Below are 144,179 nucleotides of genomic sequence, written 5' to 3'. Positions count from 1 at the left end.
ATGTGGCTAGAACTTTGAATTTGGGTTTGTGGTACACTAAAGAAACCAATTCGAATTTGGTAGGGTTAAGTGATGCTGATTGGGCTGGGGATTTAGATTAGAGAACACTTCGGGAGGATTTTTCTACTTGGGAAATAACTTAGTGTCATAGTATAGTAAGAAACAAAACTGTGTCTCACTGTCTACTGCAGAGTCTGAGTATGTTGCTATTGGCAGTTGTTGTTCACAACTCCTTTGGATGAATCAAATGCTAAATGATTATGGTGTTAAGAGTGATACTCCAATTGTGTACTGTGATAATTCTAGTGTCATTGATATATCCAAAAATCCAGTACAACACTCTCGAACCAAATACATTGACATTAGACATCACTTCATTCGAGATTTGGTCGAGAAAAGCATGATCTTAATTGAGTTTGTGGGAACTAATAACCAATTAGCTGATATATTCACAAAAGCTTTGGATTTCGAGAGATTCTCCAGTCTAAGGAAGTCTCTCAGTATGTGTGCATTATAAACAAAACATAGATGTTGTCAGGAGTGTTGCCAACACTCTGTGACAACACCTTTTAATGCATGTGCATTTTTAGGATCTTAGGCATACTGCATTCATGCATTCATTCTATTTTGTGATGTTTTGGATACTTTGTAACCATTGACTAGTTTTCACTCAGGATTCTTTGCAAAATATGTTACAGTTTAATTGGATTAATCGAAGAAGAGTTTTGAATAAGTCACGAAGTAGTGGAGGGACGTTCGTGTATTCCATGATCTCGTCCCAAATGAAAAGTGACTTTGCAAAATCAGAATAACAAAAAAACAAGAATGATTAAGCTTGAATTGAATCAATCATCAAATTTGATTGATAATCAGAAGCAAATGGAAAAAGCTACCTAAAGGGGTCCATTTGAAGATCGTTCCTTTAGTGTGCAGGATACCACTTCTGTAAAAATAATAAAAGTTGATATCAAATTTTCAGAATCCTGAAGTGTTGCTGGGAGATGTTGCCAACATCGTGGATAACACCTTACTTGTCAACATATTTTTGTGCATATAATTGCATTTTATTTTTATGTCACACTCTGTTTTTAGAAATAATTAGGACGTGCATATTTTCATTTGTGAATATCTTTGGCCGAAAGGTTATGAGTTCTGATCAAACAAAAGTTTTGATTTTTTGCCCTATCCACTGAACTTTTGAATTTGAATGGGATTGAATTTTGTTTCAGTGGTGTTATAGTCTGATGAGGAGTTAAATTTGAAAATATTTGGTGAAATATTTGGGCTTATATTATCGGTGGAAATCAAAGAGATTTATTGCCTAATTAAATCGGATTTTTTACCGTTTCCCGAATAGTTACCGTTGGGGATTTTGTTACCGTTGGGGCATACTAAGAATCCGAGTTAGAATAGGAAAAGCTCTGGTGTGTTATATATTTGTATTCTTATCTTTTTATGGAAATATATTATTTCCTTGCTTCGTCTCGCACCATTGTATTCTCCGTACTCCCTGTTTTTTTTTCAATTGCCCTAATTTTTTTTTTTGTTCACTTTCTCATACAAAAATGGCAGGAAAGAGTTATGATTCACACGACATCCGTTCTGAGATGGGATATACAGAAGATGCTGCGGAAGGTGTTACAGCACCTACATCACCACACCCCGTGATTGAGCAAGCTATTGTTCCTGTTGTTGAAGAAGCAGTGCCTTTGGACTCCATCGCTCCAGGAGAGCCAGAAAATGAGATTGATGTGGAGAATCTGTCAGATATGAGAGTGCTGAATAAGGTGTTTCCTTTGAAACCCTTAACCCGTAGATCAAAGAGAAAAGCTGGCTACAACCCAGACTACACTACTTCGAAAAGATTTTGAGGGAAGGGTCAACCATCCAGACCTTCTCTTGTGGACACCGAATTCTCTTCTCGTGATGCAAGCTCCGATGAGGATTTCAAGATGGTGCATCGAAAAAGAGGTAAAGCCAGTGCCATGGAACCATCTATTCCAACTATCCCTGTTCCATTTGAATCAGAAGAAAAACCATCAAAGAAATATTCGTCTTCTGAGGATGAATCCACAGAGTCAGAGACTCAATCTGTTGCTGCTGCTAATGAGAAAGATGAACCTGAATCTGTTCCTACTATTGAGGAGACATCTACTGCCGCTCTTCTTGTCTTCTCTGATGACGAGGAGATTTTCATAGCCCAGTTCTTGGCTAAGATGAAGAAATCCACAAGAAAGAAGCCTGCTGGTGCATCTCCTATTCATGAATCCGAGGATGAACCTGATGAGGAGATGCTCAAAGAATTTGCTGATAACCGCCCACAAACCTCTGATAATTCTAGCTCTGATTCGAGTGAAGATTCAGATGCTGAGAAGGAATTGGAAGAAGAGTCAGTATCTGATGACTCTGATGAAAAAGAAGAAGGTGCTGAGGAAGGTGTTGCCGACACCCTGGACAACACTTTGGGTGAAGAATACCGGGTGAACTCATCCTATTCATCTGCTTTTTATTCCAAGGATATTGCAGATTGCTGGGATAAGTATTCTGATCGTGAGTTCCTTGAGGAATGTAATATTGATATGGAGAGCTATGGAGCTCAAAATTTGGTCAGATTCTTTGAGGTAAGAAATCTGTTGGCCATTGTCTCCACTGCTGGTCCATATTGCAGGGATATTGTTCGAGAATTCTACTGTAACTTGACTGAAGCTGTGAAGGATCCAAGATATGTCAAGTATGGGAAGGTGTATGTGAGAGGACAGATCTTTGCCTTCAGTCCTGCTATGATCAATCGATTCCTCCATACACTTACCAGTGATGATGCTGCATTGCCTACCTTGGATGCGATGACATCTGTCATCACAGAAGGGCATGTTACTATTTTTCCAGCTCACCCTAAGAAGTTGCAGGCTGCCAAGCTCACCTCCTTCTACTCTGTTCTACATAAGACAGCTGTGAAGACCTGGACTCCATCTGGGAATTCTACTATTGTTACCAAGCATCAGGCTCCAGTTTTATATGCCATTGGAACAGGAGAAAATTTCAACTATGGCCGGCTTGTGTTTGACACAGTCATGGCCTTTACAGATTGTGCTCAACCAACCCTGAAGTTGCCATATCCTTCTCTGATTTATGCCATGATGCTGTCTCAAGAGATTGAGAAGGATGATGATGAGCTACTTATTGAGCCTGGGGAATTACTAAAGATCGCACCTGCATTACTCAATGAAAATAGGAAGATTGATCTTCCTTGGTCTGAATCAGGTGATGTGGCAGGTGTTGCCAACACCCCCTCTGCCACTGCCATTTTTGTACCCCATTCTGCAGCTCAAGAAATGGATTCTACCTTTATTCAAGCTCAACTGCTGTATGCTGAGCAGAAGATTACTCAAGCGAAGGCTGATCTCGCCTATTACGAAGGGATGAAGGCTCACTATGAGTCCCTATTCAGTGGAGCTGGCCCTTCTGAACAAAAAGGAGGAGAAAGAAGTGATGAAGCAGAAGAAGAAGCTGATGGCTCATTTGAGAGCAATCAATTATAGTTTGTTTATAGTTTATTTATTTTGGTTTTGCTAGTTTAGTTTCAGTCTTAAGTATTGTGTTTTTTCTCTGATCCTAATCAAAACTGTTTTTTTTGTGATGTCCGCTCTGATATGAATTCTTGTTTCTATTTCTCCTTGCACTTATCTTTTCTGATTTGAAGTCTCGTAGCTAGATGTTGCCAACATCTCGTGACAACACCTCTGCTTATACTTAGGGGGAGAATCTATTCAGGGGGAGTTTTGATTAAGGGGGAGTTTATTCGATCTGTTTGTGAATTAAATGTGTTTTGTCCAGAAAGGCAAAAAAGGGGAGATTGAAAGGAATATTTTATTCCTTAAAATCATCCTATTTTGAAAAGATTTTATTTAAACATTTTTTGCCTTTTTTGGACATGAAGTTATTTATTTTCTTGAATAACTTGATTTGAGATTTTGATAAGCTCATTATAATATCTTATCTAATATATTGTTTTCATATTGTGTAGATTTGATGTGAACAAATCTAGAGAATTCTACGCCTACAAGGAAACATGTTGAAGAAGGATTCTTTGCCTATATATGAGATAGGCATGACCGACCGATATATAGAGAGACCGTGAGAGTTTTACAGAGAGCTTCACATACGTTGAAGAAAGAATTGAAGATATTCTAGAGCTAGCATCGGTCGTTATTGTCTTGAAGCTGTGGAGAATACTTGAAGAGCTTTGATCGGAGAAGTGTGCTGCTCATGTGTTTTTGGCTTCAAGATTTTTTCTCCTTATCTCGTTTTATTTATTCTATTTCATATAGAATATTTTAGGAGAACTTTTACTCTTTATTTTCTCAATTATTTTGAGAAATTGATTTTTACAATAATAACTAGTGTTAGAGTTTTGTAAACTCTTTGAAAGTTTTCTAGTGAAGTTTTGCCCTGAGGCGCTGCAAGAGTATTTTATACTCTTGCTTAATTAATTTGAGTCTATTTATTTGGTTGCTTATTTATTTTATTCACGTTTAAATTATATTTCGCTGCAAATTACTTAAGGTATTATTGTAGGTGTTGTCAACACCTTGTGACAACACCTCAAATTGTTTATGTGCAACTCAAATTCCCTTACAGAAATGTTTAAAGACCAAAAAATATTTTCACCATTATGCTACAATGGTAAAATCAATGCCAAAATAAATCTTATAATGTTGTTTTATCCTAATCCTACTTGGTAAAATTTCATCGACGCTATGAGATTATTATAATTTTTTTTTGAAGATTACACTGTAAGATTATTTAAATGCCAGTTATTTAATCTATAGCTTATTGGTATAATTTTATTGTAGGATTACAAGGCTTGACTTTTTGAAAATGACAACTAAAAAGAACAAATTGAAAAATGAGGTTAAGCATTTTTTTTATAAGGTCCCCGAAGTACTTATATATATGTATATATTAGTTAATTTAAGTAATATTATTATACATTTCTTGGGTTTTCAGGAGGATTAATTTATAAAAACAGATTCTATAGAACGAGAGCCAATATTTTACACCCCTCTATCCGACATTGAAACTATACGAATCCAAAACTTGAGTTTACTGATTCAAAACTTCTGTAATTTTTTTTTTGTCAAATTCTACGTCGATCAATACATCATACATCGGTCATTATTTTAAATATTTTGACACCGACATGTTTGTTGTTAAATCTATAATTACTTTTTTGTTTTAAAAAAAAATCATTGTAAACCCAAAAAGTGTTTTTTCATTCGATATAAGATGAGAAGACTTAATTTTCAATATGTGTGCATTTGGTAGACTCTTGGATCAACACATTAACCTGCAAAACAATGATATTAGTGTTTTTTTTTTCAAAGGGTTGATCCTCAAGGAGACTCCATCTCTATTAGTGTTTTTTTTTGTTTTTTGTGACGTGAGAAACCGCAGCCGCTACATTTCGAAATACTCTGAGTAAACCATCGGACTAACGCAATAGCCTGCAAACTACACTAGTCAGGTAAACAACACTAGGCAAACCCTGTGTGACAGGCTAGTCCAAGAGGTGTTGGCAGGGGGAATCAAATTTCTGACCTATGACCAAGAGTTCACATACTCTATCAACTTGGACACCCCTTAGGGGCTCCTATTAGTGTTTTTTTATTTCAATATAAAGTGGGGAGACTTGAATCTTCCATATCTTCTATAAATAAGAGCGATTGTCTCTGTACTAAAAAAAGAGCGATTGTCTCATTGCTTTTAAAAAAATTTCGATAGTTAATTTAAATAATCGATGGCTTATAGATTATATAATATTATGATCTTATATTTGAGACGATATACTGATCGAGATTCAATTATAACAAAACATATTTTTCATATTAAAAATAAATTTTAGTTTTATGAATTAATATTTTGTGAGGCGGTTTCACAAATATATAATCATGAAACGAGTCAACTCGACTGATATTTATAAAGATAAGTAACACTTTTAACATAAAAAACATAGTTTCATAAATTATACGGATCACAAATTTGACCAATAAAACCCTTTCATTAAAATTTTTGTTATCATTTTAAATATAAATCTAGGTCAAAAGAACAATGATTGAATCCAACTAAAATTACTTTGACAACTATTTGCTGTATTACATACTTGTGCCTAATCTTTTTTCCCCCGTTTACTACTAAAATTCATTAAGTTAATTATTTTATTAGATTATTATAAATTAATATATTATTATTATTTAAATAAATTAATATATTATTATTTAAATAAATGGACGTAAAAATCATTGAAGTGGGGTCATTTTTTTCCTAAAAAAAAGAGGTGGGATCAAATTTTTTTTTTTTTTAAAGAAGTGGGGTCTTAATAATCCATTATTTTGTGAATATTACATCATACACTAATGTTGTAGGGTCAATTCTCAAAGTTATGAGGATTAAATTATAAGATGTGGGCCTTTAAAATATTTATAAAAAAATTACCCAAAAAATAAAATTATAAGCTGTGGGGTCAATTTCTCTAATTAAAATTTGAAAATAAATAATAGAAGTGGGCCCTATTTTCTTGTTCCAGGCATATAATATAAGCAAACAGCAATTGGCACAAAATTTGACAATAATTATACCTTGACGAAAGCAAGCCTCCACCTACTCTCTCATTTTTTTCTTGTTTTTATTTTAATTAATATTTAAATTTATTGTGAAATGACGTCGCAAGGAAGGAACGTGGGAGTCGTTATTTAAAATTAAAAATTATGAATTTTTTTTTAATAATAATATGATATTTGGCTTTATTTTTATTGTTTTCCGAAGAAATAATTTTCAGAAATATTATTTTGAAGGATACACCGGAGAATGTGATACATTTTTTCTATCTTACTTTTCTTCTAGAGATTCTATGTTTCAAGAAACAAAATTTTTTTCATTTTTTTCAAGATGTTTGTACGAAATCTTCTTAAGAATATATATATATAATTACTAATGAGGTCAAAATTTTTTATTAATGAGATGTTCAAACAAAAATCTTGAACAAAAATATAACAAAGAGTATTTTTTCGAGTGTAATATAAAATATTCCTTCTTCCGGGATGAAGTATTGGAGTGTTCAAACTTCAGATAAAATCGAAAAAATCGTAAATATAAACTTAAAGAACCAAACTCTAAATCGAACCGAAAATATGAATTTAAGATTCAAATATATATGTTAAAATCAAAATTTATTTGGTTTGATTTTCGATTATATCAAAACCTAACTGACCGAAAAATCAAAATTTCATTAACATAATAATTTTATTTATATATTTATTTATATTATATTTTTATGAGATGATATCTAGTGAATGAAGAACCATTTTTAATAAAAAAAAAAATTTTTTTGGTCCGGTATATTTGTCACTTAGCGATTTCGGTTATCTTTATTTTCAGATTTTAGTTTTAGTCCGGTATCTTTGTTTTTTTTTTAAGTTTAGTCTTTTTTCGATGTGATGTTGATGTGGAGCTTACGTATATAGTTCCACGTAAGCATTTTCGAATAAAAATGACTAAAATTACCAAAAATCGGAACATACAAGACTAAAACTAAAATATGAAAACATAAAGGACCGAAATCGCAAAGTGACTGTTGGAGAACGACGATCAGATCAATCAGAATTGATACCCGGTGCAGCGGAAGTTTAAAATTTTTATATGGAACGATTCCATAATGGGTATCAAAAATTTTACGATTAAATTGTGTGTAAAAATTAAATAACAATTATAAATTTTTACCTCCAATCTCGAATCGAGATTATGGACACCAACAGATTACTCTGCTCTTGTTGTATATCCCTGGAACTGATGGACGAACTGTTCTTCAATCAGGTCCACGAACAGAGATTTAATCCCTCTGATAGATTGCACTAGAAAATTTATCAGAAGTTTCTACGAAGAGAATTAACGAATTTGATCCGTTAAACCAGACTGCAATTCAAAATTCACAGGCTGGATTTTCCCGAGCAGAGGGGAGGGGGGCGGCTACTTTTAGAGAGAAAAACTAGGGTTTTTGAAAATTGTGAGCCTCTGTTGTGTAATTTCTGTACTGCAATAACTTATTTATAATATGGGCTGCTAACAGCTTAGGGCCCATTAGTCATAAGTTCAAGCCTGACAAGCAAAGCCCGCATGTTCAGAAATTAATATAAAATTCATCGTGACTCTGATTGATAAACCGATTTTACCAATGTTCACAGAAACCATTTCTGCACCTTTTAAAGTGAAGATAAATTTTTCTGAATCCGAATTCAGTGATTTCCAAAAATGCCCATCCCTATGTCATTTTAGGAAATTTTACTCCTCTACTCTTAAATAAGAAGTCTCACTTCTTTGTTCATTAAATTTAACTCTTTAAATTTAACTATCTCAACGGGGATTAAAAATCCATTACTCTGTGTGACCCTCAATGGTTCAGGGATACAGCTAGCCGTGGGCTCACAACTCCTTGTGACTCGGAACAACAATTTCCGACTTGCCCATCGAATCATGGTAAGAGCGCCTAGCAACATCGCCCCATGATTCCCTAGGTATCACTGATAGTGCCTGCAAGAACCAATAGATTTTGGTTAGCGTACAGTACGGTCCCTTCATCCATATATCCCGATCGAATCAACAACCATTGGTAAATCGAGAGTCGTTCGAGATTCGATAACTATGCAATACATCTTGAAGATCAAATAGTGACATCGCACGTGCTACTAAGAAACCATTTCTTAAAACACATCATGTACTCTGGCCAGAGATTCGTCACACTAATATCTCCTCAGATTGCATAGGATATCCACACTCGCAAGTATGTGGTGAATCCTTGACAACAAAGCATCGACTCCTATATGTGTTGTAACTGTACCCAATCCCGACACCTGATGACCCCAATAGAGTCAGTAAACGAGTCAAAGCACAGTACTAGCATATAGAGTCTCAATGATGTTTCAAGTAGTAAGGACTAATGGTGTACAACCAAAACCGCGGACTTTATCCACTCGATAAGTGATAACCACTTGGAAAGTCCGGATAGGGTAGTTCGATCATTCATCGTATGAATATCCATTTGCATGCTTCGAACATCTCTATGTTCCTTACCAATGAAACGTGGTACTCTGCATCGCAAATGCTAGTCTCAAACTCGAGCGATCCTTATCCTTATTAACGGACGGCTCAATCGACTAGGAACTGTTTAGAATATACAGTGACTATAAGATGTGTTTCATGATAGACATCCCCATGTACTACCACATCTTACATACACTATAGTATATTCAAGGTCTTTATCAAAACAACAATAGTATATCACAATATCACAATATGAAGAAAGATAAAGTCATTACCATTAATAAAAGTGTAAATTATATTAAACAAAAGATTGTTTATACAAAGAGTCATCAAAGCCTTTAGCCACAAGTTGGCTCACCGGGCACCCACTCTTTCAGTGACAAATATACAGTACCAAAATTACAGTTTTTTCTTTTTAATAATTTTTTTAATTGATTGTTTTTTATTTAAGTAATTTATATTTTGAATTTAAAAGTTTTAGAAAGTACTCATGTAAAAAGATAACATATTATATTTTAAAATATATTTATAATATTAATTAAACTAATTGTTTCAAAACCGAAATAACCGATCCGTTATAGTAGAAATCTAACCGAAGAAAAACGGTTCGGATATCAGATTATAGATTTTTAAAACCAAAAACTGAAACCAAAAACTGAAAATCAAACTGAACCAACAGTTGAAAACCCCTAAATTGAAGTGTATGAGTGTTTTTTGGAATAATTACTCAATACATCCCTATAGTTTTCTTACTTTTCCAAAAATATATTAATACTTTATTCATTCCCAATTACGTCCCTTTTTAACAAAATATTTCTCTAATGTCCTCTAAACTAAAAAAATCCTATACTACCCTTTTATTAAAAAAAATACTTAATATTTCCCAATGGCTCAACAAAATGGTATCAGAGCCGATAATGTTATCAAGATTGATTTTTATCGACAAATGCCGATAATGTTCCGCAGCCAGCGTGGTGATAAAGGACAACTTTTTGCACCCAAAGATGAAAGATTCAAGAAGGTTTGGAGAAATCATGTTGAAGATAACAACATAACAAGAACTCCAAACAGAGGATATGGAGCTTCTCAAGGTAACTCTAACCCATAGAGATATAAAGTTAAAAAATAAGGTTTCCCTTGAAGATGTCAAGAAGAGGCTCTTAGAAAGTTATAATGAGCATCATTTGATATGGTGGGATATAAATCAACTCAAAGCCAGCCTTACTCTAAAAGAAGGAAAAAAGTATGAATTCGTTAGATATACGCCTATTCCGATGAACATAACAGATCAAAGGGATATGAGGATAATTATCAAGGAACATTTGGACCTTGGTTTAATCAAAGAAGGAGTTTCGCCATATAGCAGCCCAGGTTTTTTTGGTCAGAAATCATGGTGAAATAAAAAGAGAAAAACTCAGGTTAGTTATTAATTACCAAGGAATTAATAAAATCCAAGAGTTTGATGGGTACTTCATACCCAGTAGAGAACATCTAATTAGCTGTGTATGAAATGCTAGAGTGTTCTCAAAATTTGATTGTAAGTCTTGATTTTACCAGATTCGGATGGAAGAAGGCAATCAGAAATTCACATCCTTCTCTACATCACAAGGACATTATATCTGGAAATTTATGCCTATGGGATTGGTTAATGCACCCCAAATATTTCAAAGAAAGATGGATAATATTTTTAAAGATTATTTCAACTTCATGTTTGTTTATACTGATGATATTCTTATAGCATAAAAAAATATAGATGAACATTTTAAACATTTAGATATTTTATCTAAAATTTGTAAACAAGAAGGACTGGTTTTATCTGAAAAGAAAGCAGTCATAGCAACAAGGAAAATTGAATTCCTTGGTATTGAGATTGATGAATCTGGAATAATTCTACAACCCCATATTGTGGAAAAGGTAAAGAATTTTCCAGATAAACTCAAAGATGTAAAAAAACTCCAAAGTTTTCTAGAAGTAGTTAATTTTGCAGGGATGTTCATAAACAGAAAGGTGTTCAGTCTTTTGTTAATAAAAGATGCAAGGTTTATATGGACCGATGAACATACTAAAGGGATAAACCAATTAAAAGAGCTATGTAAGAATCTCCCAAAAATGGCTATACCCGTAGATGAAGATGACCTGGTGTTATTTATGGATGCCAGCGATGAATGGTGGGCAGCAGCCCTTACTAAGATCACTCCAGATGGGGAAATACCATGCATATACAGTAGCGGTATGTTTTCAGAATCTGAGGCTATCAGATGACATATCAACAAGAAGGAATTTTATGCAGTTAAAAGGGGTTTCGAAAAATGGCCATTATTTTTACTTGCTAAAAAATTCACTTTGAAGGTTGATAACACCCAGGTAAAAGCTTTCCTAAGAAATAAGATTGAATCTAAACCTGAGAAAGCTAGGTTATTAAGATGACAAGCATTATGTCAAAATTATATTTTTGATATTGTTATTATTAAATCTCATGAAAATATTCTTGCAGATTTCTTAACAAGAGATGTAAGGCGGTGACGTGGATTTCATCATGAAAATGCAGAGGCATCTCAAAGAACACCTTGGGTTGCTTCAAACCGAGTTCAACCAGCTTGTCATAAGTGCCGATATGGAGGGAAGGTTACAACAAGCTGATCGGATCAAAGTATCCAATCGAATCATAGGATGTCTGCAATCTCAAACTCAATTATGAACTACAATTCAAGGGCCAATTATACGTGCCATAGAAAAACCACTGATTTCTCATAAACAAGAAATGTTAAAACCATTGGTTTTACAAGAACAAGAAATACAGCCACCGGTTGTAAAACAATATATTGAGGATTCTAATACTCAAGAAATAAGCGCTAATCTATCATCAGCTTTGATAATCTAGATAAAGCAACAATTGATGAGGATAACTCATCAAGTCAACCCTCCGCCTCTGGGGTAAAAGAGGAAGAGATCAATCTTAGGCCCAACACAGACAAGGGCAAATCTAAGATTGATACTAATCCAGCTGTCATTTCGCTATTTTAGATTTATCAACAAAGATGGGAGAAATTAAGTACAAGAAGTGAAATCAACCCGACCACTTGCAGGGTTGATGTTGCAGGAATATATCCAAGGGTTTGGCTAAAAAAGAATGTCAATCCTAAGAATTTAAAACTATGGTATGAATTTGGGGCTTTAGCTTCAGTTTATACAACTTCACCAGGCTTTCAAGAGATATCACAACTACCAAAATGGATTCAGAAAGCAGTCCAAGAAACATGGGCAAATAATGATCATTTGTCCACAGAAGATGTGCTCGAGTTATATTTCTTTAGTGCAGCTCTAGAACCAACAGGAAAAGGATCACACGAGCCCTTTCATTTCATCAAGCTAAGGAGACCTGACATGAATAATCAAAGATTTATCAAGGATCCTATATCTGAAGAAATACCATTGGTGTCCTGATAAGAATCTTGGATGTCATGAAAAGCAAACACGATTATAGAAAATCGCACCCTCAGTTAAATAACAAAAAGACTCAATAATGTTGTCCCAATCTTTTGAAACAAGTAAGTTTTCGGATATCCACCTCTAATTTACAAAGAAACTAGCAACAGATAATCACAATTTTTGGATATCCACCTCTAGTTTACAACGAAACTAGCAACAGATAATCACGAGATAAACAATCGATCTCAATGAAACTTTCAGAAAACTTGTTTCTGACAACCCACGAAAATAATCAATCGACAAATGCTACAAAGTATGAACTTTGATAAGTTTGATTTTGAATAAAACACAAAGCTTCAATAAAAATTCTAGAGAGAATTTTATGTATTGAATAATAAAAAATCTGAAATCTTAATTGTATTCAAAATAATGAATGTTATAGTATTTATATTACAACCCAAAAATAATAAGAGATATCGCAAAATATATCTAAAGATATAATAATATCTACTAAAAGTTTTCTAGTAGGAATAAAAGACTCAAAAATAGAAAAAGAATCACAAAATATTGAAATTCTCGAACACACACACAAACACCTTTGGTGTGTGTAAAATTTGATTGCACGGGCGCGTAGGCATGCAACGCGGGTGCGCTGGCATGCAACGCGGGTGCGCATCACTCACACATGTTCCAACTAGATTCTTCAGGATGCAGCGCGGGCGTGCAGGAGGTACACATATTCCTTGTCAAACCAGCATTCGTACGCGCGGGAAATATAGTTGGAACATGCGTGACTGACGCGCGCCCGCGCTGCGTGCCTTCGCGCAATCAACTTTTACACATACCAAAGGTGTTTGTATGTGTGTTCGAGAATTTCAAATATTTTGTGATTCTTTTCCTATTTTTGAGTCTTTTATTCCTACTAGGAAACTTTTAGGAGATATTATTATATCTTTAGATATATTTTGCGATATCTCTTATTATTTTTGGGTTGTAATATAAATACTATAACATTCATTATTTTGAATACAATTAAGATTTCAGATTTTTGATTATTCTATACATAAAATTCTCTCTAGAATTTTTATTGAAGCTTTGTGCTTTATTCAAAATCAAACTTATCAAAGTTCATACTTTGTGGCGTTTGTCGATTGATTATCCTCGTGGGTTTTCAGAAACAAGTTTTTTGAAGGTTCCGTTGAGATCGATTGTTTATCTTGTGACTATCTGTTGCTAGTTTCGTTGTAAACTAGAGGTGGATATTCACAAATTGTGATTATCTGTTGTTAGTTTCGTTGTAAATTAGAGGTGAATATCCGAAAACCTAATTGTTTCAAAAGATCAGGACAATATTATTGAGTTTTTTTGTTATTGAACTGAGGGTGCGATTTTCTATAATCGTGTTTGCTTTTCATGACATCCAAGATTCTTATCATTTGGTATCAAAGCCAAGGTTTTAAATCATGTAAGTATCATATCTTTTCGTTCTTCGTGTTCTTCACTCTTCATCTTTCGTTCTTCTTCTGAGTCTATTCTATTTCAAATTTCTAAGTCGTTTTTGTGTCAATCTTGTCGCCCAAGTTTTCGTGTCTTGTGCTACAAGTTATCTCGAAAAATAAAAAAAGTAAAAAGTCGGTCAACAAAAAAAAATAATAGAATGACGGAAAGCTTCAAAAAAAATATAGAAGAAGCAAGATAGCTTGTGGTCAATTAATTTGCTTTTGTTCATCCTTGGGTGCAAGTCAAAAATTCAAGTCCATAAATTTCTTCTTCTTGTTTTTGTCAATCTTCGAGAGTCAATCTTCAAGTGTCTACAAATTTTGAACTTGAGAGTTTGAATCACTTCTACATAAAGCAGAAAGCCTGCATAAATTGAGTGAAAAAAAGAGTGGTTGAGTGAATTCTTTGGAGTGATTTGTGAGAAGTTGTGTGAGGTAATTTTATTACTAACCGTTTCTTGCAGGTACAATGAGTTCAAATAAAGAAGGAGAGAATAGTTCTAGCCAAGGGTTTTCCAAGACCCAAATAGATGATTTGTCTAAGATGGTGAGGGAATCAATGAGAGCCGAATTGGAGACAGTGCATGAGAGAATAAGTAAACTTGAAGTTGGTGGTACTGAGGATGATGAGAGTTTTGGTGAGAATTGGGGTAGAAATAGGCGAGATCAAGAGGGTGAAAGGAATAGAAGGGAAGCGAGGCGTGGAAGATACAATGATGGGGGAAGAGAAGATGAGAATATTAGTGGGATTAAGATGAAAATTCCTTCGTTTCATGGGAAGTCTGATCCGGAGGCTTATTTGGAGTGGGAGATGAGGGTGGAGTCTGTATTTGATTGCCACAATTACAATGATTTGAAAAAATAAAATTGGCGGTAGTTGAGTTTGTGGATTACGCTCTTATTTGATGGGATCAACTTGTTATCTCTAGGAGGAGGAATCGAGAGAGGCCTATTGAGACGTGTGATGAGATGAAACAAATCATGAGAAAAAGATTTGTGCCTAATTATTATTATCGTGATATGTTCAGAAGATTGCATAATTTGAAGCAAGGTTCGAGGAGTGTCGAGGACTACTTCAAGGACTTGGAAGTTACTATGATTCAAGCTAACATTGAGGAGAATCGTGAGGCAACTGTGGCTCGATTCTTATGCGGTTTGAATAGGGAGATTAAAGACCAAGTGGAACTTCGACATTGTGTGGATCTTGAGAAGATGGTGCAATTGGCCATGAATGTGGAACAACAACTCAAGAGGATAGCCATAGGACAAAATCTTTCTATTGGAGGTTCGTCTACTCCTTGGCATCCAAAAGTTGCCAAACGAGAGGATGTCAAGCCGGTGTCCAAGCTAAAAATTGACACCAAGCAAGAAACACCAAAGCAAGGAGTGCAAGGTAAATCTGAAACTCCTATTAATAGTTCTAGAGATATCAAATGCTTTAGATGTCAAGGTGTTGGTCATATTTCTAGTCAGTGTCCTAATAAAAAAATTATGATTGTGAATGCTTGTGTTGAGTTTGAGTCGGAGAGTGAGGATAAGAATTATGATGGTATGCCTGCGTTGGAGGATCCCGATGATGAGGGATATGATGCGGTGGTTGGAGAGTTGTTGGTGACTAGAAGAGTTTTGAATGTACAACAAAAATATTTTTTAATGTTGTCCCGATATTTTGAACAAGTAAGTTTTCGGATATCCACCTCTAATTTACTTGAAATTAGCAACAGATAATCACGAGAAGAAAACAATTAATCACAACGGAACCTTCAGAAAACTTGTTTCTGACAATCCACGTAGATAATCAATTGACAAACAATTAATCACAACGAAACCTTCAGAAAACTTGTTTCTGACAATCCACGAAGATAATCAATTGACAAACGCCACAAAGTGGTTAAACTTGGATAAGTTTGATTTGATAAACAAAGCATAGCTTTGGCATAATTCTAGAAAGAATTATAATTGATAAAAATTAATTTCCTTAATTTTCATTCTATTGTATATTCAATAATGAATGTATATGTTGTATTTATAATACAACTACAAAATAATAAAATATAACGCAAAATAATATAAAATATATCAAAAGATATCATCTAAAAGTTTCCTAATATACTTAAAATACTAAAAAATAATACAAATAATTAAAAATCCAAAAACACACACTACACGCCGAGTGTGTAAATCCCGAATGGCGCTGGGGCGCTGCTGAGCTCTAATTTCGTGCAGAATTCTTAAAAAATTCATATCTCTAGTTCTAGCCGTCGGATAGGACTGAAATTTGAACTGTAGCTTTATAGCATCCTAAAATACATTCTGAACAGTGGATATCGGATTTTGATCTCTTTAGAGTTGCCAATAAATTTCAGTCCTGCACCTCGAGTTCCATGCATTCCAACTTGGCTCCCTTGCTCCCCAACTTGATTGTCATGAATCCCAATTCCTTCTAATCTTGATGGCAAATTATGAAATAATTCTTGAAATAATATGAATCTTCGATAGCCTTCTAGATTCATATCATGTCCACTTTCGGAGAAAATGAAATCTCAACGAGAAAGGCATAGGGTTTTGGGTTTGTCTCATCGAGATGGACAAGGTCAAGTTTCCGTTCAAATTTTATCAGAATTCTGTGAATGGATCTTTCCTATTAAACACAATGGCAGGAAAAACTATGGCTTTTGCTGAAGAACTCTTCGAAAAGAAGATGAACTTTTTGTGGAACAACAATCTGCCAAGGAGTAAAGAAACTCGCCGAAAATTTTGTAACATGACTCATATCGGAAGATGGTCGAAGAATATCTGCCCAGAATGTCCAAACCAGAAGGAGCCAGAATTCGGAAAAACCTTCAGACCCCGAACGGATCGAAAAGATTATTTCGAGACAAGCAAAGGTGGACAAGGACCACCAAAAACATGTTTTCCCAGGGGCCCACTGCAAAAGCAAAAGATGCCACAAAAACAATAAAGAAGGCATGTGAGGAGAATAAATCCAAAAGAAAAAGTCAAGCATGTGACTCCCCCACTAGTAAAAGATGCCATCGGGCATGTGACTCTTCCACTAGCAAAATATGCCATCAATAATGGCATAAAAATACAAGACAACTGTAAGATTCCCTAAAATTTCTCGGTGAAACGAGTAGAACTACAACTATAAATACAGGCTTTCGAGGAAGCTGAAGATATCGATCATTCCCTTCAATTTTCTTACAAATAAAATCATTGTAATATTTCTCTTTCTACGTTTGTATTAAGTTTCTATAATTTCATTTATTTTAAGAACAAGACTACGATGAGTAGCTAAACTAGTTATCTCCTCCACTTCAAAGGAGGTTGATTTATGTAATAATATGTTGTCTGAATAAATTTCCAAATCTCTTCCTATCATGTTATTTTCATTTAAAAATTAAGCTTTTACTATACGCCTTAAGGTAGGAAACGAAATAAGGTTGTGCTAGCTGCTGCTGAAGGAGTCTGTGTCAGGAACTATCAGTTGCGATCGCGTGGTTCGGTTTTGAGGAGCAACTTGTAAAACCCGATGGACATAACCCGACAACAGTGTGGTCAAAGAGGTAATTTGCTTTAATTTAATTACGGAAGCATGATGAGATTAAGCTTTTAAATATTAAAATGGAAAATAAAGGGCATAATAGATATTATTTAGTTTCAAGGACATATTCGAGACACCTTTTAATTAATAAGGGATATTTTTAGGACTTGAAAAACAAAAGGGATATAATTGGAACAATGATGAAACTAGAAGGATATATTCAATAATTATCCAAGTGTTTTTTTTAAATTCTATATTTATATATATGTTGGGGGTTGTTTACATATATAAAAAATTTAGCTCCATTAATGATGTGACATGATACATATATATTTATTTTTGGAATAACTCATGGATAAATTTTAAAACATGTATGTTGAAAGGAAAATATGTCTCGGATAATAGTCATAATTTCTAGTAAATTATTTTCTTTTTTTGAATTAAATTATAAATATAAGTTTTGCCTTTCTTTGACTCTTTTTCTACCCTTAATTATATAGATTGCTATCTTCTATTAAGTGACATGATATCGCTTATTTAAAGGAGTTTTATACTAACAATAGATTGGTTTCCATGCTAATCGGATTATCTCAAAAAGAAATAAATCAATCTATATCAAGTTGAAGAATGAAGCGTGCAGATGTGTGGAGATTAGAGAGAGTGAACGTACGTGAAACAGTTTGAACGATACAACAAGCGTACAAAGAGAAGAGAGAACAATAATACTAAATAAAGTTCGAAATGTAAGGGAATGGAGGTTGCACATAAACAAATTTAAGTGTTGTCACAAGGTGCTGACAACACCTCCAAAAACACTTTGAGTAATATGCAGCGAAAAATAATTAAAGCGTGAATAAAATAAACTAACAACCACTAAATAGACTCATATATTTAAGCAAGAGTATAAAATACTCTTGCAGCGCCTCAGGGCAAAACTTTCACTAGAAAATGATAAAAGAGTTTTACAAACCCTAAAACTAGTGATTATTGTAACAATCAATTTTCTCAAGCATATGAGAAAATAAACCATAAAAATTCTCCTAAAAATTCTATATGCAATAGAATAAAGAAAATTAGAGCACGGAGAAAAATCCTTGATGCCAAAACTTGATGAAACCAATACTCTTCGATCTTGATATTCAAGTGTTTTTCAAATCATCAAGGTATAACACAACCAAATCAAGCTTCAGAAAAATCTTCAGTATGTACGTGTATGAAGCTCTCAGAAATCTCATACGGTCATATCTCTGTCCGTCTCTGTTTTCTAAGTGCACGTCCATCTTCTTCTTAAATAACCAAGAATCCTTCTTCACATTGTTTCCTTGTATGAGTAGGATTCCTTAGATTTGATCATATCAAATCTACAAAGATTGAGAAATAAATCAATTAAATATGATAATGATAAACTCAATAATATCTCAATCTAATTAAATAAGGAATTATTTCAAAGTTACTTCATGTCCAAGAAAGACAAAATACTTTAAATAAAATCCCTTTAGGCTTAAGGAATTTTAGAAATAAAATATTCCTTTCAATCTCTCCCTTTTTGCCTTTCTGGACAAAACACTCATTAATTCAAAACAAAACAACTCAAATCCCCCTTTATCAAAACTCCCCCTGAATATAAAAACAAATTCCCCCTAAGTATAAGAAGAGGTGTTGTCATAGGATGTTGACAACATCTAGCTTCAACACTCCAGACCAATAAACATATGCAAAAGGAGAAACAAATAACACATCAGAGCATAAACAAGAGAAAAACAGTTTTGATTAGGAGCAGAGAGCAAAACTTATCAGACTAAGACTCAAAACGGATAACCAAACTAAACTAATGTAACGCCCCAAATTTATCTTATTTGAGTTTATTTGAGATAATCGGAGATTATAGAATTTAAGGATCGATTTAATTTTGATCAGGGACTATTTTGCAATTTTTGGATTTTTCAGGGACTAAAACGCAAAATTGGAATTTGTTATATTATTTGGACTTGAAATTATATTGACTTAGTCTCCTTAGCTTCTTCTTCATCCTCTCCAACATTTCTCTCCATTGAAGCCGCCCCAATATTTCTCCAAGCTTTCAGATTTCGATTTCTGCTCGATTCGTCCGTTAGAAATTAAATCTGAAGGCAGATTAACGATCACGGTTGCGAGAGCTTTCTTCTATCGTAAGTATTTCTTTGATCAGATATATTTTATTTTCGAAGGTAGTTGGAATTCGTTTCTTTTTGGGTATGATGTTCTTGAACTAGTTCTTATCGTTTATTCTCAGTCAGATCAGAAATAGAACGTCGTTCGGAATTGTTATGATTTTTGAGGCATAATTTGAAAATTGGAGTTTTGAGATTTGATGGGTTTGAGTCTTTATTGATGACTTGGTATTGATTTGAGTTGGTTTCGATATTATACTGTTGTCTGTGTTTCCGGTTTGATTAGAATATAGTTGTTATGCTGCCGGTTTGAGATTATAGATTTTGGGGAATTTGTTTTGAGTTTTGGATTGGTTTTGGATTGATTTATGTTGATGTTCTTAATTATCTCCTTTCAGACTTGTTGGAGAATCGTTGGACTCGAAGTTCTTAGAGTTCGAATCATCGAAGAGTCGATCGAGGTTTGGTATCGAGTTTACATTTTTCGTTGAATTGATATTCGTTTGGATTGTGATGGAAATTCTTGCCTTTGTAGCAATCTAGTTTGGAGCAACATTTGAATCGAGAAAGGTATAAGGCGACATTGGATGGAATAGGACGATTAACTCAAATCCGGATTGATTCGAGTGTCATAGAGAAATCACATACTTGCATGTCTATGTGAATTACTTGAATTATATGATTGAATGTTTTAGTTTTACATATGCATTCATATTGAGCCGAACGTTTCGTTTAATTTGAATTAGACGATCTGGGGATTATATTCGAGTGGCACCGGTAGGCAATACAGTGGCCGATCAACTCTCTGTTGAATGCTACAGAGTCTGGAGGATTGAAGTATACATCGTCCACCTCGAAAGGGGAAGTCGGTGTGATTGTTGTGATATTTCATCCTCGGGATCCCAACCAAAGAATCGAGGAACCGATTTACCTTTAGATTATCCGGATTGATAATCTAGACTTTTGAAGTCATGTATTCATCTAATCTCATTTTTAATATCTGGAAGTTGTATTTCATTTTGAGATGCTTTTTTGATATAGCATGTTTGTCTACTGGGATTTATTCTCACCAGTTATCCGGCTGTTGTCTTGTCTTTGTATGTGTGATTGGCAACAGGTGGGGGTAGGACCGAGTCAGAGATCGCATGGCTAGGTGGTTGTGACGATAGAAGTGAGGATCGGTTTTAGGAGTTGAATTGTAATTCGAATTCGTTACGTATTGTATTGTATTGAATAAACTAGACCGAAGCATGTTCTACTAGTTTTAATATTGTATAACTCTAGAACTACCTTGTATTGGATTATGCATGTTTATTGGAGTGAGTTATGCTTGTTGAGTTGATTTTGAATTGGAGTTTGAGCTATAGAGGAAAGCCCAGATTTTTGGTTCAGAGCTTTGCTCGCTCGAGCGCAGGTTGTGCTCGCTCGAGCGAGGGGCAAAAATCCTGTTTTTTTTAGAGAGGGCGTTGCTCGCTTGAGCGCAGTGTGAGCTCGCTCGAGCGAGAGCTTTCCTGGTGCCGGGCAGAGTTTTGCTCGCTCGAGCGGGCGATTCTTGCCGCTCGAGCGAGACACTATTCACAGGAATTAAATTTATTTTTATTATGGTTTTATGCTTGGCTCTTGTATGCTTTTATTTTTATTTATTCTAGTTTAGATGATTGGAACCTAGGTCCTCACATTAAGTGGTATCAAAGCGATAAGTTTCTTGGACTGAATTAGAGTGAGCGGGGTAGATCGAGTCCGCTTGAACTGATTTCTCGCATGTGTTTGTGTTACTTAATTGATTTATTAAATACCATGCGAGCATGCTTTATTAATTGAGAATTATTGAGTTACATGATTATGTGATTAAATTTCTAAAGCATGATTTACTTGAGATATCAATTGCTTGGATTCCTAGATCGAATTCGAATCTTCTCGAGATGGTTGAATTATTCGAGAAAGAGGTATTGGGCACCAAATGGAATTGGATTATCTGTGTCCTAACTCTTGAATATCAGATTATGGGTCCTCGAAGAATGTTGAATAGGAACCCACCTCCAGTTATTCCTCCGAATGAGAATCCGCCTGCAGTCACTCCTCCGAACGAGCAGGTCATTACAGTGACATATCAGATGGATGCCACAGCTACGCCAATGGAGACCTTATTGAAGAGGTTCCAATCTTTCCAACCCCCGATTCTGAAGGGTACAGAGAATCCAGTTGACTGTGAGAGCTGGTTGGACGATATCGTTCAGCTTTTTGATTCTCTCGGCTATTCTAATGACCGCAGAACCAGATTCGTTATTCATCAGCTGCGGGGTGTTGCTAAGAACTGATGGATCTCGACAAAGAGAGCCATTGAAAATAGAGGTACAACTATTGACTGAAATCTTTTCAAATCTGAGTTTTATAAGCGATTTTTCCCATTTTTGTTCCAAAAGGATAAGGGTGACTAGTTTGCTAATATAAAACAAGGAAAATTGAATATCGAGGAGTATGTTACCAAGTTTGACAACTTAACGAGGTTCGCACCGCACATTGCTGATAACGAAGAAGCAAAAGCCGACCAGTTCATCAACGACTTGAATCCTGATATCTTTGCTCTTGTGAATACTGGGAGGCCCAATAATTTTGCGGATGCAATGGATCAGGCCAAGGGTGCTGAGGTAGGACTGATGAGATAGAGAGGGAATCAGTTTGCACCTCAGCAACAGCAGAGACAGTTTCAGGCCCAGCCGTCTCAATATCAGAATCAACCACCGAGATCTGAGGGTGGTAGTAGTGGAGGCAATAGTAAGGACTACTTTCGTCCCAAGGGAAAGAAGTTTAAGAAATATGGGAGCAGTACTTCGAGTTCAGGTGGCTCGAAGCAGTATAGTTCGGGACAGAGTTCAGGATTCTCTAGAGCGACTTGTAACAAGTGTGGAGGTCACAACTCTAGTGATCAGCGTAGAGGTGTGTCTGGGAGTTGTTATATCTGTCAACAATCTGGACACTACGCGAGATTCTGTCCTCAGCGTGTTCCGGAGAGATCACAGGGTGGAAGTTCGTCGAGACAGTCAGCTCAGCCCGATAGGAAAGCATCTGCTGTACATTCCTTTCAGCCACCACAACAGATTCGACAGGGAGGTGGACAAAATGCGAATCAGCCTCCTAGACAGGAGGCTAGAGTTTTTGCTTTGAATGAGGATCAGGCAGCACCTGATGACATCATAGCAGGTAACTATTCGATATTTGGTTATCTTGCTCATGTTTTTATTGATACGGGTGGGTCTCACTCTTTTATTTCTGAGAAATTTGTTTTGATGCATGCCTTGCCTTGCGAGCCTTTGCCTGCTATAGTTTCTGTTACTTCACCTTTGGGTGGAGGAATTGTTTCAGTGAGGTTAGTCAGGAACTGTGAACTACAATTTGATGAGAATGTTATTCAATTTGATTGTATTGTACTTGGGTTATCCGATTTTGATTGCATTGTTGGTATAGATGCTGTGACCAAGTACAGGGGTTCAGTCGATTGTTTTTAGAAGGTAGTTAGATTCAGACCAGAGATGGCCGAGGATTGGAAATTCTTTGATAAGGGTTCTTGATCCAAAATTCCTTTAATATTTGTTTTGTCTATGACTCGACTGTTACAGAGAGGATCAGAGGGATTTCTGATTGATGCAATGGATTTTTTGAAGTCTAGCCCTGGGTTGACTGACATATCGGTGGTTAGAGAGTTTCCGAACGTATTTTCGGATGAGATTCCTGGATTACCGCCTATTCGTGAGGTAGAATTCAGTATAGAACTGTTGTCAGGTACTCAGCCGATTTCCAAGGCTCCATATCGAATGGATCCGATCGAATTGAAGGAATTGAAGGAGAAGTTGGAGGACTTGATTGCCAAAGGATACATCCGACCTAGTGTATCACCTTGGGATGCTCCGGTACTTTTCGTTCGAAATAAAGATGGTTCTATGAGACTCTGCATCGACTACCGCCAACTGAATCAAGCGACAATGAAGAACATGTATTCTTTACCTTGAATAGATGACCTCTTTGATCAACTGCAGGGTTCTTGTGTTTTTTTGAAGATTGATTTGAGGTCCAGATATCATCAGCTGAGGGTTCGTGATGAAGACGTTCCTAAGACTGCGTTTAGAACGAGGTATGACCACTTTGAGTTCATTGTCATTCCGCTCGGTTTGACAAACGCTCCGATAGTATTTATGGGTTTGATGAACCGTATCTTTCAGTGTTATTTGGATGAGTTTGTTATTATTTTCATTGATGATATCCTTATTTATTCGAAGAGCCGTACTGACCACGCAGAGCCCTTGAGGATCATCTTATATGTTTTGAGGATTGAACAATTGTATGCCAAGTTATCAAAGTGCGAGTTCTGGTTGGACCGAGTCGTCTTTCTCGGTCATATTATCTCTGGAGATGGGTTTCTGTTGATCCCAGCAAGATCGAAGCGGTTATGAACTTGAGTAGACCGGCGTCTATGCGTGAGATTCGAAGTTTCATGGGTTTAGCGGGTTATTATCGTAGATTCATCCAGGGTTTCTCTTCTATTGCGAAGCCGATTACCCAGCTGACTCAGAAGAATGCACCTTTTGTTTGGACTGAAGAGTGCGAGGCCAGTTTTATTGAGCTGAAGAAGAGGTTGACCAGTGCTCTGATTCTTTCTATTCCATCAGGTATTGGAGGTTTTACCATTTATTGCGATGCTTATCTTCTAGGTCTTGGATGTGTTCTTATGCATAGGAATCATGTGATAGCGTATGCATCGAGGCAGCTGAAGCGGCACGAGACTCGATATCCGATTCATGATCTTGAGATCACTGCGATCGTGTTTGCGTTGAAGATTTGGCGTCACTATCTTTATGGTGAGTCCTTCGAGATCTTTTCTGGCCATAAGAGCCTGAAATATTTGTTTTCACAGTCCAAACTGAATATGAGACAGAGGATATGGCTAGATTTGTTGAAGGAATTCGACTGCAAAATCAAGTATTATCTCGGGAAGTCGAATGCTGCTGCTGATGCTTTGAGCCGAAAGCTTTGTTCTTTATCTTTTTCTACTATTGGTGTTTCTCAGTTGATCGAGGACTGTTGCACTTCTGGTTTGGATTTTGAATCAGATAGGAGGTCTATCAGAGTCTGTGCTATCCAAGACGAGCCAGAATTATTTGGGTTGATCAAAGAAGCACAAAAATCCGTTGCGAGTATCCAGAATTCGATAGAGAAAGTTAGATTAGTGAAAGAGTGGGTGCCCAGTGAGCCAACTTGTGGCTATGGGCTTTGATGACTCTTTGTACAAACGATCTTTTGTTTAATATAATTTACACTTTTATTAATGGCAATGACTTTATCTTTCTTCATATTGTTATATTGTGATATACTATTGTTGTTTTGATAAAGACCTTGAATATACTATAGTGTATGTAAGATGTGGTAGAACATGGGGATGTCTATCATGAAATACATCTTATAGTCACTGTATATTCTAAACTGTTCCTAGTCGATTGAGCCGTCCGAGAATAAGGATAAGGATCGCTCGAGTTTGAGACTAGCATTTGCGATGCGGAGTACCACGTTTCATTGGTAGGGAACATGGAGATGTTCGAAGCATGCAAATGGATATTCATAGGATGAATAATCGAACTACCCTATCCGGACTTTCCAAGTGGTTATCACTTATCGAGTGGATAAAGTCCGCGGTTTTGGTTGTACACCATTAGTCCTTACTACTTGAAACATCATGGAGACTCTATATGCTAGTACTGTGCTTTGACTCGTTTACCGACTCTATGGGGGTCATCAGGTGTCGGGATTGGGTACAGTTACAACACATATAGGAGTCGATGCATTGTTGTCAAGGATTCACCACATACTTGCGAGTGTGGATATCCTATGCGATCTGAGGAGATATTAGTGTGACGAATCTCTGGCCAGAGTACTTGATGTGATTTAAGAAATGGTTTCTTAGTAGCACATGCGATGTCACTAATTTGATCTTCAAGATGTATTGCATAGTTATCGAATCTTGAGCGACTCTCGATATACCAATGGTTGTTGATTCGATCGGGATATATGGATGAAGGGACCGTACTGTACGCTAACCAAAATCTACTGGTTCTTGTAGGCACTATCAGTGATACCTAGGGAATCATGGGGCGATGTTGCTAGGCGCTTTACCATGATTCGTTGGGCAAGTCGGAAATCGTTGTTCCGAGTCACAAGGAGTTGTGAGCCCACGGCTAGCTGTATCCCTGAACCATTGAGGGTCACACAGTGTAATGGAGTTTTTAATCCCCGTTGAGATAGTTAAATTTAAAGAGTTAAATTTAATGAATAAAGAAGTTGGACTTCTTAAATAAGAGTAAGGGAGTAGGATTTCCTAAAATGACATAGGGATGTACATTTTTGGAAATCACTGAATTCGGATTCAGGAAAATTTATCTTGACTTTAAAATGTGCAGAAATGGTTTCTGTGCACATTGGTAAAATCGGTTTATCAATCGGAGTCACGATGAATTTTATATTAATTTCTGAACATGCGGGCTTTGCTTGTCGGGCCTCAACTTATGACTAATGGGCCCTAAGGTGTTAGTGGCCTGCATTATAAATAAGTTATTACAGTACAGAAATTACACACAACTGGTCATAATTGAGACAGGATTTTTCGAAAAAAAAAACCCTAGCCTCCCCTCTCAATTCGGCCGCCCCCCTCCCTTCTCTGCGTGAGAAATTCCGGTCTGTGATTTTGAATTGCAGTCTAGAATAGCGAATCAAATTCATTTATTCTCTTCGTAGAAAACTTCTGATAGATTTTCTAGTGCAATCTATCAGAGGGATTAAACCTCTATTCGTGGACCTGATTGAAGGAAAGCTTGTTCATCAGTTCCAGGGAGATACAAGAAGCGCAGAGAAATCTATGTGGTGTCCAATAATCTCGCTTCGAGATTGAAGGTAAAATTTAATAATAGTTATTTAATTTTACACACACAAATAATTTAATCGTTAAACGGTTGATACCCACACTATGGAATTGTTCCATAATAAAATTTTTAAACTTCCGTTGCACCGGGTATCAATCGTGATTGATCTGAGAGCCGCGTTTTTCAACAGTGGTATCAGAGCCAGGTTGCTCAGATCAAACGATTAAATTAATCGATTGTACAAAATTTTTGAGTTTTGGTTTTTAAAAAAACAAAATAAATATTTTAAATAAATAAAAAAAAATTTTCGGGCAAAACCCGGGCAGCGATTGGATCGCTGCCCGGTGGGGCAGCGACGGTCGCTGCCCCGGGCGGCGCACGGCGCCGCCCAAAGGGGCGCACAGCGCCGCGCACGGCGGCGCTCGTCGCCGCCCAGGGGCGGCGCACGGCGCCGCCCAGGGGCGGCGCACGGCGCCGCCCAGGGGCGGCGCTCAGCGCCGCCCAGGGCAGCGCACGGCGCCGCCCAGGGGCAGCGCCAGGCGCCGCCAGGGCAGCGATTGTCGCTGCCTTAAAGGGGCAGCCGGGCTGCCCCGGCCCGCGCCCACGGGTGCGGGCCGGCCCGGGAGTGTCCCGGGCGGCCCGCGGGAAAAATTATTTTTTTATTTAAATTAATTTTAATGTGTTAAAATTTTATTTTGGTCCGGTCAAAAATTGTTTTTGATTGGTTCACGAGGCATCGGATCGAATTGTTCGAGTCCGAAAATTTTAAAATTGATTTTTGGATAAATTTGAATTTTTGGAAAATTTTAATATTTTATCCTTAAATTGAATTTTGAAATCAATTATTTTTGGTACAATTGATGATAAGATTTGATCTTATGTATATATTAAGTAAAATATGATTTTATCTATAAAATTAGATTCTGTAGATAAAATATGATTTTATTTAATAAAAGGTAAAATATGATTTTATATGTAAAATATGATTTTATATATAAAATATGATTTTATCCTGTTTAAATTTAAATTGCCATATGCATGATATCCAATAAATTAATTTTGAATTAAATGTTATTGGATAAGGATGATCGATTGCCATGACCAATTTTGTAGGTGTATGTTAGGAATTTACATTTGTTTTATTGTTGTTGGTTTTATTAATGGGCCTGATTTATGGCCCAATATGAATGTCATATGTAATAAAAGTGGGCTTGGTTTATGGCCCGTTCCCACCCCTAAAATGTATCCCCTACTTGTCATTGCTATTTATTGTAAATACATTAGATTTAGTGGGAGATCAAGATTTGAAGATGGTGGGCCCAGCAGACAATAAAGACGAAGAAATGTAAATTGGAAGCTAATGTAATAGGATTGCATTGCATACTGCATATTACCTAGGATTGGACTAAGACTCGTGATTGGCAACCACGAGTCAATTAGAAATGGAATCGATCATCCTATATATAATATATGATATTATGATTGTATGCATGTTTTAGACATAATTGTATGAATCCGGCAAGCATACAATAAATTGAAAAATGATGAGACAAATTTTCATAATTAAAATCCCTCATTTTAAATGTGATTTAAAATTGATATCAAGATAAATAAAGGAAATTTAAATTTGTTTAAATGTTCCTACCTTCCATCAACGGTCAATGTATGTGATGCTACCCGCGGATACGGTCCGGCTCATATTATTGGGGGGGCCCGTCCGTCGGAAAGCTGTACATTGGATCGACACATGTTGTAAGTTGGGTGGAACTCCCATGGGATCGGCTCATATTATTGGGGGATCCACATGGCGACCGTCCATCACAACTTAATATTGATGGGTCATCTTGACATGTCACTTTAAACGGCGTCATATTATTGGGCCCTTATTGGACATGAGGTAAAAACATGGGGGTTGTTTTGGAAGCAATTGGGCTCTACCTTTTGAGAATTATGGTTGGCTGATATTATTCGGGACCATAAGTTTGTCAATTGGACTCCATGTTCTCACTAAGGAAAAAGTTTCCCGCTTTCACTAGAGGGTAGTGAAATTGTTAAAATAGTGGGAGTGAGATTCATAAAATTAAATTTCGCCTATTTTATGTCTTAGTAAATTGCTTAAACAATCATTGATATATGTCTGTTTTTCTTTTCAGTATTTCATACGATGAATTCGCGTAATCCTTTATTCTCGATCCTCGAACAAAACAAGTTAACTGGCGCAAACTATACGGAATGGTTCCGGAAGTTGAAGATTGTCTTGACTTCGGAGAAGATGCTCTACGTGTTAGAGAAATCACCTCCGAAGGAAGCACCAGCTGACGTAAGTCCGGAGGAATTGGCCAAACTTGATGCATGGTGGGACCATGACATCAAGACCAAATGCTATATGCAAGCCTCGATGTCTGATGAACTCCAGAGGCGATTTGAGGACACCGTGAATGCTGCTGACATTCACGCTCAACTCAAGGAACTTTTTGGGGCTCAATCGAGGCCTGAAAGGTTCGCTACTGTTAAGGAGCTAATGACGTGTCGCATGCGTGAAGGGACTTCGGTCCGTGATCATGGGGTACGAGTGATTTGGCTCATACAAAAGTTAGCGACCCTTGATTTGGTGTTGGAGCATGAACTCAACGTGGATTTACTGCTTCTGTCTCTTACTTCTTCGTTTGACGGATTTGTGGTAAATTTTAATATGAACAAGATAGAGGCCACCCTTGAAGAGATGGTCAATATGCTTGTGACATATGAATCCACACTTAAGAAGGATAAGCCAGCTTTCTTGGTGGGCTCCTCATCTTCTGCTAAGAAGGGGCCAAGTATGAAGGGCAAGAAACGTTCTGCCCCACCCAAGAAAGTCGAGCCCGAGAAGAAGCACAAGACAAAGGCTTCAAACAATGGAAAATCCAAGGATGTTTGCCATTACTGCAAGAAGCCCGGTCATTGGAAGCGCAACTGCAAGGAATATCTAGAGCAGTTGGGAACTGCAAAGGGTATGTTCTATATTGAAATAAACATTTCACTTAATACTACTTCTTGGGTATTGGATACCGGATGTGGATCTCACATTTGCAATGATTTGCAGGTGATGACAAGAAGTCGCAGGCTTAGAATGGGTGAGACCCAGCTGAGGCTCGGGAATGGTTCCAGAGTTGAAGCTACAGCCATTGGAGATGTTTGTTTAATTTTGCAGAACGGTTTTAAGTTATTTTTAAGAGATGTTTTATTTGTTCCGGATTTAATTAAAAACATTATTTCTGTTTCTATGCTAGATAGAGATGGTTATTCTTGCAATTTTGTGAATGGGATTTGCAATATTTACAAGAATGAATGTTTGATTGGAAATGGACAACTTGAAAACGATCTATACAACTTAAAACTAAAAGACGTTCCAATAAATTATATTGATAAACCGGCGACAATAAACAAAAGGAAAATCGATAGTCAAAACCCGGCAAACCTTTGGCACGCTAGACTAGGTCATATTTCCTCAAGGAGGATGAACAAGCTAGTGGGAGAGGGCATGTTTGATATGTCTGATATTAACTCTCTACCTACTTGTGAATCCTGCCTAAAAGGGAAAATGACTAAATCTCCTTTTAAGGGGAAACCTGAGCGTAGTCAAAATCTGTTGGATTTGATCCATACAGATGTTTGTGGACCATTTAGAGTTGGGACTCAATATGGCCACACCTACTTCATTACCTTTACTGACGATTATTCAAGGTATGGGTATTTATATTTAATGAAATATAAGTCTGAAGCATTTGAAAAGTTCAAAGAATTCAAGGCTGAAGTAGAAAACCAGCTAGGTAAAAGTATTAAAGCACTTCGATCGGATCGAGGTGGAGAATACTTAAGTACCGAGTTTTTGAACTATCTAAAAGAGAATGAGATTCTCTCTCAGTGGACTCCTCCTATGACACCACAGCTGAATGGTGTATCGGAGCGTCGTAATCGAACTTTGTTGGACATGGTTCGATCCATGATGAGCTTCACTGAGCTTCCACCTTCGTTTTGGGGCTATGCGCTTGAAACGGCGGTATTGTTGTTGAACAACATCCACACTAAAGCAGTGGACAAAACACCATACGAGTTATGGAATGGCAAAGCTCCTAAGTATTCGTACTTGAGGATTTGGGGATGTCCTGCTTACGTGAAGCGGACAGTGGGAGATAAGTTGGATAGTCGATCCAGCTTATGTTATTTTGTAGGGTATCCGAAGAATTCAATCGGATATTATTTCTATTATCCTGCTGAAACAAAGGTGTTTGTTTCTAGGAATGCCGCCTTCTTGGAGAAGGAGTTCTTATTGGATAAGAAAGGCGAGATGATGGAACTCGAAGAAGTTCGAGAAGAACCCGAAATACAAAATAATGATCCTACGCCTCAGGAACCATTACTGGACACGCCTGAACCTAGAAGATCCGAGAGGACTTCTAGACCTCCTGTTCGATATGGTCTTCTTCTTGAAGGGGATCAAGATGAACCCGACATTGGATGTGATCCAAGAAACTTCAAGGAAGCAATTTCTGATGCGGATTCAAATTTATGGCTTGAAGCTATGCAGTCTGAATTGGATTCAATGCATACAAACCAAGTTTGGTCTTTAGTAGATCCTCCTGATGGAATTGTTCCAATAGAGTGTAAATGGATCTACAAGAGAAAGCTTGGGCCTGATGGTAAGGTATTGACCTACAAGGCGCGATTGGTGGCGAAAGGTTACACTCAAAGACAAGGAGTTGACTATGATGAAACCTTTTCACCAGTTGCAATGTTCAAGTCCATAAGAATCCTTATTGCCATAGCTGCATGGTATGACTATGAGATATGGCAAATGGATGTGAAGACTGCTTTTCTTAATGGAGACATTAAGGAAGAAATCTATATGAGGCAGCCTGAGGGGTTCACATCCATGGGAAGCGAGCATAAGGTATGCAAGCTTCAGAGATCAATTTATGGTCTAAAACAAGCATCAAGAAGTTGGAACCAGAAATTTGATGAAACAATAAAAGATTTTGGTTTCATCAAGAACCCGGATGAACCGTGCGTGTACAAGAAAGTAGTTAAGGATGCTGTGACATTCTTAGTACTTTATGTTGATGACATCCTACTCATTGGGAATGATGTAGGGATGTTGCAGTCAACAAAGATATGGTTATCAGGTAGATTCTCGATGAAGGATTTGGGTGAGGCATCCTACATTCTTGGGATACAGATCTATAGAGATAGATCTAAGAGAATGATAGGACTCACTCAATCAACCTACATCGACACCATATTGAAACGGTTTTCAATGGATGGGTCCAAGAGAGGACATCTACCCATGTGTCATGGAGTTTCTCTATCCAAGTCTATGTGTCCCAAGACTGATGAAGAGATAGAGAATATGACACATGTACCATATGCGTCAGCTATAGTATCATGTATGGGATGATATCTACCAGACCGGATGTAGCATTTGCTCTGAGTGTCACGAGCAGATATCAAGCTAATCCCGGTCAAATGCATTGGAAAGCCGTGAAGGACATTCTTAAGTACTTACGAAGGACTAAGAATATGTTCATGGTATATGGAGGACGAGAACTGAAATTGGAAGGCTATACCGACTCTAGCTTCCAAAGTGACGTGGATGACTCGAAGTCAACCTCTGGATTTGTGTTCATGCTCAATGGCGGTGCTGTCTCTTGGAAGAGTTCCAAGTAGGACACCACAGCGGATTCCACCACTGAGGCTGAATACATTGCAGCATCAGCTGCTGCTAAAGAGGCCGTTTGGATGAGGAAGTTCGTCCAAGAGTTGGGCGTCATTCCTGAATTTGTTGGTCCAGTCCCGGTGTACTGTGACAACACGGGTGCCGTTGCTCAAGCAAAGGAACCAAGGTCTCATCAAAGATCCAAACACGTACTGAGGAAATACCACATCATCCGGGAGATTGTGGAAAGAGGAGACATCACTGTCGAACGAGTGGCCTCTGCAGACAATATCGCTGATCCGCTTACTAAGCCCTTGTCAGGACCATTGTTTGACAAACATCGCGAAGCAATGGGTCTACGTAGTATGACTAGTTGGCTATAGGGCAAGTGGGAGATTGAAAGAGTGGGTGCCCAGTGAGCCAACTTGTGGCTATGGGCTTTGATGACTCTTTGTACAAACGATCTTTTGTTTAATATAATTTACACTTTTATTAATGGCAATGACTTTATCTTTCTTCATATTGTTATATTGTGATATACTATTGTTGTTTTGATAAAGACCTTGAATATACTATAGTGTATGTAAGATGTGGTAGAACATGGGGATGTCTATCATGAAATACATCTTATAGTCACTGTATATTCTAAACTGTTCCTAGTCGATTGAGCCGTCCGAGAATAAGGATAAGGATCGCTCGAGTTTGAGACTAGCATTTGCGATGCGGAGTACCACGTTTCATTGGTAGGGAACATGGAGATGTTCGAAGCATGCAAATGGATATTCATAGGATGAATAATCGAACTACCCTATCCGGACTTTCCAAGTGGTTATCACTTATCGAGTGGATAAAGTCCGCGGTTTTGGTTGTACACCATTAGTCCTTACTACTTGAAACATCATGGAGACTCTATATGCTAGTACTGTGCTTTGACTCGTTTACCGACTCTATGGGGGTCATCAGGTGTCGGGATTGGGTACAGTTACAACACATATAGGAGTCGATGCATTGTTGTCAAGGATTCACCACATACTTGCGAGTGTGGATATCCTATGCGATCTGAGGAGATATTAGTGTGACGAATCTCTGGCCAGAGTACTTGATGTGATTTAAGAAATGGTTTCTTAGTAGCACATGCGATGTCACTAATTTGATCTTCAAGATGTATTGCATAGTTATCGAATCTTGAGCGACTCTCGATATACCAATGGTTGTTGATTCGATCGGGATATATGGATGAAGGGACCGTACTGTACGCTAACCAAAATCTACTGGTTCTTGTAGGCACTATCAGTGATACCTAGGGAATCATGGGGCGATGTTGCTAGGCGCTTTACCATGATTCGTTGGGCAAGTCGGAAATCGTTGTTCCGAGTCACAAGGAGTTGTGAGCCCACGGCTAGCTGTATCCCTGAACCATTGAGGGTCACACAGTGTAATGGAGTTTTTAATCCCCGTTGAGATAGTTAAATTTAAAGAGTTAAATTTAATGAATAAAGAAGTTGGACTTCTTAAATAAGAGTAAGGGAGTAGGATTTCCTAAAATGACATAGGGATGTACATTTTTGGAAATCACTGAATTCGGATTCAGGAAAATTTATCTTGACTTTAAAATGTGCAGAAATGGTTTCTGTGCACATTGGTAAAATCGGTTTATCAATCGGAGTCACGATGAATTTTATATTAATTTCTGAACATGCGGGCTTTGCTTGTCGGGCCTCAACTTATGACTAATGGGCCCTAAGGTGTTAGTGGCCTGCATTATAAATAAGTTATTACAGTACAGAAATTACACACAACTGGTCATAATTGAGACAGGATTTTTCGAAAAAAAAAAACCCTAGCCTCCCCTCTCAATTCGGCCGCCCCCCTCCTTCTCTGCGTGAGAAATTCCGGTCTGTGATTTTGAATTGCAGTCTAGAATAGCGAATCAAATTCATTTATTCTCTTCGTAGAAAACTTCTGATAGATTTTCTAGTGCAATCTATCAGAGGGATTAAACCTCTATTCGTGGACCTGATTGAAGGAAAGCTTGTTCATCAGTTCCAGGGAGATACAAGAAGCGCAGAGAAATCTGTGTGGTGTCCAATAATCTCGCTTCGAGATTGAAGGTAAAATTTAATAATAGTTATTTAATTTTACACACACAAATAATTTAATCGTTAAACGGTTGATACCCACACTATGGAATTGTTCCATAATAAAATTTTTAAACTTCCGCTGCACCGGGTATCAATCGTGATTGATCTGAGAGCCGCGTTTTTCAACAATCAGGACATCAGTCTGAGTTTCAGGTCAGGGATGATGTTTTGTTTGTGAATAACCATATTGTTGTGCCTGATATTTCTGAGTTGAGACAGCGTATTCTTCGAGAGGCACATTGCAGTTGGTTCAGTGTTCATCCAGGTGGCTGAAAGATGTATAACGATCTGAGGAGTCAGTTTTGGTGGAAGAAGATGAAGAGCGATGTTACGAAGTTTGTATCCCGATGTTTGAACTTTCAATAGGTGAAAGTAGAGAGAAAGCGACCGGGTGATATGTTGCATAGTTTATCTGTTCCTGAATGGAAGTGGGATCACATTTCAATGGATTTCGTCACGAAGCTACCGCGATCAGTCCGTGGATGTGATGCTATCTGGGTAGTGATTGACCGACTGACGAAATCTGCCTGTTTTATTCCGTACAGGATGACTTAACGTCATGATCAGATGACCGAGTTGTATGTCAGGGAGATTGTTAAATTGCACGGTGTGCCGAGGTCGATTGTTTCTGACCGAGATCCTCGGTTTACTTCTCATTTCTGGCACAGTTTGCAAGAGGCTCTTGGTACTCGGTTGCACTTGAGTACAACATATCATCCTAAGACCGACGGTCAGTCTGTCACTTTTGTGTGCCTACAAGCCATCTCTTCTCCAATTTAATAGCAATTATCGGATGACTTAGTACCTGCCATGACATACAAATTAGAGCTATCAAAAACTTTGCATAATTTCTTATCAAATTGTACATGAAAATTATCATAACAAATTTGGCTTATGCTTATTATATTTGCGGTTAATCCTTCAAAATGAAGCACGTTGCAAAGCTTAGGCAAACCAGCAACATTCAGTGTTCCTTTTCCAACAATGTTTCCCTTTGAACCTCCTCCATAGGTTACTTTACCACTTTTCTGTTCAACATAATCAGTGAGAAACTTCTTGGAACCTTTCGTACAGTAGATCTGTTTCTGGAGATGTTGTGGGAGAGTGTTGGCAACACCTTCAATGCAGATCTCTGTTTGTAATCTTCCTGCAACTTAAAACAATATGGTTTGATATGACCAGGTCTATTACAGTAGTGACAAATATACTTACGTTTCCTCCTAGACTTTAAAGGAACAGTAGACAGTGGCTTTGGTTTTGGTGGATCAGTTGGTGTGGCCTTTTTGGTTGAGCTTTCTGTACAGCTGCTTTCCTTGACAAACACAAGGCCTTTTGAACATTCACCAACCTCAAATTTGCTGTTTTCAAAACCTAAACCAGCCGTACCATCTCTTTCCATCATGAGTAGAGAATCAAGTGTGGTAGTGCTTGAATTAAACTTGGCCAAAGTAGCTTCAGCTTTTTAGAGTTCTTCCTTCAATTGGCACAATTCTAGATCCTTTTAACTCAGCAAAACTTCAAGTCTTGACACAGCAGCCTTCAGATCAGTATTTTCTTTTGAAAGAATAGTGTTCAACTTATTTCATTCAATCCAGTCAGCATAAAACTCTTCATACATCATCCGAGCTTCTTCCATAGACAATGTTCCATCACCTGCATCAGAAATACACACTTTATCAGCAGTAGAGGAATTAAAAAAAACTGACCTTTGGGAGATGTTGCGACCAGGTATGGCAACACCTGCTGCAACACATAAAGGATTGACTTGAAAACGCTTTTTGCTTTCCAGTAGGGCGGACAAGACAGTATGCCTTTCTTCATCTTCCTGTTCTTCATCTTCTTCAGACTCTTCATCACTCAAGGATGTATTCATTCCTTTCCTAAGCGTGTTAGCACACTCATTGGCATAATGTCCAAAACCTTGACAAGCATGACATTGTACCATGTCTAACTTCTTTGAAACTTGTAAGAGTGGGTGCCCAGTGAGCCAACTGTGTGGCTATGGGCTTTGTTGACTCTTTGTATAAACAATCTTTTGTTTAATATTATTTACACTTTTATGGCAATGACTTTATATTACTTCATATTGTTATATTGTGATATACTATTGTTGTTTTGATAAAGACCTTGAATATACTATAGTGTATGTAAGATGTGGTAGAACATGGAGATGTCTATCATGAAATACATCTTATAGTCACTGTATATTCTAAAACCGTTCCTAGTCGATTGAGCCGTCCGATAATAAGGATAAGGATCGCTCGAGTTTGAGACTAGCATTTGCGATGCGGAGTACCACGTTTCATTGGTAGGGAACATGGAGATGTTCGAAGCATGCAAATGGATATTCATAGGATGAATAGTCGAACTACCCTATCCGGACTTTCCAAGTGGTTATCACTTATCGAGTGGATAAAGTCCGCGGTTTTGGTTGTACACCATTAGTCCTTACGACTTGAAACATCATGGAGACTCTATATGCTAGTACTGTGCTTTGACTCGTTTACCGACTCTGAGGGGGTCATCAGGTGTCGAGATTGGGTACAGTTACGACACATGTAGGAGTCAATGCATTGTTGTCAAGGATTCACCACATACTTGCGAGTGTGGATATCCTATGCGATCTGAGGAGATATTAGTGTGACAAATCTCTGGCCAGAGTACTTGATGTGATTTAAGAAATGGTTTCTTAGTAGCACATGCGATGTCACTAATTTGATCTTCAAGATGCATTGCATAGTTATCGAATCTTGAGCGACTCTCGATATACCAATGGTTGTTGATTCGATCGGGATATATGGATGAAGGGACCGTACTGTACGCTAACCAAAATCTACTGGTTCTTGTAGGCACTATCAGTGATACCTAGGGAATCATGGGGCGATGTTGCTAGACGCTTTACCATGATTCGTTGGGCAAGTCGGAAAGTGTTGTTCCGAGTCACAAGGAGTTGTGAGCCCACGGCTAGCTGTATCCCTGAACCATTGAGGGTCACACAGTGTAATGGAGTTTTAATCCCCGTTGAGATAGTTAAATTTAAAGAGTTAAATTTAATGAACTAAGGAGTTGGACTTCTTAAATAAGAGTAAGGGAGTAGGATTTCCTAAAATGACATAGGGATGGACATTTTTGGAAACCACTGAATTCGGATTCAGGAAAATTTATTTTGACTTTAAAACGTGCAGAAATGGTTTCTGTGCACATTGGTGAAATCGTTTCATCAATCGGAGTCACGATGAATTTTATATTAATTTCTGAACGAGTGGGCTTTGCTTGTCGGGCCCCAGCTTATGATTAATGGGCCCTAAGGTGTTAGTGGCCTGCATTATAAATAAGTTATTTCAGTACAGAAATTACACACAACAGGTCATAATTTTTTGAGACAGGATTTTCGAAACCCTTCTCTCTCAAAAACGTTTTCGGCCGACCCCTCCCCTCTGCCCGAGAAAATTCCGGTCTGTGATTTTGAATCGCAGTAAGGAATAACGAATCAAATTCGTGTATTCTCTTCGCAGAAAACTTCTGATAGATTTTCTAGTGCAATCTATCAGAGGGATTAAACCTCTGTTCGTGGACCTGATTGAAGGCGTTCATCGGTTCCAGGGAGAGACAACAAGAGCAGAATTGTTCTGTTGGTGTCCATTAATCTCGTTGCGAGATTTTAGGTAAAATTTATTTAATTGCTATTTAAATTTTACACACACGTAATTCAATCGATGAACGGTTGATACCCATACCATGGAAACGTTCCATGAAAAATTTTTAAACTTCCGCTGCACCGGGTATCAATCGTAATTGGTCTGGGAACTCGCCAGTTTTCCAACAGTGGTATCAGAGCCAGGTTGCTCAGATCAATCGATTGAATTAATCAATTGTACAAAATTTTTGAGTCTCGGTTTATGAAACAAAATAAATATTTTTAAATAAAAAAATTTTTTTCGGGGCAAAACCCGGGCAGCGATTGGATCGCTGCCCGGTGGGGCAGCAATTGTTGCTGCCCCGGGCGGCGCACGGCGCCGCCCAAAGGGGGCGCACGGCGCCGCCCAAGGCGGCGACCGTCGCCGCCCAGGGCGGCGCACGGCGCCGCCCAGGGCAGCGCTGTGCGCTGCCCAGGGGCGGCGCTCGGCGCCGCCCAGGGGCGGCGCCAGGCGCTGCCCTAAGGGGGCAGCCGGGCTGCCCCCGGCCCGCGCCCCGGGTGCGGGCCAACCCGGGAGTGTCCCGGGTGGCCCGCGGGAAAAATTATATTTTTATTAATTTTAATATGTTAAAATTTTATTTTTGGTCCGGTCAAAAATTGTTTTTGATTGGTTCACGAGATTTCGGATCGAATTGTTCGAGTCCGTAAATTTTAAAATTGATTTTGGATAAATTTGAGTTTTTGGAAAATTTTAATATTTTATCCGTAAATTGAATTTTGAAATCAATTATTTTGGTACAATTGATGATAAGATATGATCTTATGATATATTAAGTAAAATATGATTTTATTTGTAAAATTGGATTTTATAGATAAAATATGATTTTATTTGATATGGAGATAAAATATGATTTTATATGTGAAATGTGATTTTATATATAAAATATGATTTTATCTTGTTTAAATTTGAATTGCCACAGCATGTTATCCAATAAATTAATTTTGAATTAAATGTTATTGGATAAGGATGATCGATTGCCATGACCAATTTTGTAGGTGTATGTTAGGAATTTACATTTTGTCTTTATTGTTGTTGGTTTTATTAATGGGCCTGGTTTATGGCCCGATATGAATGTCATATGTAATAAAAGTGGGCTTGGTTTATAGCCCGTTCCCCACCCCTAAAAATGTATCCCCTACTTGTCATTGTTATTTATTGTAAATACATTAGATTTAGTGGGAGATCAAGATTTGAAGATGGTGGGCCCAGCAGACAATGAAGACTGAAGAAATGTAAATTGGAAGCATATGTAATAGGATTGCATTTGCATACTGCATATTACCTAGGATTGGACTAAGACCCGTGATTGGCAACCACGGGTCAATTAGAAATGGAATCGATCATCCTATATAATATGTGATATGATTGTATGCATGTTTAGACATAAATTGCGTGAATCCGGCAATGCATGCAATAAATTAAATATGATGAGACAAATATTTTTATAAATAAAATCCCTCATTTTAAATATGATTTAAAATTTATATCAAGATAAATAAAGGAAATTTAAATATTGTTTAAATGTTCCTACCTTCCATCAACGGTCAATGTATGTGATGCTACCCGCGGATACGGTCCGGCTCATATTATTGGGGGGCCCGTCCGTCGGAAAGCTGTACATTGGATCGACAAATGTTGTAAGTTGGGTGGAACTCCCATGGGATCGGCTCATATTATTGGGGGATCCACATGGCGACCGTCCATCACAACTTAATATTGATGGGTCATCTTGACATGTCACTTTAAACGGCGTCATATTATTGGGCCCTTATTGGACATGAGGTAAACACATGGGGGTTGCTTTGGAAGCAATTGGGCTCTACCTTTTGAGAATTATGGTTGGCTGATATTATTCGGGACCATAAGTTTGTCAATTGGACTCCATGTTCTCACTAAGGAAAAAGTTTCCTGTTTTCACTAGAGGGTGGTGAAATCGTTAAAATAGTGGGAGTGAGATTCATAAAATTAAATTCGCCTATTTTATGTCTTAGTAAATTGTTAAACAATCATTGATATATGTCTGTTTTTCCTTTTCAGTATTTCATACAATGAATTCGCGAAATCCTTTATTCTCGATCCTCGAACAAAACAAACTGACTGGCGCCAACTATACGGAATGGTTCCGGAAGTTGAAGATTGTCTTAACTTCGGAGAAAATGCTCTACGTGTTAGAGAAAGCACCTCCGAAGGAAGCACCAGCTGACATAAGTCCGGAGGAATTGGCCAAACTTGATGCATGGTGTGACCATGACATCAAGACCAAATGCTATATGCAAGCCTCGATGTCTGATGAACTCCAGAGGCGATTTGAGGACACGGTGAATGCTGCTGACATTCACGCGCAACTCAAGGAACTTTTTGGGGCTCAGTCGAGGGCTGAAAGGTTCTCTACTGTTAAGGAGTTGATGACGTGCCGCATGCGTGAAGGGACTTCGGTCCGTGATCATGGGGTACGAGTGATTTGGCTCATACAGAAGTTAGCGACCCTTGATTTGGTGTTGGAGCATGAACTCAATGTGGACTTGCTGCTTCTATCTCTTCCTTCTTCATTTGATGGATTCGTGATAAATTTTAATATGAACAAGATAGAGGCCACCCTTGAAGAGATGGTCAATATGCTCGTTACATATGAATCCACACTTAAGAAGGATAAGCCAGCTTTCTTGGTGGGCTCCTCATCTTCTGCTAAGAAGGGGCCAAGTATGAAGGGCAAGAAACGTTCTGCCCCACCCAAGAAAGTGGAACCCGAGAAGAAGCAAAAGACAAAGGCTTCAAACGATGGAAAATCCAAGGATGTTTGCCATTACTGCAAGAAGCCGGGTCATTGGAAGCGCAACTGCAAGGAGTATCTTGAGCAGTTGGGAACTGCAAAGGGTATGTTCTATATCGAAATAAACATGTCACTTAATACAACTTCTTGGGTATTGGATACCGGATGTGGATCTCACATTTGCAATGATTTGCAGGTGATGACAAGAAGTCGCAGGCTTAGAATGGGTGAGACCCAGCTGAGGCTCGGGAATGGTTCCAGAGTTGAAGCTACGGCCATTGGAGATGTTTGTTTGATTTTGCAGAATGGTTTTAAATTATTGTTGAGAGATGTTTTATTTGTGCCAGATTTAATTAAAAACATTATTTCTATTTCTATGCTTGATAGAGATGGTTATTCTTGTAATTTTGTGAATGGGATTTGCAATATTTACAAGAATGAATGTTTAATTGGAAATGGACAACTTGAAAACGATCTATACAATTTAAAACTAAAAGACGTTCCAGTGAATTGTATTGACAAACCGGCGACAACAAACAAAAGGAAAATCGATAGTCAAAACCCGGCAAACCTTTGGCACGCTAGACTAGGTCATATTTCCTCAAGGAGGATGAACAAGCTAGTGGGAGAGGGCATGTTTGATATGTCTGATATTAACTCTCTACCTACTTGTGAATCCTGCCTAAAAGGGAAAATGACTAAATCTCCTTTTAAGGGGAAGCCTGAGCGTAGTCAAAATCTGTTGGATTTGATCCATACAGATGTTTGTGGTCCATTTAGAGTAGGGACTCAACATGGCCACACCTACTTCATTACCTTTACTGATGATTATTCAAGGTATGGGTATTTATATTTAATGAAATATAAGTCTGAAGCATTTGAAAAGTTCAAAGAATTCAAGGCTGAAGTAGAAAACAAGCTAGGTAAAAGTATTAAAGCACTTCGATCGGATCGAGGTGGAGAATACTTGAGTACCGAGTTTTTGGACTATCTAAAAGAGAATGGGATTCTCTCTCAGTGGACTCCTCCTATGACACCACAGAATAATGGTGTATCGGAGCGTCGTAATCGAACTTTGTTGGACATGGTTCGATCCATGATGAGCTTCACTGAGCTTCCACCTTCGTTTTGGGGCTATGCGCTTGAAACGGCGGTATTGTTGTTGAATAACGTCCACACTAAAGCAGTGGACAAAACACCATACGAGTTATGGAATGGCAAAGCTCCTAAGTATTCATACTTGAGGATTTGGGGATGTCCTGCTTACGTGAAGCGGACAGTGGGAGATAAGTTGGATAGTCGATCCAGCTTGTGTTATTTTGTGGGGTATCCGAAGAATTCAATCGGATATTATTTCTATTATCCTGCTGAAACAAAGGTGTTTGTTTCACGGAATGCCACCTTCTTGGAGAAGGAGTTCTTATTGGATAAGAAAGGCGAGATGATGGAACTCGAAGAAGTTCGAGAAGAACCCGAAATACAAAATAACGATCCACACACCTCAGGAACCATTGCTGGACACGCCTGCACCTAGAAGATCCGAGAGGACTTCTAGACCTCCAGTTCGATATGGTCTTCTTCTTGAAGAGGGTCAAGATGAACCCGACATTGGATGTGATCCAAGAAGCTTCAAGGAAGCAATTTCTGATGCGGATTCGAATTTATGGCTTGAAGCTATGCAGTCTGAATTGGATTCGATGCATACTAACCAAGTCTGGTCTTTAGTAGATCCTCCCGATGGAATTGTTCCAATAGGGTGTAAATGGATCTACAAAAGAAAGCTTGGGCCTGATGGTAAGATATTGACCTACAAGGCGCGATTGGTGGCTAAAGGTTATACTCAAAGGCAAGGAGTTGACTATGACGAAACCTTTTCACCAGTTGCAATGTTCAAGTCCATAAGAATCCTAATTGCCATAGCTGCATGGTATGACTATGAGATATGGCAAATGGATGTGAAGACTGCTTTTCTTAATGGAGACATTAAGGAAGAAATCTATATGAAGCAGCCTGAGGGGTTCACATCCATGGGAAGCGAGCATAAGGTATGCAAGCTTCAGAGATCAATTTATGGTCTAAAACAAGCATCAAGAAGTTGGAACCAGAAATTTGATGAAACAATAAAAGACTTTGGTTTCATCAAGAACCCGGAGGAACCTTGCGTGTACAAGAAAGTAGTTAAGGATGCGGTAACATTCTTAGTACTTTATGTTGATGACATCCTACTCATTGGGAATGATGTAGGGATGTTGCAGTCAACAAAGATATGGTTATCAGGTAGATTTTCGATGAAGGATTTGGGTGAGGCATCCTACATTCTTGGGATACAGATCTATAGGGATAGATCTAAGAGAATGATAGGACTCACTCAATCAACCTACATCGATACCATATTGAAACGGTTTTCAATGGATGGGTCCAAGAGAGGACATCTACCCATGTGTCATGGAGTTTCTCTATCCAAGTCTATGTGTCCCAAGACTGATGCAGAGATAGAGAATATGACACATGTACCATATGCGTCAGCTATAGGTAGTATCATGTATGGGATGATATCTACCAGACCGGATGTAGCATTTGCTCTGAGTGTCACGAGCAGATATCAGTCTAATCCTGGTCAGATGCATTGGAAAGCCGTGAAGGACATTCTTAAGTACTTGCGAAGGACTAAGAATATGTTCATGTTTTATGGAGGACGAGAACTCAAACTGGAAGGCTATACCGACTCTAGCTTCCAAAGTGATGTGGATGACTCGAAGTCAACCTCTGGATTTGTGTTCATGCTCAATGGCGGTGCTGTCTCTTGGAAGAGTTCCAAGCAGGACACCACAGCGGATTCCACCACTGAGGCTGAATACATTGCAGCATCAGCTGCTGCTAAAGAGGCCGTTTGGATGAGGAATTTCGTCCAAGAGTTGGGCGTCATTCCTGAATTTGTTGGTCCAGTCCCGGTGTACTGCGACAACACGGGTGCCGTTGCTCAAGCAAAGGAACCAAGGTCTCATCAAAGATCCAAACACGTACTGAGGAAATACCACATAATCCGGGAGATTGTGGAAAGAGGAGACATCAGTGTCGAACGAGTGGCCTCTGCAGACAATATCGCTGATCCACTTACTAAGCCTTTGCCAGGACCATTGTTTGACAAACATCGCGAAGCAATGGGTCTACGTAGTATGACTAGTTGGCTATAGGGCAAGTGGGAGATTGTAAGAGTGGGTGCCCAGTGAGCCAACTGTGTGGCTATGGGCTTTGTTGACTCTTTGTATAAACAATCTTTTGTTTAATATTATTTACACTTTTATGGCAATGACTTTATATACTTCATATTGTTATATTGTGATATACTATTGTTGTTTTGATAAAGACCTTGAATATACTATAGTGTATGTAAGATGTGGTAGAACATGGAGATGTCTATCATGAAATACATCTTATAGTCACTGTATATTCTAAAACCGTTCCTAGTCGATTGAGCCGTCCGATAATAAGGATAAGGATCGCTCGAGTTTGAGACTAGCATTTGCGATGCGGAGTACCACGTTTCATTGGTAGGGAACATGGAGATGTTCGAAGCATGCAAATGGATATTCATAGGATGAATAGTCGAACTACCCTATCCGGACTTTCCAAGTGGTTATCACTTATCGAGTGGATAAAGTCCGCGGTTTTGGTTGTACACCATTAGTCCTTACGACTTGAAACATCATGGAGACTCTATATGCTAGTACTGTGCTTTGACTCGTTTACCGACTCTGAGGGGGTCATCAGGTGTCGAGATTGGGTACAGTTACGACACATGTAGGAGTCAATGCATTGTTGTCAAGGATTCACCACATACTTGCGAGTGTGGATATCCTATGCGATCTGAGGAGATATTAGTGTGACAAATCTCTGGCCAGAGTACTTGATGTGATTTAAGAAATGGTTTCTTAGTAGCACATGCGATGTCACTAATTTGATCTTCAAGATGCATTGCATAGTTATCGAATCTTGAGCGACTCTCGATATACCAATGGTTGTTGATTCGATCGGGATATATGGATGAAGGGACCGTACTGTACGCTAACCAAAATCTACTGGTTCTTGTAGGCACTATCAGTGATACCTAGGGAATCATGGGGCGATGTTGCTAGACGCTTTACCATGATTCGTTGGGCAAGTCGGAAAGTGTTGTTCCGAGTCACAAGGAGTTGTGAGCCCACGGCTAGCTGTATCCCTGAACCATTGAGGGTCACACAGTGTAATGGAGTTTTAATCCCCGTTGAGATAGTTAAATTTAAAGAGTTAAATTTAATGAACTAAGGAGTTGGACTTCTTAAATAAGAGTAAGGGAGTAGGATTTCCTAAAATGACATAGGGATGGACATTTTTGGAAACCACTGAATTCGGATTCAGGAAAATTTATTTTGACTTTAAAACGTGCAGAAATGGTTTCTGTGCACATTGGTGAAATCGTTTCATCAATCGGAGTCACGATGAATTTTATATTAATTTCTGAACGAGTGGGCTTTGCTTGTCGGGCCCAGCTTATGATTAATGGGCCCTAAGGTGTTAGTGGCCTGCATTATAAATAAGTTATTTCAGTACAGAAATTACACACAACAGGTCATAATTTTTTGAGACAGGATTTTCGAAACCCTTCTCTCAAAAACGTTTTCGGCCGACCCCTCCCCTCTGCCCGAGAAAATTCCGGTCTGTGATTTTGAATCGCAGTAAGGAATAACGAATCAAATTCGTGTATTCTCTTCGCAGAAAACTTCTGATAGATTTTCTAGTGCAATCTATCAGAGGGATTAAACCTCTGTTCGTGGACCTGATTGAAGGCGTTCATCGGTTCCAGGGAGAGACAACAAGAGCAGAATTGTTCTGTTGGTGTCCATTAATCTCGTTGCGAGATTTGAGGTAAAATTTATTTAATTGCTATTTAAATTTTACACACACGTAATTCAATCGATGAACGGTTGATACCCATACCATGGAAACGTTCCATGAAAAATTTTTAAACTTCCGCTGCACCGGGTATCAATCGTAATTGGTCTGGGAACTCGCCAGTTTTCCAACAAAACTGACTTTTTCTTCCCTTCCAACATCAGTCGAGGATTACGAGTATCAGTAGGCTTCCTTAATTTAATTTTCTGGTCTAAGTTCTTGTCTAGTAATCCTAAATGGATTATTAGAAAACATTGGAGCCTTAGTGTGACGTCTGGAATTTTTTAATTTAATTTCATGCCTAAATCAGTCTTTATTATTTATGATTTTAACTATTTTAATTTTCTGTGATTAATTGCCTAAATATTTCATTTTTCCTGCGCATTAGAATTTATTATTTTTACTTTTGCGAAAATTTGCTTTTTAATTCCCGGACTAGTAAAATCAAATTTAATATTTTAAAATAATATTTTCAAGCCCGTATTTTATTTATTTATTTTTATTTAATGCGATTTAATTTATAGTCCTAATTGCTATTATGGTTTAGAATTTTTTAAAAGTGTTCATGAAATTCATACACTCACATTTTTTCTAGAGATACACCTACACTTACCACACTTGAACTCAATGAGTAAACCCTAGCCTCCAACACTTTACACTTAATTTTCACCCTAAATTCATTCACACACTCACACACACAAGAATTGCACGATTTTTCCCCTGTTCTTCCCATGAAGGCATCGGCTTCACTCTTCTTGTTTTCTTAGCGCCTCCATCTTCATTTTATTCTCCGGTGATTCACTCCAAAGCAAGATGGTCGATATTTCACTATCCTTGAGCTCGATTTCAGCTCATCTCCAGCGCGAAGCAACTCCATTTTCCTTCCATTCGATTTCGGCCATAGCTCATTGAGCTTTTGTGTTCTTCGAATTTTTCTAGTATAGGCAAGAATTTGGCTTCTTTGCTTCGCCTTGTAGATTATTATATGACGTGTGCTGCATTTTTTTTAAGTTTTTAAATTCATTAAACAATTTTGCCCTGTTTGAAAGCTTCCATTTCATGCCCTGCTCGATTTTTTTTCTTAGCTCAAAGTTTTGTTGCATTCTTGCTTGATAAATTTTGTTGTTAGTTTAGGTTTTTGTATGTATATGAACTTGGAATGGGAATGCATTGAAGCTATGTTACCTTCTAAAATTCCATATTTTTCTAGGCTTTGTGTTTTTCAAAAATTCAGAAATGTGCTTGGCATTGGTTCGATCATTTTGTAGATTTATTTACATGGTTTGGTTCGAAATTTCCAGGTTTATTCATGTTTTGATGTTCGAATTTTCAGAGGTCTCATATCTTGTTGGTGCGAGCATGTTCCAGAATTTTCATAGCACGTGTTCGATCATTTTTTTTTAAATTTCTTCATGGCATGTTTGGCTCGATTATTGAGTGTGATTGATTGTGTTGATTTGGATGGTGAATTAGGGACTACCATTGTTGAAATGTAGTCACATGGTAGTGTTTAGAATGGCTTGAAGTTGGCTTGTTATATGGGGTGAGGATCATTCGATCTTGAGGAGGAATTGGGATCGGTTTTGGGGTGTTGTAGGGGGCTGCCATTCTAGAGTATTGTTGAGATGGTTTGGAGTGAGGTCTAAGGGGTTTGGATGAGCCTACATGTTGATCTTGATCTTAGGATAGTGGCTTGGAACTTGGGGGACAAATAGATAAGTTTTTAGATTGGGTAAAAGAGATAGGCATGAGCAGAATTTTTTACTATGTTGGGGCTGCCCGGAAACGAGTGTTTAAAACGGGGTTGAAATCAGAATTTTGATAAGGGCGCGGGTCTAGAATTAGCTTATGAGGTTGGGAATATGTCGGTTCAAGAGGAAATCAATTCGGATAAGTTTTGGTCTAGTTCTAGATTTTTGATTGATTAGGTGCAGAATTTTGAAGCCATAAGGCTTGCTGCCCGGAATTTGATTTTTTTTATAAAATGTTTGCTTAGGAAATAAAATCCGAGGAGGATTTTCTGGCTTAGTTCTAAGTGTCATGGAGTCATGGTTTCAAGCGGGAATCCCTTTTGATTAAGAATCGAGCAAGTTACAAATTTTACGGGCAAACCACTCGAATTGTCTTAAGCGCTAAATTATGGTTTAGTTTCCCATCCTTTGGTTTGTCCCCTAAATCACCATCCAGTCATCCATGTGTGAGCCATTTGTATGATTATCGGTCAAATATTTACATGTACGTCATATTTACGTATGCATGCTAAGTCTCATATTCAATGAATGAAAGGAAAATTACTTTTTACGAACGAAGTGAGATGATTGTGACTATAGAAATTTATTTTTATGTGTGGGGCTGGGAGACGTTTTGGCCTCCCTTGCCAAATCATTATGGGTTTCCTTACCTTAGCATGTGTTTGTGTGGGGCAAAGAAATATCTTGGCCTCTATTACCACACTTAACTTTGAAGTTCTGATGGAATCCGGTGCATTAGTGTTGGTATGATCGCACCCAATAGTGAATGAATTCTTTATTGTTTTGTCTCCCGAATTGCGGATCGGAGGAACATGCATTGCACTTTCAAACGAACATAACTTTCTGCCGGTTGAGAGTTACAGGAGCTTCATCCTGCTCACGTGAAGCTCGTTCATATACCTACAGAGACGGAGACGCTCAAATTCCCACCCGGAGATGGACTTTCGGGGCGTTTTTCCCTTAGGGCACTTTGGGACCCACCAAAGTGGCCCGCATCACCCAGATCGCAAGTTCACGTCGTGTGATTCAGTCTATTGCATCTTTTTTATCCATGGATTGGACTGAAAGAGTCGGAAATATGACAGCGAGGAATCTAAAGAACAAGAAGTACGAGTAAGAAAAAAAAAGATATTAATGAAAAAGGGGTGCAACACGAGGACTTCCCAGGTGTCATCCATCCTAGTACTGCTCTCGCCCAAGCACGCTTAACTTCGGAGTTCTGATGGGAGCCGGTGCATTAGTGCTGGTATGATCGCACCCAACAGTTAATAAATTCTTTATTGTTTTGTCTCTCGAATTGCGGATCGGAGGAACAGGCGCTGCTCTTTCAAATGGACATAACTTTCGGCCGGCTAAGAGTTACAAGAGCTTCAGCCTGCTCACGCGAAGCTTGTATTGATACCTACAGTTACGGGAGCTTCAGCTTGCTTACGCGAAGCTTGTATCGATACCTACAGCTCGCTTCTCGGTATAAGAGACGGAGACTCTCAAATTCCAACCCGGAGATAGACTTTCGGGGCGTTTTCCCGTATGGAAAGTTGGGACCCACCGAAGCGGCCCATGTTACCCAGATCGCACGTTCACGTCGTGTCATTCCGTCTATTGCATCTTTTCTATCCGCGGATTGGACTGAAAGCATCGGGAATAGGACAATGATGAATCGAAAGAACAAGAAGTATGAGTAAGAAAAAAAAGAAATTAATGAAAAATGATTGCAACTGAGGACTTCCCAGGGGGTCACCCATCCTATTACTGATCTCACCCAAGCACGCTTCACTTCGAAGTTCTGATGGGATCGGGTGCATTAGTGCTGGTATGATCGCACCCAATAGTGAATGAATTATTTATTGTTTTATCTCTCGAATTGCGGATCGGAGGAACAGGCGGTTGCACTTTCAAACAGACATAACTTTCGACCGGCTGAGAGTTACGGGAGCTTCATCCTGCTCACGCGACGCTCGTCTCGTTACCTATAGAGACGGAGACGCTCAAATTCCAGCCCGGAGATGGACTTTCGGGGCGTTTTTCCCTTAGGTCACGTTGGGACCCACCGAAACGGCCCGCATCACCCAGATCGCACATTCATGTCGTGTGATTCAGTCTATTGCATCTTTTCTATCCGAAGATTTGGACTAAAATAGTCGGGAATACGACAGCAAGGAATCGAAAGAACAAGAAGTACGAGTAAGAAAAAAAAAAGAAATTAATGAAAAACGGGAGCAACACGAGGACTTTTCAGAGGGTCTTCCATCCTAGTACTGCTGTCGTCCAAGCACGCTTAACTTTTTAGTTTTGATGGGATCCGGTGCATTAGTGCGGGTATGTTCGCACCCAACAGTTAATAAATTCTTTATTGTTTTGTTTCTCGAATTGCGGATCGGAGGAACAAGCGCTGCACTTTCAAATGGACATAACTTTTGGCCGGCTGAGAGTTACGGGAGCTTCAGCCTGCTCACGCAAAGCTCGTCTCGATACCTACAGCGTGCATCTCGGTAAAAAAGATGGGGACTCTCAAATTCCAACCCAGAGATAGACTTTCGGGGCTTTTTTCCCGTAGGGTACATTGGGACCCACCGAAGCGGCCCGCGTCACCCATGTCGCACCTTCACGTTGTGTGATTCAGTCTATTGCATCTTTTCTATCCGATGATTGAACTGAAAGAGTCGAGAATAGGACAGCGAGGAATCGAAAAAACAAGAAGTACGAGTAAGAAAAAAAAATTAATGAAAAAGGGGTGCAACACGAGGACTTCATAGGGGGTCACCCATCCTAGTACTGCTCTCGCCCAAGCGCGCTTAACTTTGGAGTTCTGATGGGATCCGGTGCATTAGTGCTGGTATGATCGCACCCAACAGTGAATGAATTCTTTATTATTTTGTCTCTCGAATTGCGGATCAGAGGAACAGGCGCTGCACTTTCAAACGGACATAACTTTCGGCTAGCTGAGAGTTACGGGAGGTTCAGCCTGCCCACGCGAAGCTCGTCTCGATACTTACAGCGCGCTTCTCGTTCTAAGATACGGAGACTCTCAAATTCCAACCCAAAGATTGACTTTTGGGGAGTTTTCCCGTAGGGCAAGTTGGGACCCACCGAAGCGGCCCGTGTCACTGAGATCGCACGTTCACGTCGTGTCATTCAGTTTATTGCATCTTTTCTATCCACGGATTGGACTGAAAGAGTCGGAAATAGGACAGCAAGGAATCGAAGAATAAGAAGTACGAGTAAGAAGAAAAAATTAATGAAGAAGGGTTGCAACAGAGGACTTCCCAGGGGGTCAACTATCTTAATACTGCTCTCGCCCAAGCATGCTTAACTTCGAAGTTCTGATGGGATCCGATGCATTAGTGCTGGTATGATCGCACCCAATAGTGAATGAATTCTTTATTTTTTTCTCTCGAATTGCGGGTCGGAGGAACAAGCATTGCACTTTCAAACGGACATAAATTTCGTCCGGCTGAGAGTTACGGGATCTTCAGCCTGCTCACGCGAAGCTCGTCTCGATACTTACAGAGACAGAGACGCTCAAATTTCAACACGAAGATGAACTTTTGGGGCATTCTTCCCGTAGGGTAAGTTGGGACCCACCGAAGAGGCTCGCGTCACCTAGATCGCATGTTCACGTCGTGTGATTCAGTATATTTCATCTTTTCTATCCGTGGATTGGACTAAAAGAGTCGGAAATAGGACAGCGAGGAATCAAAAGAACAAGAAGTACGAGTAAGAAAAAAAAAATTAGTGAAAAATGGGTGCAACACAAGGACTTCCCAAGGGGTCATCCATCCTAGTACTGCTCTCGCCCTAGCACGCTTAACTTTGGAGTTCTGATCGGATCCGGTGCATTTGTGCTGGTATGATCGCACCCAACAGTTAATGAATTCTTTATTGTTTTTTCTCTCAAATTACGGATCGGAGGAACATGCGCTGCACTTTCAAATGGACATAACTTTCGGCCGGCTAAGAGTTACGGGAGCTTCAGCCTGCTCACGCGAAGCTTGTATCGATACCTACATCTCGCATCTCGGTATAAGAGACGGAGACTCTCAAATTCCAACCCGGAGATAGACTTTCGGGGCGTTTTCCCGTATGGAAAGTTGGGACCCACCGAAGCGGCCCGTGTCACTCAAATCGCACGTTCACATCGTGTCATTCTGTCTATTGCATCTTTTCTATCCGCGAATTGGACTGAAAGCAATGGGAATAGGACAACGAGGAATCGAAAGAACAAGAAGTATGAGTAAGAAAAAAAAAATTAATGAAAAAGGGTTGCAACAGAGGACTTGTAGTAACCCAGAGACCATTTTAAGATAATAATATATTAAACATGATTAAGGGTTGGTAATTAATCAATTTCGGAGTATTATTGGACTTCGGAAGTGAATATGGGCTTTTGAGTTTGGGCCGGATCGGAAGCTCCGAACCCAGATCGGAAGTTCCGATCCTAGCCACTTCGGAAGCTCATCGGAAGCACAGAGATCGGAAGCTCCGATCCTGGAACGAAAGTTCCGATCTCCGGCTGCCAGCTTTGTCCGATGACTCAGCCGCGAGTTTTGACAAGTGTTGATCGGGGGTGAGATCGGAAGCTCCGATCGTTGGATCGGAAGTTCCGATCCTGGCGTGTCCTGCATGCACGCAATGAGCTGGATCGGAAGCTCCGATCCCGAAATCGGAAGTTCCGATCCTGGCCGGGAATTTTGCCTATAAATAGGGCTTCTCAGATTCATTTCTGAATTACGAATTCCCGAGTTTCTTTCTTCAGTTATATAGTGTGAGATATACACTTGAGGGCCCTATCGGTTATAATAGAGGTTCTGGAATAACCAAGGTGTGGTTATAGTCATCCGGGACTAGCGACTCCAAAGGGCTAACTACGGACGAAGGTATGGTCCGGGAATCTATTTAAGTTTTGAGAGTACTTATTAGCTTAGTTAAGGCTTATAGAATTTATGTAGTGATACGGTGAACTTTTGAATATAAGCTTGGAACCTAGGATCTTACTATACTTGAACTAGCCTAGAGGTACGCACACATTGACTGAGATTGCCAGCGAGTATACATGTTTATATGTTGCATTTATTTGGCATTATTATATGGCATGAGATATGATTTACCGCTTTCTATATTCATATGTCATGTTCATATACACGTTGAGCCTATACCTTGTTATACCTGACTATAGAGCCGCTCAGCTCTATACTTGATAGTCTGTCACTGAGAGTACCGCGACGGCGGGGGCATTTATGTCTGTCTACTCTGGTGTACTAGACGAGTGTGGTTGCACCCAGAGGTTGATCCGTGCGGTGGCAGCACTCATGTGGCGCCGGTTCTGAGCATGACTTTTCAGATGACCCTGTACCAGTCATCATGTTGCATGCATTATATACATATGTTTACTCATGTCTATGTACTGGGCGTTAGCGCTCACGTTCTAGTTGTTATCTTGGACACCCTATTTCATGGGGCAGGTCGCAGGATGGACGGAGCTGGTAGTTCAAGGCAGGACTAGGGAGCAGGAGCCTTGAGGATTTTATTATGCAGGATTGATATAGCTGTATAATGTTTAAGTTTTCGATTTGGTTGTATCACTACAGTATTAAGCCTGGATTATTTACTAAGCTGATATGTAAATTATGGATTATGTTTCCGCACGTTTTACTCTGTTCCATATATTGTTGTATTAAGTTTAATGCATGCTATTAGTTGCCAGTTAGTAGGTGATTCCATGCAGGGTCACTACATTTTTGGTATCAGAGCATGCTTAGATTTTGGGATTAGTACTTGAGATTTAGTTTAGTCTTGAGTAATTCTTGCGCATTTGGGATTTTAATGTGCAATTCTTTTCAGGATATGGCTGACGAGAGTCACGGTAGTATTGGTCAGGGAGGTGGTCATCATCATCGTCATCACCTCCATCATGATGATCAACATCGTCATCATGAGGGTAGACGTCGCTACTCTATTAATAAGTTCATGCAAGTAGGACCGAAACCCTTGGTGGGAGGCGAGAATCCTGAACAAGCTAGAAGTTGGATGTCTAAACTCGAGAGTACTTTTCGTGCTTTCGATTGTACTGAGGATCAGAAATTGGAAGTTCTAGAATTCGTTCTAGAGGATCGAGCACGTTTTTGGTTGGATGCCAAGGCTGCTCAGGCACGTACTGAGAGAGGACAGGTGACTTGGGGGATTTCTGTCGGGAGTTCTAGAAATTATATTTTCCTCCGGCTGTTCGCCAAGCACGATCTATGGAGTTGCTTACTCTGAGGCAAGGATCAATGACTATTGATCAATATCAGCAACGATTTCTTGATCTGCTACCTTTCAGTCCTCATATCAATGAGAGTGATGCATCGAAGTATGATATCTTTCTACAAGGTTTGAACCAACATATCTACTCTCAGGTTGTCGTCTGTGATGACCCGGTATCTTTTGAGACTTTGGTGAACCGTTGCCGTCTTGTGGAGACTAGCAACAGGCGTGCACAGTTGATGATGTCAGCACAGCATAGTGGATCTTTTGAGGCTCGAGCTCAATCTGTTGTGCAATCTGGACCTACATCTTCTACTCCTACTACTTCATCTGGATCTCGTGGTTCACGAGGTATGTTTCGTTTTGGGAAGAAGAAGAAGAAGGAGGAGTTTTGTAGCCATTGTGGAGGGAAGCATCCTGCAGCTTTATGTCGGAGAGCTACTGGTGCTTGTTATATTTGCGGTCAGCAGGGACATCTGCGGAGAGATTGTCCTCAGCACATGAGTTCTGCTAGTGGATCGGGATCACAGGTTGGATCTCAGGCTTCTATTGTTCCACGTCAGCAGCCAGCACCACAGAGTTCTTCTGGTTATCGTCCACAAACTCAAGGGCAGGTGTTTGCTCCGTCTCAGGAGCAGGCTACAGAGGGAAGCGATCGCATGTTGGCAGGTACCTTTCTGTTATGTGGTATTCCTGCATTTGTATTAATTGATACTGGAGCATCGCATTTTTTTATTTCTAGTCGCTTTGTTAAGAGACATAGATTACCTTATGTATCATTAGATATGGATTTAGTTGTATCTACTCCGTTGGAGCAAGAGATAGTAACTAAGCGTCTAGTGATGGGTTGCCTTCTGGAGTTTGAGGGTAATGTGATAGTAGCTAATTTGATGATATTAGCGATGGCAGGTTTTGACTGTATCTTGGGAATAGATATGCTGACTTTGTATCATGCTACTGTGGATTGTTATCAGCGTCTGGTACAGTTTCATCCGGATGAGGGTGATAGCTGGTATTTTTATAGTGAGGTTGCGCGACCTCCGATGCCACTTGTTTCGGCTCTGAAGGCATGTCATGTCTTGGAGTCAGGTGGGGAGGGCTACCTCATCTATTCAGTTGATATGTCCACGAGTAGTACGGGTATTGATCAGTTACCGGTTGTCAGCGAGTTTCCTGATGTATTCCCTGATGAGATTCCTGGTTTTCCTCCGGTGCGAGAGGTTGAATTTGGTATTGATCTAATACCAGGAACTACGCCTATATCCCGAGCACCTTATCGTCTGGCACTGTCAGAGATGAGGGAATTGAAACAGCAGTTACAAGATCTGCTTGATAAGGGATATATTCATCCGAGTGTTTCTCCGTGGGGAGCACCTGTTTTATTTGTCAAGAAAAAGGATGGATCGATGCGATTATGTATTGATTACAGGCAGTTGAATCGTGTCACCATCAAGAATAAGTATCCTTTGCCGCGGATTGATGATCTGTTCGATCAACTACAGGGTACTTCTGTTTACTCAAAGATAGATATGAGATCTGGATACCACCAGATGCGGGTACGAGACTCAGATATATCTACGTACGACTACCTTCAGAACCAGATACGAGCATTATGAATTTCTGGTGATGCCATTCGGTTTGATGAATGCACCGGCAGTCTTCATGAATCTGATGAATCAGATATTTCGAGAGTATCTGGATAGATTTGTCATCGTCTTCATTGATGATATTCTTGTCTATTCTCATGACAAGGATGAGCATGCACAACATCTAAGGATTGTTTTACAGACGTTACGAGATAAGCAGTTATATGCAAAGTTGAGCAAGTGTGAATTTTGGCTTGATCGGGTTGTGTTTCTCGGTCATGTGATTTCTAATGAAGGGATATCTATTGATCCTAGTAAGATAGAGGCAGTGCTGAACTGGTCTCGACCGACGACGGTTGCTGAGATTCGTAGTTTCTTGGGTCTAGCGGGATATTACCGTCGGTTCATCGAGAATTTTGCACAGTTGGAAAGGCCTTTGACTCAGCTTACATGGAAAGATGTTGCCTTCATTTGGTCCTCGGATTGTGAGGAGTCATTTCACGAGCTGCGTAGACGTATTACTACTGCACCTGTGCTAGCTCTACCTTCTGGATCAGGAGGTTATGTTGTCTATACTGATGCCTCTGGTCAGGGGTTAGGATGTGTTTTGACACAGCATGGACATGTTATTGCCTATGCTTCTCGACAGTTTAAGACGCATGAGAGTAATTATCCAGTGCATGATCTCGAGTTAGACGCCATTGTATTTGCGCTCAAGATTTGGAGGCATTATCTTTATGGCGAGAAATTTGAGATATTCACGGATCACAAGAGTTTGAAGTATTTATTCACTCAGGCGGAGTTGAATATGCGACAGAGACGCTGGATGGATCTTCTGAAGGATTATGATTGTGAAATCAAATATCATCCACGTTCTGTTAATCTTACTGCTGATGCCTTGAGTCGGCAGGTGAGACTTTCTGCACTTCAGACTAGTGAAGTATCTCATATGATTCAAGAGTGCTGTTCATTGAGTTTTACGCTCAAGCACATGAAAGGGAGGAATGGAATTCGATTGTATACTATTCTATCTGAGCCAGCATTGTATTCTCGGATCAGAGATGCTCATATATCTGATGTTAAGACTCAGCATTTGGCACGTCTAGACAATAGAGTTAATACATCTAGATTCCATTTTCAGGCAGATGATTTATTGTGCCTATCTAATCGAGTGGTTGTACCTAATGATGCGGAGCTCAGGAATGATATTCTTTCTCAAGCTCATAGGAGTCGCTTATTAGTCCATCCTGGAAGCATGAAAATGTATAAGGATTTGCGAACTAGATTCTGGTGGAAAGGGATGAAGAGGAGTGTGTATCAATTTGTTTCGAGATGTTTGGTTTGTCAACAGGTCAAGGCTGAACATCAACGACCAGGTGGATTACTGCAGAATCTTGAGATTCCCGAATGGAAGTGGGAGCATGTGACTATGGACTTTGTTACCCACTTGCCTATGACGTCACGTCAGTGTGATGCTATCTGGGTTGTCGTTGACCATTTGACAAAATCAGAACACTTTATTCCTTATAACCGGGAGTATTCTTATGATCGCATGGCACGCTTATATATCCAGGAGATAGTGCGATTACATGGGATTCCAGTGAGCATAGTCAGTGATAGAGACCCGCGATTTATCTCACGATTTTGGGGTAGTTTTCAGGAGGCATTGGGTACCACTCTGAGTTTGAGCACTTCATATCATCCGGAGACTGATGGGCAGTCAGAGCGGACGATTCGTACGCTGGAGGATATGCTACGTTCTTCTGTCATGGATTTTGGCTTATCTTGGCAGAATCAGTTACCTTTGATCGAATTTGCCTACAATAAAAGTTATCATCATAGTATTGCTATGGCACCTTTCGAGGCATTGTACGGTCGACGGTGTCGTACTCCGTTATTCTGGGATGAAGTCGGGGAACGACAAGTCGAGGGTCCTGAATTAGTGTAGAAGATTGTAGACAAGGTAGATTTGATCAAGCATAGGATCAAAGTTGCTCAAGATAGACAAGCCAGTTATGCTAATATTCACCGCAGGCCACTTCAGTTTGAGCCTGGTAAATATGTGTTTCTCCGAGTATCACCTTTTAGAAAGGTGATGAGATTCGGCGTGAAAGGCAAGTTGTCTCCTCGTTTCATTGGGCCTTTCCAGATACTGGAGAAGATCGGAGATGTTGCATATCGTTTGGCTTTACCGCCAAATCTTTCCAGTATACATAACGTTTTTCATTTGTCGTTGCTTCGACAGTATATAGCTGATGAATCTCATGTGATTCAGTCCACTGATATTCAGCTAGAGTCAGATCTGTCTTTTGTTGAACAACCAATTCGTATCCTAGACAGGATGGAGAAAATTCTTCGGAACAAGACTATACCACTTGTGATGGTACAGTGGCAACGCCGAGGCGTTGAAGAAGCAACTTGGGAAACTGAAAGTCGTATGCAAGCAGAATATCCTGAGTTGTTTGCTTTATACTTTTGATTTACCATGTAAGATGTAATTTCAGTTGTTGTAATAAAACATGGTTTGATGTTTCATATTGTTATCTTAATTTGTTTTTAAATGTTATTTCGCGGACGAAATATCTAAAGGTGGGGAGAATGTAGTAACCCAGAGACCATTTTAAGATAATAATATGTTAAACATGATTAAGGGTTGGTAATTAATCAATTTCGGAGTAATATTGGACTTCGGAAGAGAATATGGGCTTTTGAGTTTGGGCCGGATCGGAAGCTCCGAACCCAGATCGAAAGTTCCGATCCTGGCCGGGAATTTTGCCTATAAATAGGGCTTCTCAGATTTATTTCTGAATTACGAATTCCCGAGTTTCTTTCTTCAGTTATATAGTGTGAGATATACACTTGAGGGCCCTATCGGTTATAATAGAGGTTCTGGAATAACCAAGGTGTGGTTATAGTCATCCGGGACTAGCGACTCCAAAGGGCTAACTACGGACGAAGGTATGGTCCGGGAATCTATTTAAGTTTTGAGAGTACTTATTAGCTTAGTTAAGGCTTATAGAATTTATGTAGTGATACGGTGAACTTTTGAATATAGGCTTGGAACCTAGGATCTTACTATACTTGAACTAGCCTAGAGGTACGTACACATTGACTGAGATTGCCAGCGAGTATACATGTTTATATATGCATTTATTTGGAATTATTATATGACATGAGATATGATTTACCGCTTTCTATATTCATATGTCATGTGCATATACACGTTGAGCCTATACCTTGTTATACCTGACTATAGAGCCGCTCAGCTCTATACTCGATAGTCTGTCACTGAGAGTACCGCGACGGAGGGGGCATTTATGTCTGTCTACTCTGGTGTACTAGACGAGTGTGGTTGCACCCAGAGGTTGATCCGTGCGGTGGCAGCACTCATGTGGCGCCGGTTCTGAGCATGACTTTTCAGATGACCCTGTACCAGTCATCATGTTGCATGCATTATATACATATGTTTACTCATGTCTATGTACTGGGCGTTAGCACTCACGTCCTAGTTGTTATCTTGCACACCCTATTTCATGGGGCAGGTCGCAGGATGGACGGAGCTGGTAGTTCAAGGCAGGACTAGGGAGCAGGAGCCTTGAGGATTTTATTATACAGGATTGATATAGCTGTATAATGTTTAAGTTTTCGATTTGGTTGTATCACTACAGTATTAAGCCTGGATTATTTACTAAGCTGATATGTAAATTATGGATTATGTTTCCGCACGTTTTACTCTGTTCCATATATTGTTGTATTAAGTTTAATGCATGCTATTAGTTGCCAGTTAGTAGGTGATTCCATGCAGGGTCACTACATTTTTGGTATCAGAGCATGCTTAGATTTTGGGATTAGTACTTGAGATTTAGTTTAGTCTTGAGTAATTCTTGCGCATTTGGGATTTTAATGTGCAATTCTTTTCAGGATATGGCTGACGAGAGTCACGGTAGTATTGGTCAGGGAGGTGGTCATCATCATCGTCATCACCTCCATCATGATGATCAACATCGTCATCATGAGGGTAGACGTCGCTACTCTATTAATAAGTTCATGCAAGTAGGACCGAAACCCTTGGTGGGAGGCGAGAATCCTGAACAAGCTAGAAGTTGGATGTCTAAACTCGAGAGTACTTTTCGTGCTTTCGATTGTACTGAGGATCAGAAATTGGAAGTTCTAGAATTCGTTCTAGAGGATCGAGCACGTTTTTGGTTGGATGCCAAGGCTGCTCAGGCACGTACTGAGAGAGGACAGGTGACTTGGGGGATTTCTGTCGGGAGTTCTAGAAATTATATTTTCCTCCGGCTGTTCGCCAAGCACGATCTATGGAGTTGCTTACTCTGAGGCAAGGATCAATGACTATTGATCAATATCAGCAACGATTTCTTGATCTGCTACCTTTCAGTCCTCATATCAATGAGAGTGATGCATCGAAGTATGATATCTTTCTACAAGGTTTGAACCAACATATCTACTCTCAGGTTGTCGTCTGTGATGACCCGGTATCTTTTGAGACTTTGGTGAACCGTTGCCGTCTTGTGGAGACTAGCAACAGGCGTGCACAGTTGATGATGTCAGCACAGCATAGTGGATCTTTTGAGGCTCGAGCTCAATCTGTTGTGCAATCTGGACCTACATCTTCTTCTACTCCTACTACTTCATCTGGATCTCGTGGTTCACGAGGTATGTTTCGTTTTGGGAAGAAGAAGAAGAAGGAGGAGTTTTGTAGCCATTGTGGAGGGAAGCATCCTGCAGCTTTATGTCGGAGAGCTACTGGTGCTTGTTATATTTGCGGTCAGCAGGGACATCTGCGGAGAGATTGTCCTCAGCACATGAGTTCTGCTAGTGGATCGGGATCACAGGTTGGATCTCAGGCTTCTATTGTTCCACGTCAGCAGCCAGCACCACAGAGTTCTTCTGGTTATCGTCCACAAACTCAAGGGCAGGTGTTTGCTCCGTCTCAGGAGCAGGCTACAGAGGGAAGCGATCGCATGTTGGCAGGTACCTTTCTGTTATGTGGTATTCCTGCATTTGTATTAATTGATACTGGAGCATCGCATTTTTTTATTTCTAGTCGCTTTGTTAAGAGACATAGATTACCTTATGTATCATTAGATATGGATTTAGTTGTATCTACTCCGTTGGAGCAAGAGATAGTAACTAAGCGTCTAGTGATGGGTTGCCTTCTGGAGTTTGAGGGTAATGTGATAGTAGCTAATTTGATGATATTAGCGATGGCAGGTTTTGACTGTATCTTGGGAATAGATATGCTGACTTTGTATCATGCTACTGTGGATTGTTATCAGCGTCTGGTACAGTTTCATCCGGATGAGGGTGATAGCTGGTATTTTTATAGTGAGGTTGCGCGACCTCCGATGCCACTTGTTTCGGCTCTGAAGGCATGTCATGTCTTGGAGTCAGGTGGGGAGGGCTACCTCATCTATTCAGTTGATATGTCCACGAGTAGTACGGGTATTGATCAGTTACCGGTTGTCAGCGAGTTTCCTGATGTATTCCCTGATGAGATTCCTGGTTTTCCTCCGGTGCGAGAGGTTGAATTTGGTATTGATCTAATACCAGGAACTACGCCTATATCCCGAGCACCTTATCGTCTGGCACTGTCAGAGATGAGGGAATTGAAACAGCAGTTACAAGATCTGCTTGATAAGGGATATATTCATCCGAGTGTTTCTCCGTGGGGAGCACCTGTTTTATTTGTCAAGAAAAAGGATGGATCGATGCGATTATGTATTGATTACAGGCAGTTGAATCGTGTCACCATCAAGAATAAGTATCCTTTGCCGCGGATTGATGATCTGTTCGATCAACTACAGGGTACTTCTGTTTACTCAAAGATAGATATGAGATCTGGATACCACCAGATGCGGGTACGAGACTCAGATATATCTACGACTACCTTCAGAACCAGATACGAGCATTATGAATTTCTGGTGATGCCATTCGGTTTGATGAATGCACCGGCAGTCTTCATGAATCTGATGAATCAGATATTTCGAGAGTATCTGGATAGATTTGTCATCGTCTTCATTGATGATATTCTTGTCTATTCTCATGACAAGGATGAGCATGCACAACATCTAAGGATTGTTTTACAGACGTTACGAGATAAGCAGTTATATGCAAAGTTGAGCAAGTGTGAATTTTGGCTTGATCGGGTTGTGTTTCTCGGTCATGTGATTTCTAATGAAGGGATATCTATTGATCCTAGTAAGATAGAGGCAGTGCTGAACTGGTCTCGACCGACGACGGTTGCTGAGATTCGTAGTTTCTTGGGTCTAGCGGGATATTACCGTCGGTTCATCGAGAATTTTGCACAGTTGGAAAGGCCTTTGACTCAGCTTACATGGAAAGATGTTGCCTTCATTTGGTCCTCGGATTGTGAGGAGTCATTTCACGAGCTGCGTAGACGTATTACTACTGCACCTGTGCTAGCTCTACCTTCTGGATCAGGAGGTTATGTTGTCTATACTGATGCCTCTGGTCAGGGGTTAGGATGTGTTGACACAGCATGGACATGTTATTGCCTATGCTTCTCGACAGTTTAAGACGCATGAGAGTAATTATCCAGTGCATGATCTCGAGTTAGACGCCATTGTATTTGCGCTCAAGATTTGGAGGCATTATCTTTATGGCGAGAAATTTGAGATATTCACGGATCACAAGAGTTTGAAGTATTTATTCACTCAGGCGGAGTTGAATATGCGACAGAGACGCTGGATGGATCTTCTGAAGGATTATGATTGTGAAATCAAATATCATCCACGTTCTGTTAATCTTACTGCTGATGCCTTGAGTCGGCAGGTGAGACTTTCTGCACTTCAGACTAGTGAAGTATCTCATATGATTCAAGAGTGCTGTTCATTGAGTTTTACGCTCAAGCACATGAAAGGGAGGAATGGAATTCGATTGTATACTATTCTATCTGAGCCAGCATTGTATTCTCGGATCAGAGATGCTCATATATCTGATGTTAAGACTCAGCATTTGGCACGTCTAGACAATAGAGTTAATACATCTAGATTCCATTTTCAGGCAGATGATTTATTGTGCCTATCTAATCGAGTGGTTGTACCTAATGATGCGGAGCTCAGGAATGATATTCTTTCTCAAGCTCATAGGAGTCGCTTATTAGTCCATCCTGGAAGCATGAAAATGTATAAGGATTTGCGAACTAGATTCTGGTGGAAAGGGATGAAGAGGAGTGTGTATCAATTTGTTTCGAGATGTTTGGTTTGTCAACAGGTCAAGGCTGAACATCAACGACCAGGTGGATTACTGCAGAATCTTGAGATTCCCGAATGGAAGTGGGAGCATGTGACTATGGACTTTGTTACCCACTTGCCTATGACGTCACGTCAGTGTGATGCTATCTGGGTTGTCGTTGACCATTTGACAAAATCAGAACACTTTATTCCTTATAACCGGGAGTATTCTTATGATCGCATGGCACGCTTATATATCCAGGAGATAGTGCGATTACATGGGATTCCAGTGAGCATAGTCAGTGATAGAGACCCGCGATTTATCTCACGATTTTGGGGTAGTTTTCAGGAGGCATTGGGTACCACTCTGAGTTTGAGCACTTCATATCATCCGGAGACTGATGGGCAGTCAGAGCGGACGATTCGTACGCTGGAGGATATGCTACGTTCTTCTGTCATGGATTTTGGCTTATCTTGGCAGAATCAGTTACCTTTGATCGAATTTGCCTACAATAAAAGTTATCATCATAGTATTGCTATGGCACCTTTCGAGGCATTGTACGGTCGACGGTGTCGTACTCCGTTATTCTGGGATGAAGTCGGGGAACGACAAGTCGAGGGTCCTGAATTAGTGTAGAAGATTGTAGACAAGGTAGATTTGATCAAGCATAGGATCAAAGTTGCTCAAGATAGACAAGCCAGTTATGCTAATATTCACCGCAGGCCACTTCAGTTTGAGCCTGGTAAATATGTGTTTCTCCGAGTATCACCTTTTAGAAAGGTGATGAGATTCGGCGTGAAAGGCAAGTTGTCTCCTCGTTTCATTGGGCCTTTCCAGATACTGGAGAAGATCGGAGATGTTGCATATCGTTTGGCTTTACCGCCAAATCTTTCCAGTATACATAACGTTTTTCATTTGTCGTTGCTTCGACAGTATATAGCTGATGAATCTCATGTGATTCAGTCCACTGATATTCAGCTAGAGTCAGATCTGTCTTTTGTTGAACAACCAATTCGTATCCTAGACAGGATGGAGAAAATTCTTCGGAACAAGACTATACCACTTGTGATGGTACAGTGGCAACGCCGAGGCGTTGAAGAAGCAACTTGGGAAACTGAAAGTCGTATGCAAGCAGAATATCCTGAGTTGTTTGCTTTATACTTTTGATTTACCATGTAAGATGTAATTTCAGTTGTTGTAATAAAACATGGTTTGATGTTTCATATTGTTATCTTAATTTGTTTTTAAATGTTATTTCGCGGACGAAATATCTAAAGGTGGGGAGAATGTAGTAACCCAGAGACCATTTTAAGATAATAATATGTTAAACATGATTAAGGGTTGGTAATTAATCAATTTCGGAGTAATATTGGACTTCGGAAGAGAATATGGGCTTTTGAGTTTGGGCCGGATCGGAAGCTCCGAACCCAGATCGAAAGTTCCGATCCTGGCCGGGAATTTTGCCTATAAATAGGGCTTCTCAGATTTATTTCTGAATTACGAATTCCCGAGTTTCTTTCTTCAGTTATATAGTGTGAGATATACACTTGAGGGCCCTATCGGTTATAATAGAGGTTCTGGAATAACCAAGGTGTGGTTATAGTCATCCGGGACTAGCGACTCCAAAGGGCTAACTACGGACGAAGGTATGGTCCGGGAATCTATTTAAGTTTTGAGAGTACTTATTAGCTTAGTTAAGGCTTATAGAATTTATGTAGTGATACGGTGAACTTTTGAATATAGGCTTGGAACCTAGGATCTTACTATACTTGAACTAGCCTAGAGGTACGTACACATTGACTGAGATTGCCAGCGAGTATACATGTTTATATGTTGCATTTATTTGGAATTATTATATGACATGAGATATGATTTACCGCTTTCTATATTCATATGTCATGTGCATATACACGTTGAGCCTATACCTTGTTATACCTGACTATAGAGCCGCTCAGCTCTATACTCGATAGTCTGTCACTGAGAGTACCGCGACGGAGGGGGCATTTATGTCTGTCTACTCTGGTGTACTAGACGAGTGTGGTTGCACCCAGAGGTTGATCCGTGCGGTGGCAGCACTCATGTGGCGCCGGTTCTGAGCATGACTTTTCAGATGACCCTGTACCAGTCATCATGTTGCATGCATTATATACATATGTTTACTCATGTCTATGTACTGGGCGTTAGCACTCACGTCCTAGTTGTTATCTTGCACACCCTATTTCATGGGGCAGGTCGCAGGATGGACGGAGCTGGTAGTTCAAGGCAGGACTAGGGAGCAGGAGCCTTGAGGATTTTATTATACAGGATTGATATAGCTGTATAATGTTTAAGTTTTCGATTTGGTTGTATCACTACAGTATTAAGCCTGGATTATTTACTAAGCTGATATGTAAATTATGGATTATGTTTCCGCACGTTTTACTCTGTTCCATATATTGTTGTATTAAGTTTAATGCATGCTATTAGTTGCCAGTTAGTAGGTGATTCCATGCAGGGTCACTACAGGACTTCCCAGGGGTCACCCATTATAACACTGATCTCGCCCAAGCACGCTTAACTTTGGAGATCTGATGGGATACGATACATTAGTGCTGGTATGATCGCACCCAACAGTGAATGAATTCTTTATTGTTTTATCTCTCGAATTGCGGATCGGAGGAACAGGCGGTTGCACTTTCAAACAGACATAACTTTCGACCGACTGAGAGTTACGGGAGCTTCAGCCTGCTCACGCGACGCTTGTCTCGTTACCTATAGAGACGGAGATGCTCAAATTCCAGCCCGGAGATGGACTTTCGAGGCGTTTTTCCCTTAGGTCACGTTGGGACCCACCGAAACGGCCCGTATCACCCAGATCGCACGTTCATGTCGTGTGATTCAGTCTATTGCATCTTTTCTATCCAAAGATTCGGACTAAAATAGTCGGGAATACGACAGCGAGGAATCGAAAGCACAAGAAGTACGAGTAAGAAAAAAAAAGAAATTAATGAAAAAGGGGTGCAACACGAGGACTTCCTAGGGGGTCATCCATCCTAGTACTACTCTCGTCCAAGCACGCTTAACTTCATAGTTTTGATGGGATCCGATGCATTAGTGCGGGTACGATCGCACCCAATAGTTAATGAATTCTTTATTGTTTTGTCTCTCGAATTGCGGATCAAAGGAACAGGCGCTGCACTTTCAAATGGACATAACTTTCGGCCGGCTGAGAGTTACGGGAGCTTCAGCCTGCTCACGCAAAGCTCGCCTCGATACCTACAGCGTGCAACTCGGTATAAAAGACGGAGACTCTCAAATTCCAACCCGAAGATAGACTTTCGGGGCTTTTTTCCCGTAGGGCACATTGGGACCCACCGAAGCGGCCCGCGTCACCCATGTCGCACGTTAACGTCGTGTGATTCATTCTATTGCATCTTTTCTATCCGAGGATTGGACTGAAAGATTCGGGAACAGGACAGCGAGGAATAAAAAAAAACAAGAAGTACGTGTAAGAAAAAAAAATTAATGAAAAAGGGGTGCAACACAAGGACTTCATAGGGGGTCACCCATCCTATTACTGCTCTCGCCCAAACACGCTTAACTTTGGAGTTCTGATGGGATCCGGTGCATTAGTGCTGATATGATCGCACCCAATAGTGAATGAATTTTTTATTGTTTTGTCTCTCGAATTGCAGATCGGAGGAACAGGCGCTGCACTTTCAAACGGACATAACTTTCGGCCGGCTGAGAGTTATGGGAGGTTCAGCCTGCTCACGCGAAGCTCGTCTCGATACTTATAACGTGCATCTCGTTCTAAGATACGGGGACTCTCAAATTCCAACCCGAAGATGGACTTTTGTGTAGTTTTTCCCGTAAAGAAAGTTGGGACCCACGAAGCGGCCTGCGCCACCGAGATCGCACATTCACGTTGTGTCATTCAGTTTATTGCATCTTTTCTATCCGCGGATTGGACTGAAAGAGTCGGGAATAGGACAGCGAGGAATCGAAAGAATAAGAAGTATAAGTAAGAAAAAAAAATTAATGAAAAAGGGTTGCAACAGAGGACTTCCCAGGGGGTTAACCATCCTAATACTGCTCTCGCCCAAGCATGCTTAACTTCGGAGTTCTGATGGGATCCGGTGCATTAGTGCTGGTATGATCGAACCCAATAGTGAATGAATTCTTTATTGGTTTTTCTCTCGAATTGCGGGTCAGAGGAATAGGCGTTGCACTTTCAAACGGACATAAATTTTGTCCGGCTAAGAGTTACGGGATCTTCAGCCTGCTCATGCGAAGCTCATCTCGATACCTACAGAGACAGAGACGCTCAAATTCCAACCCAGAGATGAACTTTCGGGGCATTTTTCTCGTAGGGTACGTTGGGACCCACCGAAGTGGCCCGCGTCACTTAGATCGCACGTTCACGTCGTGTGATTCAGTATATTTTATCTTTTCTATTCGCGGGTTGGACTGAAAGAGTCGGGAATAGGACAGCAAGAAATCGAAAGAACAAGAAGTACGAGTAAGAAAAAAATATTAATGAAAAATGGGTGCAACACGAGGACTTCCCAGGGGGTCATCCATCCTAGTAATGCTCTCGCCCGAGCACGCTTAACTTTGGGGTTTTGATGGGATCCGGTGAATTTGTTCTTGTATGATCGCACCCAACAGTTAATGAATTCTTTATTGTTATATCTCTCGAATTGCGGGTCGGAAGAACAGGCGCTGCACTTTCAATTGGACATAACTTTCGGCCGGCTGAGAGTTACAGGAGCATCAGCTTGCTCACGCAAACCTCGTCTCGATGCCTACAGCACGCATCTCGGTATAAGAGACGGAGACTCTCAAATTGCTACCCGAAGATAGACTTTCGGGGCGTTATTCCCGTTGGGCAAGTTGGGACCCACCAAAGCGGCCCGCTTCACCCAGATCGCACGTTCACGTCGTGTCATTCTGTCTATTGCATCTTTTCTATCCGCGGATTGGACTAAAAGCTTCGATAATAGGGCAGCGAGGAATCGAAAGAACAAGAAGTACACGAGTAAAAAAAAAAGAAATTAATGAAAAAAGGTTGAAATAGAGGACTTCCCAGGGTGTCACCCATCCTAATACTGATCTCGCCCAAGCACACTTAACTTCGGAGTTCTGATGGGATCCGGTGCATTTGTGCTGGTATGATCCCAACAAACAGTGAATGAATTCTTTATTGTTTTGTCTCTCGAATTGCGGATCGGAGGAACAGGCGTTGCACTTTCAAACGAACATAACGTTCGGCCTCCTGAGAGTTACGGGAGGTTCAGGCTGCTCACGCGAATCTCGTCTCGATACCTACAGCGTGCATCTCGGTCTAAGAAATGGAGACTCTCAAATTCCAACCCGAAGATGGACTTTTGGTGCGTTTTTCCCGTAGGGCAAGTTGGGACCCACCGAAGCAGCCCGCGACACCCAGATCGCACATTTACGTTGTGTCATTCAGTCTATTTCATCTTTTTCTATCTGCGGATTGGACGGAAAGAGTCGGGATTAAGAAAACAAACAATCGAAAAACAAGAAGTACAAGTAAGAAAAAAAAAGTAATTAATGAAAAAAGGGGAGCAACAAGAGAAGTTCCCAGGGGGTCACCCATCCTAATAATGCTCTCGCCCAAGCACGTTTAACCTTGAAGTTTTGATGGGATCTGGTGCATTAGTGCTTGTATGATTGCAACCAATATTGAATGAATTCTTTATTGTTTTGTCTCTCAAATTGCTGATCAGAGGAACAGGCGCTGCACTTTCAAACGGACATAACTTTCGGCCAGCTGAGAGTTACGGGAGCTTCGTCCTGCTCATGCGAATCTCGTCTCGATACCTACGGCGCGCATCTCGATCTAAGGGATGGAGACTCTCAAATTACAACCCGAAGATGAACTTTCGGGGCTTTTTTCCAGTAGAGAAAGTTGGAACCCACCGAAGCGGCCCACGTCACCCAGATCGCACGTTCACATCGTGTCATTCTGTTTATTGAATTTTTTCTATCCGCGAATTGGACTGAAAGAGTCGGGAATAAAACAACGAGAAATCGAAAAAACAAGAAGTACGAGTAAGAAAAAAAAGAAATTAATTAAAAAGGGGAGCAACGCGAGGACTTCCTAGGGGGTCACCCATCCTAGTACTGCTCTCTCCCAAGCACGCTTATCTTCGGAGTTCTCTTGGGATCCTGTGCATTAGTGCTAGTATGATCGCACCCTACAGTGAATGAATTCTTTATTATTTTGTCTCTCAAATTGCGTATCGGAGGAACAGGCGCTGCACTTTCAAACGGACATATCTTTCAGCCGGTTGAGAGTTACGGGAGCTTCAGCCTACTCACGCATAGCTCGTATCGATACCTACATCGCACATCTCGGTCGAAGAGACGGAGACGCTCAAATTCCAGACCAAAGATTGAACTTTTGGGGCGTTTTTCCCGTAGGGCATGTTGGGACCCATCGAAGCGGCCAGCGTCACCCAGAACACACGTTCACGTCGTCTGATTCAGTCTATTGCATCTTTTCTATAAGCGGATTGGACTGAAAAAGTCGGGAATAGGACAGCGAGGAATAGAAAGAACAATAACTACGAGTAAGAAAAAAAAAGAAATTAATGAAAAAGTGATGCAACACGATGACTTCACAGGGGTCACCCATCCTAGTACTACTCTCGCCCAAGGATGCTTAACTTCGGAGTTCTGACGGCTGAGAGTTACGGGAGGTTCAGCCTTCTCACGCGAAGCTCATCTCGATACCTACAGCGCACATCTTGGTCTAAGAGACGGAGACTCTCAAATTCCAACCCGAAGAAGGACTTTTGGGGCGTTTTTCCCGTAGGGCATGTTGGGAACCAAAGAGGCCCGACTCACCCAGATCGCACGTTCATGTAATGTCATTCAGGATACTGCATATTTTCTATCCGCGGATTGGACTGAAAGAGTTGAAAATAGGACAGCGAGGAATCGAGAAACAAAAAGTACGAGTAAGAAAAAAAATTAATGAAAAAGGTGAGCAACACAAGGACTTCCCTCGGGGTCACCCATCCTAGAACTGCTCTCGCTCAAGCACGCTTAAATTCGAAGTTCTTATGGGATCCTGTACATTAATGTTGGTATGATCGCACCCTACAGTTAATGAATTCTTTAATATTTTGTTTCTTGAATTGCGGTTCGGAGGAACAGGCGCTGCACTTTCAAATGGACATATTATGGGAGCTTCAGCCTGCTCACGCGAAGCTCGTCTCGATACCTACAACACGCATCTCGGTCCAAGAGACGGAGACTCTCAAATTCCAACCCAAAGATGTAATTTTGCGGCGTTTTTCCCGTAGGGCATGTTGGGACCCATCGAAGCGGCCCACATCACCCAAATCGCACGTTTATGTCGTGTCATTCAGTATATTGCATCTTTTCTATCCGAGGATCGGACTGAAAGAGTCGGAAATAGGACATCGTGGAATTTAAAGAACAAGAAGTCTGAGTAAGTAAAAAAATTAATGAAAAAGGGGTGCAACACGAGGACTTCCTAGGGGGTCACCCATCCTAGTACTGCTCTTGCCCAAGAACACTTAACTTCGGAGTTCTGATGGGATTTGGTGCATTAGTGCTGGCATGATCGCACCCAACAGTGAATGAATTCTTTACTGTTTTGTCTCTCGAATTGCGAATCGGATGAACAGGCGCTGCACTTTCAAACGGACATAACTTTCGGCCGGCTGAGAGTTACGTGAGGTTCAGCCTGCTCACGCAAAGCTTGTCTCAATGCCTACAGCGTGCAACTCAGTTCAAGAGACGGAGACTCTCAAATTCCAACCTGAAGATGTACTTTGGTGGTGTTTTTCCTGTAGGGAAATTTGGGACCCACTAAAGCGGCCCGTGTCACCCAGATCACTCGTTCACGTCGTGTCATTCAGTCTATTCAATCTTTTCTATCCGCAGATTGGACTGAAAGAGTCGGGAATAGGACAGCGAGGAATCAAAAGAACAATAAGTACGAGTAAGAAAAAAATTAAATTAATGAAAAAGGGGTACAACACGAGGACTTTCCAGGGGGTCACCCATCCTAGTACTGCTCTCGCCCAAGCAAGCTTAACTTCGGAGTTCTGTTGGGATCCTGTGCATTAGTGTTGTTATTATCGAACCCAACAGTTAATGAATTCTTTATAATTTTGTTTCTCGAATTACGGATCAGAGGAACAGGCGCAGCACTTTCAAACGGACATAACTTTCGGCCGGCTGAGAGTTATGGGAACTTCAACCTGCTCACGCAAAGCTCGTCTCGATACATACACCGCGCATCTCGGTATAAATGACGGAGACTCTCAAATTCCAACCCGGTGATAGACTTTCGCGGCGTTATTCCTGTAGGGCACATTGGGACCCACCGAAGCAGCCCGCGTCACCCATGCCGCACGTTCACGTCGTTTGATTCAGTCTATTGCATTTTTTCTATTCGTGGATTGGACTGAAAGAGTCGGGAATAGGACAGCGAGGAATCAAAAGAACAAGAAGTACGAGTAAGAAAAAAAATTAATGGAAAAGGGGTGCAACACGAGGATTTCCTAGGGGGTCACTCGTCTTAGAATTGCCCTCAACCAAGCACGCTTAACTTAGGAGTTCTGATGGGACCTGGTGCATTAGTGCTGGTATGATCGCACCCAATAGTGAATGAATTCTTTATTGTTTTGTCTCTCAAATTGCTGATCGGAGGAACAGGCGCTGCACTTTCAAACGGACATAACTTTCGGTCGGCTGAGAGTTACGGGAGGTTCAGCCTGCTCACGCGAAGCTCATCTCGATATCTACAGCGCGCATCTCGGTTTAAGAGATGAAGACTCTCAAATTCCAACCCGAAGATGTACTTTCGAGGCGTTTTTCCCGTAGGGCAAGTTAGGACCCACCGAAGCGGCCCGCGTCACCCAGATCACACATTCACGTCGTGTCATTCAGTCTATTGCATCTTTTCTATCCGCGGATTGGACTGAAAGAGTCGGGAATAGGACAGCGAGAAATCGAAAAACAAGAAGTACGAGTAAGAAAAAAAAGAAATTAATGAAAAAAGGTGCAACACAAGGAATTTCGAGGGGGTCACCCATCCTAAAACTGCTCTCGCACAGGCACGCTTAACTTCGCAGTTCTTATGGGATCCTGTGCATTAATGCTGGTATGATCGCACCCAACAGTTAAGGAATTCTTTATTGTATTGTCTCTTGAAATGCGGATCGGAAGAACAGGCGCTGCACTTTCAAACGGACATAACTTTCGGCCAGATGAGAGTTACGGGAGATTCAACCTACTCACGCGAAGCTTGTCTCGATACCTACAGCGCTCAACTCGATCTAAGAGACGGAGACTCTCAAATTCCAACCCAAAGATAGACTTTCGGAGCGTTTTTCCCATAGGGCAAGTTGGGACCCACCGAAGCTGCTTGCGTCACACAGATCGAACGTTCACGTCATGTCATTCAGTCTATTGCATCATTTTTATCCGCGGATTGAACTGAAAGAGTCGGGAATAGGACAGCGAGGATTAGAAATAACAAGAAGTACGAGTAAGAAAAAAAAATTAATGAAAAAGGGGTGCAACTCGAGGACTTTCCAGGGGGTCACCCATCTTAGTACTGCTCTCGCCCAAGCACGCTTAACTTCGCAGTTCTGTTGGGATCTTGTGCATTAGTATTGGTATGATCGCACCCAACAGTTAATGAGCTTCTTATTGTTTTCTCTCTCGAATTCTGGATCGGAGGAACAGGCGCTGCACTTTCAAACGGACATAACTTTCAAACGGCTGAGAGTTACGGGAGCTTCAGCCTGCTCACGCAAAGTTCGTCTTGATACCTACAGCGCGCATCTCGGTATAAGAGACGGAGAATTTTAAATTCCAACCCGAAGATATAGTTTTGGGCCGTTATTCCCGTAGGGAACGTTGGGACCCACCAAAGTGGCCCGCATCACCCATGTTGCACATTCACATCGTGTGATTCAGTATATTGCATCTTTTCTATCCACGGATTGGACTGAAGGAGTCAAGAATAGGATAGCGTGGAATTGAAAGAACAAGAAGTACGAGTAAGTAAAAAATTAATGAAAAAGGGGTGCAACACGAGGACTTCCTAGGGGGTCACCCATCCTAGTACTGCTCTCGCCCAAGCACGCTTAAATTCGGAGTTCTGATGGGATCTGGTGCATTAGTGCTGGTATGATCGCACCCAGCAGCGAATGAATTCTTTATTGTTTTGTCTCTCAAATTGCGGATCGGAGGAACAGGCGCTGCACTTTCAAACGGACATAACTTTTGGCCGGCTGAGAGTTACGGGAGGTTCAGCCTGCTCACGTGAAGCTCATCTCGATACCTACATCGTGCATCTCGGTCTAAGAGACGAAGACTCTCAAATTCCAACCTGAAGATGGAATTTTTTGGCGTTTTTCCCCTAGGGAAATTTGGGACCCATCAAAGTGTCCCGCGTCACCCAGATCACACGTTCACGTCATGTCATTCAGTCTATTGCATCTTTTCTATCCGCGGATTGGACTGAAGGAGTCAAGAATAGGACAGCGTGGAATTGAAAGAACAAGAAGTACGAGTAAGTAAAAAAATTAATGAAAAAGGGGTGCAACACGAGGACTTCCCAAGGGGTCACCCATCATAGTACTGCTCTCACCCAAGCACGCTTGACTTCGGAGTTCTTCTTTGATCCGGTGCATTAGTGCTTGCATGATCGCACCCAATAGTTAATGAATTCTTTATTGTTTTGTTTCTCGAATTGCGGATCGAAGGAACAGGCGCTGCACTTTCAAACGGGTATAAGAGATGGAGACGCTCAAATTCCAACCCGAAGATTGAACTTTCGGGGAGATTTTCCCATAGGGCACGTTGGGATCCATCAAAGCGGCCCACGTCACCCAGATCGCACGTTCACGTCATGTGATTCAGTCTATTGCATCTTTTTTATCCGCAGATTGGACTGAAAGAGTTGGAAATAGGACAACAAGGAATCAAAAGAACATGAAGTACGAGTAAGAAAAAAAAAATTAATGAAAAAGCGGTGCAACACGAGGACTTCCTAGGGGTCACCCATCCTAGTACTGCTCTCGCCCAAGAATTCTTAACTTCGGAGTTTTGATGGGATCTGGTGCATTAGTGCTGGTATGATCGCAACCAACAATGAATTAATTCTTTATTGTTTTCTCTCTCGAATTGCGGATCGAAGTAACAGGCGCCGCACTTTCAAACGGACATAAATTTCGGCCGGCTGAGAGTTATGGGAGCTTCAGCCTACTCACGCAAAGCTCGTCTCGATACCTACAATGCGCATCTCGGTATGAGAGACGAAGACACTCAAATTACAACTCGGAGAAATACGTTCAGGGCATTTTTCTCGTAGGGCATGTTGGGACCCACCGAAGCTCCCCGCGTCACCCATGTCGCATGTTCACATCATGTGATAAAGTCTATTGCATCTTCTCTATCCGCGGATTGGGTAGAAAGAATCGGGAATAGGACTGCGAGAAATCGAAAGAAAAAGAAGTACGAGTAAGAAAAAAAAATTATTGACAAAGGGGTGCAACACGAGGACTTCTTAGGGGGTCACCCATCCTAGTACTGTTTTCGCCCAAGAACGCTTAACTTCGGAGTTCTGATGGGATCCGGTGCATTAGTGCTAGTATGATCGCACCCAACAGTGAATGAATAATTTATTGTTTTGTCTCTCGAATTGCGGATCGGAGGAACAGGCGTTGCACTTTCAAGCGGACATAAATTTCGGCCGACTAAGAGTTACGGGAGCTTCAGCCTGCTCACGAGAAGCTCATCTTGACACCTACAATGCGTATCTTGATCTAAGAGACAGAAACGCTCAAATTCCAACCCGGAGATGGAATTTTGGGGCATTTTTCCCGTAGGGCACGTTGGGACCCGCTGGAGCGGCCCGCGTAACCCAGATCGCACGTTCATGTCGTGTGATTCAGTCTATTGCTTCTTTTCTATCCCCGGATTGGACTGATAGAGTCGGGAATAAGACAGCGAGAAATCTAAAGAACAAGAAGTACGAGTAAGAAAAAAAAAGAAATTAACGAAGAAAGGGGTGCAACACGAGGACTTCCCAACGGTCACCCATCCTAGTACTACTCTCGCCCAAGAACGCTTAGCTTTGGAGTTCTGATGGGATCCGGTGCATTAGTGCTGGTATAATCGCAACCAACAATGAATGAATTTTTTATTGTTTTCTCTTTCGAATTGCGGATCGGAGGAACAAGCACTGCACTTTCAAACAGACATAACTTTCGGTCGGCTGTGAGTTATGGGAGCTTCGTCCTGCTCACGCAAAGCTCGTCTCGATACCTAAAGAGCGCATCTCGGTATAAGAGACGAAGACTCTCAAATTCCAACCAGGATAAATACTTTCGGGGCATTTTTCCCATAGGGCATGTTGGGACCCACTAAAGCGGCCCGCGTCACGCAGATCGCCTGTTCACATCGTGTGATTCAGTCAATTGCTTCTTTTCTATCCGCGGATTCGACTGAAAGAGTCGGGAATAAGACAGCGAAGAATCTAAAGAACAAGAAGTACGAGTAAGAAAAAAAAAATTAATGAAAAAAGGGTGCAACACGAGTACTTCCCAGGGGATCACCCATCCTAGTAATGCTCTCGCCCAAACACACAACAATTAATGAATTCTTTATTGTTTTGTCTATCGAATTGCGGATCGGAGGAACAGGCGCTACACTTTCAAATGGAGGAACATGCGCTTCACGACTTGATACCTACAGTGCGCATCTCAGTCTAAGAGACGGAGACGCTCAAATTCCAACCCGAAGATGGACTTTTGGGGAGTTTTTCCCGTAGGGCACATTGGGACCCACCGAAGCGGCCTACGTCACCGAGATTGCACGTTCACGTCATGTGATTCAGTCTATTGCATCTTTTCTATCCGCGGATTGGACTGAAAGAGTCAAGAATAGGACTGCGAGGAATCAAAAGAACAAGAAGTACGTGTAAGAAAAAAAAAGAAATTAATGAAAAATGGGTGCAACACGAGTACTTCCCAGGGGGTCACCCATCCATGTATTGCTCTCGCCCAAACAAACTTAACCTTTGAGTTCTGATGAGATCCGGTGCATTAGTTCTGGTATGATCGCACCCAACAGTGAATGAATTCTTTATTGTTTTGTCTCTCGAATTGCGGATCGAAGGAACAGGCGTTGCACTTTAAAACGGACATAACTTTCGACCGGCTGAGAGTTACGGGAGCTTCAACCTACTCACGCGAAGCTCGTCTCGATACCTGCAGCATGCATCTCAGTCAAAGAGACGAAGACTCTCAAACTCCAACCCGAAAATGGACTTTCGGGGCGTTTTTCCTGTAGGGCATGTTGGGACCCATCGAAGCAGCCCGCATCACCTAGATCGCACTTTAACGTCGTGTCATTCAGTCTATTGCATCTTTTCTATCCTCTGATTGAACTGAAACATTCGGGAATAGGACAGCGAGAAATCGAACGAAAAAAAAGTACGAGTAAGAAAAAAAAATTAATGAAAAATGGGTACAACACGAGGACTTCCCATGGGTCACCCATCCTAGTATTGATCTCGCCCAAGCATGCTTAACTTCGGAGTTCAGATGGAATCCGGTGCATTAGTGATGGTATGATCACACCCAACAGTGAATGAATTCTTTATTGTTTTGTCTCTCGAATTGCGGATCAGAGGAACAGGTGCTGCACTTTCAAACAGACATAACTTTCGGCCGGCTGAGAGTTACGGGAGCTTCAGCCTGCTCACACGAGGCTCGTCTCAGTACCTACAGCAGGCATCTCGTTCTAAGAGACGGAGACGTTCAAATTCCAATCCAAAGATGGAATTTCGGGGAGTTTAACCGGTAGGGAACATTGGAACCCATTGAAGCGGCCAGCGTCACCCAGATCACACGTTCACATCGTGTGATTTAGTCTATTTCATCTTTTCTATCCATGGATTGGGCTGAAAGTGTCGGGAATAGGACATCGGGGAATCAGAAGAACAAGAAGTACGAGTAAGAAAAAAAATAAATTAATGTAAAAGGGGTGCAACACGAGGACTTCCCAAGGGGTCACCAATCCTAGTAATGCTCTCGCCCAAGCACGCATAACTTCGGAGTTTTGATGGGTTCCGGTGCATTAGTGCTGGTATTATCGCACCCAACAGTGAATGAATTCTTTATTTTTTGTCTCTCGAATTGCGGATCGGAGGAACAGGTGCTGCACTTTCAAACGGACATAACTTTCAATCGGCTGAGAGTTACGGGAGCTTTAGCCTGCTCACGCAAAGCTTGTATCGATACCTACAGAGCGCATTTCGTTCTAAGAGGCAAACATGCTCAAATTCCTACGTGGAGATGGACTTTCGGTGCCTTTTTCTCATAGGGCATGTTAGGACCCACCGAAGCGGCCCGCGTCACCCAGATTGCAGGTCCACGTCGTGTCATTCTGTCTATTGCATCTTTTCTATCCGCGGATTGGACTGAAAGAGTCGGGAATAGGACAGCGGGGAATCGGAAGAACAAGAAGTACGAGTAAGAAAAAAAGAAATTAATGAAAAAGGGTTGCAACACCCTAAGTGGGTCACCCATCCTAGTACTGCTTTCGCCCAAGAACGCTTAATTTCGGAGATCTGATGGGATCCGATGCATTAGTGCTGGTACGAACACACACAACAGTGAATGAATTTTTTTATTGTTTTGTCTCTCGAATTGCGGATTGGAGGAATAGGCGCTGCACTTTCAAACGGACATAACTTTCGGCCGGCTGAGAGTTACGGGAGCTTCAGCCTGCTCACGCGAAGCTCATCTCGATACCTACAGCGCGCATCACGGTCTAAGAGACGGAGACTCTCAAATTCCACCCGAAGATAGATTTTCGGGGCGTTTTCCCCGTAGGGCACGTTGGGACCCACCGAAGCGGCCCGCGTCACCCAGATTGCACGTTCACGTCGTCTCATTCAGTCTATTTCATCTTTTCTATCCACGGATTGGACTGAATGAGTAGGGAATAGGACAACGAGGAATCAAAAAAACAAGAAATACGAGTAAGACAAAAAAAAATTAATGAAAAACGGGTGCAACACGAGGACTTCCCAGGGAGTCACCCATCCTAGTATTGCTTTCGCCCAAGCACGCTTAACTTCGGAGTTCTGATGGGATCCGTTGCATTAGTGTTGGTGTGATCGCACCCAAAAGTGAATGAATTCTTTATTGTTTTGTCTCTCGAATTGCGGATCGGAGGAACAGATGGTGCACTTTCAAACGAACATAACTTTCGGCCGGCTGAGAGTTATGGGAGCTTCAGCCTGTTCACGCAAAGCTCGTCTCGATACCTAGAAAGCGCATCTTGGTCTAAGAGACGATATGGGGACCTCGGGTTGCTAATCTCATCTCAAAGGGCAATTAATGAATAATCATCAACAAAGTATGATAATTAAATCAAGCATCAAGATAATCAACAAGCACAAATTTTTTTTTTTTTTTTAAACCCATGGTGGCTCGCTCGAGCAAGCCTCACCTCTCGCTCGAGCGATAGCCACTCGGGTTGTCGCACCCATGGCTCGATCGAGCGAGCCCAGGCTTCGCTCGAGCGAGCTATGCTCTGCCCGGCCTGCTGAAAATCTGCTCTTGAGCTGTTCTAGGTTGGTTTATTCAAGTCTATCCATCTACAAATACCAAATATGATATATAATGAAGACTTACACGAAACATTGCTGATATATAGATCTAAATCTCAATTGTTTACAACAACTCATAAATACAAAAGAGATGTCATCTTATCTAAGTTTACCATATCATACGACAGCTGCTAAGACCCGAAGTCACCACATGCTATTACCCTTCTCTCGAGCTATCCAAGCTATGACTGACTTTCTCATGCCCCAACCTGATGTAATGCACACATACAAACAAAGCAACAGCCGGATAACTCCGGTGAGAATAACTCTCAGTATGAACAATATGCATATACATCAGTTAAACATATGATATCTATATGCCAAATGATTCATAAATCTTCAATCATGTAATAACAAGTAAAACATGATAGTATATTTGTTCATCTCTAATACCAAGCATATAAACTCATTCAAATCTTGAATGTCATAACATAACATGCTATATTATAAACGCATATTCTAAACCATAGAAATCTCTAGGTTAATGCATAAATGCAATGCATGTGCCAAGGAATAGGCTATCAAATCTGATATCAATAAATCATAATTTTGGGATCCCGGGGAAATAAAATCTTTAACCGACCACCGACTCTCACAATCGAGGTGGTGTTAAATATCTCAATTCCTCTGACTTTGGTGCAACTATAGTGAGTCATCTAGCTCTGAAAAATAAAACTATATTCCGTTCCATGAGTCATCTGACTCTGGAAGTAAATCTACATTCCATGCCACTCACTACAGTTCTCCAAACGTCATCTGCACTCTAGGCCATTCTGCCCTCTGTGCTTTTCAGGCTAGAGTTCAAGATGAATGCAACATGTTTTGTATGCATTAAATGCTATAAAACACCTTGAACACATCAATCATATAATCATATGAGCATATAATCACTCAACGATATCGACAAATCTGTAAGTATCACATGTAATACATAAAACATGTTCAATACAGAAAATACTATAAATCAAAGAAGACAAGTAAACATTTATATAAATATTCTGGAAATTCAAGACGATATCTATCTTGAATAATCTATCCCATTTATGTAAACATAAACAATAACATATATGAAAACATGCATGTATGTGATTTTAGGCAACTCGATAATCAGAAACAATCTCGATTTATTCTTCCCATCTTATTAATGTCTATTCATATCTTTCGATCTAGATTCAAACATCTTAAATCTGTTTCCAATGCTTATCATCTCAAAGCTAGCCAAATCCGTCATACAATTCTGCTCATTTCAATCAGTGCTAATTGAAGATGTTCTTGATTCAATCTTAAACACTTCAAGTCATTAGAACTCGAACTCGTCGATTCGACTTCGATAACTTCCATTCCCAACTGAAATGACGTATAAACCATGCTCAATATCATTATCAAATCTGATATTTAGTGCTAAGTTCAATGTATAGTTGATATCGGATTGAATTGCAACCCGGCGGCGTAACGGTTCGAAATCGGTAATTCCGAATACATTAACATCAATATCATCACCATCTTAACAATATAACATCATCAATTCTTCACCTGAATTTTCGAAATATGCAACCCCTAAAAAATCAGATTTTCGAAAATTCTTTCAATATTCCAAAACATGTCCAAACGACGATCTTTTCTCGATCCGTCTTAGATATGCTATCGTCGTATATTCTAGAACATGTTTATACAATCAAATCATAATTCTAACAAAAACTTAAAATTCAAACATGGTAGAACTTCATAAAACTTATGTCAAAACGTAGCACTCGGAGCTGTGATCGCAAATATATGTTCAATCGGAAATTCTACCGGGCGGATCGAAAGATATCGGAGTTTAAAGGGACAAAAATGGACTTGGAACCCTTTTTTCTCCATTCCCATGTTTTCTTCTGGAATTTGGGCTGAAAACTGATTAGATTACATGTTTAAAAATACAAGTTGCAAAGAAAATTGCACTTTGGTCCCTGAACTTTGACCTAATTGCAAATCAATCCCCGGACAAGCGATTTAATTCAATTTCAATCCTAAATAATTTAAGAATAATAAAATTTCATTCTAAACTCTAAATATTCTCAAATTAAATATTCTTGGATTAAAATTAAATCATTTTGGACCTTATCGCATTTTAGTCCTTGAACTACTCAATATTTGCAAATGGGTCCTTGCTCGGATTTCATCCTCAAATTCAATTCTTGATATTATAATCTTGGAATTCACATCTTAAATTCCATAAATATCAATTCAAATTTTTTAATCTTTTTAATTTAAGAATTCCGGATATTAAAATCTTAAAATCCGAAAAATCCTCAAATTAAATATTTCTGACCCGAAATTGAAATCTCTAATTTCCACACATTCTTAAATTCATATTTTCTCTCTTATTCGGAATTTAAATCTTAAATCCCGTAATTAAGAACTTAATGTTTTCGGGCCTTACATTTCCTCCCCTCTAAGGAATGATTTCGTCCTCGAAATCGCATTCGATCTGACTGCGGATTCTCGTAAGCTGTATAGCTGACTAAAGTAATACTGACTTCTATTATCTGAGTTTTCGATATCTATTCTGATATCTTCTCTTCTATCGTATCTTAATCTTCTTTCTGATTGCTTCTGCAATCATATCAATTCTCATTAACATATAATCACTGAGTCAACTTATATCGAAGTTGCTCTTTCTCGTGATCTAACTCTGCATCAGTTAGTCTGTCTTGCTTACAATCTTATAGACTTCTGTTTTATCTTAGTTGCATACACATACATATTCTAGCTAATATTCTTCAGCCAATGCATATGGATATACAATTCATCTATCGGACAATTCGAGTATTAATCCATAAGCTAGATCAAATACTCACAGGAATCAATTCTGAAATCTCTTTCTGAATCTAATGATGCTCGGAAAAGAACTTCTTAACTGATCATTCTATTCAGGCTTCAAATCTCTATCTGTTACTCATTTGTTTGCTCTGTTAATGCTGCTCTATTCTCATTCTGTTCGAAGCAATCTTCACATTCTCTATCGTTTCTTGACTCATATCTGGTCTGATAGCTGATATTTCTGTAAGATTGTTTCAATATAAAGACAATTCTGTGTTTCTGATCAATCAATCATCAAAATATTGTCTTTATATCTATCAAATAGCTGTCGCAGGAATTATAGTAATCACGTGGCAAATAATCAATCAACTAGTATCGAATCTAGTACTATAGTTCTGAGCATATCTTCGGAAATCTGGATAATCACATCTGATAGTCCACTAAGAAGAGGATGGTATAATGAAATCTCATACAACCAAACACTCAGAACATCTGACAATCAATGCCACAATCTAGAAAATAAATCTAAAGTCTCTATCTTGACAATAGATTTCCATAATTCCTGTAATCTGATCATCTTGCTAAATGCATGACAAGTATCTTTTATGTTTGTATCATATCTAATACAACATATTCATAAATCTGTCGAAATCTACTACTCTCTAAACTACAAAATCATGACGATTCGAGTAGATTTAAACTAAATTCGTTCACAAAGTTGATCTGTTTTCAACTCTTATGTAACTAATCTGTTACATAAACCACTTGCGTTCTTCTTTTCTGCTTCTTTTACTGGAATTTTAGTATTGGTACTGTCAATTCTGTCGTATCTGTTTTCAGTTCTTCTTCCAATACTAATTTCCAAGTACTGATTACGTGTAAGTCATACATGTTTAGACAACTGAATGGATATTAAATCTGTTGTCATATGCCTCTTTCAGAATCTGATATTCCATATCTAGAATATCTGGCATAATCAAATGATTATTCACCGCAAAAATTCATATGTTCTGCTCTGCTGTCTTATCTCTTATCTTAATCTAGTGTTCTCAAGCAATATGTTGCTTTTATCTTTCCAAACCAATTCGAATTTAGCTTGGATCACAACAATTTTGATCGTTTGATTATCTGTCAAGCATAAACATTCAACAAGTATATATCTGTACTCAATAAATCCAGCAATTAGCTAAAACCCATAAATCTTGTTGATGGTCTGAATCTGAATTTCTATCAGTTATGAGCCAAATTCTTCAAGATACACTGAATAGACACATCAAATAATCAATAATTCTCAAATTTCAAATCAAAGAAACTCGCTCAAGTCAAGGTCACCCAAAATCAAATATTCTGAAAGACAAAATCTGCACAGTGAAAACAACTCACTTGCATAATAAAACTCAAGAAGAATGAATCAAATCAGACTCTAGCAAAGAAATAAGAGTCAATCAAAATCGATCGAGGTCGAATACAAAAACCTCATAACCAATTGCAAGAAATTCAAGAATCATGATTTCTATGATGGAATAGCTTCAGCAAAATTGAAGAAAAAGCTCAACTGTAACTGATTTTTCTTATTCTCTATTGATATGAGGTCATTTATTAATTCTTAATTCTCAGCTGACAATAGTCGAATATACTCTTTTCTACGCAATCTGCTAGCTGTTTCTGAAGTTCTTCAGTTTAAGTAATGCTCTTCTATACAAGTTGTCATAATACCATTGTACTAGACACCACTCTATATAGAACTGCATTCATGTCGTAGAAAGTTCAAAATATGTCATTGAACTATGTCTGTACATTCTAACCACTGACATAGCTGTCAATTCTAGGTTAATTCTGTACTTTTTCAATATATCGACTAGACTTCTACTGACATTCTTCCACGGTCAAACGTGATATAACCAGTACCGAAATAACAAAATCTACTTTCTGAAACTCATATCATAAATTATATTCATTTATATTTCTTTATCAATGCACGGATTAAATCAGCTGGTAACTGGTACTCAGTTATTGCATTAATATCTATAATTCATTCTAGCTTAATATCTCACGCCTGATATCAGCACATTCAATCTAATTTCCTCAATTCTGTATTTCATCTTCTATGACTAATCTTACAAATGTATTCCATCTACTCAAAGGCAAAATTTCAGCAAATACGATGAATACAGGCTCATCAGATACAGATTATAGCATAACAAATCACTGATCTATGAATGTATGCTATGCAATCAATATATAAGCGGTTAACTAGAATTAACTCACTTACCTATAATATTCTTATCTGATACAACTTGAGCCTTTCAGCTAGGGGAGCTATGCTTATATATCTTCATCTGCTGGCATTTAGATTGACTCGATCTTCGCTGTTATTGTCACTATCGCTTGCTTCATAGCTATACTGCTATGAAAGTTTAGTGAAGGTGATGATTATAGTGTTTCCACAATTACAGAGGCGTGAATAAAAAAAATTCAACTCTGCCTCATACTACCAGTTCATGATTTCGTTCTATTACTGGCTTGAAATCAACTTATACTTCTAGTCTGCAAAGTCTACTGCTCTATCTTCTTTAGTATATACGGAAAGAAACAATTCTGTTTACTTACCTGCCAAACAATTTCAGTACTTCTTCTGGCAACTTCACCAACTTCTTGCTAAGTCATGGAGTTGATATAAAATCAAGCTGATTCTATGTTCATCTGAATATTCTTCTCTTGAACAACTGATCCAGCTCTTTAAATCAACCCCTTTCTAGACATTGCATATTCTGTATCTTTCTGAGTTGATAATTAATAGCTTTGGAGTTGTTCAACTAACATACTCCTCAGTGTAATCGGCTCAAAAACATACCTTAACACTGTTCTGTTCTATCTGCGATTCTGTTCTGTCTGAGGTTCTCATGCTATCTGCATAGTCTGTCTTATTCGATAACAGAAGCAATATATATGACAGAGATTATAACATACAATGTCAGTATAACATACATATAATCTCATGCTTCTGAATAGAACACATACTTGCAAATACTCATGCTTTTTCACATATTACACGCTTGCAACGAATTCACTTATTCTAATGAATTCAATAACTCAGGCATACATCTCAGCATATAAGCATGTAATTCTTATCTCAATAAAGCAAGTAGTGTTCAATCAAGCAATCATTGTCGCATATAATTCTGTAAAGCAAGTAAAGCATACTCATGCGATACTATCAATGCATGCGACTCAATCTACCCCGCTCAACTTCTATCTTAGTCCAAGATTTTATGCTCTGATACCACCTGTTGTGGGGACCTCGGGTTGCTAATCTCATTTCAAGGGGCAATTAATGAATAATCATCAACGAAGTATGATAATTAAATCAAGCCTCAAGATAATCAACAAGCACAAATTTTTTTATTTTTTTTTAAACCCATGGTGGCTCGCTCGAGCGAGAGCCACTCGGGTTGTCACACCCATGGCTCGCTCGAGCGAGCCCAGGCTTCGCTTGAGCGAGTTGTGCTCTGCCCGGCCTACTGAAAATCTGCTCTTGAGCTGTTCTAGGTTGGTTTATTCAAGTATATCCATCTACAAATACCAAATATGATATATAATGAAGACTTACACGAAACATTGCTGATATATAGATCTAAATCTCAATTGTTTACAACAACTCATAAATACAAAAGAGATGTCATCTTATCTAAGTTCACCATATCATATGACAGCTGCTAAAACCCAAAGTCACCACGTGCTATTACCCTTCTCTCGAGCTATCCAAGCTATGACTGACTTTCTCATGCCCCAACCTGATGCAATGCACACATACAAACAAAGCAACAACCGGATAACTCCGGTGGGAATAACTCTCAGTATGAACAACATGCATATACATCAGTTAAACATATGAAATCTATATTCCAAATGATTCATAAATCTCCAATCATGTAATAACAAGTAAAACATGATAGTATATTTGTTCATCTCTAATACCAAGCATATAAACTCATTCAAATCTTGAATGTCATAACATAACATGCTAGCATTTATAAACGCATATTCTAAACCATAGAAATCTCTAGGTTAATGCATAAATGCAATGCATGTGCCAAGGAATAGGCTATCAAATCTGATATCAATAAATCGTAGTTCTGGGATCCCGGGGAAATAAAATCTTTAACCGACCACCGACTCTCCCAATCGAGGTGGTAATAAATATCTCAATGGTGAGTCATCTAGCTCTGAAAAATAAATCTATATTCCGTGCCATGAGTCATCTGACTCTGGAAGTATATCTACATTCCATGCCACTCACTACAGTTCTCCAAACGTCATCTGCACTCTAGGCCATTCTGCCCTCTGTGCTTTTCAGGCTAGAGTTCAAGATGAATGCAACATGTTCTGTATGCATTAAATGCTATAAAACACCTTGAACACATCACATATAATCATATGAGCATATAATCACTCAACGATACCGACAAATCTGTAAGTATCACATGTAATACATAAAACATGTTCAATACAAAAAATACTATAAATCAAAGAAGACAAGTAAACATTTACATAAATATTCTGAAAATTCAAGAAGATATCTATCTTGAATAATCTATCCCATTTATGTAAACATAAACAATAACATATATGAAAACATGCATGTATGTGATTTTAGGCAACTCGATAATCGGAAACAATCTCGAGTTATTCTGCCCATCTTATTAATGTCTATTCATACCTTTCGATCTGGATTCAAACATCTTAAATCTGTTGCCAATGCTGATCATCTCAAAGCTAGCCAAATCGGTCATACAATTCTGCTCATTTCAATCAGTGCTAATTGAAGGTGTTCTTGATTCAATCTTAAACACTTCAAGTCATTAGAACTCGAACTCGTCGATTCGACTTTGATAACTTCCATTCCCAACTGAAATGAAGTATAAACCATGCTTAATATCATTATCAAATCTAATATTTAGTGCTAAGTTCAATATATAGTTGATATCGGATTGAATTGCAATCCGGCGGCGTAACGGTTCGAAATCGGTAATTCCGAATACATCAACATCAATATAATCACCATCTTAACAATATAAATTCTTCAGCTGAATTTTCGAAAAATTCATCCCCTAAAAAATCAGATTTTCGAAAATTCTTTCAATATTCCAAAACATGTCCAAACGACGATCTTTTCTTGATCCGTCTTAGATATGCTATCGTTGTATATGCTAGAACATGTTTATACAATCAAATCATAATTCTAACAACAACTTAAAATTCAAACATGGTATAACTTCATAAAACTTACGTCAAAACGTAGCACTCGGAGCTGTGATCGCAAATATATGTTCAATAGAAAATTCTACCGGGCGGATCGAAAGATATCGAAGCTTAAAGGGACAAAAATGGACTTGGAACCCTTGTTTCTCCATTCCCACGTTTGCTTCTGGAATTTGGGCTGAAAACTGATCAGATTACACGTTTAAAAATACAAGTTGCAAAGAAAATTGCACTTTGCTCCTTGAACTTTGACCTAATTGCAAATCAGTCCCCGGACAAGAGATTTAATTCAATTTCAATCCTAAATAATTTAAGAATAATAGAATTTCATTCTAAACTCTAAATATTCTCAAATTAAATATTCTCGGATTAAAATTAAATCATTTCGGACCTTATCGCATTTTAGTCCTTGAACTACTCAATATTTGCAAATGGGTCCTTGCTCGGATTTCATCCTCAAATTCAATTCTTGATATTATAATCTTGGAATTCACATCTTAAATTCCATAAATATCAATTCAAATATTTTAAATCTTTTTAATTTAAGAATTCCGGATATTAAAATCTTAAAATCCGAAAAATCCTCAAATTAAATATTTCTGACTCGAAATTGAAATCTCTAATTTCCATACATTCTTAAATTCATATTTTCACTCTTATTCGGAATTTAAATCTTAATTCCGTAATTAAGAACTTAATATTTTCGGACCTTACAGACGAAGACTCTCAAATTCCAACCCGAAGATGGACTTTCGGGGCGTTTTTCCCGTAGGGCACGTTGGGACCCACCAAAGCGGCCCGCGTCACCCAGATCGCACATTCAAGTAATGTCATTCATTCTATTGCATATTTTCTATCCGTGGATTGGACTGAAAGATTCGGAGTAGGACAGCAAGGAATCGAAAGAACAAGAAGTACGAGTAAGAAAAAAAAAATAAATTAATGAAAAAGGGGTGCAACACGAGGACTTCCCAGGGGTCACCCATCCTAGTACTGCTCTCGCCCAAGCACGCTTAACTTCGGAGTTCTGATGGGATCTGGTGCATTAGTTCCGGTATGATCAAAATCAATAATGAATGAATTCTTTATTTTTTTGTCTCTCGAATTGCGGATCGGAGGAACAGGCGCTGCACTTTCAAACGGACATAACATTCGGCCGGTTGAGAGTTATGGGAGCTTCAGCCTGATCACGCGAAGCTCGTCTTGATACGTACAACGCGCATCTCGGTCTAAGAAACGAAGACGCTCAAATACCAACACGGAGATGGACTTTTGAGGCATTTTTCCCGTAGGGCATGTTGGGACCCACCGAAGCGGCCCGCGTCACCCAGATCGTACGTTCACGTCATGAGATTCAGTCAATTGCATATTTTCTATCCATTGATTGGACTGAAAGAGTAGGGAATAGGACAGTGAGGAATAGAAAGAACAAGAAGTACGAGTAAGAAAAAAAAAATTAATGAAAAAGGGGTGCAACACGAGGACTTTCGAGGGGGTCACCCATTCTATTATTGCTCTCACCCAAGCACGCTTAACTTTGAAGTTCTGATGGGATCCGGTGCATTAGTGCGGGTATGAACGCACCCAACAGTGATTGAATTCTTTATTGTTTTGTGTCTCGAATTTCGGATTGGAGGAGCAGGCACTGCACTTTCAAACGGGCATAACATTCGGCCGGCTGAGAGTTACGGGAGCTTCAGCCTGCTCACGCGAAGCTCGTCTCGATACCTTCAGCGCGCATCTCGGTCTAAGAGATGGAGACTCTCAAATTCCAACCCGGAGATATAATTTTGGGGAGTTTTTCCCGTAGGGCACGTTGGGACCCACCAAAGCGGCCCGCGTCACCCAAATCGCACGTTCACGTCGTGTGATTCAGTCTATTGCATCTTTTTTATCCGCGAATTGGACTGAAAGAGCCGGGAATAGGACAACGAGGAATCGAAAGAACAAAAAGTACGAGTAAGAAAAAAAATTTATGAAAAAGGGGTGCAAAACTAGGACTTCCCAAGGGGTCACCCATCCTAGTACTTCTCTCGCCCAAGTACCCTTAACTTCGGAGTTCTGATAGAATTCGATGCATTAGTGCTGGTGTGATCGCACCCAACAGTGAATGAATTCTTTATTATTTTGTCTTTCGAATTGCGGATCGGAGGAACAGGCGCTGCACTTTCAAACGGACATAACTTTTGGCCAGCTGAGAGTTACGGGAGCTTCAACTTGCTCACGCAAAGCTCGTCTCGATACCAACAGCGCGCATCTCGGTCTAAAGACGAAGAATCTTAAATTCCAACCCGAAAATGGACTTTCGGGGTGTTTTTTCCGTAGGGCTCGTTAGAACCCATCGAAGCGGCCCGCGTCACCCAGATCACACGTTCACGTCATGTCATTCAGTCTATTGCATCTTTTTTATCCGTTGATTGGACTGAAAGAGTCGGGAGTAGGACAGCGAGGAATCGAAAGAACCAGAAGTACGAATAAGAAAAAAAAAAGAAATTAATGAAAAGGGGTATAACACTAGGACTTCTCAGGGGTCACCCATCCTAGTACTGCTCTTGCCCAAGCATGCTTAACTTCGGATTTCTGATGGGATCCAGTGCATTAGTTCCGTTATGATCGCACTCAACAGTAAATGAATTCTTTATTATTTTGTCTATCTAATTGCGGATCGGAGGAACAGGCGCTGCACTTTCAAACGGACATAAATTTCGGCCGACTGAGAGTTACGTGAGCTTCAGCCTGCTCACGCAAAGCTCGTCTTGATACATACAGCGCGCATCTCAGTCTAAGAAACGAATACACTCAAATTACAACTCAGAGATGGTCTTTCGGGGCGTTTTTCCCGTAGGGCACGTTGGAACCCACTGAAGCGGCACGCGTGTCACCCAGATCAAACGTTCATGTCATTTGATTCAGTCAATTGCATCTTTTTTATCCATTGATTGGAATGAAATAATAGGGAATAGGGCAGCGATTTTATCCATTGATTGGAATGAAATAATAGGGAATAGGGCAGCGAGGAATCTAAAGAACAAGAAGTACGAGTAAGAAAAAAAACTAAATTAATAAAAAAGGGGTGCAACACGTGTACTTCCCAGGGGGTCACCCATCATATTACTGCTCTCGCCTAAGCACGCTTAACTTCGGAGTTTTGATGGGATCCGATGCATTAGTGCTGGTATGATCACACCCAATAGTGATTGAATTCTTTATTGTTTTGTCTCTTGAATTGCGGATCGAAGGAACAGGTGCTGCAATTTCAAACGGACATAACTTTCGGCCGGCTGAGAGTTACGGGAGCTTCAGCCTGCTCACGCGAAGCTCGTCTCGATACCTACAGCGCGCATTTCGGTCTAAGAGATGGAGACTCTCAAATTCCAACCCGGAGATAGACTTTTGCGGAGTTTTTCCCGTAGGGCATTTTGGGACCCACCGAAGCGGCCCGCGTCTCCCAGATCGCACGTTCACGTCATGTGATTAAGTCAATTGCATCTTTTTTAACCATTGATTGGACTGAAAGAGTAGGGAATAGGACAGCGAGGAATCGAAAGAACAAGAAGTACGAGTAAGAAAAAAAAAGAAATTAATGAAAAAGATGTGCAACACGAGGAATTCCCAGGGGGTCACCCATCTTAGTATTGCACTCGCCCAAGCACGCTTAACTTCGGAGTTTTGATTGGATCCGATACATTAGTGCTGCTATGATCGCAACCAACAGTGAATGAATTCTTTATTGTTTTGTCTCTCGAATTGCGGATCAGAGGAACAGGCGCTGCACTTTCAAACGGACATAACTTTCGGCCGGCTGAGAGTTACGAGAGCTTCAGCCTGCTCACGCGAAGCTCGTCTCGATAACTACAACGCACATCTCGGTCTAAGAGACGGAGACTCTCAAATTCTAACCCAGAGATAGACTTTCAGGGAGTTTTTCCCATAGGGAACTTTGGGACCCACCAAAGCGGTCCGCGTCATTCAGATCGCACGTTCACGTCATGTGATTCAGTCTATTGCATCTTTTCTATCCGCGGATTGGACTGATAGAGCCAGGAATAGGACAGCGAGAAATCGAAAGAACAAGAAGTACTAGTAAGAAAAAAAAATTTGATGAAAAAAGGGTGCAACACGAGGACTTTCCAGGGGGTCACCCATTCTAGTATTGCTCTCGCCCAAGCACGTTTAACTTCGGAGTTCTGATGGATTCCGGGGAATTAGTGCTGGTATGATCGCACCCAACAATGAATGAATTCTTTATTGTTTTGTCTCTCGAATTGCGGATCGGAGGAACAGGCGCTGAACTTTCAAACGGACATAACTTTCGGCTAGCTGAGAGTTACGGGATCTTCATCCCGCTCACGCGAAGCTCGTCTCGATATGTATAGTGCGCATCTTGGTCTAAGAGACGGAGACTCTTGAATTCCAACCCGAAGATGGATTTTTGGAGCGTTTTTCCCATAGGGCAAGTGGGAAACACCAAAGCGGCCCACGTCACCCAGATCGTACATTCACGTCGTGTCATTCAGTCTCTTGCATATTTTCTATCCGAGGATTGGACTGAAATAGTCAGGAATAGGACAACAAGGAATCGAAAGAACAAGAAGAACGAGTAAGAAAAAAAAAGAAATTAATGAAAAAGGGGTGCAACACGAGGAATTCCCAGGGAGTCACCCATCCTAGTACTGCTCTTGCCCAGGAACGCTTAACTTCGGAGTTATGATGGTATCTGGTGCATTAGTGCTGGTATGATTGCACACAAAAGTGAATGAATTCTTTATTGTTTTGTCTCTCGAATTGCGGATCGGAGGAACAGGCGTTGCACTTTCAAACGAACATAACTTTTGGCCGGTTGAGAGTTACGGGAGCTTCAGCCTGCTCACGCGAAGCTCGTCTCGGTACCTACAGTGCGCATCTCGATCTAAGAGACAAAGACTCTCAAATTCCTACCCGAAGATGGAATTTTAGGGCGTTTTTCCCGTAAGGCATGTTGGGACACACCGAAGCCACCCGCGTCACCCAGATCGCACGTTCACGTCGTGTCATTCAGTCTCTTGCATCTTTTCTATCCGCGGATTGGACTTAAAGAGTTGGGAATAGGACAACGAGAAATCAAAAGAACAAGAAATACGAGTAAAAAAAAAGAAATTAATGAAAAATTGGTTCAACACGAGGACTTCCCAGGGGTCACTTATCCTAATATTTCTTTCGCCCAAGCACGCATAAATTTGGAGTTCTTATGGGATCCGGTGCATTATGGGAATAGGACAACGAGAAATCAAAAGAACAAGAAATACGAGTAAAAAAAAAGAAATTAATGAAAAATTGGTTCAACACGAGGACTTCCCAGGGGTCACTTATCCTAATATTTCTTTCGCCCAAGCACGCATAAATTTGGAGTTCTTATGGGATCCGGTGCATTAGTGCTGGTATGATCGCACCTAACAGTTAATTAATTTTTTATTGTTTTGTCTCTCGAATTGCGAATCGGAGGAACAGGCGCTACACTTTCAAACGGACATAACTTTCGGCCGGCTGAGAGGTACGGGAGCTTCAGTCTGCTCACGCGAAGCTCGTCTCGATACCTACAGCGCGCATCTCGGTCTAAGAGATAGAGACTCTCAAATTCCAACCCGGAGATAGAATTTCAGGGATTTTTTCCCGTAGGGCTCGTTGGGACCCACCGAATCGGCCCACGTCACCCATATTGCACGTTCACGTCGTGTGATTCAGTCTATTGCATCTTTTCTATCCGCGAATTGGATTGAAAGATTCGGAAAAAGGACAACAAGGAATCAAAAGAACAAGAAATACGAGTAATAAAAAAAATTAATGAAAAAGGGGTGCAACACGAGAACTTCCCAAGGGGTCACCCATCCTATTACTGCTCTCGCCCAAGCACAGTTAACTTTGGAGTTCTGATGGGATCCGGTGCATTAGTGCTGGTATGATAGCAACCAACAGTGAATGAATTCTTTTTTGTTTTGTCTCTCGAATTGCGGATCGGAGGAACAGGCGCTGCACTTTCAAACGGACATAACTTTCGGTTGATTGAGAGTTACGAGATCTTCAGCCTGCTCACGCGAAGCTCATCTCGATAACTACAACGCGCATCTCGGTCTAAGAGACAGAGACTCTCAAATTCTAACCCGGAGATAGACTTTCGGGGAGTTTTTCCCATAGGGAACGTTGGGACCCACCGAAGCGGCCCGCATCACCCAAATCGCACATTCACGTCATGTGATTCAGTCTATTGCATCTTTTCTATCCGCGGATTGGACTAAAAGAGCCGGAAATAGGACAGCGAGAAATCGAAAGAACAAGAAACACGAGTAAGAAAAAAAAATTTGATGAAAAAAGGGTGCAACACGAGGACTTCTCAGGGGGTCACCCATCCTAGTATTGCTCTCGCCCAAGCACGCTTTACTTCGGAGTTCTGATGGATTTCGGGGCATTAGTGCTGGTATGATAGCACCCAACAATGAATGAATTCTTTATTGTTTTGTCTCTCGAATTGCGGATCGAAGGAATAGGCGCTGAACTTTCAAACGAACATAACTTTCGGCTAGCTAAGAGTTACGGGAGCTTCATCCCGCTCACGCGAAGCTCGTCTCGATATGTATAGTGCTCATCTTGGTCTAAGAGACGGAGACTCTTGAATTCCAACCCGAAGATAAATATTTGGAGCGTTTTTCCCATAGGGCAAGTGGGACACACCAAAGCGGCCCGCGTCACCCAGATCACACGTTCACTTTGTGTCATTCAGTCTCTTGCATATTTTCTATCCGCGGATTGGACTGAAATAGTCAGGAATAGGACAGCAAGGAATCGAAAGAACAAGAAGAACGAGTAAGAAAAAAAAAAGAAATTAATGAAAAAGGGGTGCAACACGAGGACTTCCCCCAAGGGGTCACCCATCCTAGTACTGCTCTCGCCCAAGCACGCTTAACTTCGGAGTTATGTTGGTATCCGGTGCATTAGTGCTGGTATGATAGCACCCAACAGTTAATTAATTCTTTATTATTTTGTCTCTCGAATTGCGGATCGGAGGAACAGGTGCTGCACTTTCAAACATACATAACTTTCCGCCGGCTGAGAGTTACGGGAGCTTCAGTCTGCTCATGAGAAGCTCGTCTCGATACCTACAGCGCGCATCTCGATCTAAGAGACGGAGACTCTCAAATTCCAAACCGAAGATAGAATTTCAGGGAGTTTTTCCCGTAGGGCACGTTGGGACCCACCGAATCCGCCCGCGTCACCCATATTGCACGTTCACGTCGTGTGATTCAGTCTATTGCATCTTTTCTATCCGTGGATTGGACTGAAAGAGTCAGGAATAAGACAGCGAGGAATCGAAAGAACAAGAAATACGAGTATTAAAAAAAATTAATGAAAAAGGGTGCAACCGACGACTTCCCAGGGGGTCACTTATCCTAGTACTGCTCTCGCCCAAACACGCTTAACATCAGAGTTCTGATGGTATCCGGTGCATTAGTGTCGGTATGATCGCACACAACAATGAATGAATTCTTTATTGTTTTGTCTCTTGAATTATGGATTGGAGGAACAGGCACTACACTTTCAAACGAACATAACTTCGGCAGGCTGAGAGTTACGGGAGCTTCAGCCTGCTCACGTGAAGCTCGTCTCGATACCTACAGCGCACATCTTGGTCTAAGAGACGGAGACTCTCAAATTCCAACCCTAAGATGGACTTTTGGGGCATTTTTCCCGTAGGGCAAGTTGGGACCCATCGAAACGGCTTGCGTCACCCAGATCGCACGTCCACGTCATGCCATTCAGTCTCTTGCATCTTTTCTATCAGTGGATTGGACTTAAAGATTCTGGAATAGGATAGCGGGGAATCTAAAAAACAAGAAATACGAGTAAGAAAAAAAAAAGAAATTAAAGAAAAAAGGGTGAAACACGAGGACTTCCCGGGGGGTCAACCATCCTCGTACTGCTCTCGCCCAAGCACGCTTAACTTCGGAGTTCTGATGGGATCCGGTGCATTAGTGATGGTATTATTGCACCCAACAGTTAATGAATTTTTTATTGTTTTGTCTCTCGAATTGCGGATCGGAGGAACAGGAGCTGCACTTTTAAACGGACATAACTTTCGACCGGCTGAGAGTTACGGGTTCTTTAGCCTGCTCACGCAAAGCTCGTCTCGATACCTACAGCGCGCATCTCGGTCGAAGAGATGAAGACGCTCAAATTCCAACCCAGAGATGAAATTTCGGGGCGTTTTTTCCGTAGGGTACGTTGGGATTCACCAAAGCGGCCCGCGTCACCTAGATCTCATGTTCACGTCGTGTGCTTTAGTCTATTGCATCTTTTCTATCCGCGGATTGGACTGAGAGAGTCGAGAATAGGACAGCGAGGAATCAAAAAAACAAGAAGTACGAGTAAGAAAAAAAAAAGAAATTAATGAAAAAGGAGTACAACACGAGAACTTCCAAGGGGGTCACCCATCCTAGTACTGCTCTTGCCCAAGCTCGCTTAACTTTGTAGTTATGATGGGATCCGGTGCATTAGTGCTGGTATGATCACAACCAACAATTAATGAATTCTTTATTATTTTGTCTCTCGAATTGCGGATCGGAGGAACAGGCCCTGCACTTTCAAACAAACATAACTTTCGGCCGGCTGAGTGTTACGGGAGCTTCAGCTTTCTCGATACCTATAGCGCGCATCTCGGTGTAAGAGACGAATACGCTCAAATTCCAACCCGGAGATAAACTTTTGGGGCGTTTTTCCTGTAGGGTTTGTTTGGACCCACCAAAGAGGACCGCGTCACCCAGATCGCACGTTCACGTCGTGTGATTCAGTCTATTGCATCTTTTTTATCCGCGGATTGGTGTTGTGAAAAATACTCGCAAGCGTACGAGTGTCAAATTTTAATATAGTGATAAAATCAGATATCGATCCCACAGGGAGTAAATTGAAAATATTCAGTTCTTGTAATTAAAATAGTATAAACTTTATTTAGAAAATCAATAACTCAGAGTTTCGCAGAATAAAATAAAATAATCAATGAGTTTTAAAAGCACGTGAACAACTTTAAGATAAATATCAATCAAATAAAAGTGGTCTAGAGGTTTAGATTTTACCTGGTTTCAACAACAATCAATCCTAATTAATTAATCTTCATGAATTTCAAAGAATTAATAGCCAAGAATACTTAAGTTTATTATTTCCCTCTCCCGAGCAACAAATAATTTTTATCAACTACAATTAAATTTCAATATCTCTATTAAGAATTTATCGCAGTGATCTATCACAAAACAATGTTCTCTTTTAAAAGCTCTGTTAAAATTATACACTCTCCCGAGCTATATAAATAATTAACAGTGTATTTTCTAATGGTCCTATTCAAAATATCCTCTCCCAAGTGCCAGATTTCAAATAAATATAACAAATTAATTATTGATCAGATAATTGAAAAAACAATCAATTCTAGAAAAAACAATTATTCTAGAAGAAACTCAATTCAATAAAATCAAAAATTCATGAAAGCGTCTACACCAGGTTCCATCCGACCTCTAGACTATAAAAATTAGTTCATAACTGAATTCAAATAAAACCAAAACATATTCAAAAATCCAGACATAAATTCAGAATTAAATAAAGTATAGAAAACAAATCCGTCGTCGACGCCGTGTCCGGTCTATCGAACTCCGTCTTCGTTCTTCAGAAAAGCTCCAGAAATTTCTCTTCAAAAATCACGATCAAAGCCCTAAATTATTCTTTGATATGCGTTTATGTGTGTGGCGGCCCTCCCCATTGTCTTATGAAAATTTCCTTTTATATGGTCATGGAAAAGCCCACTCAAAAGCCCAAGAAAATATTTGCCCGAAATAATTAAAACACTCAGATTCCCGATCGGGGCGGGCGCTCCAAGCCAACCTTAAAGCCCAAGAAAATATTTGCCCGAAATAATTAAAGCCTCTGGAATTCAATCTCTAATCTTCACTACTCAGCGCGATAGAGCTTCTTCAAGCGCTAATGACAATCGCTAATCTCTGGCCCATTAAGAAAGCCCATATCTGTTCCTTCTCCTTTCTTGTCTGACTTCTTTTCTTTTCTTCTTTCTCTTTTCTTTTATTCTTTTAATTCCCTTATTTTCTTCTTCAATTTCTTCTTTTTCCTATCTTTTCCAAATAAATTCAATAAATCACTGTAAACACAAAAACAACAAAATACTCACATAAATCTGTTCGAAACAAACATTTAACAATTAAAATCATAACTAAATTAAGTGTATAAAATACACTTATCAAATACCCCCAAACTTAGACTTTTGCTAGTCCCGAGCAAAACTATTAAAAACAATATCCAAAAACTTCATATCACCAAAACCAACAAGAATAGCCAAGAAATACTATGGAGCAATGACCTTAGCAATGATTTCAAAAAAATTAAATCTAATCTCATCCAACCTACTAACCCTTGAAAGTTTTAATCATAACACAAATAACCGCATAAACTGACAATCTCCGCAACTCACATTCAAAACACCTTATCCAAGTTCAATTCAAACATTCATAGATCATGAGTACTTTTCAAAGTAGCATAGGATCAAATAAAGGATATCTATCAAAAACACTCACAAATAGATAAACGCCAAGAATAATAATGTTTGCGTGTTTTGATCAAAATTCATAATCATTAAAAACATCAATCAACAGTGCATAGGCTAAATTCTCGCAACTCTTCTCCACTAGTATATTGGGCAACTGAGACTCGGTCAATAGGACTTAATTAGCTTATAGTGTAAGGCCTGGCTTATGGCTATTGCTACGGCTACAAACAAAGGATAAGAATTCAAAAATAAGGAGTAATTTATATTTATGCTCTAATTTCAACTCCTTTCATTCACAATTTCACACTTAGTTTCTTCCCTTCAATGATTTTTTTCATTTTTTTTCACAACTCTTTCACAACTCTTTCAACCACAATTTTTTTTTCAACTCTTCAAACCTCTTTTCATCTTTTCTACTACCTTTTTCTTTTCAATTAATCCACCACACCATTCCATTTTCACAAATAAAACTAGGAGCATATCACATATTAGCATTCAAATTACTCCCTTAAAGGTAGAAATTAGTGTTTAGGCTATTCAGGTAGTCAATGTAGGACCTTGAAACAATGACGAATGGGGGTTTAGTCACACGTTTACACGCATGCCATTCGATTTTCAATAAAGCTCAAACAAGGTACTAGGGATTCATGCATTACTAGGTAGCTTGAAAGGCTCAAACGAATTCAGAAAAATTGCCTAAATCATACCTAATCACAGTTATGCCCGTATTTCGCCTCAAAGAGTGTCCGAACTAGTTCTAGACAAGTCTCAATCCACAATTAAATCATAAAAATATCAACCAGTGCAGAAAAGAATAATCATCAGCAGTAGACGATAATTTTCACAACAAATTCAGATTTTCTATACCTCAAAGTACTCATATACGTGTAGGCTCAAGTGGGCAACTAAGGATAAATTAATTCAATGAAAATCAGGCCCCAAAAAAATCCAAAATATGCCTCAATCATCTCTATGTCTGTATGTCTCAAAAATCAGATTCAAGCATTAATCACAGAGTATATAGGAAATTGTTCATTCACTTGGTTCCATTTTTCTCAAAAATATTTGTCAGATAGGTAGACAATCGTGGATTTCAGTTAGCACAAAAAAAAAAAAATTCATCATTCATGCATCCAATTATTTCTCGACTTCTTTTAAACTCAACTCACTCACTAACAACAACTAATAATCTACTCAAAAATTTTATCTATGAAGCACATAGCAAAACTCAACCAATCAACAAAATCAGACACTGATTCACCCCCCAAACTTAGTGTAATCATTGTCCCTAATGATTAAAAACAATAAAAAAAACAATGGACTCGTACCATCGACAGCGAGCATCAGTACTCAATGTTTTAAACTTCATGGAAAATCATTCGCAACCGCAACCATTGGAGAAGGTGGTCGAGATACACGACTTAGCATCCAATTTAACCCGAAAAGAGCACACGCCCACGATAAGATAATATACAAAATTGAATCCGAAACAAACAAGACAATATAACTCGCTTAATGTATGGGAAATTAAGGAAAAATGTGAGGCATCATGCGCTTCATATGTTCGATCTTGCATGGTTTGGGACAGCTCTTTGAGAAGCTTGTTTGCTCTCGGAGTGTTGCTGTTGTGGATTGAAAGTGCACATAAAGGAGCAGCTGCTGATGAAGCAAATTCCACATGAGAGGAGGAAGCGCTGATGGTGGATGCTTAAGCTCGTTTGCACAAAGGTTTGCGCTAATGATGGAGATTTTTGGATCATGGTTTTGCGCTAAGGGAGAAGAAGGAGAAGCTTGCGCGATTGCTCTTCAAGATGCACTAATGGGGAAGATGCTGAGCTAAAAAGAGTTGAAGAAGCGCGATTGCTCTTTGATGAGCGTAGATGGTGGAGCTGGTAGCGCGATTGCGCGATTGGGAGGCGCTAATGGAGAGGGGCGATAGCGCAGGTGCTGGCGCGGATTAGAGCTTGTAGCGCGATTGCGCTTGTAATAGCGCGGTTTGTGGAGGTTAGCGCATATGTTAGCTCAGCTTGGAAGCACGATAGCGCATGCCAGGTGCTGTTCAGTAGCGCGATTGCGCAAGGTGTAGCGCGGTTCGTGCATCAGTGCAACGAAGGGGAGGCGCGGGCGTGTAAGAGTGGGTGCCCAGTGAGCCAACTGTGTGGCAATGGGCTTTGTTGACTCTTTGTATAAACAATCTTTTGTTTAATATTATTTACACTTTTATGGCAATGACTTTATATTACTTCATATTGTTATATTGTGATATACTATTGTTGTTTTGATAAAGACCTTGAATATACTATAGTGTATGTAAGATGTGGTAGAACATGGAGATGTCTATCATGAAATACATCTTATAGTCACTGTATATTCTAAAACCGTTCCTAGTCGATTGAGCCGTCCGATAATAAGGATAAGGATCGCTCGAGTTTGAGACTAGCATTTGCGATGCGGAGTACCACGTTTCATTGGTAGGGAACATGGAGATGTTCGAAGCATGCAAATGGATATTCATAGGATGAATAGTCGAACTACCCTATCCGGACTTTCCAAGTGGTTATCACTTATCGAGTGGATAAAGTCCGCGGTTTTGGTTGTACACCATTAGTCCTTACGACTTGAAACATCATGGAGACTCTATATGCTAGTACTGTGCTTTGACTCGTTTACCGACTCTGAGGGGGTCATCAGGTGTCGAGATTGGGTACAGTTACGACACATATAGGAGTCAATGCATTGTTGTCAAGGATTCACCACATACTTGCGAGTGTGGATATCCTATGCGATCTGAGGAGATATTAGTGTGACAAATCTCTGGCCAGAGTACTTGATGTGATTTAAGAAATGGTTTCTTAGTAGCACATGCGATGTCACTAATTTGATCTTCAAGATGTATTGCATAGTTATCGAATCTTGAGCGACTCTCGATATACCAATGGTTGTTGATTCGATCGGGATATATGGATGAAGGGACCGTACTGTACGCTAACCAAAATCTACTGGTTCTTGTAGGCACTATCAGTGATACCTAGGGAATCATGGGGCGATGTTGCTAGGCGCTTTACCATGATTCGTTGGGCAAGTCGGAAAGTGTTGTTCCGAGTCACAAGGAGTTGTGAGCCCACGGCTAGCTGTATCCCTGAACCATTGAGGGTCACACAGTGTAATGGAGTTTTAATCCCCGTTGAGATAGTTAAATTTAAAGAGTTAAATTTAATGAACTAAGGAGTTGGACTTCTTAAATAAGAGTAAGGGAGTAGGATTTCCTAAAATGACATAGGGATGGACATTTTTGGAAACCACTGAATTCGGATTCAGGAAAATTTATTTTGACTTTAAAACGTGCAGAAATGGTTTCTGTGCACATTGGTGAAATCGTTTCATCAATCGGAGTCACGATGAATTTTATATTAATTTCTGAACGAGCGGGCTTTGCTTGTCGGGCCCCAGCTTATGACTAATGGGCCCTAAGGTGTTAGTGGCCTGCATTATAAATAAGTTATTTCAGTACAGAAATTACACACGGGAGGTCATAATTTTTGAGACAGAGAAAAAAATCGAAACCCTTCTCTCTCAAAGAATTTTCGGCCGTTCCCCTCCTGCTCTGCCCGAGAAAATTCCGGTCTGTGATTTTGAATCGCAGTAAGGAATAACGAATCAAATTCGTGTATTCTCTTCGCAGAAAACTTCTGATAGATTTTCTAGTGCAATCTATCAGAGGGATTAAACCTCTGTTCGTGGACCTGATTGAAGGCGTTCATCGGTTCCAGGGAGAGACAACAAGAGCAGAATTGTTCTGTTGGTGTCCATTAATCTCGTTGCGAGATTTGAGGTAAAATTTATTTAATTGTTATTTAAATTTTACACACACACGTAATTCAATATTTCAGCGTTATTTGGACGAGTTTGTTATTATTTTCATTGATGATATCCTTATCTATTCTAAGAGCCGTACTGACCATGCAGAGCACTTGAGAACCGTGTTGCAGACTCTAGCCAAGCTGTCGAAATGCGAGTTCTGGTTGGACCGAGTCGTCTTTCTCGGTCACATTATTTCTGGAGATGGTATTTCTGTTGATCCCAGCAAGATCGAAGCCGTCATGAATTGGCCTAGACCAACTTTTGTTCCTGAAATCCGAAGTTTCATGGGTTTAGCGGGTTATTATCACAGATTCATCAAGGGATTCTCGTTTATAGCAAAGCCGATTACCCAGCTGACTAAGAAGAATGCACCTTTTGTATGGACTGAGGCTTGTAATGCCAGTTTTATCGACCTGAAGAAGAGACTGACCAGTGCTCCGATTCTATCTATTCCGTCAGGTACTGGTGGGTTTTTTTTGTAAATTGTGATGCTTCTAACCGATGGTTGGGATATGTTCTGATGCAGCGTAAAAATTTGATAGCTTATGCATCGAGGTAGCTGAAGCCGCACGAGACTAGATATCCGGTTCATGATCTCAATGCAGCGATTGTATTTGCTTTGAAGATCTGGCGTCACTATCTTTACAGTGAGACCTTCGAAATATTTTCAGATCATAAAAGCTTGAAATATTTGTTTTCGCAGTCAGAACTGAATATGATACAGAGGAGATGGTTGGATTTGTTGAAGTACTTCGATTGTGAAATCAAGTATTATCCAAGGAAGTCGAATACAGCTGCTGATGCTTTGAGCCGAAAGCTTTGTTCTTTATCTCTTTCTACTATCGGTTTTTCTCAGTTGATCGACGACTGTTGCACTTTTGGTTTGGAGTTTAAAACAAATAGGATGACTATCAGAGTATTTGTTATTCATGCCAAGCCAGAGTTATTTGTGATGATCAAATAAGCACATAAGTCTGATCCGAGCCTTCAGAATTTGGTAGAGAAAGTCAGATCTGGACATCAGTCTGAGTTTCAAGTCAAGGATGATGTTTTTTTTGTGAATAACCGTATTGTTGTGCCTGATATTTCTGAATTGTGACAACGTATTCTTCAAGAGGCACATTGTAGTCCGTTCAGTGTTCATCCAGGTGGCCGAAAGATGTATAATGATTTGATGAATCAGTTTTGGTGGAAGCTGATGAAGAGGGATGTCACGAGATTTGTGTCCCTATGTCAGAATTGTCAACAGGTGAAAGCCGAGAGGAAGAGACCGGGTGGTCTACTGCATAGTTTACATGTTCCTGAATGGAAATGAGATCATATCTCGATGGATTTCGTCACGAAGCTACCGCGTTCAGTTCGAGGTTATGATGCTATTTGGGTAGTGATCGACCGATTGACAAAATCTGCCTGTTTTATTCCGTACAAAATGATATATCGTCACGATCAAATGGCGGACTTGTATGTCAGGGAGATTTTTAGATTGCATGGAGTGCCGAAGTCGATCGTTTCAAACAGAGATCCTCGATTTACTTCTCACTTCTGGCACAGTCTGCAGAAGGCACTTGGTAATCGTTTGCACCTAAGTACAACATATCATCCTCTGACCGACGGGCAGTCTGAGCAGATGATTCAAACTCTTGAGGATATGCTTCGAGCTGTAGTGCTTGATTTTGGTGCTAGTTGGCAGGATTCATTGCCTCTTGTCGAGTTTTCGTACAACAACAACTTTCAGACGAGTATTGGCATGACACCATTTGAAGTGTTGTACAGAAAGAAGTGCAGATCTCCGTTGTACTGGGACGAGATTTTTGAGTCGCCAGATTTGGGACCAGATATGATTCATGATATGGCTGAGAAAGTGAAGATTATTCGGTTGAGAATGAAGACTGCTCACGATAGACAAGCAAAGTATGCGAATATCTGACGTCGACCTCTGTACTTTGTCCAGGGAGACCGAGTATTTCTGAAGATTTTTACTTTTAGAGGCACTGTTAGATTTGGAAAGAGAGGGAAGTTGTCTCCGAGATTCATTGGACCGTACGAGATTCTGGAGAAGATAAGTGATCTTGCCTACAGATTAGCTCTTCCTCCTTCTTTATCTTGTATCCACGACGTCTATCACATCTCTATGTTGCGGAAGTATCACCCAGATCCTTCCCATATTCTTCAGCTTGATGAGGCCGAGCTTGATGAGAATTTGAGCTACTTTGAGAGACCTATTCAGATTCTTGATCGAAAGGAGAAGCAACTCAGAACTAAGTCAATTTCATTGGTGAAGGTTCAGTGGAGCCGTCATGGAGTCGAAGTGGCGACATGGGAGATAGAGTGTCATATAAGACAGAGGTTTCAAGAGTTGTTCGGATGATGTGAGTTCTTGTTTTCTGTTCTGGTTCTTTATTCTATCTTATGTGATTAATTCTTATTGATTTCGAGGACGAAATCTTTTTTTAGAGGGGGAGAATTTAACGCCCCAAAATAATCTTAATTGAGTTTATTTGAGATAACCGGAGATTATAGAATTCGAGGGTTGAATTGTTATTGATCTGGGACTATTTTGAAATTTTCAAAAACTTCTGGGACTAAAGTGCAAAATATGGATTTTATATATTATCTTGTCTTGAGCGGTTGACTTGGTCTTCATTCACTTCTCTCCTTCTTCCTCCTTAAGTCGTTTTCTCCATTGAAGAAGCCACCGAGATCTTCAAGCTTTTGATTTCCAGGTTATGCTCGATCCGTCCGATAGAAATTAAATCTGAAGGCATATTCACGATCACGGGATCGAAGGCTTCGTTCTATCGTAAGTATTTCTTCGATCAGATCTACTTCATTTTTCGGATGTCGTTAGAATCGTATGATTTTTGGATATGTCGTATATGAGCTAGCATGTATCGTTATTTTGAAGACGGATCGGAAAAAGAACAAAGATTGGATTTGTTATGATTTTTATAGGGATTTTGGAAATTGGGGGTTTGGAGATTTGTTATTTTTGGATTGTTTTAATTGAGATTGAGATTGATATGAGATATTTATGATTTATATGCTGAGTTGTGATTTCTCGATTGATCAGAATATAGTCGTTACGCCGCCGGTTTGAGTTTTGAATTTTGGTCGGTTTGAATTGATTGATATGTTTTCCGTTGAAGTTGAACGTTAACTTCAATAATTTTATCGCTCCTTTACAAATTGGGTTGAAGGTCGTCGAGCTTCTAGATTGCGGACTTTTGTTTGGTTAGAGATTGAAGCCGGTATAGTATCGTTTTCTTATTGATGATTGTTTGGGTTCGAATGAGTTTTTGAAATGGGTTTATCCTTTGTTATCCAGATTTGGAGCTTGTGAATCATCGAGAAAGGTAAACGACGACATCGATTAGAATGGGATGGAATACTCGAGTTTGGATTGAATATCGAGTCCCTAAACCACATACTTTTATGTTTATATGTTTGATTGAGAATGTGAACATATTGTTTATATGACATTCATTCATCTATCTCTCGGGTCGGATACGAACTACGAGAAATTTGGATTATTGTATCAAGATCGGATACGAATCTTGATGTCGGGATCAGATACGAATCTCGATGATAGAAGAAATTTACGAAAACATGCATTGCATATTCTTTATATCATTATTGATATATGAACTTTGTTTATGTGCTTATGTCTCTTCACTGGGATTTATTCTCACCGGTTTATCAGACTGTTGTTTTTTTTTTATGTGTGCATGACAACAGGTGGGGTAGGATCGAGCCAGAGATCGCATGGTTAAGTGTTGAGATGATAGAGTGAGGACTTGGAGTTGGTTTTAGGAGTTGAATTGTATTTCAAACCCTTGTTTTGGTATTGTATAACTAGAAACGAAGCATGTTCTACTAGATCGAATGTATGTATAACTCTAGAACTACATGTATTATTTTGATGAGATGAGGTTGTAATGCATGATTTATGTTTTGTTGTAATTGGGAGTTGTATTGCATGAATTCTATTCTAAAATGCCTTGAGTTTTTCTGGTGTAGCAGGGCACGGACCCCGTGCCTACGTCTGCGTAGGGGTTCATGCACCCTCGCATTTCAAGAATGTTTGTTTTTGTTCATGCACGAACCCCGTGCCCTTTCTATGTAAGGGTCCGTGTAAGCCGACAAAGATTTCGACTTTTAGTGTATTTTGGGTGAACAGACCCTTAACCGGAGGTGGCACGGGGTCCATGTCCTCTTCAGGTTAATGCACGGATGTGTGCACGGGTGATAAGTGTAATTTATGCACTTAATTTATATATGATTTGACTTGGCTTTTGTGATGTATTGAGTGGGTATTATGCATATTTGTTGTTGTTTTTGTGAGTTGCAAGGATTGTTGCAAAAGTACCAAGAAGAAGCGGAAGGATGAAATACGAAGCAGCAAATTCAGAAAAATACTGGAACATATTGACACATCTAAATCCGATCTCCATCGTTCATAATAACTTTTAGGATGTTTTGAAGCTGCTGTCAAAATTTCAGCTCAATCCGACGGTTAAATTGTGAGATATGAATTTTTGAAATTTGTCGCGCGATGCAGAATTTCAGACCCAAGAGCCATGCGCGGGCGAGCCGTCGCAAAGTCAGATTTTGTGATTTTTTTTGGAAGGAAACTTTGGGTTTTCTTTGGGATTTTTTTTGGAATGGGATTTTTTTTGGAAGGAAACTTTGGGTTTTCTTTGGGATTTTTTTGGACGATTTTAGGGGCATATAAAAGGAGATATTTAGGCACAATTAGAGGAAGGAGCCGCACAAGAGACACACACTTTGGAGAGAATTGAGAGGAGAAGAAGGGTCACCCAAACAAGAGAACCACACAACTACGCAACAAGTTTTTGGCGCCGTTGCCGGGGATCGACTCAATTTATTGTGAACTAATACTGTTACCAAGTGATCTTGATTTTGATTTAGAATTATTATTTTTATTGTCTATTTATTATTATCATTATTTTTTGGATTGATTTATTTTGTTTTGTTTATGTCTGCAGTTTATTAACAGATCTTAAAGTTTTTAAAGTGCAGACGCGGTTGGGCTGAGAACTATAAACTAAGCGCTACTTGAGAGGCAACCCAAGAGTTTTTAGTATTATTTATTTATTTATTTATTTTTATGTATTTACTTCTTAAATTTTTGTCACTTGAATTTTTTTTATAGGATGTGTGGAGATGAAGTTTGGTGGTGTCACCCCTACTATATCCCAATGCGCTGCAAATGATGATGAAAAGGATGACACTACTGATGGTCGTTGTCAAAGGTACGTGTCCTTGTTTTAATTTAATCTTGTACATTGAGGACAATGCACAATTTAAGGTTGGGGGGGGGGGGTGTTTAAAATTTTTGAAAATTATGAAAATTTTTGATGAGTTGGTTTGAGTTAAAAGCATGATGTTGTAATTGTGTTGGCCTATGATAAAAATAATTTCTTGTGCTAAAATGTAACTGTTAGCTATATTTAATCTTGAGTTCTCACCCATATGCACTATGCCTTAATTGTTGACACTCTAGTGATTAGAGAAGCTTTGTGATTTTGTGCCTGAATTGGATAATTCAATTCTTAACTTTGGTGATTTATACTTGAAACCGAGGTAGACTTCTACAAGCTTAGAAATGATTTAGGCAAATTTTTTATTGAATGATTAAAAGTTGCAAAAGCAACAGAAACATAGAAATTTTTTGTTATAACAACTCCATCCGTGCCTGTAAAGGGATTGAAATCCTAATCACCAATCCATGGCTAATTTTGCAGGCAAAATGGGGTTGATGCTCCATTCGGGCTATAGACGAGGGGATTGAAATCCGAATCCTATCTTTAGTTATAGCTAAGTCTGCGGTTAATTTATGGAGCTAAAAATAAAAACCGGGTGCAAAATCCGGTGATTTTATGGAAAAAAACTTTGATATGTCTTGAAAATTCATTTTGATCTTAGTAAGTAGAAGTTGAACTTGGTAGAGAGTGTTTTGAAACTAAAGAGCTGATTTAATTATTCTATGAAATAGACTTGTTGCATTAGTATATTGAAAGAGAGGAGGATAGATAAGATTGGCAATCACAAACAAACAAGAACTCTTGAGAAAATTATCCTACATGTGGATTTAATCTTGGAATGTAAAAATTCGAAGGTCGATTATATTACTCATATTGTTTTGCTCGGGACTAGCAAAAGTCTGAGTTTGGGGGAATTTGATAAGTGAAATTTATGCACTTAATTTATATATATGATTTGACTTGGATTTTGTGAAGTATTGAGTGGGTATTATGCATATTTTTTGTTGTTTTTGTGAGTTGCAAGGATTGGTGCAAAAGTACCAAGAAGATGCGGAAGGATGAAATACGGAGCAGCAACTTCAAAAAATTACTGGAAAATATTGAGACATCAAAATCCGATCTCCACCAATGATAATAGGATGTTTTGCAGCTGCTGTCAAAATTTTAGCTCAATCCGACGGTTAGATTGTGAGATATGATTTTTTGAAATTTGTCGCGCGATGCAGAATTTCAGACCCGAGAGCTGTGCGTGGGCACACCTATCTACATGCGCGGGCGCGCCAATATACATGCGCAGGCGCGACATCTGAGCAATTTTGAAGAAAATGAGGACATAATCATATACGCGGACGCCCCTCTTCTCAAGAGCGCCCGCACCATCGCAAAAGTCAGTTTTTTTAGTTTTTCGGGAAGGAAACTTGTGGATTTTCTTGGGCTTTTATTTATTGGATTTGGAGCACATATAAAGGAACTTTCAAGAGCACATGATGAGGGAAGAGCTGCACAAGAGACGCCCCAAAAATCAGCCGCACACTTTGAAAGATGGCTTTGGGTACACGATGTGAGATGGGTTCTAGATACAAGATATCAATCGATTTTCATTCATGCAAATCATATCAATTAATTATATCATCTATTCCAATTTATTGGCCAAGAACCCTTAATTGTTATTTAGTACCTCTCCCGAGCGCCGAGTAAATGTTATTATTCTAATGTTAATTTTGATATCCCTATCAGAAATCAAACAACAAAATAAATTATCAAGTTCTATGGTTCTCTTTCAATGACCTCAAAGGAATTTGTAAGCCTCCCGAACTCTACAAAAATCCTAGGTTGTGTTTTTCTATGATCCTATTCAAAATCTCCTCTCCCGAGGGCCAGATTACAAATAAATATAACAATTCAATTATTGATCAAGTAATTGAAAGACAATCAAAATAAGAATACACAAATAAATTTTTAAGAATAAATAATAGTTGGCAAAATAATAGTCAAAACATGAAAATTAAATCAAAATCCATCAATATCTAGAAACAACTAATAAGTTTATAATGAAATAATCAAACACATAGACATATCCAAAAATCTTATCATAAATCAAGGCATGCAGATAATAAAAATCACAGAGTAGAGTTGATTCTCCGTCCCCAGATGAATTTCCTCTGTATGGTGATTCGATTATCCCTTGTCATTCGTTCTCACGTCTCAAATATGTGTCTCAAGCCTACTTGAATGCGTAGTTGTGTGGTTCTGTTGTTTGGGTGCCGCTTCTTCTCCTCTCAATTATCTCCAAAGTGTGCAGCTGATTTTTGCGGCGTCTCTTGTGCGGCTCTCCCCTCATCGTGTGCTCTTGAAAGTTCCATTTATATGTGCTCCAAATCCAATAAATAAAAGCCAAAGAAGATCCACAAGTTTCCTTCCCAAAAAACTAAAAAAACTGAATTTCGCGATGGCGCGGGCGTGCTTGAGAAGAGGGGTGCCCGCGCATTTGATTATGTCCTCATTTTCTTCAAAATTGCTTAGACAGCACGCCCGCGCATGTAGATAGGCGCACCCGCACACAGCTCTCGGATGCCAACAATATCGGAGGTTGCGCTCCCTCACCATAGAAAAACCAGCTATCACTCCCAACCGGATGAAAGCGTACTAATCTCTGATAGCAGTCCACCGAAGCTCGGTACATAGTCAACATGTCTATCCCCAAAATACAATCAAAGTCTTCCATCATTAGAACCATGAGATTCGCTACCAGAATGTTCCCTTCAAACTCTAAAGGGCAACCCATCACTAGATTCTTAGCCAAAGCAGATTGATCCGTCGGAGTAGAAACAAAAATCACTACGTCTAGTGCAATGCATGATAACTTATGCTTCTTAACAAAACATGCATAAATGAAGGAATGAGATGCACCAGTGTCAATGAGTACAAGAGCAGGTATGCCATATAAAAGAAATGTACCTGCGATGACCTTCTCATTCTCCTCCACTGCCTGATCACGCCTCAAGGCAAACACCTGACCAGAAGTACGCGGCTTCAGATGAGAACTCCCAGCAGACTATCCCTACGACCTCTGCTAAACGGTAGTATGAGAACCCGATCCTGAACCAGAACCAGAACCGCCTCCCCCAGCTTGTGTACAATCCCTCCGGAGATGACCAACCTCTCCACAACGAAAGCATGCTCCAGAAGCTTTACGACATCTATCTGTCGGATCATTCTTCCCGCAATGATTGCAGTCCTCTTTCTTCCCAAAACGAACAACACCACCGGAACTAGAGGAATAAGAAGTAGATCCAGACTTCTTGAAAGACTGAGCACGGGAACCCAAAGAACTCGCTGGCCTAGACTGAGAGAAAGACCTGTTACGCCGAATGCTATCCTCCTCCTGGTGACATTGGATCACCAATCCCTAATAAGTCATATCATCACTAACCGCTACCCGGTCATGAATCTCTGGGTTAAGGCTTTGAAGAAACAGATTATACTTCATGTCGGAGATGTCAGCAATCTCAGGGCAATAGGATAACAAGTCAAAGAACTTCTGCTGGTACTCGTCAATCGACATGGCTCCCTGACGTAGACCCAACAACTCGCTCGCCTTCGCCTGACGAAGTGCAGGAGGAAAATACAGCTTCTGAAAAGTTATGCAGAAGTCGGCCCAAGTAGCAACTCCTCTCGCAGTAATGAACGGTGGAGAAGTGTTGTCCCTCCAATAGATAACCAAGCGTCTCCATATTCTGCTCCTCGGTATAGCGAAATGTCTGAAAACAACTCTCCATGCGCTCTAACCAGTTCTCAGCATCATTAGGAGTCTCGCCTCCAACCAAGGGCTTAGGACCCATCTGCATGAACCGATGCATACTGAAACGACGATGATCATCACAATGGCGATGATGGCGCTCCCGACGAAGATCACGATCACCGTCTCCCCAACATCCACCTCCACTACCATGGCTACTCTGATCACCATGATCCGCCATCTACAAAATTACCTCACAGTTATCTTATGAAGAATCTAAATCCCAATATTACTATGCATGCTCTGATACCATAAATGTAGTGACCCTTACCAAGATCACCTACTAATCAGAAACTTAAGCATGAAATTAACTTAATAAAACAGTAAACCAGAATTAAATGCGGAAGCAATAAATATTATACAATCCCAAGGAAAGGAATCTGCATATACTCAAATAATTATACAACCAAATCGAATGTTGTATCCTTCCAATACATCGAAATAAAACCCTAGGCGAAGCTCCAGTTGGCCATCCACTGCCTAGTCCCTCCTAGATCCACCCGCCTCATCCAAACGCAAACCTGCCCCATGGAATAGGGTGTCCAGATACACAAAGTACGAGATGTAAGAATTTTATACAAAGATTTGTTTTGATATCTTTAGGGAATATTTTGCGTTATCTTTTATATTTGATTGTAAACTATAGATACTTTTGTTTATTTTATTAATAATAATTCAGATTCAGTTTATACACAAATTATTAAAATTCTCTCTAGAATTTTATACAAAGCTTTGTTTTGGCTTTTCAAATAAAACTTTCTCAGTTTAATTACTTAGAAGCGTTTGTCGATTGTTTCTCATTGAAGATTGTCAGATACAAGTTATCTGAAGGTTTTTTTTTTGGTTTCAATTATCGTGATTTCTGTTGTTAATCGTACTGTCGATTAAAGGTGAAAATCCAAAAATCTTATCAATTTAACTTGTTTCAAAGATTGGGGAAAACTTTGGATCTTTTGTTTATTGATTAGAGGGTGCGATTCAAATTGTAATCGTGTTTGCTAATCTTACACATCAAGATTCATATCATTTGGTATCAAAGCCAAGGTTTTGAATCAAGTAAGTATCTTATCTTCATCTGTTCTTTGTTTTCTTCGTGTTCGTCGTTCTTCATCCTTCGTTTTTCGTTCTTCATCTATCTCATATCAAATTTTTGTGTCGTTTCTTTCAAACTTGTTATCCAAGTCTCGTGTCTTGTGCTACAAGTTATAAATTAAAAAAAAGTAAAGAAAAATAGCTTGTGGCCAATTCCTTTGTCTTTATTCATCCTTGAAGCGAGTCAGAGTCAAGTTTTCCATAAAATTCACTACTTGTGTTTGTGCAATCTTTGTGGGTCAATTTTCAAGCGTCTAAAAGTTTTAAATTTGAAGGTTTGAATTTTATTCTACAAAGCAAAGCCTCTCCATAAATTTGAGTGAAAAAAAAGGAGTGATTGAGTGATTCGTTTGGAGTGAACTGTGAGAATTTGTGTGAGGAAGTTTATTACTAACGATTTTCTTGCAGGTACCATGAATCCCAATAAAGATGTTAGTGAGAGTGCGAACCAAGGAATTTCCAAGGTTCAAATGGATGCGTTGATGGGGCAGTTGACTAGGGTGATGAGATCGGAGTTAGAGCCTCTTCATGAGAGGATGAGTAAGTTGGAGGAGAGTAGTGGTAGTGGAAAAAAATAAAAATAGGAAGGGGAATGATTTTGAAGACGATGAGGAAAGTTTTGATGAGAATTGGGATGAGGAGAAAGAATACATGGGTGTATGCATAGGCGAGAAGCGGTACGTGGAAAATTTACGGAGGGCAGTAAGGAGGATGGGAATATTAGTAGCATTAATATGAAAATTCCAGCGTTTCATGGGAAATCTGATCCGAAGGCGTATCTGGAATGGGAGAAGCGTGTGGAGTTTGTATTCGATTGCCATCACTATTCTGACCTTAAGAAAGTGAGGTTAGCAGTGGTTGAGTTTGTAGATTATGCATTAATCTGGTGGGATCAATTAGTGAACACTAGAAGGAGGTGTGGAGAGCCGCCTATCGAGGCGTGGGAATAAATGAAGCGTGTCATGAAGAAGCGTTTTGTTCCTAACTATTATTATCATGAAATGTACAGGCGTCTACAGACTTTGAGGCAGGGTCCAAGGAGCGTAGAGGATTACTACGAGGAGTTGGAGACAATGATGATCCGGACCAACATTGAGGAGGATAATGAAGCTACAATGTCAAGATTTTTGTGTGGTTTGAATAGAGAAATCCAAGACCAAGTGGAGCTTCGCCACTGTTTTGATTTGGATGAGATGGTGCAGACGGCCATGAAGATGGAGCAACAGCTCAAGAGAAGAGTAGCTGGCCGATTTCCTTTAGGTGGAGGATTTTCGACTTATTGGCATCCAAACGTTGCAAAACGGGAGGAAAACAAGCCGGTGTTCAAACCAAAATCTTACAACAAATTGGAGGCACCAAAGCAAGTGGTTAAAGGTACATTTGAAATTTCTAATACTCGATCTAGAGATATTAAATGTTTTAGGTGTCAAGGTATTGGCCATATTTCTAGCCAATGCCCAAATAAGAAATTTATGATTATTAATGCTTGTGGTGATGTGGAGTCGGAGAGTAAGGAGGAAAATTATGATGGAATGCCTGCGTTGGTAGATCCTGATGAAGAGGATGGGTTTCGGGCTGCTGTTGGTGAGTTATTGGTGAGTAGGAGAGTGTTACATGCACAACCTAGAGAACAGTAAGAGAGTCGGAGGGAAAATCTTTTCCATACTCGTTGTTTTGTAAAGGGAAAGGTATGTAGTCTTATCATTGATGGGGGTAGTTACATCAATGTAGCGAGTTGCGAACTTGTGAAAAAATTGGGGTTGTCTCTTTTGAAGAATCCTCAACCATATAGGTTGCAATGGTTCAATGACTGTGCGGAGGTGAGAGTTAATAGGAGAGTTGTGGTGCCATTTTCTATTGGCAAATATGTTGACGAGGTTTTGTGTGATGTGGTCCCTATGCCAGCGTGTCATATTTTATTGGGTAGACAATGACAGTTTGATAGGAGAGTGGTTCATGATTGTTTTAAAAATAAATATTCATTTTAATGAAAAAAAGTCCATTGTATTGTTGCCTATGACTCCAAAGCAAGTGTTGGAGGATCAAATGAAAAATAAAAGGAGAGATGAGGCCGAAAAAAAGAGTGAACAAAAATGTGAGATGACCTTAGAAAAAAAGAATGATGAAAAAAAAGTTGAGCGAAAAGAGACTGAAAAAAATATATATATAGCCCAAAAGAGTGAGTTGAGAGATGTTATGAATTTTGAAATTTCACTTGTGTTGATGATTTATAAGGAGGTACTCCTTAACACAAGTGATATAGCCGGAGATCTTCCGAGCATTGTTGTTTCTCTCTTGCAGGAGTTCGACGATTTATTTTCGGAGGAGCTACCTTAAGGATTACCACCTTTGAGGGGGATTGAACACCAAATCGACTTGGTACCCGGGAGTGCATTGCCGAATCGTCCAGTTTATAGGTGCAATCCGGAGGAAACTAAGGAGTTGCAACGACAAGTAAGTGAACTTTTAGATAAAGGTTTTGTGCGTGAGTCGATGTCACCATGTGCTGTACCTGTGTTGTTAGTACCTAAAAAGGATGGATCTTGGCGTATGTGTGTTGATTGTAGAGCTATAAATAACATTACCATCAAGTATAGGCATCCTATTCCTAGACTAGATGATATGTTAGATGAATTGCATGGTGCTTGTGTGTTTAGCAAAATTGATCTTAAAAGTGGTTATTATCAAATTAGGATGAGAGAGGGAGATGAGTGGAAAACTGCATTTAAAACAAAGTATGAGTTGTATGAATGGATGGTTATGCCTTTTGGTTTGACTAATGCACCTAGTACTTTCATGCATTTAATGAATCATGTTTTGCGTGAATATATTGGGAAGTTTGTGGTTGTCTATTTTGATGATATATTGGTATATAGCAAAAATTAGATGATCATGTGGAACACTTGAGAGTTGTTTTAATCACATTGCGTGCTGAACATTTATATGCTAACCTAAAGAAATGTGTGTTTTGTACAAACAAACTCGTGTTTCTTGGTTTTGTTGTGAGTGCACAAGGTGTGAGGGTTGATGAAGAGAAGGTAAGTGCCATTCGAGACTGGCCGACACCTACATCGATTGGTCACGTCCGGAGTTTTCATGGGCTTGCGAGTTTTTACAGGAGGTTCGTGAAGGATTTTAGCACATTGGCGGTGCCCATGACTGCGGTCATCAAGAAAAACGTTTCAGTCCATTGGGGCAAGGAGCAAGAGAAGTCTTTTAATATCATTAAGCTTGTTTTACCTGATTTTACTAATATGTTTGAAATTGAATGTGATGAATCAGGTGTAGGGATTGGAGGTGTTTTGATGCAAGGGGGAAAGCCTGTGGCGTACTTCAGCGAGAAATTGAGTGGAGCATCTTTGAATTATCCTACCTACGACAAGGAGTTCTATGCGTTGGTGAGGGTACTCGAGACATGACAGCATTACTTGAGGCCAAAAGAGTTTGTGATTCATACGGATTATGATACCTTGAAGCATCTCAATGGTCAGCAAAAGTTGAATAAAAGACATGCCAAATGGGTAGCGTTCGTAGAAATTTTTCCTTATGTAATCAAGTACAAGCAAGGTAAGGAGAATGTAGTGGCGGATGCATTGTCAAGAAGGTACGTGCTCTTAACTACTTTAGATTCTAAATTTTTGGGGTTTGAGCATGTGAAAGCGTTGTATGAGAGTGATATTGATTTTGGAGAGATTTATGCATCATGTATGCGTGGTCCAAATGATAAATTTTACTTGCATGATGGCTATTTGTTTAACGAGGATAAATTGTGCATTCCTAAGTCTTCAATTAGGGAGTTACTTGTTAGGGAATCGCATAGTGGTGGTTTAATGGGGCATTTTGGTGTGGCTAAGACATATCAAATTTTGCATGAACATTTTTATTGGCCGCATATGAAGCATGATGTTGAGAGAATGTGTGAGCGGTGTGTGACTTGTAAGAAAGCAAAGTCCAGATCACAACCACATGAGTTATATACTCCACTTCCGGTACCTAATGAACCGTGGGTATATATTTCCATGGATTTTGTTCTTGGATTACCTAGGTCTAAGAAGGGGAGGGATTCTATTTTTGTTGTGGTTGATAGGTTTTAAAAAATGGCACATTTTATCGCATGTCACAAATCAGATGATGCTTCGCATGTTGCAGATTTGTTCTTTAATGAGATTGTGAGATTGCATGGCATGCCTAGAAGTATTGTTTCTGATAGGGATACTCGGTTTTTGAGTTACTTTTGGAAAATATTGTGCTGTAAACATGGAACTAAGTTGTTGTTTTCTACTAGTTGTCATCCACAAACTGATGGACAGACTGAAGTAGTTAATAGAACTTTAGGGACATTGTTGCGCTCTATCATTAAAAAGAACTTAAAAAATTGTGAGGATTGTTTGCCATTTATTGAATTTTCTTATAATCGCAGTGTACATTCTACTACAAATTATTCACCTTTTGAAATTGTGTATGATTTTAACCCATTGACTCCATTGGATTTGATGTCGTTACCTATGAGTGAAAGGGTTAATATGGATGGCAAGAAGAAAGCTGAATTTGTGAGGAGCTTGCATGAAAAAGTACGTGAGAATATTGAGAAAAAGAATTTGCAGTATACGAAGCAAGCAAACAAGGGAAGGAAGAAGGTTGTATTTGAACCTGGTGATTGAGTTTGGTTGCATCTGAGAAAAGAGCATTTTTCGGAGAAGAGGAGTTCAAAGTTGTTACCTCGAGGGGATGGTCCTTTTCAAGTCGTGGAGAGAATCAACGATAATGCCTACAAACTAGATTTGCCACGTGAGTATAATGTGAGTACTACATTTAATGTTTCTGACTTATATTTGTTTGATGTAGGAGATGAACGAGATTTGAGGACAAATCACTTTCAAGAAGGGGAGGATGATGCGATCATGGATAGCTCGCATGTGGATCGAGTGGCAAGTGGAGTTCGAGATCCTTTAGAGTTGCCACGAGGGCCAATAACGAGGAGCCGAGCTAACAAATTCAAGAAGGCACTTCAAAAGCTGATGCTAAATTACCAAGATGGGGTTGGAGCACTTGAGGATCAATTTGGGAGTTGTATATGCGTCCTTGAAGTATTGGGAGTCAAAGGGAGTGAAGAAAATCAAAGTGAGGCAGAAGAGGTCTCGCTCGAGCGCAACCCAGTCTCGCTCGAGCGAGCTGCAAAACCAATTTCGGGCAGAAGACTTCTCGCTCGAGCGCACTTTGTGCTCGCTCGAGCGAGATTGAGAAATGTCGAGACCAGAGTACCTCTCGCTCGAGCGAGAGTTATGCTCGCTCGAGCGAGCGAGTGTTTTTGGAAATTTACACACACTTCGGCGTGTTGTGTGTGTGTTCGGGATTTTGATATTTTGATATTATTTTCCTATTTTTTAGAGTTTTAATTATACTAGGAAACTTTCTAGATGATATCTTTGATATCTTTAAAGAATATTTTGCGTTATCTTTTATTTTTGATTGTAAACTATAAATAATTTTGTTTATTTTATTAATAATAATTCAAATTCAGTTTATACACAAATTATTGAAATTCTCTCTTGAATTTTATACAAAGCTTTGCTTTGGCTTTTCAAATAAAACTTTCTCAGTTTAATTACTTGAAAGCGTTTGTCGATTGTTTCTCACTGAATATTGTCAGATACAAGTTATCTAAAGGTTTTTTTTGTTTAAATTGTCGTGATTTCTATTGTTAATTGTACCGTCGATTAAAGGTGGAAATCCAAAAATCCTATCAATTTTACTTGTTTCAAAGATTGGGCAAAGAACTTTTGTTTATTGATTAGAGGGTGCGATTCAAATTGTAACCGTGTTTGCTAATTTTACACATCAAAATTCATATCAACAAGAAAGAAATAATATTAAGATTTACTCTTCTGAAATAGCTTCAAATCTAAGTATAGAAAAATGCATATGCAACAACAGAATGAAGATTGGGCACCAACTATCAAGCCTAGCACTGCATGGAAAACGAAAGCAAAATAAATGAAAGATTATTAATTACCTTTCTATCTGTACAAATTGTATAATTTTTTAAATAATATTGCAAAATAGAAATAAACCAATCATCCAGCAAACACATTTTTGCAACCTAACTATGGCGAGTTTACTGAAGAAATATCATGTGACGCACAAGATATCTACTGCATATCATCCACAATCCAATGGCCAAGCTGAAGTTTTGAATCTAGAGATCAAATCTATTCTAGAGAAAACAGTGAATCCTACAAGGAAGGACTGGAGATTGCGATTGAATGATGCTTTGTGGGCCTACAGAACCGCGTTCAAGACGCCAATTTGCATGTCCCCGTATCGTCTGATTTTCGGGAAAGCATGCCATCTACCCGTGGAATTGGAGCACAGAGCTTATTGGGCTATCAATAATTTTAACATGCAGATGGATGAAATGGCGAGCATCGCAAGTTGCATTTGCAAGAATTAAAAGAGATCCGCAATGATGCCTATGCCAGTTCCAAAATCTACAAGGAAAAGACAAAGGCTTTCCATGATAAGATGATTTCTAGAAGGGAGTTCTAAGTTGGTCAAAAAGTTCTGCTCTATCACTCACAACTTCGATTATTCCCAGGTAAGTTGTGTTCTAGATGGATTGGCCCGTTTTTTATTACTAATGTCTTTCCTCATGGTGCAGTGGAGATTCAGAGCTTGAAGACCTCAAAAATATTCAAGGTGAATGGGAAGCGATTGAAACATTATCATGAAGTGGTCCAAGCGAATGATGGAGAGGACGCGCATGATCTAACACTCGATGCTCTGCCAAATATTGCATAAATCACAGCATACAGTCAAGCTATAGACTGTAAATTTAGCGCTGACTCGAAGGCAACCCAGTTTTCTTCGTTTTCTTCCCTTATTTTTATTTTCTAGTTCTTTTTCATTTCTTGTTTTTATTTTTGTTTTTCAGAAAATATAAAATTACAAAAATATTTTTTGTTTTTAAGCTCGCTCGATCGGTCAAAATCTACCGATCGAGCGAGAATTTCTCTGCCTCAGAAGTTTTTTTGGAACTTTTTGCTCGCTCGATCGGTTAAAATTTACCGATCGAGCGAGAAATTCTCTGGAATATTTTTTTTGTGTTATTTCTTGCTCGCTCGATCGGTCCAACTTTACCGATCGAGCAAGACCCCTGTATCGCGATTAACATCGCGATACACCCTTTCCCCTCTCTCATTCTTTCTTGAATCTTTTCTGAAATCCCTAAACCCCCAAACCCTTACCATCTCTAAACCACTTCATCTGAATCGCAGGAACACTTCCGCTCTGGTCATCATCTGTGGTCATCCTCTCCAGCCGCGCCACCATATCTCTCATGCCGTACACCTCCACCTCACCCCTGTTTCGCTGGCCGATTCTTTGCTTAGCCACCACCGGATCATCTTGTTCTAGAGGTTCAATTAGCCGACCGATTCTTTGCTTAGCCGCCACACTGCTCATCCAGTCTGATCTCCCTCAGCCATGCCAGCTCTCGTGTTCTCCAATCACTCCGATTTCATCGGATATTTTTTTTCCCATCTCTCTAATTTAGATTTATCATGGGGCCTAAAAGAGTTCGACTTACCGGTGAGTCTTCCAACCCACGCTCCGGGTCCGGTGCTTCTTTACAAGCTCTCGCCGGAAAATTTGTAAGCCAAGTGGCCCATGATCGATACGATCACGCCAAGGTAAACCGCTCTCCTATTCCTGAACGCGGATCTGACCTTGATTACTCTAATACCGATATTTATCCTGTGATTGTTCAACGTGGTTGGGAAGTATTTTGTAAACAACCTTAAGCCGCGAGCGTCCCTCTTGTGCATGAATTTTACGCAAATGCTGCGGAGAGGACTGATGGGAAAGCATTTGTTCGCGGAAAGTTGATCTATTTTGAACCAAATGAGGTGAATTATTTGCTTTCGGATGTCGATGATACGCTGTATCAAAGCCTCAAACTCGACCCGGATTTGAATGAGGTAATCGGCCAACTAGCCTACGAGGGAGCTTCGTGGCTTGATCCTGCTTCTTCCATGATTTTTAAGAAGCGCTACTTGTAGTTGATTTCGGCCACCAGGTATATTTTTCTGACTAAATGCTTTATGCCGATCCTGCACACGAGCGATGTAAATCTTGAGCGTGCTTTACTTATTTACGCTCTCGATATGGGTTGGCCGATAAATGTGGGACGCGTGATACACAGCGAGATCCGAAGGTCGATTACTTCCACCGCCTTGAGTCTCTACTTTCCGATGATTATTACAACACTGTGTGTCCGTGCCGATGTTCCCTATCGCCCCAATGAGGAATGGATGCAGCCCATGCGTCCCATGGACAAAGCTACAATTGATGCCAAGAAAGCCTACAGGATCAAGAACTTTGTGGAGGATGGGAGATTTGTTATTTGTAAGGTACCCCCTAGGCCATCTCCTCCCTATCGTCGCTCTCAAGCTGATTCCATATGCGAGCTCACTGACTTTGCCCATCACCAAAATGAATTCAATTCTGTGGCCGCACATAACTCTCAAGCTGTGGATGCTCTCATTCGTGGTATATCTATGCATCTCGGCATTGATCCAGTCTCTGTTCCTGCTGCACTACCATACCCGCCGCCCTTCTAGTTTCAGTATGTCAGTCCTGTTCCCCCTCCTGAGGCCGAAGAGGTGGACGACGCCAACCAGTAAACCAGGGGAGTTTTGTTTTGCATTTTTTATTGCATTGTCAATTCGTTCTTTGTTTGTGTTTGTGTTTTGCAGTATTAAGGGCAATGATTCATTTAAGTGGGGGGGGGGGTGTGCATTCATGATGTTGCATTTGTTTTTGTTGAGTAGTTGCATTTAGTTTGTGAATTTTTGTGTCGTTATTTCATGTTTGTTCGTATGAATAAGTTGAGGATGAAGATTGTTATCCTGTGACGATGAAGTCAAAAAAATGAATTTTTTGTGAACCGTAAGTTGATTGATGAATATTTCAAGCACGCATGTTTACCGGTGAATTGTAGTGATGTATTAGATACTTTGGATGTCTATTGGACCATTGCACGATAATAAGTGTCTGCGAAACTTGATAGCTCTTGAATCTTAATGATTTCGTTGATATAGCATATACACTCTTGGGCGCACCTTTTTGAACATTTTATAAAGCATTGGTGAAAAAAATTTAACTCCATCCGGGTTGCGAACAAGAATATTGAAATTCTAATCATCTTGTTTGTGGCTAAGTATGCGGATAGCATGGGGTTCAACATTTGAAAATTTTTAAAATAACTATTCCATCCGGGCTTGGAATGTGAATGAAATTCTATTCACTATTTCATAGCCAAGTTTGCGGATCCAATGGGATTGTAGTTCCATCCGGGCTATAGACGAGGGGATTGAAATTCGAATCCTATCTTAGTTATAGCTAAGTCTGCGGGTAATTAATGGGGCTTTAAAAATGTTGGGTGCAAAATCCGACGGTGCGTAATTATATCTCAAGAGAGTTGTGTTGTGTTGATGGATTGTTGGGAGGAGGGTTCTTGATTGTGATACTTACACTGAATTATCCTAGGTCGGCAAACAATCTTAAAACTTTGTCTTTTGAAGTTGCATGTAGCTGGGATAACATGTCACACACACGTTCGCATTCGACCAAAGGTGTATCATTGATAGTCGAGTGTATGTATGAACTTGTTTTTGCGTGGAAAAACTTTTCTGAGGCTACGTTATGCATGATTCGTCCTTGCTTATGTGTTTGTTATGTTTTCATTTTATTTTTGCATGACTTGCTCGAGGGCGAGAAAGGATTAAGTGTGGGGGAATTTGATAGTAGCGTTTTTGTTGCATATTTTACTTTCATTTTATCATGGTTTTGCATGCATTTAGATGTGTTATTTAGGCATTTTGTTTTTATTTCATTTATCGTGTCTTCATTACATGTCCCCCAGTTTATTTTTTAGGAAGTGGTGTTTTGAAGAACATTTGGACAGAATTTCCCTCGCTCGATCCGTTGAAGTTTACCGATCGAGTGAGGGATTTGAAGCGAGGAAGAATTGAAGACAGCGATTTGGCCACTCGATCCGTCAAACTCTACCGATCGAGCGGCCGTAAGAAGAAAAGTGGACAATTTGGACAGAGAATTTCTCGCTCGATCCATCAAACTTTACGGATTGAGCGAGATGGACTGTTTGGGAAAGAATTTTTATTTTTGTAAACTCTTTTATTTAGGACTCTAGTTTATTATTAGGGGATTATTCCGTTTTGTTATTATTTTTTTCAGACTTTGAAGCATAGAACACCAAGTATTCCTTGGCGGTTAAGTTTTATTCCAACTTTTCTTAGATTTCTTCTCTTCTTTTGATTTTTCTTTCGTTTTTCATGAATCGTTGTTGCTAGTTTCTTGTACTTGGTTGAGGAAGGCAAGCCCTTGATTTTGTTTGTTTGTGAGATTCGAATTTTCAGTGTTTAATTATTATTTGAGTATCAAAAGTTGTTCTGATTTATTTCATGCTTGTATGTGAAATTTTTGGATTGATCACCCTAGGATTTCGCTATACAATCTACCGCTAAATTAGAATTCAAATCCGTGATTGTTTGAATCAACTAATTTGAGAAGCAAATGAAAGAGTGGGTGCCCGGTGAGCCAACTTGTGGCTAAGGGCTTTGATGACTCTTTGTATAAACAATCTTTTGTTTAATATAATTTACACTTTTATTAATGGCAATGACTTTATCTTTCTTCATATTGTTATATTGTGATATACTATTGTTGTTTTGATAAAGACCTTGAATATACTATAGTGTATGTAAGATGTGGTAGAACATGGAGATGTCTATCATGAAACACATCTTATAGTCACTGTATATTTTAAACTGTTCCTAGTCGATTGAGCCGTCCGATAATAAGGATAAGGATCGCTTGAGTTTGAGACTAGCATTTGCGATGCAGAGTACCACGTTTCATTGGTAAGGAACATAGAGATGTTCGAAGCATGCAAATGGATATTCATATGATGAATGATCGAACTACCCTATCCGGACTTTCCAAGTGGTTATCACTTATCGAGTGGATAAAGTCCGCGGTTTTAGTTGTACACCATTAGTCCTTACTACTTGAAACATCATTGAGACTCTATATGCTAGTACTGTGCTTTGACTCGTTTACCGACTCTATTGGGGTCATCAGGTGTTGGGATTGGGTACAGTTACAACACATATAGGAGTCGATGATTTGTTGTCAAGGATTCACCACATACTTGCGAGTGTGGATATCCTATGCGATCTGAGGAGATATTAGTGTGACGAATCTCTGGCCAGAGTACATGATGTGTTTTAAGAAATGGTTTCTTAGTAACACATGCGATGTCACTACTTGATCTTCAAGATGTATTGCATAGTTATCGAATCTCGAACGATTCTCGATATACCAATGGTTGTTGATTCGATCGGGATATATGGATGAAGGGACCGTACTGTACGCTAACCAAAATCTATTGGTTCTTGTAGGCACTATCAGTGATACCTAGGAAATCATGGGGCGATGTTGCTAGACGCTCTTACCATGATTCGATGGGCAAGTCGGAAATTGTTGTTCCGAGTCACAAGGAGTTGTGAGCCCACGGCTAGCTGTATCCCTGAAGCATTGAGGGTCACACAGAGTAATGGATTTTTAATCCCCGTTGAGATAGTTAAATTTAAAGAGTTAAATTTAATGAACAAAGAAGTTGGACTTCTTAATTAAGAGTAGAGGAGTAAGATTTCCTAAAATGACATAGGGATGGGCATTTTTGGAAATCACTGAATTCGGATTCAGAAAAATTTATCTTGACTTTAAAAGGTGCAGAAATGGTTTCTGTGCACATTGGTGAAATCGGTTTATCAATCGGAGTCACGATGAATTTTATATTAATTTCTGAACATGCGGGCTTTGCTTGTCGGGCTTGAACTTATGACTAATGGGCCCTAAGCTGTTAGTGGCCTACATTATAAATAAGTTATTTCAGTACAGAAATTACACACAACAGGTCACAATTTTCGAAAACCTAGTTATTTTCTCTCTAAAGTGGCCACCCCCCTTCCCTCTCTACTCGGGAAAATCCAGCCTGTGAATTTTGAATTACAGTCTGGTTTAACGGATCAAATTCGTTAATTCTCTTCGTAGAAACTTCTGATAGATTTTCTAGTGCAATCTATCAGAGGGATTAAATATCCGTTCGTGGACCTGATTGAAGAACAGTTCGTCCATCAGTTCCAGGGATATACAACAAGAGCAGAGCAATCTGTTGGTGTCCATAATCTCGATTCGAGATTGGAGGTAAAAATTTATAATTGTTATTTAATTTTTACACACACACAATTTAATCGTTAAGTTTTGATACCCATTATGGAATCGTTCCATATAAAAATTTTAAACTTCCGCTGCACCGGGTATCAATTCTGATTGATCTGATCGCCGTTCTCCAACAGCGAATACGATTGATATTTTTCGCTTGTGAATTTGTTTAATTGTAGGGACAACAATTGACTAGATTAAATACATCCGCTTGTGTATTTATTGTCTAGATTCGTCAGTTTCACTAGTTTGCATGTTATCGTGGATTTAAATCTAATCACTTGTATTGGGTTAATTCATTGGTAAGGGTTAATTTAGAACGCTTGTGTCTAGTTAACTAAAATTAAGGTGAAACAGGAATTTAATTTTCAATGATGAATATTTGATAGAATTAATTATTTCTAGGTCATCGATGATCGAATGAATAATTTCAAGGGTGTAGTCGACCGACGCCAAGACTTGTTTTAATTAATTTGTTCAGTATAATTTTCAATCTTGCATGTTATTGATAAAATTTGAATTTAAGCGTTGTTACTTTTTAGTAGTTAATTTTAAAACTCAAAACCCCATTTTATTTTATTTTAGAACACACTAAATTTCACTTTCCTTGTGGGAACAATCCCTACTCTCACTACTGCATATTTTGTTTATCTGATTTGAGTTGGGTAATTTGGTCGTGACACGACTTAGCGTTACCAAAGGGCTCACACTACCTCATCTCATCTAGGGCCGAGGATGGAGGAGCCTCCCTTAAGATATGGTGGGGAACATGACCTTGGAAGAGTTGGGGCAGTTTATCACTAAGGTTGTGGAAAAGGCCGTGAAGAAAAATCAGAAAGCCTCACAAGGCCGAGGTCATGAGCAAGAGCAAGAGAAATAGCAAGAGCAAGAGCAAGAGCAAGAGCAAGAAAAATAGAAAGAGCAAGAGCAAGTACAACTACAACTACAACTGTAAGTGCAAATGCAAGGTAAGGATGAATTAGGCCAGCAGAGTCAGGTGGGAGGAACCCTGCCCCATTCGGGCATGGATGATCAAGAGAAGGAGGAAATGTGGAAGGAGATAAGGATGTTGAGACAATAACTTGGAAGCAAGAGTTCAACTCTTAAGAGGAAACGTCCATTTTCCCTGGTCATTTTGGAGGAACAACTTCCATCTAGTTTCAAGAAGACAAGCATGGGAGATTATGATGGAGGTATGGACCCGAAGGAGCATATGAGAAGATTTAAGAATGCCGCCTTATTGCATCAATACTCCAACGATATAAAGTGTTAAGTATTCTTGAGCACGTTAGTAAAGTCTGCCCAACAATGGTTCAACATGTTGTAGCCTGGTTCCAAAAGGTCTTCTGAGGATTTTAGTGTGGTTTTTATGCATCAGTTTGCTAGTATCAAGAAGTACCAAAAAAACTACTTGAGTTTATTTGTGATGAAACAACAAGACCAGAAATATTTGAGGGACTTTATCCAATGCTTTAATGGAGAAGCATTGGAAGTGCCAGTTGCTACTCCTGATATACCTATAAGTGTCTTTACCCAAGGGTTGAAAGGAGGTGAATTCTTCAAGTTTCAGGTTAAGAAGCCTCCATCAAGCTATGATTATATTTTGGCACGAGCGGATAAGTACATGAATCTAGAGGATGCTCAAAGACACAAGAGGACTGAGCAAAGGCAAGAGGGGTAGTAATGTGGAAGTGGTGGATAAGGGAGGTAGGAAATGAGGGGTGAGATATTGGGAAGATGATTAAGCTCGAGGTAAAAGGCACTTCTCACCTTATGTCCCCTTGGCTCCAAATCGAGACAAGTTGATGGGGGTGGATGAAGGAGGAAAGAAGTTTGCAAAGGATTGATAAAGGCCCTAAGTTGCCTCCACCTAAGAGGAGGGCAAGAAATCCGCCAAGAGGCAACAAAGAGTTTCATTCACCTCCGAGACAAAGTCGGGGTTCTCCTTGGATAAATCAAGGAACGGAGGAGCCGAAAAGAGAGCTGGAGGGTCAGGGTCCTCCTCAAGGGATTGAACAGAGAAAAAAGAGGATGGATGAGGCTAATAACCCTACGAGAGGTGTGATTCATATGATTTCAGGAAGTGTTTCCGGACGGGCACGTAAAGCACATAGAAGGAGGATGGAGAACTTTGAAATATCTAAGGAATTGAATCCACCGCAAGATCCCATCATCAGTTTTGACCCAAATACCTTCATGGTGTTGTGGCTCCACATAATTATGCTTTATTGGTAACAGCCAAAATTGCAAATTATGATGTAGCAATGATATTTGTTGATAGTGGGAGTTCAGTGAATGTATTTTTCAAAGGGACGTTGGATCAAATAAAAATAGAAGAATTCTAATTGGAGCCTATTTCAACACCTTTGTATGGATTCACGGGTCATTCTATTCGATCGTTGGGCCAGATTGACCTTCCAGTATCCATGGGAAACGATCCTAGACGGGTCACAAAGATAGTAAGCTTCACGATGGTAGATGCTCATTTGTCGTACAATGGAATTTTAGGTCGGCCAACTATGAAGGATTTCAAAGCTGTAGCTTCTACATATCATCAAAAGCTTAAGTTTCTTGTAGGAAGAGAAGTTGGAATTTTGCGTGGGGATCAGAGGGTGGCACGCCGATGTTATGAGTGAGTTGTACGCAAAGAAAGGAAAAAGACACGGGTGGAGGTTAGCATAATACGAGGGTTTGGAGATATGTTAACAATGGCTAAGAAAGAGGTTCAAGTACTTGAGGAGGAGGAACCGGAAGTAGTGGAATTAGGGGTCAGGGATGAGAAGCTTAAGATAGCTGTTGATTTGGAAACTGAGGTCAAGGAACAGCTCGTTAGTTTCTTGAGGGCTAACCTTGATGTATTCTCTTGGTTAGCTCTAGAGCTCAGAGGTATAGAACTATTGGTTATGGAGCACAAGTTAAATCTCTTATCCGAAGTTCGTCACATAAAGCAAAAGAAGAGGCACTTCGGACCCGATTAGGATAACGTGATAAAAGAGGATATAGAGGAGTTGCTTAGGTATGGGCACATTTGAGAGGTGAAATTTTCTACTTGGCTCTCGAATGTTGTGTTAGGGCCAAAGAACTCGGGTAGATGGAGGATGTGTGTAGATTTTAGAGACCTTAATAAAAAGTGTCCAAAATATTGGTATCCATAATATATAAATTGGTGGATTCTACGGTTGGCCATCAATAATTATGCCTAGTGGATGCTTATCAATGGTACCATAAAATCCATTTAGCTGTGGATGATCAAGATAAGGTAAGTTTTATCACTTCAGAAGGAACTTTTTGTTATGTGGTCATGCCCTTCGGGCTTAAGAGAGTCGGAGCCATGTATGAATGTTTAATAGATAAAGTGTTTGCTAAGCAAGTATAGAGGAATGTGGAGGTGTACGTGGATGATATTATGGTAAAATCAAAATTCACGACTTGCCTCATCGATGGCTTGGTGGAGAAGTTTTCTACCCTAAGTTTTTATGGATTGAAGTTGAACCCTCAAAAGTGTATGTTTGGAGTGAAGAGTGGTAAATTCTTGGGACATATGGTGACAGAGCTTGGGATTGAGGATAATCCAGATAAGGTTCAAGCTATACAAAATATGACGTCTCTTCGGGGTCCAAAAGAGGTCAAACAATTGACAGGTAGAATCGCAGCCTTGTCGATATTCATTTCTCGGTCGTCTCATCGTAGCCTGCCTTTTTTCCGAACCATATGTAAAGCCAAGAAGTTTGAATGGTGTGAGGATTGTGAGAAATATTTTGGATAATTGAAGAAGTATTTAGTTGAGTTACCCGTGTTGGCTAAACCGGTGGCTGGAGAAGGGTTATGGGTATATCTATCTGCTTCGGATGGAGTCGGGAGTTCAGTTCTTGTTAAGAAAGAAGGTTCAACTCAAAAACCGGTTTATTATGTGTCGCATGCACTTAAAGATCAGGATGAGTAGAGGTATTCTGGGTTGGAGAAGTTGGTTTTGGCATTGGTGATGACGGCAAGATGATTGAGACAATATTTTCTATTTCATCCAATTGTGGTGCTTACAAACAGCCCTTTGAGAATGATTTAAACTCATCCAGACATGTCGGGACAATTGGTTAAATGGGTTATCGAGTTGGGAGACTATGATATACAATATGAGAGAACTGCTATTAAGGCGCAGGCTTTGGCTGACTTCATAGCCAAAACCGTTCGTTTAGAAAATAAAGATCCGTGGAAGGTGTATGTTGATGGTTCATCGTCTATTGAGGGTACTGGAGTAGGGGTGGTGCTGATTTCTCCTGTGGGTAAGTGAAATTGGAGGTGGAATTAGATTTTAAGACATCTAACAACGAAGATGAATACGAAGCCATTTTAGCTGGACTTTGAGTGGCTAAGAGTGTGGGAGCTGTGCAGGTACATGTTTTTTTAGATTCACAATTGGTGCCACAACAAATGAAAGGGACATATGATGTGAAAAACAAAAAGCTTATTGAATATTCTTGAGAAGTGGATAGTGAAAAAGAACAATTTGCGGAGGTGGTTTTTGAGCAGATTACCTAGAAGGGAGAATGACAAAGCGGATGCTTGGCAAAGATGGTTGGCTCTATTGGGAGTTGAAAAACTAGAGAGGTGGTATTTCATGTGGAGCTCACACCTCATATGACCTTTGTAACACCCGGAAATTTTTATACGTAAATTCGCATGCATAATTAGGGAAAATAATTATTTAAAATTTATATTTGGGTTAAATGACATTTATGTGTTATTATGTGAATTATATGCATGATTTAAATTTATTTTAGCATTTAACCCGCAATTATTGTATTTTTAGATTTTTGAGTAAATAAGTTATTTGATCGTGTAGATGGGACCGTGGACGGACGAGATATCAAATTTGGAGCCAAAAATATTTTATGAGATTTTATGAGCCTTAAAAATAATATTTTAAGATATTTTGTAAAGAAAATTTTTGTATTTAATTATATATTTATTTAAGGGTTGATTTTTAGCCAAAATAAGTCATTTTAATGACTTTATTAAATTTTAAAAATCCTCTAAATTATTATTTCGGGATTTTTGGTTTTATTATCAGATTAATAAGTTATTATTGAGTTTTTAAATATTTATTTAGGTATGATTTTATCTCAAATTAGTTATTATCCTAATTTAATCCTATTTATAAAATTTTAAAACTAAAACCTATCCTACCCTACCCTAACCCCATTCAGCCGACAACCCCCTCTCCTCCACCTCCTTCCTCATGTTTCAACAGAGAACCAAGCCTCCATAGCCGATTCTTCAAGGATTCTTCAAGTTCTTGGTCCGTTTGCTGTCCCAGAGCCCCGTATACGCGTAAATCTTCGTAATAATTAACAAGGCATGTTTAGTTCTTTTCCTTGAACACGATATAAGCTATTAATCATGAATGATGTTTTTATTTCAGATTTCTCCTAATTATTTCCAAATTATGCAAGGTTTTGGTTGTTTGATGCATATATATGAGAATTCATGATCACGACTCATGTTTTGACTTGCATGGTTCGGTCCAGAGGGTCGGGTTCGAACCAGAGGTGAGTAAGGGTCCATTAGGGTCATTTTTAAAGGTTGTTTCAATCCTGGAGTGGCTGGACAAAGGCTAGAACTAAGCTGTTTCAGCAGCTAGATGAGAGCAGAATTTTTGCATGGGAAAGAGGAGCCATGGCCGAGCCAAGCATGGTTGGTTCGGGCCAGGGCTGGGTTAGGAGATGCTCCTGGATCCTGGAGAGGTCTTGGTGCCGGTGCTCCAGCCATTGGTGGCCGGAGTTGGTCGGAAAAGGCAAGAGTATAGGGGCTGCCATATATAGAGAGCAGATTGAGCAGTTCCGGGAAAATGGCTTGTACGGGCTGTAGGAATCGAGTTAAGGGCTGGTTCTAACTTGGTTAGAACCCCAAGACCTTGAGGAAGGTTGTGTCAGCAGGGCTCCGGCTGGTAGTAGTCGGAGCTGGGCGGCTAAAGCCCTTAAAGGGCTGAGATGCTGCTGCACGCGCAGGCCGTGAGGAGAAGGAAGGGGGGAGGGCTCGGGTTGGTTTCGGGCTGGGTTTTGGGGCTGGGTTGGGTCTGGGTGGTCCAGGTCGGGTCTGGGGTGTCATGGGTCAGGTCAGTAGGGTCCGGGTCTGGGTTAGGTGGGCCGGGCTTGGGTATTTTAATTTTAATTTAATTAAGAGTTTAATTGGTTTTTGGGCTTTAATAATTAGTTAGAAAATTATTTGGGCCTTCAAATAATTTTATTTGGACCTTAAATATTTTATTTAAGTTAGCCCAATGATTTTTATGGGCTTGGGAGCCCATGAAAATTTTTGGGCCAGTCAGTGCATTTTTGGGCCAGTCTAGAGTTTTATTGGGTTTAATTAAGTTAGTGGGCTTAATATTTTTATTTAGGCCCAATTAAGTTTAATTAAGTTATTTGGGATAAAACATGATTTTTGGGCTTAGATTAAGTTAATGGGCTTAAATGTTTTATTTAGGCCCAATTATGATTAATGACACTTAATTAAGAATTTATTTCTATTGGGCTTTTATTTAAGTTTTATGAGCTTAGAGTGAGTGATCAGCAGTCTGGACCAACCTATGAAAATTTACTAAGTCCGGAATATATATTTAATTTATTTTATGCATGAAGTTTATTTTAAGTATAAGTATATATGTTATGAAAATAATTAAATATATATTACGGACTCATTTTTAAGTGCATGCATACATGAAATATTTTATGATGTGTTTATGATCAAGAATTGAGCGTGAAAAATATTTTTATGGAAATTGAAGTGATGTGGCGGCACAGAGGTGGTTTACCACCGGCACAGAGGTAGTTCTACTACCGGCATAGAAGTGGTTTTACCACTGGTACAGAAGTAGTTTACTACCAGCATAGAGGTGGATTTATCCACCGCCACGTACGATGGTTCTTAGACTGATCAGTCGGCACAGTTATTAGTCACATTCATGGATATGACCATACTCAGTTTTTATGATGATGACATGATCAATTATGTTATGTATGATTAGCTATGATGTATGTACGACTGATGATGAATAATTTTTATGATGCATTATTTTAAGATCATGCATGCATGTCCACGTAAGTTATATGTATTAGTATGATTATGTGATGCATTATTTTAACCCTTGTTATAAAGGATTAGACATGTTGAGCCTCTAGGCTCACTACGCTTATATGGTGCAGGTGAGTACGATGATTCATTTGTAGCTCCTACCGGTGGCGAGGATGTATGAGCAAGCATGACAGTGGCCCCGTGACCGTCGCATGGAAGAGTTATTATTATTTTGAGATACTTTATTAGAGTTTTTAAAACATGTTTAAAAGTTTTAATTTTGATTATTTCCGCATGCATGAGTTTGAATTTTGGGTTACAGATTTTTATTAATATTGCATGTTTTCAAGATTTTTATTTATTAAGGGGTTTTTAATTATTTAAGTTACTATTAAAAGAATTTATTTGTTAGTATTATTTCTAAAATTTATACATATATGTATTGGAGTATATGTATAGTATTATTCTTAGTTAAAAAAAAAAAATTCCGCATTTATTAGTAGTAGACATTTCATTTGGTATCAGAGCGCGGTTCTTGGAGGGGTCTATCTGCCATGTGAAGCTCAGAAATCCTACTGCCGGTCTGTAAGTTTTAATTGTTTTCTTATGATCTATCAGGAGCATATGTTATGACTTAAGACTTTATGTTAGGAAAGTTTTAACATACTTAGTTATGCATTGCGATTTACGTGAAGAATGTTTGGTGATGCAGTATGCCCCTAGACATGTTATACGATAGGTTGACCACAAGGAATTTCGAATTAGGGAATTCGGTTTTATTTTGTTGAAACTAAGTTTGATATTTATGATATATTGGTTGTCACTTGAATTTTTGTAGTAACTTATTGATTTTTAAGTTAGAATGATTTCATTGGTAAATTATTGGGTTTGTGATGGTAAGAGGTAGCGGGTCTATCTAGAAAATTTTTATGAATGTATAGCGATAGATATAACAATAAAAGTACATTCCGATAAGAGGTTTTAAGTTTATGTGATAGCAATAGAATTATTGCTTGAGGCGAGAGTAGGATTCCTAGCAAGAATGATTAATTGAAGGTTGTATCTTTTTCTTCTTTGGTGAATTAAAAATGTTACTTTTTAGAGGCTAGTATATATTTTTGGGAATTAAGTCTGCATGTGTCAATTTATGCTAGTTGGGTTCACATATATCATATTGTCATTCATTTAACTATTAAGATTTTTCCTTGGACGAAGAAGTCATGATTTTCTTGGAGATGACACTTGTACCATCAGGTTACAGTTGATGGTTTGTGGTTTTAAGTTTGTACTCTTAATTATATGAGGTATAAATTGATGATAAGTATGTTTTGTATTAGGTTCTTAAATCTTTGAGATTAAGAATAATCGTGGAGTTAGTTTGATAAAGAATTGGATAATATTTTATAAGACTTAAGGATTCGCATGGTTGGTGTTACCAAGTAAACTGTATTGGGTTTGACGTTCAAGTCATTACATTTAAATAAATAGATTTGGGAACTTGTCAACCTGACTTATAGATATTGTGATGACTGAATGATGAAGGTGTAAATTTTTATAGGCTTGTGTAATTGGTCAGGTGTGGCATAACACAATTGTTATAAAATTTCGGTTTCGATCTCAAGTATAATATAAGCTTTAGATATAGCCTAAGAGTTGACGATATATATATGTATAATCTTTGGAGTGAGTTCTTTTGTTAAGAGTTGAGTCATTTGAGAATTTGGGTTGTTGGTTCTACGCACGTATGGGTATTTGAAGCACATGGAATAATCAAGAGTCAGCGTAATGACTTGATATTATAACTGTTATCTCGATACTTTCGTTTTAAGTTGGGATTAATGGTATATAAGTATTTGTATTGATGTTCTTTCAATACCCTTGGGTTGTATAAATTTGAATTACGGGATCATGTTATAGGAGTGTCTCCACCAATATTTTTGTGATGCATGAGCAAAAAGGTACTAGTTGTGTTTTGACTGTACATGTGACCAACATGTATTACTTGTGAGCGGATTATTCAGTTTATTAGGTAATTGACTTAGTATTTTGATTTTGAGGAGTTCAGATTCCATGAACTATAAGTAGAGGCAACTAGAAAATGATATGAAATTAACTACCTAATGTTATATGATTACGCTATTTAGAGACGATGACATGTAAATACTGTTCGGGGAATTTCACTTCTCGAATAGGAGAATCTAAGTGCCTCAAGCCTAAACTAACCACAGAATTAGAATTCATATATTTTAAGCATATTCCTGACATTAGGAGAATTTATGTTGTGCATGACGTTTGACACTAAATTCACTTTTTGGGTTTCATGAATTTATAGCACTCGAGATTTAAGACTTTCAACTATTCAATAGTTGGAAGCGTAGTGATAAATGGATAAGTTGAAGAAAATTGCGATGAATGGCAGATGTTCAACTCAAAGATGTTTAACTTGTTATAGAAGGCTAGTGTATGGATAAGCTTTACAAGTTGAATTTATTGGAGTTTATATTGCAATCCTATGCTTTAATAAGTAAATTTGGGAACAAAAGTTCGGCTCACGAATGTTGGAGGATTGATAAGTAGGGTGTATAAGCATATGAAATCAGTCAAATTTTGGCATAGTGCGATTGTTGTGTTTAGGAAGATGAATAGTAGAGTTAATATATGAGTATTACGTATAAGTTGAGGTAAGTATGTGGGTGTACTTTCATTATAGTACTAAGATTTGTATAAAATGTCAGATTTTGTTTACAGCAAAATGTAAGTAAATTGTAATGATTCTCTTTACGAGGTGTTTCAGCAGCAGAAGTTTATAAATGTAGGTTTGATGGAGATAATGTAACGCCCCACTGTATCAAGACGGGTCTTTTCAGCGTGCTTATGTCCTCACTCACACGGACCCTGAAAAACTTCCCAGGGGGTCACCCATCCTATAATTGCCCCAAGTCAAGCACGCTTAACTTTGAAGTTCTTATGTGATGAGCTCCTGAAAAGAAGATGCACCTTCTTGATATGAATATTACATATGAAATCTTTTAAGCCATCCTCAACCATGTAGTCCCATACCTACACAGTCTCAGAATCCCTCTCATTCCGGCACGGGATCGGTTCATTCATGTCTCCCTCCGCCTAGAAGCCTACCAGAAGCCGCTCATTGTCCGTGCAACCTCTTGGCACCGGCGATCACTCTCTGCCTCTTCAGCCCCGGGCGTCACAGATAAAGACGACACCTGGGAAGGATAAAATATTTTGTTTATCAGAGTGCGCAGCAGAAGCATGACGTTTAGGATACTGAAACTTGGAAACTAGATAGGTAATCATGGATTTAGTAAATTGGATTTTTGAGAGACTCCGTTATTAGATTTAGATCAGTCAAATTTTGAGGACGAAATTCAATTTAAGGGGGGGGGGGGGGAGAATTGTAACACCCGGAAATTTTTATACGTAAATTCGCATGCATAATTAGGGAAAATAATTATTTAAAATTTATATTTGGGTTAAATGATATTTATGTGTTATTATGTGAATTATATGCATGATTTAAATTTATTTTAGCATTTAACGCGCAATTATTGTATTTTTAGATTTTTGAGTAAATAAGTTATTTGATCGTGTAGACGGGACCGTGGACGGACGAGATATCAAATTTTGAGCCAAAAATATTTTATGAGATTTTACGAGCCTTAAAAATAATATTTTAAGATATTTTGTCAAGAAAATTTTTGTATTTAATTATATATTTATTTAAGGGTTGATTTTTAGCCAAAATAAGTCATTTTAATGACTTTATTAAATTTTAAAAATCCTCTAAATTATTATTTCGGGATTTTTGGTTAACTATCAGATTAATAAGTTATTATTGAGTTTTTAAATATTTATTTAGGTATGATTTTATCTCAAATTAGTTATTATCTTAATTTAATCCTATTTATAAAATTTTAAAACTAAAACCTATCCTACCCTACCCTAACCCCATTCAGCCGACAACCCCCTCTCCTCCACCTCCTTCCTCACGTTTCAACAGAGAACCAAGCCTCCATAGCCGATCCTTCAAGGATTCTTCAAGTTCTTGGTCCGTTTGCCGTCCCGGAGCCCCGTATACGCGTAAATCTTCGTAATAATTAACAAGGCATGTTTAGTTCTTTTCCTTGAACACCATATAAGATATTAATCATGAATGATATTTTTATTTCAGATTTCTCCTAATTATTTCGAAATTATGCAAGTTTTTGGTTGTTTGATGCATATATATGAGAATTCATGATCACGACTCATGTTTTGACTTGCATGGTTCGGTCCAGAGGGTCGGGTTCGAACCAGAGGTGATTTAGGGTCCATTAGGGTCAGTTTTAAAGGTTGTTTCAGAAGGGGATCGGTTAACTCGTGCCCGAAAACGCAGCGGAAATATAAAAATTTTTAATAAAAGAAATCCGAGCACTTGTGTAGTATTCAAAAACTCAAACAACCATAGGGTGTTTAGAATTTTACCTATCAATCTCAAAGATTGATTTATGGCTCCAACCAAGTTGATAAACAACTAGGCTCTTGAAAAAGGTAGACTCAATCTACAAGCTTCCAAGAGCACTGCTTGCTCAAAATGGATTCAACACTTCGAGCCTCCGAATTAGGTCCACGACTAGACGATCTAAATCCGCTATAAATATGCACTAGAATATTTAGAGAATTTAGCATTGAGATATGATTTTCTTCACCATAAAAAATGAAAGAAAAATTTGGAGAATATTTTTGGAGAGGGTTCGGCCACTTCAAGTTGGAATGGAATGAATTGTGTAATGTGTGTATATTATATTAATGGAGAAGAATTGATTAGATACAATTAAAACCATGCATAGAACAATGCATGACTTGCATGGAAAATTGCATCCAATCTTCCAACCCTTCAAATTCCATCACACACATACATATATATATTTATATTATATATATATATACACGCCTATATATATATATATATAAATATATATATTTAAATGGTATTTTGAACTTATTTTAATTAAATATTAAACCTAAACCCATTTAAGTTTAATCAATTAATTAAATTCAACTTGAACTCATTCAAGTACACTAGTAACAATAATTATATAACACTATTTTATTTGAGCTCTACAAGAATCAATAGTGTTTAATTATTTGTACATTAAAATGTCAACTAGTGTTAAATTAATTCAACACTTGAATTAATTAACTAAGTTCAAAATAATAGTTTAGAAAATCACCATTTTCATAAACTAATTATTTTAAGTCAACTTTTAATCTTGGAACACATTCACAAATTAAAAGTTACTTATTCCATTCGTTCTCCAATTTAGAAGTCAAAATTCTAATTTATTTTACTTATAAACTCCTTTATAAGTTGTTCAACACATTGAACTTATTTTAATCTCAACGGGATCTAAAAAGCTAGTACTTGTGTGACCCTCAATGGTTCACTGATACAACTAGCAATGGGTTCACATCTCCATGTGATTCGGGATCAACAAGTCCCTTATATGAGCATACCCTATATATAGCTCCATTCTTATTGATCAACACATTGATAATAAGAACGTCAGAAAACTCAAGTCTGATAGTACCCAACCAGTCATGTAAACGTCTAGCAGCATCGCTTACATGACTCCCTAGGTATCAAATGATAGTGCCTGCAAGAACCAATCAATTATGGTTAGCGTACAGTACGGTCCCTTCAACTCATATATCCCGACCGATTCGACAACCATTGGTTTATCGAGAGTTTTTGAATCAATAACTATGTGTCATGCCGTAGTTGCATCGAAAATGTAATTCAAAAAACTCCTTTCTTAATTACACTTACTCTGATCAGAGATTTCAAGCTACGTATGCATGATATAACATAGGATATCCATACCCGTAGGTAAGCGGTGAATCCCCGACTACAATGCATTGACTCTTATATGTTTCGTCACAACAGCCAACATTGCCACCTGATGACCCCAGATGAGTCGGTAAACAAGTCAAAGTGAAGCACTAGCATATAGAGTCTCCATGTTGTCCCGGGTTATAAGGACTAATGGTGTACAACCATAAACTAGGACTTCTCCACTCGATAAGTGAGAACCACTTGGAAAATCCTTTAGGGAGGGTTTTTCAGTGCACTCTACAAGGAGCACCTATTTGCATGCTTGGACATCTCCATGTCCCCTACCAATGAAACATGGTACTCACATCGCAAATACTAGTCTCAAGCTCAAGCGGCCTTTATCCTTCTTTATGGCGGCTGAATCGACTAGGAATAGTTTAGAATATACAATATTCCAAATATGAGTTTCATGATAGTCATCACATGACCATATCTTATTCTTTCTACTATTTGTATATTCAAGGGCTTTATCTATGCAGCTTGCATGGGTATAAAGATAAAGATGTGCCAAATTAAATAATGTCAAATATTATTAAAATAAAGATTGTCATACAAGAGTTCTCTCAAGGACCATCGATCAACACATTGGCTCGACGGGCACCTACTCTAACAATCTCTCACTTCCACTAGAGCCAACTACCCATATTCTTCAAACCCATTGATTCGCGATGCTTTTCGAACAATGGTCCTGGTAAAGGCTTAGTTAGTGGATCAGCAACATTATCTGCGGAGGCGACTCTGTCTAACAAGACATCTCCTCGTTCCACAATTTCCTGGATGATGTGGTATTTTCTCAGTACATGTTTGGATTTCTGATGAGACCTTGGTTCTTTTGCCTGAGCAACGACACCAGTGTTGTCGCAGTACACCGGGACTGGATCAACTCCATTAGGAATAACGCCCAACTCTTGGATGAAATTCCTAATCCAAACAGCTTCCTTTGCAGCATCGGATGCAGCAATATATTCTGCCTCAGTGGTTGAATCCGTAGTGCTATTTTGCTTGGAACTCTTCCAACAAACAGCAGCACCATTGAGCATGAATATAAAACTGGAAGTTGACTTCGAATCATCAACATCGCTTTGGAAGCTAGAGTTGGTATAGCCTTCCAATTTTAGTTCTCCACCCCCATAAACCAAGAACATATTCTTAGTCTTTCTCAAATACTTGAGAATGTCTTTCACAGCTTTCCAGTGTGGAAGACCAGGGTTCGATTGATATCTACTTGTAACACTAAGTGCAAAGGCCACGTCAGGACGTGTAGATATCATCGCATACATGATACTACCAATTGCAGATGCATATGGAATGCGTGTCATCGTCTCTATTTCTGCATCATTCTTGGGAGACATGGATTTGGATAGAGACACGCTATGACACATTGGTAGATGTCCTCTCTTAGACTCATCCATCGAGAACCTCTTCACGATGGTATCAATGTATGTGGACTGGGTGAGACCAAGCAATCTTTTCGATCTATCCCGATAGATTTGTATTCCCAATACAAAAATGCTTCACCCAAGTCCTTCATCGAGAACTTACTCGATAACCATACTTTAGTTGATTGCAACATTCCTACATCATTCCCAATGAGTAGAATGTCATCAACATAAAGTACCAGGAATGTCACAGCACTCCCACTGACCTTCTTATACACACATGGTTCCTCAGGATTCTTAGTAAACCCAAACTCTTTGATTGTACCATCAAATCCGAGGTTCCAGCTCCTAGATGCCTGTTTGAGACCATAGATAGATCTCCGAAGTTTGCATACTTTATGCTCACTTCCGATAGATGTGAACCCTTCAGGTTGAGACATGTAAATTTCTTCCTTAATATCCCCATTAAGAAAAGCTGTCTTCACATCCATCTGCCATATTTCATAGTCATACCATGCGGCAATGGCAAGCAATATCCTTATGGACTTGAACATTGCAACTGGAGAAAAAGTTTCTTCAAAGTCAACTCCTTGCCTTTGAGTATAACCTTTTGCCCCCAATCGAGCCTTGAAGGTCAGAACCTTCCCATCCGTCCCAAGCTTCCTCTTGTAAATCCATTTACACCCTATAGGAACAATTCCTTCAGGTGGATCCACAAGATTCCACACTTGGTTCGAATACATGGAATTCATCTCAGATTCCATAGCTTCAAGCCACTTGGATGAATCGGCATCAGACAATGCTTCCTTGAAGGTCCTTGGATCACATCCATGGTCAGGCTAATCTTGGCCCTCTTCAAGAAGCAGACCATACCTCATAGGTGGTCTTGAGATCCTCTCGGATCTTCTAGGAGCTTGTATCTCCTCTCTTGGCTGTTCGGGTGTGGGTTCCACAATCGTGGGTGTTTCTCGAACTTCTTCGAGTTCTATCATCTCTCATTTTCTATCCAATAGAAATTCCTTCTCCAAGAAGGTTGCATTCCTAGAAACAAACACCTTTGTTTATTTGGGATGATAGAAATAATATCCAACCGAATTCTTTGGATATCCCACGAAGTACCATAAAATGGATCGAGCATCCAATTTATCTCCCACTATCTGCTTCACATAAGCAGGGCATCCCCATATTCTTAGATAAGAATACTTTGGAGATTTTCCCATCCATATCTCATATGGTGTCTTATCAACTGCCTTTGAATGGACATTGTTCAACAACAGTGCCGCTGTCTCAAGTGCATATCCCCAAAAGGATGGCGGCAACTCCGCGAACCCCATCATAGACCGAACCATGTCCATTAAAGTTCGATTACGACGTTCTGAAACACCATTCAACTGAGGTGTACCAGGAGGAGTCCACTGTGAGAGAATCCCATTCTCCCTAAGATACTCTTGGAATTCAGTACTCAAGTACTAACCACCTCGATCCGATCGAAGTGCCTTGATGCTTCATCCCAATTGTTTTTCTACTTCATTTCTGAATTCTTTGAACTTTTCAAAAGCTTCAGATTTGTATTTCATCAAATACACATACCCATACCTAGAGAATTCATCGGTAAAGGTAATTAAGTAAGAATGTCCGTGCTTAGTGGTGATGCTAAGTGGACCACACACATCTGTATGGATCAAATCCAACAGTCCCTTGGCTCGCTCCACATGGCCCTTAAAGGGAATTTTGGTCATCTTTCCTTTTAGGCAGGGTTCACAAGTAGTAAGAGAATTAATATCAGACATATCAAATATGCCTTCTCCCACTAGCTTGTTCATCCTTTTAAAAGATATATGACCTAATCGAGCATGCCATAAGTGTGCTGGATTTAGAGTATCTTGTTTTCTTTTGGATGTTGTTGATATCTCTTGGACATTATACATAGGAATATCTTTCAATTTTAAATTATAGAGATCATTTTCCAATTGTCCTGTACCAATTAAACATTCATTCTTGTAAATATTGCAAACACCTTTGCCAAATAAACAAGAATATCCATCTTTATCAAGCATAGAAATGAAAACAATGTTTTTCACCAAATCTGGTACAAACAAAACATCTCTCAAACATAATTTAAAATCATTGTCCAACAATAAGTAAACATCTCCAATAGCTTTGGCTGCAACTCTTGCCCCATTGCCCATCCTTAAGAAGGTCTCACCATCTCTGAGTCTCCTACTTCTTGCCATCACCTGCAAATCATTACAGAGATGTGAGCCACAGCCGGTATCCAATACCCAAGCAGAAGAGTTAAGTGAAATGTTTACTTCAATGTAGAACATACCTTTTCCAGAACCATTCTGGTCAAGATATTCCTTGCGATTACGTTTCCAATGTCCAGGTTTCTTACAGTGATGACAGACGCCATTAGTCTTGTTAGCCTTAACTGGTGTGGCTACCACAACGGGACTCGGATCTTGCCTCTTCAAGGGCAAGTTCTTTTTGGGAGCATGGAAGGAACGCTTCTTTCCCTTCCCATGTGGTCTATTCTTTGAACCAGATGAAGATCCCACATAAAGAACCGGCTTCTCTTTCTTGATTGTGGATTCAAACGTAACAAGCATGTTAACCAACTCCTCAAGGGTTGGATCTAACCTGTTCATGTTGAAATTCACCACAAAAGGATCAAATGAGCTAGGCAGTGACAAGAGCAACACGTCTGTGGTAAACTCAGTTGGTAGCACAAGATCCATGCTAACGAGTTTCTCCACGAGCCCAATCAACTTCAGGCCATGCTCATGGACCGAAGCCCCATCTCGCATGCGCAAAGTGATTAGCTCCTTGACAATCGCATGTCGAAGTGGGCGTGTTTGTTCACCAAAGAGTTCTTTGAGATGCAAATGAATGTCAGCAGCATGCTTTGCACTCTCAAAACGTCGCTGAAGCTCATCATTCATAGAAGCCTGCATATAACACTTGGCTTTCAAGTCATGGTCACACCAATCCTTGTAAGTCTGTAGCTCCTCAGGGCTACAATAAGTCGGAGCCGTATCAGGGGGCGACTCATCAAGTGTGTATGCAATCCTCTCCGAGTTCAAGATGATTTTCAAATTTCTTAGCCAATCGAGGTAATTTGGACCGGTCAGTAAATGTTTATCGAGTATAGTAGATAGAGGATTGCGAATTGATGACATTGTCAAAACATGTACTGAAAAATAATAACAGATAAATGTCAATGACTATTTTAAAATATTCAATAAGATATAAAGTGTGGACTTTAACTTTATAAATATTTACTCCCACTGTTTTTGACATTTTTACTACCCTCTAGTAAAAAATGGGAAACTCCTTTCCTCAGTACGTACATAAGGTCCAATTAGCCAATTACGATCCCGAATAATATCAGCCAATCATAATTTCTAAAATGTAGTTTCCAATTGCATCTCCATGCAACCCTTACGTAAACTTTTGTCTCACGCTTGATTAGGACCCAATAAAATGACGTCGTTCATCTTTAAGTGTCAAGCCTTACCCATCGATATCGAACCTTAATGGACGGTCGCCATGAGTTCCCCCAATAATATGAGCCGAAGTCATGGGAGTTCCACGTAGTTCACATCACCATGTCAATGGATGTCACAGCTTTCCGGCATCCAAAATCCCCCCAATAATATTAGCCGAGTATTGAATACGGGTAGCGTTCGTCATGCATCCATTGTCGATGGAAGACATGGAAATTATAAACACATTTATAATTCCCCTTTTCGGGCTTGATATAAATTTTGAATCTAATTCAAAATGAGGGTTTTTAATTTTGAAAAAGGTCTCATCATTAATTTTAAAGATCGCCATGTTTGATCGTATGTTTGCCGGATTCATGCAACTTTGTCATTATAAAATAATAACGCACATACTAATTAATAAGGATGATCAATCGCCCCAAAAACTATTTGGCCCGTGTGAGCCAAACACAGGCCTAGGTCCAATTCCTAGGGAATGCATGGGATGCAAATGCAACAATTACATAAGCTTCCAATATTTACATGTCTTGGATCTTCATAATTCATCATGGCCCACCATATTCCAATCTTGAACTTCCGCTATCAAATATTTTACATGAAAATATCCATGGCAAATAGGGATACATCTCATGGGATGGGAACGTGCCATAAACCAAGTCCACTTTGTAATTTGATAATTATTACAACCATTCAACACAAAATATCCTAGCATACACCTAGCAAATTGGTCTTGGGCTTTTAATCATCCTTCATGCACAATATCACATATCATACACCATTAATTAATTATCTCAATAATCAATTGATCAAATATTATATATCTTGGTCCAATCACTAACCACCACAATTATAAAATAAATTAACAAAATAAACAAACACCTTTGTTTACTTTCAAATTAATTTATTTATAATTGAATTTCTTGTAAATCACAATTTACTATAAATAATCAAAGTCACACTTTAACTATTTATTTTATGAGAAAAATCACATATTATAAGGTTTAATTTTTCATAAAAGTCAACTATAATATATTTAACAATTTAGGGCCTATGACACATGATATTCCAAAACACCTTTTGAAAAACTCAAGTCGTCATAGTCGTCACCGAAACTCCGTCGCCGGATTCCGGCCAATTTTTTTTTTTTTTTTATTAAAAATATGGGGCAGCCTAGGACACCTTCGGGCAGCCTATGGGCTGCCCGAAACCAAAAAAAAAAATATTTATAAAAACAGCCCAAAATTGATAAATCTTGATTTTCTCATGCGGTTAGAAATTGACCTCAACATAATATCCAACAAATACTACACAAAAGAGTAACCTAGGATCTGATACCACTGAAGGGGATCGGTTAACTCGTGCCCGGAAACGCAGCGGAAATATAAAAATTTTTAATAAAAGAAATCCGAGCACTTGTGTAGTATTCAAAAACTCAAACAACCATAGGGTGTTTAGAATTTTACCTATCAATCTCAAAGATTGATTTATGGCTCCAACCAAGTTGATAAACAACTAGGCTCTTGAAAAAGGTAGACTCAGTCTACAAGCTTCCAAGAGCACTCCTTGCTCAAAATGGATTCAACACTTCGAGCCTCCGAATTAGGTCCACGACTAGACGATCTAAATCCGCTCTAAATATGCACTAGAATATTTAGAGAATTTAACATTGAGATATGATTTTCTTCACCATCAAAAATGAAAGAAAAATTTGGAGAATATTTTTGGAGAGGGTTCGGCCACTTCAAGTTGGAATGGAATGAATTGTGTAATGTGTGTATATTATATTAATGGAAAAGAATTTATTAGATACAATTAAAATCATGCATAGAACAATGCATGACTTGCATGGAAAATTGCATCCAATCTTCCAACCCTTCAAATTCCATCACACACATACATATATATATATATTATATATATATATACACACCTATATATATATATATATATAAATATATATATTTAAATGGTATTTTGAACTTATTTTAATTAAATATTAAACCTAAACCCATTTAAGTTTAATCAATTAATTAAATTCAACTTGAACTCATTCAAGTACACTAGTAACAATAATTATATAACACTATTTTATTTGAGCTTTACAAGACTCAATAGTGTTTAATTATTTGTACATTAAAATGCCAACTAGTGTTAAATTAATTCAACACTTGAATTAATTAACTAAGTTCAAAATAATAGTTTAGAAAATCACCATTTTCATAAACTAATTATTTTAAGTCAACTTTTGATCTTGGAACACATTCACAAATTAAAAGTTACTTATTCCATTCGTTCTCCAATTTAGAAGTCAAACTTCTAATTTATTTTACTTATAAACTCTTTTATAAGTTGTTCAACACATTGAACTTATTTTAATCTCAACGGGATCTAAAAAGCTAGTACTTGTGTGACCCTCAATGGTTCACTGATACAACTAGCAGTGGGTTCACATCTCCATGTGATTCGGGATCAACAAGTCTCTTATATGAGAACACCCTATATATAGCTCCATTCTTATTGATCAACACATTGATAATAAGAACGTCAGAAAACTCAAGTCTGATAGTACCCAACAAGTCATGTAAACGTCTAGCAGCATCGCTTACATGACTCCCTAGGTATCAAATGATAGTGCCTGCAAGAACCAATTAATTATGGTTAGCGTACAGTACGGTCCCTTCAACTCATATATCCCGACCGATTCGACAACCATTGGTTTATCGAGAGTTGTCATTGAATCAATAACTATGTGTCATGCCGTAGTTGCATCGAAAATGTAATTCAAGAAACTCCTTTCTTAATTACACTTACTCTGATCAGAGATTTCAAGCTACGTATGCATGATATAACATAGGATATCCATACCCGTAGGTAAGCGGTGAATCCCCGACTACAATGCATTGACTCCTATATGTTTTGTCACAACAGCCAACATTGCCACCTGATGACCCCAGATAAGTCGGTAAACAAGTCAAAGTGAAGCACTAGCATATAGAGTCTCCATGTTGTCCCGGGTTATA

General features: G+C 39.4%; 1 protein-coding gene, 19 non-coding genes and 24 pseudogenes across 20 annotated transcripts; 1 reads left to right on the top strand and 43 right to left on the bottom strand.

Moving 5' to 3' along the window:
* Window positions 1-48,746: 48,746 nt before the first annotated feature.
* Window positions 48,747-48,864, bottom strand: LOC140876736 (5S ribosomal RNA). Its single transcript, XR_012148972.1, has one exon. It is a non-coding gene; the product is annotated as a 5S ribosomal RNA (ribosomal RNA).
* A 449-nt stretch (window positions 48,865-49,313) lies between these two features.
* LOC140876651 (5S ribosomal RNA) lies at window positions 49,314-49,431 on the bottom strand (annotated as a pseudogene).
* A 387-nt stretch (window positions 49,432-49,818) lies between these two features.
* On the bottom strand, window positions 49,819-49,937 carry LOC140876694 (5S ribosomal RNA; annotated as a pseudogene).
* A 398-nt stretch (window positions 49,938-50,335) lies between these two features.
* On the bottom strand, window positions 50,336-50,454 carry LOC140876575 (5S ribosomal RNA). Its single transcript, XR_012148879.1, has one exon. It is a non-coding gene; the product is annotated as a 5S ribosomal RNA (ribosomal RNA).
* A 396-nt stretch (window positions 50,455-50,850) lies between these two features.
* On the bottom strand, window positions 50,851-50,968 carry LOC140876666 (5S ribosomal RNA; annotated as a pseudogene).
* A 379-nt stretch (window positions 50,969-51,347) lies between these two features.
* Window positions 51,348-51,466, bottom strand: LOC140876702 (5S ribosomal RNA). The gene has a single exon (XR_012148941.1). It is a non-coding gene; the product is annotated as a 5S ribosomal RNA (ribosomal RNA).
* Window positions 51,467-65,645: 14,179 nt separating this feature from the next.
* On the bottom strand, window positions 65,646-65,764 carry LOC140876626 (5S ribosomal RNA; annotated as a pseudogene).
* A 399-nt stretch (window positions 65,765-66,163) lies between these two features.
* On the bottom strand, window positions 66,164-66,282 carry LOC140876536 (5S ribosomal RNA). Its single transcript, XR_012148841.1, has one exon. It is a non-coding gene; the product is annotated as a 5S ribosomal RNA (ribosomal RNA).
* A 397-nt stretch (window positions 66,283-66,679) lies between these two features.
* On the bottom strand, window positions 66,680-66,797 carry LOC140876648 (5S ribosomal RNA; annotated as a pseudogene).
* Window positions 66,798-67,177: 380 nt separating this feature from the next.
* On the bottom strand, window positions 67,178-67,296 carry LOC140876671 (5S ribosomal RNA; annotated as a pseudogene).
* Window positions 67,297-67,698: 402 nt separating this feature from the next.
* LOC140876619 (5S ribosomal RNA) lies at window positions 67,699-67,816 on the bottom strand. Its single transcript, XR_012148922.1, has one exon. It is a non-coding gene; the product is annotated as a 5S ribosomal RNA (ribosomal RNA).
* A 403-nt stretch (window positions 67,817-68,219) lies between these two features.
* Window positions 68,220-68,338, bottom strand: LOC140876692 (5S ribosomal RNA; annotated as a pseudogene).
* Window positions 68,339-68,739: 401 nt separating this feature from the next.
* LOC140876645 (5S ribosomal RNA) lies at window positions 68,740-68,858 on the bottom strand (annotated as a pseudogene).
* Window positions 68,859-69,646: 788 nt separating this feature from the next.
* On the bottom strand, window positions 69,647-69,765 carry LOC140876686 (5S ribosomal RNA; annotated as a pseudogene).
* A 378-nt stretch (window positions 69,766-70,143) lies between these two features.
* On the bottom strand, window positions 70,144-70,262 carry LOC140876585 (5S ribosomal RNA). Its single transcript, XR_012148888.1, has one exon. It is a non-coding gene; the product is annotated as a 5S ribosomal RNA (ribosomal RNA).
* Window positions 70,263-70,663: 401 nt separating this feature from the next.
* Window positions 70,664-70,782, bottom strand: LOC140876656 (5S ribosomal RNA; annotated as a pseudogene).
* Window positions 70,783-71,179: 397 nt separating this feature from the next.
* On the bottom strand, window positions 71,180-71,298 carry LOC140876674 (5S ribosomal RNA; annotated as a pseudogene).
* Window positions 71,299-71,697: 399 nt separating this feature from the next.
* Window positions 71,698-71,816, bottom strand: LOC140876669 (5S ribosomal RNA; annotated as a pseudogene).
* A 398-nt stretch (window positions 71,817-72,214) lies between these two features.
* LOC140876652 (5S ribosomal RNA) lies at window positions 72,215-72,333 on the bottom strand (annotated as a pseudogene).
* A 396-nt stretch (window positions 72,334-72,729) lies between these two features.
* On the bottom strand, window positions 72,730-72,848 carry LOC140876564 (5S ribosomal RNA). Its single transcript, XR_012148868.1, has one exon. It is a non-coding gene; the product is annotated as a 5S ribosomal RNA (ribosomal RNA).
* A 397-nt stretch (window positions 72,849-73,245) lies between these two features.
* LOC140876641 (5S ribosomal RNA) lies at window positions 73,246-73,364 on the bottom strand (annotated as a pseudogene).
* Window positions 73,365-73,680: 316 nt separating this feature from the next.
* LOC140876638 (5S ribosomal RNA) lies at window positions 73,681-73,798 on the bottom strand (annotated as a pseudogene).
* Window positions 73,799-74,196: 398 nt separating this feature from the next.
* On the bottom strand, window positions 74,197-74,315 carry LOC140876699 (5S ribosomal RNA). Its single transcript, XR_012148938.1, has one exon. It is a non-coding gene; the product is annotated as a 5S ribosomal RNA (ribosomal RNA).
* A 403-nt stretch (window positions 74,316-74,718) lies between these two features.
* Window positions 74,719-74,836, bottom strand: LOC140876875 (5S ribosomal RNA). The gene has a single exon (XR_012149106.1). It is a non-coding gene; the product is annotated as a 5S ribosomal RNA (ribosomal RNA).
* An 825-nt stretch (window positions 74,837-75,661) lies between these two features.
* Window positions 75,662-75,780, bottom strand: LOC140876675 (5S ribosomal RNA; annotated as a pseudogene).
* A 398-nt stretch (window positions 75,781-76,178) lies between these two features.
* Window positions 76,179-76,296, bottom strand: LOC140876631 (5S ribosomal RNA; annotated as a pseudogene).
* A 401-nt stretch (window positions 76,297-76,697) lies between these two features.
* Window positions 76,698-76,816, bottom strand: LOC140876622 (5S ribosomal RNA). Its single transcript, XR_012148925.1, has one exon. It is a non-coding gene; the product is annotated as a 5S ribosomal RNA (ribosomal RNA).
* A 911-nt stretch (window positions 76,817-77,727) lies between these two features.
* Window positions 77,728-77,846, bottom strand: LOC140876603 (5S ribosomal RNA). The gene has a single exon (XR_012148906.1). It is a non-coding gene; the product is annotated as a 5S ribosomal RNA (ribosomal RNA).
* Window positions 77,847-87,347: 9,501 nt separating this feature from the next.
* On the bottom strand, window positions 87,348-87,465 carry LOC140876612 (5S ribosomal RNA). Its single transcript, XR_012148915.1, has one exon. It is a non-coding gene; the product is annotated as a 5S ribosomal RNA (ribosomal RNA).
* A 399-nt stretch (window positions 87,466-87,864) lies between these two features.
* Window positions 87,865-87,983, bottom strand: LOC140876627 (5S ribosomal RNA; annotated as a pseudogene).
* A 397-nt stretch (window positions 87,984-88,380) lies between these two features.
* On the bottom strand, window positions 88,381-88,499 carry LOC140876637 (5S ribosomal RNA; annotated as a pseudogene).
* A 401-nt stretch (window positions 88,500-88,900) lies between these two features.
* On the bottom strand, window positions 88,901-89,018 carry LOC140876682 (5S ribosomal RNA; annotated as a pseudogene).
* A 449-nt stretch (window positions 89,019-89,467) lies between these two features.
* Window positions 89,468-89,586, bottom strand: LOC140876576 (5S ribosomal RNA). Its single transcript, XR_012148880.1, has one exon. It is a non-coding gene; the product is annotated as a 5S ribosomal RNA (ribosomal RNA).
* Window positions 89,587-89,988: 402 nt separating this feature from the next.
* LOC140876664 (5S ribosomal RNA) lies at window positions 89,989-90,107 on the bottom strand (annotated as a pseudogene).
* Window positions 90,108-90,506: 399 nt separating this feature from the next.
* Window positions 90,507-90,625, bottom strand: LOC140876591 (5S ribosomal RNA). Its single transcript, XR_012148894.1, has one exon. It is a non-coding gene; the product is annotated as a 5S ribosomal RNA (ribosomal RNA).
* A 401-nt stretch (window positions 90,626-91,026) lies between these two features.
* Window positions 91,027-91,145, bottom strand: LOC140876578 (5S ribosomal RNA). The gene has a single exon (XR_012148882.1). It is a non-coding gene; the product is annotated as a 5S ribosomal RNA (ribosomal RNA).
* A 565-nt stretch (window positions 91,146-91,710) lies between these two features.
* Window positions 91,711-91,828, bottom strand: LOC140876695 (5S ribosomal RNA; annotated as a pseudogene).
* Window positions 91,829-92,225: 397 nt separating this feature from the next.
* On the bottom strand, window positions 92,226-92,344 carry LOC140876923 (5S ribosomal RNA). The gene has a single exon (XR_012149150.1). It is a non-coding gene; the product is annotated as a 5S ribosomal RNA (ribosomal RNA).
* A 399-nt stretch (window positions 92,345-92,743) lies between these two features.
* LOC140876611 (5S ribosomal RNA) lies at window positions 92,744-92,862 on the bottom strand. Its single transcript, XR_012148914.1, has one exon. It is a non-coding gene; the product is annotated as a 5S ribosomal RNA (ribosomal RNA).
* Window positions 92,863-93,264: 402 nt separating this feature from the next.
* Window positions 93,265-93,385, bottom strand: LOC140876525 (5S ribosomal RNA). Its single transcript, XR_012148831.1, has one exon. It is a non-coding gene; the product is annotated as a 5S ribosomal RNA (ribosomal RNA).
* A 396-nt stretch (window positions 93,386-93,781) lies between these two features.
* On the bottom strand, window positions 93,782-93,899 carry LOC140876678 (5S ribosomal RNA; annotated as a pseudogene).
* Window positions 93,900-94,301: 402 nt separating this feature from the next.
* On the bottom strand, window positions 94,302-94,420 carry LOC140876581 (5S ribosomal RNA). Its single transcript, XR_012148885.1, has one exon. It is a non-coding gene; the product is annotated as a 5S ribosomal RNA (ribosomal RNA).
* Window positions 94,421-94,823: 403 nt separating this feature from the next.
* Window positions 94,824-94,942, bottom strand: LOC140876661 (5S ribosomal RNA; annotated as a pseudogene).
* A 22,171-nt stretch (window positions 94,943-117,113) lies between these two features.
* LOC140894692 (uncharacterized) lies at window positions 117,114-117,805 on the top strand. Its single transcript, XM_073303269.1, has 2 exons — window positions 117,114-117,438; window positions 117,666-117,805. The coding sequence occupies exons 1-2, from the start codon at window positions 117,114-117,116 to the stop codon at window positions 117,803-117,805; spliced, it is 465 nt and encodes a 154-aa protein (XP_073159370.1).
* Window positions 117,806-144,179: the final 26,374 nt, after the last annotated feature.

This window comes from Henckelia pumila, chromosome 1, assembly GCF_033568475.1.
Source record: "Henckelia pumila isolate YLH828 chromosome 1, ASM3356847v2, whole genome shotgun sequence".
Lineage (NCBI taxonomy): Eukaryota > Viridiplantae > Streptophyta > Magnoliopsida > Lamiales > Gesneriaceae > Henckelia > Henckelia pumila.
Note: the sequence above shows the minus strand (reverse complement) of the source record. Positions and strands in the feature narration are given on the sequence as shown.

What these genes read in the sequence shown, in the direction of transcription:
- LOC140894692 (XM_073303269.1), top strand. Translation starts at nt 117,114, where the DNA reads ATGGCGAGTTTACTGAAGAAATATCATGTGACGCACAAGATATCTACT. An exon ending in TGAAATGGCGAGCATCGCAA is followed by an intron (nt 117,439 to 117,665) that starts GTTGCATTTGCA and finishes CTCATGGTGCAG; the next exon opens with TGGAGATTCAGAGCTTGAAG.